Source organism: Neolamprologus brichardi, chromosome 7 (assembly GCF_056152115.1).
Source record: "Neolamprologus brichardi isolate AB-2024 chromosome 7, ASM5615211v1, whole genome shotgun sequence".
Lineage (NCBI taxonomy): Eukaryota > Metazoa > Chordata > Actinopteri > Cichliformes > Cichlidae > Neolamprologus > Neolamprologus brichardi.
Genome location: NC_142110.1, coordinates 28,574,077 through 28,696,818, shown reverse-complemented (window position 1 = coordinate 28,696,818; position 122,742 = coordinate 28,574,077). Strand labels below are relative to the sequence as shown.

The 122,742-nt window shown below is 42.9% G+C and overlaps 4 protein-coding genes, 4 non-coding genes and 2 pseudogenes across 8 annotated transcripts; all 10 read left to right on the top strand.

Moving 5' to 3' along the window:
* The first annotated feature begins 2,559 nt into the window (after nt 1–2,559).
* Nucleotides 2,560–42,010, top strand: LOC118453408 (scavenger receptor cysteine-rich type 1 protein M130-like). The gene is made up of 16 exons (XM_087842673.1): nt 2,560–2,677; nt 4,601–4,633; nt 4,750–5,043; nt 5,629–5,934; nt 6,013–6,300; nt 6,892–7,197; nt 7,274–7,555; nt 9,328–9,633; nt 9,712–9,996; nt 14,225–14,530; nt 14,608–14,892; nt 29,073–29,378; nt 29,455–29,754; nt 35,980–36,093; nt 41,228–41,316; nt 41,403–42,010. Exons 1-16 carry the CDS (start codon nt 2,629–2,631, stop codon nt 41,544–41,546), a joined length of 3,693 nt encoding a protein of 1,230 aa, XP_087698799.1. The 5' UTR covers nt 2,560–2,628; the 3' UTR covers nt 41,547–42,010.
* LOC118455361 (E3 ubiquitin-protein ligase TRIM21-like) lies at nt 41,794–44,180 on the top strand (annotated as a pseudogene).
* Nucleotides 44,181–45,713: 1,533 nt separating this feature from the next.
* LOC148102043 (uncharacterized) lies at nt 45,714–48,878 on the top strand (annotated as a pseudogene).
* Nucleotides 48,879–51,632: 2,754 nt separating this feature from the next.
* Nucleotides 51,633–75,052, top strand: mfhas1 (multifunctional ROCO family signaling regulator 1). Its single transcript, XM_006782166.2, has 3 exons — nt 51,633–54,985; nt 72,194–72,523; nt 73,245–75,052. Exons 1-2 carry the CDS (start codon nt 52,033–52,035, stop codon nt 72,322–72,324), a joined length of 3,084 nt encoding a protein of 1,027 aa, XP_006782229.1. The 5' UTR covers nt 51,633–52,032; the 3' UTR covers nt 72,325–72,523; nt 73,245–75,052.
* A 2,778-nt stretch (nt 75,053–77,830) lies between these two features.
* On the top strand, nt 77,831–82,913 carry rpl17 (ribosomal protein L17). Its single transcript, XM_006782167.3, has 7 exons — nt 77,831–77,916; nt 78,300–78,349; nt 78,528–78,568; nt 79,740–79,874; nt 80,057–80,155; nt 82,283–82,474; nt 82,832–82,913. The coding sequence occupies exons 2-7, from the start codon at nt 78,310–78,312 to the stop codon at nt 82,877–82,879; spliced, it is 555 nt and encodes a 184-aa protein (XP_006782230.1). The 5' UTR covers nt 77,831–77,916; nt 78,300–78,309; the 3' UTR covers nt 82,880–82,913.
* On the top strand, nt 78,392–78,461 carry LOC118456019 (small nucleolar RNA SNORD58). The gene has a single exon (XR_004844321.1). It is a non-coding gene; the product is annotated as a small nucleolar RNA SNORD58 (small nucleolar RNA).
* On the top strand, nt 79,910–79,977 carry LOC118456029 (small nucleolar RNA SNORD58). Its single transcript, XR_004844329.1, has one exon. It is a non-coding gene; the product is annotated as a small nucleolar RNA SNORD58 (small nucleolar RNA).
* LOC118456017 (small nucleolar RNA SNORD58) lies at nt 81,941–82,007 on the top strand. Its single transcript, XR_004844319.1, has one exon. It is a non-coding gene; the product is annotated as a small nucleolar RNA SNORD58 (small nucleolar RNA).
* On the top strand, nt 82,695–82,762 carry LOC118456018 (small nucleolar RNA SNORD58). Its single transcript, XR_004844320.2, has one exon. It is a non-coding gene; the product is annotated as a small nucleolar RNA SNORD58 (small nucleolar RNA).
* A 25,429-nt stretch (nt 82,914–108,342) lies between the features above and the next one.
* nkx6-1 (NK6 homeobox 1) lies at nt 108,343–110,935 on the top strand. Its single transcript, XM_006782168.3, has 3 exons — nt 108,343–109,079; nt 109,198–109,370; nt 110,006–110,935. The coding sequence occupies exons 1-3, from the start codon at nt 108,539–108,541 to the stop codon at nt 110,252–110,254; spliced, it is 963 nt and encodes a 320-aa protein (XP_006782231.1). The 5' UTR covers nt 108,343–108,538; the 3' UTR covers nt 110,255–110,935.
* Nucleotides 110,936–122,742: the final 11,807 nt, after the last annotated feature.

Genomic DNA, 122,742 nt, shown 5'->3' with positions numbered 1-122,742 from the left:
TAACTCGGCTCATAACCGTAGCACGTTGCAGCAGTGTGGTCACGTGATAGAGCGGCTGTGTGTATTTGTAGCCTCGCTACCAAACCAGCATTTCATCTCCGAGGAAGTTATCCCAGAGAGAAGTAAAGCAAGTGTGTAAGTTCATCTCTGAGTGTTTGTAAAGCATTCCCACGCTAAACTTAACAACTGATATATGGAGCGACTGTCTCTCTCTCTCTCTCTCTCTCTCTCCTGCTGCTACTTCAATCATGAAACTGATCAATGATCAGCTGATCAGCTTTTCTGTCGTGAGTCTGTCTCTCTTGTTTGTTTTTGCCCCACTTTGCACCAGAAAGAGGAAACCAGCAGCTGAACAACAGCAGCACGTTTAAGCTTGATAAGCTGTTGTTAGAATTTATTTAATATAACTTTCTACACCAGGATCGTTTTCTACGTAGCTGACGGCTGGTAACTGTGCAGGGGCGGATCTAGCAAAGTTTAGCCAGGGGGGCCGATAGGGCATGAACAGGGAAAAGGGGGCACAAAGACATACTTTTCTTTCTTATTCTCATTTAAAATGTCTAGCTTTTAATAAATAATTATCTGAATCTTACACCCAAAGTTTTAATCTGATGTAAAATGTATAGAAGTCCATCACAGCTCTCCTTCATCCTGGGGCAGAACTAGTTTCCTATACCTGAGACACTCTCCTGGTGTGAATGCTTTCCCCACTTCCTGAGTTACAATCTGTTTAACTGCTTGAATAGGGTGGTGTGAAGCAGTCACCCATGTGGGCTTTATATGGTAAAATAATGTGACCAGTATCAGAATAAGAAACAAGTGCATCCTCACTTGGCTATTCCCTCACCCTCTTTTGTTCATGTCCAATCATCTTTGCTTACTGAGAAGAATGAGGATCTACTGCACAGTAAAGAAATTGCCTAAATGTTATAAAACAAATGTGCACAAGTAATTTGTCAGTCAGTTTTAATCAGGGTCCGGGCTCCTTGTGTCTGTGGTGTTTAAAGAGTCATAATTCCATCGCCGATCTCTCGTCCGTTCCAATGCTGCTGTAGGTTGAAAGGGGCAGACCACGTCATACACCCCTGTTGTCTTCATTGCAGAATCTCTTCCACCTTTTTTGGATTTTACTGTTTTTCAAAAAGCTCCTCCTGAGTGAGATTTACCAAAGATCTACCAAAGAGATTCTCTGTTCTGCATAGGCCTGAAACCCCTCAGTGAGATCATTAAAAAGACTGGCTACAGATACCAACTACGGAACGGAGCAGTTGTCAGCCACCTCCTGTACATGGATGACATCAAGCTGTATGCCAAGAGTGAACGAAACATCGATTCACAGATCCACACCACCAGGATATACAGCAATAACATTTGAATGCCTTTCAGACTGCAGAAATTAAGTCGGATGATAACAAAAAGAGGGAAGGTAGTCAGAACTGAGGGGATCGAACTACCAGAAGGCAACAATACAGACATAGAGGACAGCTACAAGTACCTCTGGATCCCACAGGCAAATGGGAACCATGAAGAGGTTGCTAGAAAAGCTGCAACCACCAAGTACCTGCAGAGGGGCAGGCAAGTCCTGAGAAGTTAGCTGAACGGTAACACCTACCCGTGATCAGATACCCTGCCGGGATAATGCGCTGGCCAAAGGAGGAGATAGAAGCCACGGACATCAAGACAAGGAAACTCCTGACCATGCTTGGGGGGTTTCACCCCAAATCCAGCACCCTGAGGCTGTATGCTAAGCGGAAGGAAGAAGGCCGGGGACTGGTGAGTGTCAGCACCACGGTCCAGGAGAGACAACAAACATCCAAGAATACATCACGAAGATGGCCCCAACTGACCCCGTGCTCAGTGAACACCTCAGGCAGCAGAAACCCAAGAAAGAGGAGAAAGATGAGGAACCATCGTGGAAGGACAGGCCCCTACATGGTATGTACCACCGGCAGATAGAGGAGGTGGCTAATATCCAAAAGTCCTACCAGTGGCTGGACAAAGCTGGACTGAAAGACAGCACAGAGGCACTAATCATGGCAGCACAAGAACAAGCTTTGTGCACAAGATCCATAGAGGCTGGGGTCTATCACACAGAGTAAGACCCCAGGTGCAGGCTGTGTAAAGATGCCACTGGGACAATCCAGCACATACCTGCGGGGTGTAAGATGCTAGCAGGCAGGGCATACATGGAACGCCATAATCAAGTGGCCAGCATAGTGTACAGAAACATCTGTGCCGAGTATAACCTGGAAGTCCCAAGGTCAAAATGGGAGACGCCCCTTAGGGTGGTGGAGACTGACCAAGCTAAGATCCTGTGGGACTTCCAGATACAGACGGACAAAATGGTGGTGGCTAATCAACCAGACATAGTCGTGGTAGACGAAAAGAACCAGACGGCCATAGTGATCCATGTAGTGGTTCCGAATGACAGCAACATCAGGAAGAAGGAACACGAGAAGCTTGAGAAATACCAAGCGCTCAGAGAAGATCTCGAGAAAATACTACTAAAACGGTTTGAGTCCGAGGGAGTAGATTGGTTAAATATTCCTCTCTAAATTCTACTTTGTTGTGAGTTTGTGACAGGTGACAATCAGAACAAAGAGCAGACAGGGAGACTTCTACCTGGACATGGATCACCTGCTGATGCTGATGCTGCAGCTGCTGCTGCGGAGCTCAGGTAGGACTCTGACACACACATTAAAAGTAAAAAGATCCTTCAGAAAATTTAGATTTTATTCTTTTCACAGTTATGTATCCTGATATTCCTGCAGTGTCACATGGGTTCAAATTCAGTGTTGATAATTCAGACTCACTTTGCTTTTACTCATGACAAATGTAGGAGTGACGCAGGCAGATCCAGTTTTAAAGGAAACTGTTAAATACCCCAATTCTTTCATCTTTGGGCTGAAGGAAGAACAACACTCTGTGTTTAATGCTCAATCAACAATCACTTTAATCAATAAAATACTCTTTATTCCATACAACACTTTGAGCATTACAAACGTCCGGACGGGAGATGTGCACAGGCAAATCTCAAAATGTCTGAGTTACCCACACTCTTATAGCTTCTCCCCCCTTCATACTAAGCATTCACATTCTTTCTCTCTCTCAGTGAGCCTAAGTTATGACCTTGGCTTCCTGTGCAGTATGTTTCAGACAAATAAGGCCATGATTCTCTGAAAACAACATTTCTTATAAATCAGCAGTATAATGCATCATAAAACAGTGTAATATCCCATTCCTGTTTTTTGTCAGAATAAACAATCAATTACAATCAAACAATCAATCAATTTGCTGGTCCCTCTCTAGTCTAAACAACATTTCAGTAACTTTCCACTAGAAGATGGTCCCCTGTTATCTACTTTCTCCCAGGCAAGCGTGAGCAAGAGTCTACAGCTTTCTACCCACCAAGGACACATAGTCTAACGCCTTTATTTTCAGGGCCGTGTCCACTTAATACTACATTATATGGTTATATGGCATTTTAGTTAATATAAAGCATAGAATTCAGGCACTTCAAATAATTCCATTCTGACAAAACTAATCTCATCTCTCTCTAAAGCCCACACTGAACAACCAGCTGAACACACCTAAAGGCTGTTTCCACCAGCTGGAATGAACTTTAGTCCACTGCAAAAACAAAAATTATAGACTGCTCTGTAATGACTGCATCAGCTGCTTGTGAACAGAACAAAATCAAACAGAACAAACATCTGCTGTTATACTATTAGGAACATGTTCCTGAAAATGCTTGTCTTCTGAACTCTTTCATTTCACAGACTTTTAGTTTTTCTGACCAATCAAATTATTTTTAGACAATCTTGTCCTGGTTTGGTATCAAATATGTTTCTTCACAAAAATGAAGAGAATAAAAGTTGGTTTTGAAACAGGTTTTAGAAATATCTAATTTTGGGGAGGTCATGACAGTTTAGGAGCAGCAACAGCAAAGGCCTGATTTCCTTTGTGGATCCTGGGACAGCTAGGAGCATTTGGTCCACAGACCTCGATGATCTTGAAAGAGTGTACAAACTCAACTGGTCAGAAAGGTACAACACACAAACTTCATAGGAGGAGCAGTTTACAATGTTTTGTCTTGAAGCCAGAAAAGAGACTGGTTTAACCCTCCTGCATACTGTGATTGTGACATGAATGGAACATTTCTAGTCTAACTTTATTCCTCACCATCTGCCTTACTCCCAGAAGTGACAGAAATCACTGGCCTGCTAAGATCTGTCCATATGTGTGGATGGTTATATAACATCTCAGGATATGAAAATCAAAGAACAGAAACATCTTTGACCTCATGTACTGAGACTGTCGGCATTACAGTTCATATATTATTTGTAGCATCATCATTAAAACGAACCATGAATTCTAAGTTGTCATTTCAAATTTTGAGTTAGATTTATATATAGACATATATATAGATTTATATTGGTTAGATGTAACTGAATGAATTTTAGTATATCTATTGACTTTTTTCAACATCTGTAGTCCCAGAAATTTACTAAAATGTAACTGTCTCTACTCCTGTCCTCATCTCACCTCCAATCAAATTCCATCTTCACACTTACAGTTTTTACTCTTTTTTTCTCTTCAGGAGTCCAGGTTGGGGGAAAACACAGTTCTACAGGTAAAAGGAGAAATCAGAGAGAAAATAAGGATCACACAACCAGAATCAGCACTAACATTAAATATTTCCAGAAGTAAATTCACTTTTTTTACTGATGACTCCCTCCTTTCTGTTAGAGCCTGGTGATGTCAGGCTGGTGGGAGGAGCCAGTCACTGTGCAGGAACACTGGAGGCAAAACATCTGGGAGAGTGGAGACCATTGTGTGCCTCTCATGATTCCTGGACCCTGAAAGAAGCAGCTGTTTTCTGTGAATATCTGGACTGTGGCTCTGCTGTTCATGTAGAAGAAAGACATTCCTCATATAAATCTGCGTGGTCTATCAGTTCTGATTGTGTTCTGTCCAGATCTCCTCTGAGGGAATGTACAACATCAGATTACACTGACCAAATCCTGAAACTCACCTGTGCAGGTACACTGGAGGCAAAGAGCCCCCCACTCTTGGGTGGTTGTGGCCGGCCTCTGGCTCTTGGGTTCATTGTTGCAATGTCTTACCCTAATTTTGTAGTATGCTTCATGACAGAAACTCATATACAGCCACATTTCTCTTTCTCACTTTCTCTCTCTGTCACTCACTTGTACAGACAAACAAATAGCAACATTTTATCTTTATTTAGGTACTTTCCTTTGTCTTGTCTTTCAGCTGTTGTGTATGGTTTTCCAGTGTTTTGTTACAGATGAAGACCCAACATGTTTTTTTTCCTGACTACTTAATGGAGTCAGCAGCACTCAGTTTACAGATTCCACAAGACAGGGGCAATACTACATATCAACAAAAGAGAATCCCAGTAGGCTAGGGCTTTAATAACCTCTGAGGAGATGAAATATAAACATGATGCTAACATATCTCCTGTTATAAAGATGTGTTCTGTTGTTAATGATGAAGTCATGTTGAGTTGTGCTGAGGTTGAATCAGTGAATAGTTGTTTGCTGCCATCTTTTTCTTGTGTGTCTGCTGTCTCTGATCTCTCTGTTTGATCTTCTCTGATGTCTCCAGACTCTGTCAGGCTGCTGAATGGTTCCAGTCTGTGTTCAGGCAGACTGGAGGTGAAGTCTAACCAGAGCTGGTCCTCAGTGTGTGAAGCTGACTTTGACCAGCAGGATGCAGAGGTGGTCTGTAGGGAGCTCGGCTGTGGGCCTCCTTCGGTCCTCCAGGGGGCGCTCTATGGAGAAGTGGAGGCTCCAGTGTGGAGCAAAGAGTTCCAGTGTGGAGGCCATGAGTCTGCTCTCCTGGACTGTAGAAGCTCAGGCTCAGCTAGAAACAGCTGCTCACCTGGCAAAGCTGTTGGACTCACCTGCTCAGGTAGAAGAGGAGCTGCAGCTTTGATGTGGTTGAAACTTACTTTATTCTTTTACTGATGACTCTCTGCTTTCTGTTCAGAGAGTGATTTCAGGTTGGTGGGAGGAGCCAGTCGCTGTACAGGTATACTGGAAGCGCCAAATCTGAGAGAGTGGAGACCTGTGTATAGCTCTGACTGGAGCTTGAAAGAAACAGCTGTTGTGTGCATACATCTGGACTGTGGCTCAGCTGTTTCTGTTAAAAAGAGCCACAATTTCTCATGGAGATCTAGATGGAAGATTAGTTCTGATTGTCTTCAGTCAGGATCTCCTCTGAGGGATTGTGCAACATCGGCTTACACTGATCAAATCCTGAATCTCACCTGCTCAGGTAATCATACTGATTAAGTTACCCATGACTTCATATATGACAGAGATGTACCAAACTGTGACAGATGGCAGCAACAATAGCAGCAGACCGTCTCCATCAGTCACAACATGGCTGAGATTCGGAAACCCTCTAAACTAACCTCCAACCAGCCTGAAAGGACTCCTTCAGCCTAACAACTTTCCAAGTTGCTGCTTTCAGCAGGTGTTTATAGAGAAGTACAAACACAAAGGCTGGAGGAAGTGAAATTAGTTAACAGGGCGCCAGGGGGAGTGTTTGCCCAGGGTGCCAAACAGGCTAGGACCGCCACTGCTTGCAAATGCTCATTTGTGTCGTGTCTCGTTTCTGAGGCTATGTCACTAGCGTGGCATGTTTACATTTGCTAGCATATGTCCAAATCCCACACTAATTTTATTACCAGATCAGGTAACAAGTCTCCAGTGTGTACCATTGTAAAGATGTATTCTGTTGTTAATGATGAAGTCATGTTGAGTTGTGCTGAGTTTAAATCAGTGAATAGTTGTTTGCTGCCATCTTTTTCTTGTGTGTCTGCTGTCTCTGATCTCTCTGTTTGATCTTCTCTGATGTCTCCAGACTCTGCCAGGCTGCTGAATGGTTCCAGTCTGTGTTCAGGCAGACTGGAGGTGAAGTCTAACCAGAGCTGGTCCTCAGTGTGTGAAGCTGACTTTGACCAGCAGGATGCAGAGGTGGTCTGTAGGGAGCTCGGCTGTGGGCCTCCTTCAGTCCTCCAGGGGGCGCTCTATGGAGAAGTGGAGGCTTCAGTGTGGAGCAAAGAGTTCCAGTGTGGAGGCCATGAGTCTGCTCTCCTGGACTGTAGAAGCTCAGGCTCAGCTAGAAACAGCTGCTCACCTGGCAAAGCTGTTGGACTCACCTGCTCAGGTAGAAGAGGAGCTGCAGCTTTGATGTGGCTCAAACTCACTTTATTTGTTTATTGATGACTCTGCTTTCTCTTCAGAGTCTGATGATGTCAGGCTGGTAGGAGGACCCAGTCGCTGTGCAGGAACTCTTGAGGCAAAAAATCTGGGAGAGTGGAGACCAGGCTTTCTCTCAACCCTGAAAGAAGCAGCTCTTGTTTGCCAATATCTGGACTGTGGCTCAGCTGTTTCTATACAAAAAGCACGCTCCTCATTCAAATTTGTGTGGTCGATTCTTTCTGACTGTTTTCAGCCAGGATATTCTCTGATGGATTGTACAACATCAGATTACACAAGTAAAATCCTGAATCTCACCTGCTCAGGTAATCATATTGATGAAGTTATCAATGACTTCATATATGACAAAGATGTACCAAGCTGTGACAGATAGCAGCAAGAATAGCAGCAGACTCTCCATCAGTCACAACATGGGTTTCAGGAATCCTCTAAACCATCCTCCAACCAGCCTGAAAGGACTCCTTCAGCCTAACAGCCTTCCAAGGTGTTAATAAAGAAGTACAAAAATAAAGGCTGGAGGAATAAAAATAATCCTAGGTTTCTCTTCAACACTGTAGCCACACTAACAAAAAGTCAGAGCTCTGTTGAACCAACCATTTTTTTAAACCTTAACTAGTAATGAATTCGCTCTCGCATTTGTTTGTTATCCTCCGCTGTAAATAAACGCTCACTCATATCATCAGCCTTTGCTCGCATGGGGCAATCGTGGCTCAAGAGTTGGCAGTCTCGGTCGTTGTGTCCTTGGGCAAGACACTTCACCCGTTGCCTACTGGTGGTGGTCAGAGGGCCCGGTGGCGCCAGTGTCCGGCAGCCTCGCCTCTGTCAGTGCAACCCAGGGCAGCTGTGGCTACAATGTAACTTGCCATCACCTGTGTGTGAATGGGTGGATGACTGTATGTAGTGTAAAGTGCTTTGGGGTCCATAGAAACTAAGTGAAGCGCTATACAAATACAGGCCATTTACCATTTTGGCTCCTCCTTCACTAACACCTCATGGCCTGCTCCGTAAACCATGACAAATCATTTATGTACCACAGGCCTTCAAGCTGGCAGTTGTTAAACCGTTACTTTAAAAGTATGGCATTATTTTTGTGCCACTATTCTGAGCGCACGTAAAATAAATTTGCAGGTGCAAGTGTTACATTTTGAGGAGAAATTTATTTTGAGTGAAGAAAAGCTAAATTTGAGTGAAAAAAAATCATTGCTGCGTGCAAAACATGTATTTCAGTGTTTGCTATTATCCATACACACTAGAGTTGGATGTCTTCAGACCAGTCTTGGTCTCGAGAACACTTTTACGTGGTCTTGGTCTCGTCTTGGTCTCGACGGACGTTGGTCTCGGTCTTGTCTTGGTCTCGCTCTCTCGGTCTTGCGTTCTCAAATTGACGTAGTGTTCGGGAGATTTGGAGTCAACAACCATGGTTGTTTCTTGTGTTTCTTGCATTTGCACATTTTGCTTATACCAAGGATAAAATAGAATGAGTCAGCTTTCTGTGGTTGATAAAAGTTGGAAGTTAGATTCCCTGCCCCGAGGCCTTTCTGCAGCTCTCCCAGGAACGCAAATACACCTCCACTCGGTCCTCTCTTTGGCCACTGAAAAAACACTGAAGACCATTAAAAGGTCCTGTGGATGTGGAATATAACGATAAAAAGGTCAAAGTGAACAAGAAGACAGAAGGAATATTTGAAAATAAAACCATCAAAAGAACACATAAAAGCCAATACACTATGATCACCAAGGACAAATGAAAAAGCTTAAAATATAAAATATTTTCTCTCTGGCCATGTCCTGTCCCTCGGACAGGTACCAGAGCTGACTGTTTAGTGAAGTCAGTTGCACTCATTTTACTGGTTCCACAAGAAAAAGGAAAAATAATCATCAATAATCACCCACAAAGGAAAATCCCAGTAGGCTAGGGCTGCAATAACAGATGTTGGATTACAAAGTGTAAATGTGATGCTAAAAGTCATGTTGAGTTGTGCTGAGTTTGAGTCAGTGGATAGTTGTTTGCTGACATCTTTTTCTTGTGTGTCTGCTGTCTCTGATCTCTCTGTTTGATCTTCTCTGATGTCTCCAGACTCTGTCAGGCTGCTGAATGGTTCCAGTCTGTGTTCAGGCAGACTGGAGGTGAAGTCTAACCAGAGCTGGTCCTCAGTGTGTGAAGCTGACTTTGACCAGCAGGATGCAGAGGTGGTCTGTAGGGAGCTTCACTGTGGGCCTCCTTCAGTCCTCCAGGGGGCGCTCTATGGAGAAGTGGAGGCTCCAGTGTGGAGCAAAGAGTTCCAGTGTGGAGGCCATGAGTCTGCTCTCCTGGACTGTAGAAGCTCAGGCTCAGCTAGAAACAGCTGCTCACCTGGCAAAGCTGTTGGACTCACCTGCTCAGGTAGAAGAGGAGCTGCAGCTTTGATGTGGTTCAAACTCACTTTATTTTTTTAATGATGACTCTCTGCTTTCTGTTCAGAGCCTGATTTCAGGTTGGTGGGAGGACCCAGTCGCTGTACAGGTACACTGGAGTTTAAACATCTGGGGGAGTGGAGACCAGTGTATGGCTTTTTCTGGACCCTGAAAGAAGCAGCTGTTTCCTGTGAACAACTGGACTGTGGCTCAGCTGTTTATATAGAAATGGTAGACTCCTCACGCACAACTGGGTGGTTGATCAGTTCTGACTGTGTTCTGTCCAGATCTCCTCTGAGGGACTGTGCAACATCGCATTACACTGACCAAATCCTGAAACTCACCTGCTCAGGTAATCATACTGAGTCATCCGTGACTTCATATTTGACAAAGATGTACCAAGCTGTGACAGATAGCAGCAAGAATAGCAGCCAACCAACCAGCCAGAAAGGACTCTTTCAGCCTAACAGCTTAATAATAATAATAATCATAAATTTTATTTATGAGCGCCTTTCAAGTCACCCAAGGACACTTTACAATAGGATAAAACACTTAGTAAAACAATGGCAGAATAAGAACAATAAAACAAAAGCACAAGATAAAATTAACAAACAGTGGATTCACAGTGAATATGCAGATTTGAACAGATGAGTTTTGAGTTGGGATTTAAACTTTCCAAGTTGCTGCTTTCAGCAGGTGTTTATGGAGAAGTACAAACAAAAAGGCTGGAGGAAGCGAAACTGGTTATTGTTATTGTAAAACAGAGAGCAAGACGGGAAGTGGGAAATGTTCCAGGAGAGGAGCTGGGCTGAGAGCAGGAACTAGAACAGAAGTCAGCACGGATGTAGATCTATATGTAAATGAAGCACAATGAGCACACCTGTGCAGGTACATATCAGATATACATGCTCATTTAAGTTGTGTCTAGTTTCTTAGGGTATATTCACTATAGTGGCATGTTTACATATGATAGCACCATCATGTTCTCATCCCAAAATGTAACATATGTGACAAATTGTTGGTATGTTACGCTTTTGGCCACCCAACCCATCAGTATGTGAGTTGTGTTTAGTTTCTGAGGTTATATCACTATAGTGGCATGTTTATGATTGCACATAATCAAATCTATACTAGTTTCATCAACAGATCATCTGTCTTTGCATTATGAATAGCATTTTGCTTCAAAAGTGTTGCATATGTGTATGATATGATCCACAAATGTAAACAAAGATTTACAAATGTGTACAATTATTTGTGTTGAACTTTTGAGGACTCACAAGTGCATGTTTTAATCCACACACAAATACAAAGCAAGCAGAGGTAGATTGGTCTTAAATAGAAGCCCCCGGTGCACCGTGTGACTAACTAACTAACTTTTCCCCACTCTGCGACACACCCACTGGGGTGTGTCAAACCATGGGAACTGGTGATTCTTTCTGAGACATGTGAAGCTAAAGACACCAGAAACCATAGTCAATTGTCTTCCAGGGGCCAGAACAGGCAACATTGAGCGAAATTAAAACTGCTGGCTATGGATAAATGTAAATTCAGTAAAGTTCTTATTCACGTTGGCAGTAATGACACCCAGTTATGTCAATCAAACGTCACTAAAATTGCCTTAAATTGCTGGCTGTCTGAGTGCCCAAAAAACAATGTGGGCTTTGTAAATAATTGGAAAACATGCTGGAGAAAACCTGGTCTTCTGAGGAGAGCTGTCATCCATCCCACCTTGGATGGAGCGGCTCTCATTTCTAGAAATCTGGCCAAATTTATTAAACCCCCAAAAACGTGACTATCCACAGATTTATGAAACAGAAAATTAGCTTTATGTAAATATTTTGTTAAGTTCCATTTGCCTTTTTATTAAAGCATGAATACCTTCAAGTGTAATAAATAACTCAAATATACCACAAAAATCATTTAAACCAGCGGTCCCCAACCTTCTTTGTGCCACAGACCGGTTTAATGTCCGACAATATTTTCACAGAAAGGCCATTAAGGTGTCGCAGATAAATACAACAAAATTAAATAATACGACCAAGACAAAAACTGATATTTTGTAAATATAATAATAAGTGTGAATTCACTGCGTAATTGTGTAACTTTATTAGCAGCGTCCTCCTGAAATGCGCCAACATCATTGAGAGTAACATCCTCCGCTCTGCCCCTTAACACTCTCTGGTCGCTATGGCAACGCGTAAATATTTATTTCAAAACAAAACACACAACTACAACACGGTAAAAGACAGAGTTAACGATAAAACCCCTGAAAACCATAAATTTCACGTCCAAGCCTCAACTCTCGCGGCCTGGTACCAAACGACTAACGGACCAGTATCAGTCCGTGGCCCGGAGGTTGGGGACCGCTGATTTAAACAACCAGAATGCATGTAAAATAAGAAAAAAATTAAATATTTCAAAACCCCCAACAAAAACCTTTCTTTGGATACAAATGTCTAAAACTACACATAATGTCTCTTTCACATACAAAATCTTACCTTTGTGTCGACAAATTGTACAATACACACAGATCAGGTTGTATTCCCAAGTGGGGTTTTGAGACTAATTTAACCATTGCACAGATCCACAAATGTGAGGTGAATTCAAGTTGCAGTATAAACATCTAACCTTCCACATTAAACATGAGAATGTTTATTTTTTCAAGTAAACTGGAAATTAAACTAGGAAACATGATTTACTGTCATGGTCCTGTCTGTGACCCAGTGTTTGTGGGTAGCTTAATTAATATTATTTGATTTATTTTTATATGTGGTTCAGTTTCCTTGTTTTTCCTAGTGTTGTCATTTGTATTTCTAGTTCTCTTAGTTATTTTGTGGTTTATTTATAATTTCTAATCTTTAGCTTTTGTTACTGTGCCTCCCCTGAGTTCCACCTGTCATGTCTAGTCACCCAGTAAGTTGTGTTCTCATGTCTGTTCTTTTCCACTCCCAGTCTGTGTCTGTGGCCCTTTCTCGTACTCGCGTTCTTGGTGAGTCCAGACTTGCCGAGAACACGAGCACGGACTCGCGATTTGTACAGTTGGAACACCAGCGTACCCGAGGATGTCACAGGTCTGGAGTTTTTACTACTGTCCCCTCTTAAATTAACTGTGATTAATATGTTATGAAGCTTAACTTTAATCTCAGCCAAACTGATTTACTTAGGAACAAATAAAACCCTGAAATAAACCAAATTTGGAAATATATGATATCTTGATAAATCGAGCAGATATTTGAAGTTTACACATCTACATTCTCGCTTGAAAATAACTTATATTATATTAAATATATATATAAAAATATATAATATTTTGTGACCCAGAAAGAGTAATATTTAAAAGTTTTTAGCCGCGCTCCTCCGTCATTGCCGCGTTTGGGTTTTGGATGAAATGCATTCTGGGATATTTAGCTGTACCAAGTACATACAAGTCACCACCAATGCATGCTCGATAAAACAGGCGGAAGGGGGAACACATCCGGGAATTTTTCACGTTCTCGGCTTGATGCGTACTTTGAATTGGAACAGTACTTGGTCTCCGACTGATGACGTATCACGAGTGCACGAGAACACAAGTACGCATATTGAGTACCTGTGTCTTGGCGTGTCTCATGTTTCCTGTTTTATTTTGATAGTCCTTTGGCCTGGGTTCAGTGAATTCAGTTTTGCTTCCTCCCTGTCTCATTTTATTAGGGCGATCGTGGCTCAAGAGTTGGGTGTTCGTCTTGTAATCGGAAGGTTGCCGGTTCGAGCCCCGCCTCAAACAGTCTCGGTCGTTGTGTCCTTGGGCACTTCACCTACTGCTTACTGGTGATGGCCAGAGGGGCCGATGGCGCGATATGGCAGCCTCGCCTCTGTCAGTCTGCCCCAGGGCAGCTGTGGCTACAACTATAGCTTGCCTTCACCAGTGTATGAATGTGAGAGTGAATGAATAGTATTGTAAAGCGCTTTGAGGGGTCCCGAAAAGCGCTATATAAATGCAATCCATTAGATCAGTTCCCGACCTCCCAGCCTATTGTTCCTTCAGTGGGCTGGTTTCAGTCATTATGCAAATGTAATGTTTATAAGATTGGGGAAACCTGCTGTCAGCTGAGACTGAAGAAGTCACTTGGATGAGTGACAAAACGTTTCTCCCACTGAAAATGCTACGTCCAGATGAATTGAATCAATTTTTGGAGAATCCTAGTCTGTCCCTAGTTCTAGTTTCCAGGTTTCAGTTTCCAGTTTCGGGTTATGTTTTCTTGATCTAATGTTTTTAATTTTTTTTGTCACAGCAAGTAAAAGCTGCCTCTTTGAGTTAAACTTTTCATGAACTGAACCGCACAGCGATACATGAGAGAACAAAACAACCATAACTAAGAGAACTAGAAATGCAAATGACTACAGAACCATGAATAACACTAAACGAAAGAACATTAATTAACCAGTAGCACAAACACTGGGTCAGAGATGCTGTAGCTGTACAATGATTCTATTATATTCTAAATAGTAGTCTACATACATGACTTTGTATTAATGTGTTGAATAAACACAGAAGAACACAGGAGTGTGTGGAATGAACTGATCTTCTCTGATGTCTCCAGACTCTGTCAGGCTGCTGAATGGTTCCAGTCTGTGTTCAGGCAGACTGGAGGTGAAGTCTAACCAGAGCTGGTCCTCAGTGTGTGAAGCCGACTTTGACCAGCAGGATGCAGAGGTGGTCTGTAGGGAGCTCGGCTGTGGGCCTCTTTCAGTCCTCCAGGGGGCGCTCTATGGAGAAGTGGAGGCTCCAGTGTGGAGCAAAGAGTTCCAGTGTGGAGGCCATGAGTCTGCTCTCCTGGACTGTAGAAGCTCAGGCTCAGCTAGAAACAGCTGCTCACCTGGCAAAGCTGTTGGACTCACCTGCTCAGGTAGAAGAGGAGCTGCAGCTTTGATGTGGCTCAAACTTACTTTATTCTTTGACTGATGACTCTCTGCTTTCCATTAGAGCCTGTCAGGTTGGTGGGAGGAGCCAGTCACTGTGCAGGAACACTGGAGCTGAAATATCTGGGAGAGTGGAGACCAGTATATGACCTTCTCTGGTCCCTTAAGAAGGCAGTTTTACTCTGTTACCATCTAGACTGTGGCTCAGCTGTTTCTGTCACACAGAGGAAGGAGTCCACATGGAGATCTAAATGGAGTATTAGTCCTGACTGTGTTCAGCCAGGATGTCTTCTGAGAGAATGTGCAACATCAGATTACAATCAGTTCATCCTGAATATCACTTGCTCAGGTAATCGTATTGATGAAATCATCCACAACTTCATATTTGACAGAAATGTACCAAGCTGCAAAAAATAGCAGCAAGAATAGCAGCAGACTGTTTCCATCAGTCACACTCTGGCAGAGCTTCAGAAATCCTCTGCTGTTTATGTCTGTCCATCTTCATCAGCCACTACATCTCTCTCACATCTCCTCTTTCAGGATCCTTCTACTACATTTCAACAGCAGCTTCTTTAATTGTCATTATGAAGGGAACTAACAAACTAATGTCTACGTATTTGAACAGATCACCTGGGCTTTTTTTTTGTATCATCAAAGTCACACAGCAGAGTCTAAGTGTAAGTTCTGTGGCTTCATAACATTTGGCAGTTGGAATCCCTGTCGCTTTCACTGTAGCTTTTGTGCAGATCTCCCATTTACGTTACTATGCTGCCACTACTTAATCCTCCCTCTGTCTGAAAACATATTGAAGACCAAGAAAAGGTCCTGTGGAAGCAGGGACATGTCTTTCGAGGTGGGACTGAAAGGAATTGAAGTTCCACCAGCTAGACTTTCTTTAAATCTAAGAGAGGGATAAATGACTTAACAGCCATCCTTTTATGTAAGACCGCAGTCTATGACTAAACTGTTTGCGTAACATGTACTCTGATTAAAAAAAAAAAAAAAGGGCAGTAAACTAGAAATAGATTTATAGATAAAATGATACCAATGAACCATCCTGTGTAAGCCCAATAAGGGCCAGGTAATGAGAGAATATGGAGTACAGTGGTGTGCTCATGTTTAGAGCCAGTTATAAATCTTAATGCCCCATGACAGGCAGAATCCAACAAATGAAGAGAATGAGCAGAGGCATTCATGTAAACTATGTCACCGTAATCTAGGAGGAGTAAAAAAAAAAAGTGGCAGCAACAAGACTTTTCCTTACGGTGAAAGAAAACACGATATGTTTCTAAAAAAGAACCCCAACTGTAGCCTTGGTTTCTTTAATAGGTGGTCAATGTGTGGCTTAAAGGTAAGTCATCAATTATAATACCTAGGTATTTGTATGGGGCAATAGTTTCAATAGAAATGCCTTGAGCAGATACAAAAAAAGGAAATACTGTTTGAGAACAATTTGACTTTGTTTTTTTCTGCATTTAAAACCAGTCTGAGCTGACTCAGATGTGACTGAAAACTATCAAAAGCTAGCTGTACTTGTTTGAAAATCATGTCGATGGTACAAGCACAACAATAAATAATTGTATCATCTCCATAAAAATGAACCAATGCATCTAGATTTTGTCAAATACTGTTGATATAAATGGTAAATAACGTAGCATAAAGATACTGTTTTCTTCCAGATAACGTTTAATTCAATTATTTGCCCTGTAATTATTATTTTGAAGAATCGCCACCTTTCAGTAGAGGGAGTACAAAGGCACACTTCCATATTTCTGATGAAGTGCTCTGTTGTATAGAAAAATAAATATATAAGACCCTGGCTCTGCTTTGATATTTGCAGCCAGGCGCAAGAAGAAAGGAGAACAATTGTCAGGACTGGATGACTTTTTGGTGTCAAGGCTCTTCAAAGTCTTACATACCTCTTCTACCAAAAGGGTGTAAAGGAAAAAGTATTAGTATTGTATTCAGTTTTGTCTGACACAGGAGTGGAGTCAATAATTAAATAAGGAGGTAGATTGGAGGAATAAGAGCTAGCAGAGAGAGACTGGTTTGCCAAAACCTCCTAGGGTCTTTTAGACTGTCAGTGGTCAAAGTCAGAAAGTAGTCACATTTGGCCTTCCTGATGGAGAAAGTAAACAGATTACACAGCTGACAAAAACATAGCCAATCAGCATCAGATCCAGACTTTCTAGCAGCTGCCCAGGCCTGGTTTCCTTTATGTAGGAGACCGACCAATTCAGAATTGAACTAGGGGCTGTCCCAACCTTTCACACTGACCTGACAAAAATTTGTCCACAAAGGAGATAAAACTCTCCTGAAAATATTTCCAAGCTAAACTGATATTGTCAATATAACATGAAAAACTGAAAAAAAAAAACCTGAAATTTCTCACTGAAAAGCTTTAAATTTCTTTTTGTGATAATGTGATGCTTGGGGAGTGAGATTTTAGTGTTTCTCACAGCACCAACTACGCAGTAATCACTCAGTTCATTGACAAAAACTGCTGATATGGAAAAGTTTAAAAAAAAGGTCAATAAGAGAAGATTTATCTGGGGATTTGAGATCAAGGCATGTGGGAATAATTTGCGTTAGATTTAAAAGCAAGCAGTGTGCCTTCATCAGACACAGAAGAAAGCCAGTTCCAATTAAAATCACCTACCAGAATGATTTCTGGTAGGTGACAGACTGAACGGTAAATGTTAAATCCATCAATTGCCATGTCTTGATGCAGTATAGATTTGGATAGCCAAGTCTCAGAAACAACAATTATATCAGCACCAGTTAAACAGGCCCAGATTCTAATCATATCCATCTTAGAAACCACACTACGAGCGTTTATATGAAGGATGTGTAACCCAGGCATCATTATTAGACACTTATGTATACATTTTCTGGTTAACAAACAACTGTAGAGCTAGTATTATAGCTGACACCACACGTAGAATTTAAGTTATCACAGAAAGGATGACATTTTTCTAAAACCAGTAAACAATAAAATCTGAATCTAATGTTCCAAGGCCTACCAAGAGATCCAATCTCCAGTGCTGATGTCACATAGCCTATAACTACTACCCATGAGTATAAACCAGGGGTCGGCAACCCTGGGCACACAGTTGGCACGCAAAGGGTTAACTGATGGCACGACCATAGCTGGACTGGCCATCAGGCATACCAGGCATTTGCTCGGTGGGCCAATGGTGATTTTTCGTTTTTATGGGCGGATGGGTTTTTTTTTTCTTTTTTTTGTAACGGTATAAACAATGAAAGGTGGTGGCTTGGCCAGATGCTGGCAGATGTGTAAAAATAACTCAGTTGTTTGGTGGTGACGATGGTGGAGCTTCCACAGAGGCCAGCAGGTGGATGAGGGAAAGGGGACGCAGGAGGAGAGATTCGAGGTGGCCGCCGGTCCGACTATCAGGTGAACTGAACTTCAGGTAAGAAGTTATGACCTGCAGTCTATCTGAGTCAGATATAAACCAAGTTTAGGTGGAGTTTATTTTCGTTGTGCTAACTTTTTACAATCAGTTACAATAACTTGTACTGCGTACTGGCTAGCATGATGGAGTTTCTATACAGCTAGGTGAGTGCTATGATGTTACTGATAGTGAACTTTATTTTATTCATAAGATTAGTAGAGTTGCCAACTGTCCCGTAAAAACTGAATCGAGAAAATATTACGCGTTTCGTATTGAGCTGAGAAGGAACACAGCATGTCCCGTACTTTAGCTAGAATGGAAAAAGACACAAAGCTGGTGTTATTCTGTCTTTATGCTGTCAGCTGCCTCTTCTTCGCTCATTCTTTCCCCTCCCTCTTCTGTTTCTACTTCAATGAACATGATCATGAAACTGATCAATAATCAGCTGATCGGCTGTTCTCTCTTGTTTGTTTATCGCCCACTTTGCGCCAGAAAGAGGAAACCAGCCTATGTTGCCTTAAACAACAGCAGCGCGTTTAAGCTTGATCAGCTGTGGTTAGAATTTATTTAATATTAATTTCAAGTATCAGCTGATGTTTGCTGGAGCCACAGCTGTAAAGCTGCTGGTCATGATATCAGTTTGGATATGCAGTGAGAGGAAAACATGCAGATGAAACCAGGAGATGTCCTTACTGAATCATCAGAGCTGAACAGGTGATGGAGAAACAGGTTTACCTTTTAGGTGACATGAATGAGTTAAAGGGAAGTTATGAACTGTTTCTGAGAGACAAATAACACCAGGATCCTTTTCTAAGTAGCTTACAGCTGGTAACTGTGCAGGGGCGGGTCTAGCAAAGTTTTGCCAGGGGGCCAGGTAGGGCATTTATAAATGGTAAAATGATAAATGGCCTGTATTTGTATAGCGCTTTAACTCAGTCCCTAAGGACCCCTTTACACTACATTCAGTCATCCACCCACACACACATTCACACTGGTGATGGCAAGCTACATTGTAGCCACAGCTGCCCTGGGGCGTACTGACAGAGGCGAGGCTGCTGGACACTGGCGCCACCGGGCCCTCTGACCACCACCAGTAGGCAACGGGTGAAGCGTCTTGCCCAGGGACACAACTACTGAGACTGTCCGAGCCGGGGCTCGCACCGGCAACCTTCCGATTACAAGACGAACGGTGAACTCTTGAGCCACGATCGCCCCAATAGGGAGAGGTGGGGCACAAAGAAATACTTTTCTTTCTTGCTCTCATTTAAAATGTCTCGCTTTTATTAAATAATTATCTGAATCTTATAACCAAAGTTTTTATCTGACGTACAACGTATAGAAATCATACATATACCAACAAGACAGTGTACATCACTGTCACCACAGCATTTGTTTTCTTTCAAAGGCTTTTCCTATAGCTGATGGGCCGGTCTCTAGTCAAAATGCCCGGTCCGATTTTTTTGTCCCAGTCCAGCCCTGGGCACGACACGCAGTGAATTAATCTGAGAAGGTGCATTAAAATTAGCTCACATAGACACATTAGTTGTGCTGCTTCTTAATGACGGTATCACGGCATCAGCACAGCATTAGCACCGCGGAAATACACGGATACATCCGTAGACTCGAGACAGTATTCACAATGCATTTTTGGGACTTTCAGGTGTATGGACCAATGTTTTCTTTTCTGATCAAACCAGAAAGCTTTAATGAGCAGCTGGATTTGTCTTGCATTAACTGCCTGGACAAGGAGGACATCGAAATGCAGCTGATTGAACTGAAAAGCTTGACTCTGTGGGTCAAGGTTTGCAGAACTACAGACACAGCTGGAATCCACAGCTGTGCGTGTTCATGGAGCTTGCATTTTCACCTGCTGGACATCAATACCTGTCAATTTTAACTGTCTTCAGAACATTACAGAGGCCTTATTGACAGTATTTGGTTCTACATATCTGTGTGAGCAGATTTTCTCTCACATGAAGAGTGTCCTCAGGTAGCAGTCTGAATGCTGGACACTCAGAGACCTGTGTCTCTGATTGGGAGACCAGAGATCACATTAACAACATGTGTATTTCTGTATTAACAAACATGCCATATTGGCCCAGTTTATTTTTCTTATCATTGTTGTGAGGAGACCATAAATAGCATTTGCGTTTTCTGTTGTACAGTTCATTTGCTGTTATGGAGTTCTTGTTATGGATAAAAAGTGTCTTTTTTTTTGTTTGTTACAAAAGAGCTGATAACTATTCGCTGATAGCTGCCAACATCTGCAAACAAATATAATTCTATAAAGTGGTTCTATATAGTGTGTAACTGTTAATGTAGAGCGTTATTAAATTTATTGCTAATGCAATCATGTGGCACATTGACTTCTGAGGAAATTTTAGATGGCACTCATCATCAAAAAGGTTGCCGACCCCTGGTATAAACTGTCCAATTAGCTGGTAACATGTCTTCCAGGACTCCATCCTAGGGCAAAACAGAGGGCCAGGAGCAAAGGCCCCACAATGGCCAGGAAGGGTGACAGTCGCCCGAAGATCATAGCAAAAGATCTGATTCGACAGGGGAAAGAACTGAACACAGCCAGATGTTTAAGACCCCAGCGGCAAACACAGCCCAGCATCCATTGAGGAACCATAGTCTAGTGAGACAAACTCCAGGAACCCTTGGCAGCAGTATCTGACCCAGGTAGCTGCTGTCAGCTGTTATTCAGGTGCTGAAAAATTATTTTCAGCATCTGGGTTTTTGTGTCTTAGCACGATTTCATTTCGACCCAACCAGTCACGTAGCCAGTCGACTCGGGCCTGCAAGGATGCGGGTCAAATCTTGCCTTAATACAAAGACTTATTAGTTGCATCTCCCATGCCCTGGATATTATGACAAAATTAATCAGACTAAATGCGATTGCCATCGTAATCAATAAGAACTTTTTGCTCCTCCAGCGTACCCTGTGTACAGTGTTGGTTAGTGTTGGGTCTGTGTTTCCACAGACCCAAGTTGGTTTAAGTTTAAGTGGTTTAAGTTTAGAGACTTATTCCTCATGAAGAACGGAAAACAAGACAGAACATCTTCAACCGGCTTTTTTTTTTTGCTAACAAAGGAAGTTTTGGTCAGAACCAGCTCTTGGAGCTCACGCTCCTCACCTGTCTCAAGCCCAAATCCTTCAAAGAGCAGCTTCCCTCGCAGCTATTTATTCCCATGATAGTTACAGTACACAATACAACACAACACAAGCACCTCCCACCGTAGAACCCCCTAGTGGTTACAAAGACAAGGCACTATGTGTGTGTGTGTGTGTGTGTGTGTGTGTGTGTGTGTGTGTGTGTGTGTGTGTGTGTGTGTGTGTGTGTGTGCACGTGTATGCATGTGCAAGAATGTGTTTGTGTGTGTCATGGGGGTGCGTTTGTGTGACCTCCTGCTCACCAAAAGGGTCATAAAAGCAGGAAGCAACATCAAACAGAATCTTCACAAGGGATGTGCTTGGGATAAAACAATATAGCCTCCCCCCAGAACCTCGAGAGGCTGGGGAGGGGGACAAAGGAATGTCTTAATCCTATAGTTTGAACTAAGACTTTACAAATTTAAGAACCACAATGACACATTCAACAATTTGACTTAACAGTTAGTACCCTAACCGAGGTTAGACAGGAACTCGATTACTGGCTCAGTTTATCATTTCCTCCTCTACAGTTAGGTCCATACAAGTGGCTTGCAAAACTATTCGGCTCCCTTGAACTTTCCCACATTTTGTCACATTACAGCCACAAACATGAATCAATTTTATTGGAATTCCACGTGAAAGACCAATACAAAGTTGTGTACACGTGAGAAGTGGAACGAAAATCATACATGATTCCAAACATTTTTTACAAACAAATAACTGAAAAGTGGGGTGGTGATATCAGGCACTACGAATTTGCACAGGTGCATTTAAAACAACTCCAACAGCAGCTTTACAGGTGGAGATGGGAGAGATGCCATTGGGACTGAGAAGGGAGCAGCTCATACTTAATTATTGGGCTAATTTACAGGGCCACGGGCAGGATCACCCAACGCATGAAGTACTTAAACCTTGCTGGGAGAAAGAAAGGAGGGAAAAGAAGAGCTTTGGATGGATTGTGAGGAGACAAGCAACAGAATTTTATCTGGATCAGTTAAACATTAGTCACAGAGTGCCGTTACCGGCAGTACCTCCATGGCTACTTCCTGATGCTACAGTAGACTTAACATTGTTGAACAAGAAGCATGAGGATAAAGCATTTACTTTGACCTCTCATGCGGTACAGGTTTATATTGACCACTATTATAGTTATGTTCAAATATATACAGACGCCTCAAAGAACACAACCGGTCAAACCGGTGTTGCAGTTGTGGTCCCAGAGTTTTCGGTGGAAATGGGTAAAAGGATTAGTGATGGGCTTTCTGTGTACACTGGGGAAATGATCGCAATATTATTAGCTGTTCAGTGGGTGGAGGACGTGAGACCATTACATGCTGTCATTTGTTCAGATTCAAGTTTATCATTGGTCGGTCTACAGCATAGTCACTCAGACAGTAGAGCAGATGTTTTGACGGAAATTCAGCAGTCACTTTTCCGGATACGCATGATGGGACTTGCAGTCGTGTTTTTGTGGGTGCCAGCACACTATGGCGTATGGGCGAATGAAAAGGCAGATAGAGTTGCAAAGGAGGCCTTAAAACATGGGGTGGTTGACATGGCTGTTAGTTTTGGCCAAGCAGAGATAAGGAGTATGGTAAGGCTATGAGAGCCAGATGGCAAAAGCAGTGGGAGGAGGAAAGGAAGGGACGATGGTTGTATAAGATTCAAAGGAGGATGGGAGGAATGAGAAATGCAGGACGGACTAGGAGGGAGGAGGTGATCATATCCAGACTGAGATTTGGACATACTGGATTGAATAATACGTTATTCATGATAGGGAAACATAGTACTGGAAATTGTGATTACTGTGGGGTAGAGGAAACTGTAGAACATGTCTCGTTGCAGTGTCAGAGGTATCAGGTTGAGAGGAGACAATTGGTTCAAAATCTCAGTAACCTTAAACTCAAACTGGATCTTGTTGATTTGTTGCGAAAGGAATCGGGAAGTAAAAGTTATCGGGCCTTATTTCAGTTTTTAAAAGAGGGGAACCTGTTTGGAAGGATTTGAGGATGGTTTTTTTTTTTTGTTTGTTTTTGGGGTTTTTTTGGGGGGGTTTTGAGCGTTGTTCCAGACCATACTCCATACCAGTTGGTGGCGGTAATGCACCTTTCAATTGTTTGCCAACCACCAGTACAAATGTAAGAAAGAAGAAGAAGAGTCAGTGTCACATCGTCCCTCATGCTGTGTGGATCTCCCTGTGTCTCACTGTGAGTTTAGTTTGCTTTTGTATAACTTTCCCCTGCTAGCAAATAAAGCTGAGTTCTTTGTGTTTAAACCTCGTGCCTGAGTGCCTGCATTTTGCGTCCAACTCCTGCCTGCTGCACAGCGATTCATGACAGAACGACGCGACCACAACATGGACCCAGCAGACTTACCCGGGGAGAGCGATCTGATACAAGTCCAACGCCTAGTCGAGTGGATAACCCACACTTCTAATACAAGGGCAAAGATTGTGGGGATAAATGCTATTGAAGCAATCCTCGAAGGAAATTCCTATCTCCACCAGGTCAGAGGATGTTTGGACTTATTGGCCAATTTGAAAGAAGCCTGGGAGGCGGCGCGAGCTCTGGAAATACTGGACTTGGCCCAGCAGCAACAGACAAAAGCCACCCAGGAGCAGCCGCGCCAGCCTCACCGGCCGGATGTGGTTTAGCCCGGCCCGTCGGAGCTGTCTACGGGGAAGAAACGACGATCGCGCCACCGGCGCGCCACCCCACAGCCGGACGTTCGGACTTCTAAATCAGCTCCTGCTGGAAGCTCAGATGAGCCCATCCAGCACTCCGCGGCTCCCACGCTGCCACCTGCCTTGTCCCCTGGGGGTTCTGGAGAGCCCGGCCAGCACTTTTTTGTCTCCGCTGGGGGTTCTGGAGAGCCCGGCCAGCCACCCGTCTCTGCTGGAGGGTCCGAGGGGCCCGTTCAGCCACCTGTCTCCGCTGGAGGGTCCGAGGGGCCCATTCAGCCATCACCGTCATCCACGCCTGCAGCGGCCTCGTCATCCACGCCTACAGCGGCCTTGTCAGCTGGAGGGCCCGAGGAGCCTGTCCAGTCTCTTGCCTCGTCAGCTGGGGGTCCAGGAGGACCCAGCAAGCACGTCTTTATGTCTGCTGACGGTTCTGGCGAGACCGTTCAGCCACCACCGGCTCCACCACCACCTGCAGCAGCTTCATCCACGCCGCCTGCAGCAGCTTCATACACGCCGCCTGCGACAGCTTCATCCACGCCGTCTGGTCCAGCCTCCTCGTCTTCCGCCTCGCCTGGTCCAGCCTCCTCGCCTTCCGCCTCGCCTGGTCCAGCCTCCTCGTCTTGCGCCTCGCCTGGTCCAGCCTTCACGTCTTCCTCTGGTTCCGCAGCTGCTATGTTGCCCTCTGGTCCAGCCTCGTCTGGTCCTGCGGTTGACTCGCCACTTCCTCGTCCACACTTTGCATGGCCGGCTCGTCACCAAGATCTCCTTTGCCTGAGTCGCCGCCGTTGCCGTACGCACAGTCGGCCCCCTGAGCTGTTTCCACGTCACCGCCGTTGTTCTGGATGGGACGACATCTTCCACGCATTTCCTGATGAATCCGCAGACTGAGTCTGTGTACTCATCAATGTCATTAGCAGCCATGTGAAACATTTCCCAGTCCGCGTCATCAAAACAGTCCCGCAGCGTAGACTCCGATTGGTCCGACCAACTGTGCACCGCCCTCAGGGTTGGAGCTTCCTGTTTCAGCTTCTGCCTGTAGGCAGGTAGGAGCAGGATGGAGCGGTGATCTGATTAGCTGAATGGAGCGCGGGGGAGGGCTTTGTATGCATCCCGGAAAGAGGTGTAGCAGTGGTCAAGTAGCCTGTCTCCACGAGTGTTGAAATGGATGTGTTGGTGGAATTTTGGTGAAACTTTCTTCAGGTTTCCTTTATTAAAGTCCCCGGTCGTGATAAACGTCGCCTCTGGGTGTGCGGTTTCCTCACTGCTGATCGCGCTGTACAGTTCCCTGAGTGCTCGGTCAGTGTCGGCTTGTGGGGGAATGTAAACAGTCGTAATAATCACTGCTGTATATTCCCTCGGTAGCCAGAATGGCCGGCACTTAATCATCAGGTACTCCAGGTCCGGTGAGCAGAACCCCGGTAGTTGTATTGCGGAGTCCGGTACCTTATCCGATAGCCAGGTTTCTGTAAGGCAGATCACGCAGCAGTCCCGCATCTCTCACTGGAATGAGATCCGTGCCCGAAGCTCGCACAGCTTGTTCTCCAGAGACTGCACATTAGCCAGCAATAAACTGGGTAACGGTGGTCTGTTAGTGCGTCGTCTCAGTCGAACTAGAATGCCAGATCTTCTCCCTCTGCGTCGGCGTTTGCGGCCTCCAGGGCCAGAGAACAAAGGCGTCTCAGGTGAGATGAATGGGGGGTCTGCAAACTGAGGGTCCGTGTTGCAAAACTTGAACTCCGGAAAGTGATGAGAAAGTCCGTCTTTTATGTCCAGTAAGGTTTGTCGGTCGTACACAAGGAGACGTGTGCTACTCGTGAAAAAATAAAGGAAAAGTAAAATTAAACACAAAAAACAGCTGTTGCTTGGGGGAGCTCGCGACGAGGCTGCCATACTCGGCGCCATCTTACAACAGTAAGTAATTAGTGACTGAGTAGCCCGGGGCGTTTCTCTTGATTTTTTTAGTAAAATTCTTTAGTAAATTCATTCACCTGTACAGATTAGCTAAACGAACCCTGACGGCCGAGTGCTTATTTTAGCTAGCTAGGTCTCAGGACCTAGCTAAGGATGATATTTACGGATTAGCTTACAAACACGTTTAACTTACCGAAAAAGTGCAGCGGGGCCTCGGGTCCTTCTGTCATCTAGTCCAGTTTACTGAAGAACACCTCAGGCTGTCAGGTTAAAACACTCGGTCGTGTTTTCATAGCGTAAACGCTGGCCTTCCTCTCAGAGCCTACGCTCTATCTGCTATTCCCGAACAGAGATACGCAAGTTTCAAGTCAGAAGCTGTCAAAGCAGTCAAAGCTGTTATGATGACGTTTCACCCCAATTTAACATCACCGCGGTAGGAATTAGAATCAAACTTATGGGAACGGAGACGCCTTGGACATGATGACCCTTGGACATCAATCAGCATGAGGAGAACTATTGATAACAAAAGAAAGAATCTTTGGAAAAAAATTATCTACGGAGAATTTATTTATTTTAGTCTGACCCCAGTCCCATCCGCTAACATGGAGGAGGCAGGGTTTATGGCCTATAGTGCAGCCAGACACCAGGGGTCGATAGAGATGTTTTGGCTTCATTTTTGGGGAGCTGTCGCGTCGTCCATGTTTTCTACAGTCAATGAGTCATGGACAGTGCTGTCGGCTACTGTTTTTTTTTTTTATTGCCAAAATTGCAAAACGCTTAGCAAAACCTCTTTAACTTTCCTCTGCTTCACTTCAGCAGCATTAGGTAATGGTCATATGTTGATTCAATGTGTTCTTCAGTTTTTGATTCACTGCAGAATATTTTTAAGGCAGTTATATGCTATAAAAAGCCAAAAAATGATAGACTCCAAGCTAAAGCCCAGGGGGGAATTAATTTAAAAGTGTATACATATTGAAGAAAGTGGCTTGACCAGTTTCCCTGGCTAAGATACAGTAAATCTGACAACATGATGCACTGCATTTACTGTTGTGAGTGTGGAAAGATCATGGCCGGCAATACTGCATTTGTGACTGGCGCTAATATGTTTCGAACTGAAACACACAATTAAAACACACATTATATGCCGCGATAAATGCACTGCCCAAAGGTCCCCTGTGCTGTGGCAAAAAGTTAGTCTAGAGCCCTGCCTTCACAATAGCCAACTAAGGGAACAACACTCTCCAGGAGTTAGGCTTATGGATATATAAGTCTTCCATAAAGGGAAGATTGCATGAAATTAAATCCAGAGGGTTAACTGCAATGTGCAAGCCACTAATATGCCTCAAGAATAGAAAAACATGAAAAAACATACTTTTAACAGATAAAACCAAGATCAACCTCTATCAGAATGACAGCGAGAAAAAAGAAGGGAGAAGGCATGGAACATGATCCAAAGCATACTACATCATCTGTAAAACACAGCAAAGGCAGTGTGATGGCTCGGGCATCCATAGCTGCCAGTGGCAGTGGAACACTAGTGTTTATTGATGATGTGGCACAGGACAGAAGCTTCATAATGTGACACACATTTTAAATTGGAGACAGGTCTGGACTGCAGTCAGGCCACTCTAGTACCTGCACTCTTTTGCTACAAAGCCACACTGTTGTAACACATGCAGAACGTGGCTTCACATTGTCCTGCTGAAATAAGAAGGCAGGTCTGTGAAAAATCTATTGCTTGGATGGCAGCATATGTTGCTCCCAAACCTGTATGTACCTTACAGCATTAATGGTGCCTTCACAGATGTGCAAGTTACCCATGCCATGGGCACTAACACACCCCCAATACCATCTCAGATGCTGGCTTTTAAACTTGCGTTGATAACAATCTTGGTGGCCCATTTACTCTTTGGTTCAGAGGCCACGACATCTATGAGTTCCAAAAACAATTGGAAATGTGGACTTGTCACACCACAGCACACATTTACATTCCATCAGTCCATCTCGTGAGTTCAGGCCCAGAGAAGCTGGCAGTGTTTCTGGGTGTTGTTGATATATGGCTTTTGCTTTGCATGGTAGAGTTTTAACTTGCACTTGCACTGTAGATGTAGCGATGAACTGGGTTAACTGACAATGGTTTTCTGAAGTATTCCTTAGCCCATGTGGTAATATCCTTTACAGAGTGATGTTGGTTTTTAATGCACCTAAGGGATCAAAGGTCACGGGCATCCAGTGTTGGTATTCGGCTTTGCATCTTGCGTGCAGAGATTTCTTCACATTCTCTGGATCTTTTGATTATATTATGGACAGTTGATCATGAAATCCCTAGATTCTTTGCAATTGTTCATTGAGAAACATTGTTCTTAAACTGCTGAATTTGTCCACTCAGTTGTTCACAAAATGGTGAACCTCACCCCATACTTGCTTCTGAACACCTGAGACTATTGTTGATGCTCCTTTTATACCATGACAATTAAGCTGTGGAATGTTCAAAACAGGTGTTTTTTGAACATTCCTCAACTTTCCCAGTCTTTTGCTGCCCCTGTCCCAGCTTTTTTGGAACAGGTTGCAGGCATCAAATTCAAAATAACACAAAACAATAATAAAGTTTGTCAGTTTGAAGACAGATATCTTGTCTTTCTAGTGTATTCAATTGAATATACGTTGGAAAGGACCACTGTATTCTGTTTTTATTTACATTTTACACAATGTCCCAACTTCATTGGGAATTGAGGTTGTACTTGACTTCCAGGTATAAACTCTCAAATGCAGACCTTAAAGCAGATAACTCATAAGCTGGAGAGGAAATTGTATATTACAAATTTAGAAGACCATCAATTAGCCTGGAGAAATAGTTTGCTGCTTTATTTAAAAAAAAAAAACAACCCTGTGTATCTTGCTGCTTTCTATCTGACCGTGTCTTTTGGGGCACTGGTTTCACAGAACAAATGTTAAGGGAAGACGAAAACAGGAGGGAGATTTGTGAATAAAACCATCAAATGAGCACTTAAATAGATGGATAATACACTATCATCATCAAAAGGAAAATAAAGAAACGTAAAATATATTATGTCAACAAATTTGTCTCTCTGGCCATGTCATGTCCCTCCATCAGCTGCACCGATTTTACTGGTTCCACAAGAAAAAGGGACAATACTACACATCCACAAAGGACACCAGTAGGCTGGGGCTGCAACTACAGCTTTTTTTTATTATGAAATCTAACTGTGATGCTAACATGTTTCCAGTGTCATGTTGGAGTTGTGCTGAGTTTGAATCAGTGAATAGTTGTTTGCTGCCATCTTTTTCTTGTGTGTCTGCTGTCTCTGATCTCTCTGTTTGATCTTCTCTGATGTCTCCAGACTCTGTCAGGCTGCTGAATGGTTCCAGTCTGTGTTCAGGCAGACTGGAGGTGAAGTCTAACCAGAGCTGGTCCTCAGTGTGTGAAGCTGACTTTGACCAGCAGCATGCAGAGGTGGTCTGTAGGGAGCTCGGCTGTGGGCCTCCTTCGGTCCTCCAGGGGGCGCTCTATGGAGAAGTGGAGGCTTCAGTGTGGAGCAAAGAGTTCCAGTGTGGAGGCCATGAGTCTGCTCTCCTGGACTGTAGAAGCTCAGGCTCAGCTAGAAACAGCTGCTCACCTGGTAAAGCTGTTGGACTCACCTGCTCAGGTAGAAGAGGAGCTGCAGCTTTGATGTGGCTCAAACTCACTTTATTTGTTTATTGATGACTCTGCTTTCTCTTCAGAGTCTGATGATGTCAGGCTGGTAGGAGGACCCAGTCGCTGTGCAGGTACACTGGAGATAAAACATCTTAGAGAATGGAGACCAATGGGGTACTTTCATGATCCCTGGACCCTGAAAGAAGCAGCTGTTGTGTGTGAACATCTGGACTGTGGCTCAGCTGTTTCTATAGAAGCGGCACATTACTCATACAAATTTGTGTGGTTGATCAGGTCTTCCTGTATTGTGTCCAAAACTCCTCTGTCCAATAGGGATTGTACAATATCAGATCAGCTTGACTACATCCTGAAACTCACCTGCTCAGGTAATTATGTTGAAGATATTATCCATGACTGTGTGCTCTCTTTGTTGTAGACTTTCACTTTCTGTTCCTTTAAAAACGCACATTGGTGTTCTGGTATATCTTATCTGACTATCCAGAGTTGAGAGTTTTTAGGACATCTTGAAGTAATAAATCATCTGCATAGCAGTGAAAATGTACGCTATGCCTTCTGATGATACTGCCTAAGGGAAGCATGTGTAATGTAAACAGAATTGGTCCTAGCACTGAACTCCACTGGAACTCCATAATTAAACTTAGTGTATGAAGAGGACTCTCCATCTAATTCAATTCAATTCAATTCAATTTTATTTATATAGCGCCAAATCACAACAAAAGTCCCCTCAAAGCGCTTCATAGGTACAGAGGAAAACCCAACAATCATATGACCCCCTATGAGCAAGCACTTTGGCGACAGTGGGAAGGAAAAACTCCCTTTTAACAGGAAGAAACCTCCGGCAGAACCAGGCTCAGGGAGGGGCGGCCATCTGCTGCGACCGGTTGGGGTGAGAGAAGGAAGACAGGATGAAAGACATGCTGTGGAAGAGAGACAGAGGTTAATAACAGATATGATTCAATGCAGAGAGGTCTATTAACACATAGTGAGTGAGAAAGGTGACTGGAAAGGAAAAACTCAATGCATCATGGGAATCTCCGGCAGCCTACGTCTATTGCAGCATAACTAAGGGAGGATTCAGGGTCACCTGGTCCAGCCCTACCTATATGCTTTAGCAAAAAGGAAAGTTTTAAGCCTAATCTTAAAAGTAGAGATAGTGTCTGTCTCCCGAATCCAAACTGGAAGCTGGTTCCACAGAAGAGGGGCCTGAAAACTGAAGGCTCTGCCTCCCATTCTACTTTTAAATACTCTAGGAACAACAAGTAGGCCTGCAGTGTGAGAGCAAAGCGCTCTAATAGGGTTATGGTACTACAAGGTAATTAAGATAAGATGGGGCCTGATTATTTAAGACCTTGTATGTGAGGAGCAGGATTTTGAATTCAATTCTGGATTTAACAGGAAGCCAATGAAGGGAAGCCAAAACAGGAGAAATATGCTCTCTCTTTCTAGTCCCTGTCAGTACTCTTGCTGCAGCATTTTGGATTAACTGAAGGCTTTTCAGCGAGTTTTTAGGACATCCTGATAATAAAGAATTACAGTCGTCCAGCCTGGAAGTAATAAATGCGTGAACTAGTTTTTCAGCGTCACTAAGAGACAGGATATTTCTAACTTTAGAGATGTTGCGGAAATGGAAGAAAGCAGTCTTACATATTTGTTTTGTGCGTTGAAGGACATATCCTGGTCAAAAAATGACTCCTAGGTTCCTCACAGCGTTACTGGAGGCCAAGGTAATGCCATCCAGAGTAAGAATCTGCTTAGATACCATATTTCTATGGCCGAGTACAATAACCTCAGTTTTATCTGAATTAAGAAGCAGAAAGTTAGTGGCCATCCAGGTCTTTATGTCTTTAAGACATTCCTGCAGTTTAACTAATTGGTGTGTTTTATCTGGCTTCATGGACAGATAGAGCTGGGTGTCATCTGCATAGCAGTGAAAATGTATGCTATGTCTTCTAATGATGCTGCCTAAGGGAAGCATGTATAATGTAAACAGAATTGGTCCTAGCACTGAACCCTGTGGAACTCCATAATTAACCTCAGTGTGTGAAGAGGACTCTCCATTTACATGAACAACTTGGAGTCTATTAGATAGATATGATACAAACCACTGCAGTGCAGTACCTGTAATACCTACAGCATGTTCTAATCTCTCTAATAGGATATTATGGTCAACAGTATCGAACACTGCACTGAGGTCTAGCAGGACAAGCACAGAAATGAGTCCACTGTCAGAGGCCATAAGAAGATCATTTGTAACCTTCACTGCAACAAACACAGCAGTACTACTAATCCAAAATACTCAAAGCTTCATAGAACTGAAACAAACATTTATTTTTAGCTCCATTCTGCTGCTGATACATACTTTAGGTTTCTGAATATTAAACTTGTTGCTGCCTTTCATAGTGTGTAACTTGAAGGCCCTGAGTACTTTCTCCCACACTGAAAACACTGGAATGATAAAATTATTTGAACATTACCTAATACGACTGATTCAGGACAGACAATTAGTTATGTTAAACTTTCCTAGCAGTCCTTCACAAACAGGGAACAGTCTGTCTATTCTCTCCATCTGTCAGCTGCTGCTGGCTCTTCCTCCTCCTCTTCATCACACACTGCTGAGTTTGTCCTGGTGGATCATCAGGGGTGCAAAGCCTCACAGATGATGTGCAGCAGTGGGTCCCTCAGTCTGTCCTCACTCTGGACACTTGCAGTTGTCACACATGGAAATCAAATGTGTGATAAGCTGCAGGATTCAAACACAAGTGTAACTTATAAATACATGTTCATACTTTTATTACACAATCAGAGAGCAAGAAACAGAGAGAGAGTGCAGGACAGACAGACAGGTGACAGTCTCAGGTGTATACACTGCTACAAACAGGAGGATTTAGTGTTTGTGTTATTACGAGTGCTAAACAAGAAGAGTTCCCAGATGGTACAGTGGACACATGTGTGACTGCTGTGATTAAAGCATCTTTCTTTCAGCTTAACGAGTGAACCGTCAGCTTGTTCAAACACACATTAAAGTCCGTTTGGCTCGACACCACCGAACAGAGGCAGCAATATAACATAGCTAACATTAACAGTGCAGTGGATCCTGCTTGTGCCGTGATATTCAGGACTGCAAACTGAGCAGCATCACTGACGTTCAGCTTTTTGTGTTTGTGGATATATGACTGACTTTAATTATCCATAAAATCATTACATTCTCTGTAAGATTAACGTCAACTATTGAACGGTATATATTTTAAAGGCTTTAAAACCAAGTTAACGCAGAAAGTACAAACATCGCTAATGTCACATAACTTTGCCAACATGTGGCCAACAGTAATGTTTTAATGTTCTTCGTTATTTAATATTCGCACATAAATAAGTGACATAATATTCGGTACTTAATTTTGAAAGTTTACTCTTCGGCCGCTCCGCTTCAGTTGTCTGACGTTTTTTCCGCAAAATTATCCACACCCACCACCGCCACGCTATGAAGTCCAGGATATGTTGGGCCATGAAGTGGCCTAAATATATCAACAAATACTTTTGAAAAATATATTAAAAGCTTTCAGGCGACGTTGGATGGTTGGTGTTTATCCTTTGATACACAAGATGCAAGGCGTGCCATCATTAACTATTAAAAAGGTTTGGTGATGAAATATCTGGTTTGAAATACAGAATGGGAGGAAAGGAAAGCATTCATCTCTATAAGCTTGGTCTAGTAATCGAGAATTAATTTTTCAGAGTTAGGGAAAGGCTTAATTAATTAGCTGTGCATGATGATATGAAACATCCAGTGATTCCTCATGTCTCTACTTTCATTCTACGTCACATTCATAAGTAATTAGGATACTGTGGGAGCACAAAGAGTGGATGTGTGGCGAGAACAAGGCACGGCGGGACCACGGAGTATCGTTCAGAGCCATTTTTATTTACATCTCACCACCACACAACACCAACCCCTGAGTCCCCGTGTTTTAACATGGCGGGCGTGATTGCGGATGCCGTGCAGGTGCGTCCGCACGGCACCGCAGACCACACCCCCATCGCCCAATTGAGGCCGGGGAGTCATCCGGCCAAACCTACTCCCCCACCCCACCGGTTCCCAAACTTGGAACAGAGCAAAGTCCCTTGCGGAGGCCGCCCACACCTCAAATGGCGGCGAGCCTTGTCCGGGGGTCGGCCACGCCTCCAGCAGCAGTGGCGAAACTGGTCCGGAGGCCGGCTACCTGGCAAGCCGGCACGACCCTGCCAGCCCCGGGAGGGGCTCACTACCGGGCGCATCTGACGCTCCAGGGCAGCTCGATCCTCGACCTCGGGCACAGGTCGAGCAGGCTCCCCTGGCACGGGGACCGCCATCTCCCCTCCCAGTTTCTCCACCTCTTCCGGCTGGAGCGGCTCATCCACCGCTGGCGGGAGCGGCTCGTCCACCGCTGGCTGGAGCGCTGGCGGGAGCGGCTCATCCACCGCTGGCGGGAGCGGCTCATCCACCGCTGGCGGGAGCGCTGGCGGGAGCGGCACGTCCACCGCTTGCGGGAGCGCTGGCGGGAGCAGCACGTCCACCGCTGGGGGGAGCGGCTCCAGCAGCCCCTCCCGCGACTCCTCTTCCTCCAGCCAGCGCAGACCCTCGCGCGCCTCGTCTGCCGCCTCCAGTTGGAGCGGCTCATCCGCCGCTCCCGGCAGGAGCAGCCCTTCACCCGGCTGTTCCCCCTCCTCCGGCAGGCGCAGATCCCCGTGCGCCTCGTCTGCCACCTCCGGCTGCTGAGGTGCCTAACGCGGCTCCTCCACCGCTTCCTCGGGACACACCTGTGGGGGTGGCGCCCAGGCCCAGAGCAGCGCCACCAGCTCCCCAATCCTTTCCAGGTGGCGCTCGGACTGGTCCTGCAGCTCTTCCTGCAGCTCTTCCTGCTGGCGATGCACCTCCGCCGCCTGCTCCCACTGGGCGGCCGCCATTTCGGCCACCCTCTGGGCCAGCTCCTCCATTTCCTGGCTCCAATACGGACCCGCCGTGCTGCCTATTGGGTTTCGGCACCAATGTGGCGAGAATAAGGCATGGCGGGACCACGGAGTATCGTTCAGAGCCATTTTTATTTACATCTCACCACCACACAACACCAACCCCTGAGTCCCCGTGTTTTAACACGGCGGGCGTGATTGCGGATGCCGTGCAGGTGCGTCCGCACGGCACCGCAGACCACGCCCCACCACAGGATGATAAATGATTACAAACCCTTTTGTGTGAGGTAGAAGGTAGAGAAATATGTAGCATTGTTGCAGGAATGACAGTGGTGGTCAAAGAACAAGAAAAGTTTTGATGTACGAGATATTGTCATCGTGGCAGACTCCACTACTCCTTGTGGATCCTGGTTGGTAGTGTGGGTGGGAGTGGCACTTTTTTTGGCACTTAAAAAAATAGAATTGAATAAAAAGGGAAGATAGAAGGAGTTGGAACAGTACAAGTCCCATCACCCCCTGGCTCTATTCTAGCTGTCCACTGCCTAGTGGAAACTACTCAGAAGATGAGCATGTCTTCAGCATGTCTTTTATCCTGTCTTCCTTCTCTCACCCCAACCGGTCGCAGCAGATGGCCGCCCCTCCCTGAGCCTGGTTCTGCCGGAGGTTTCTTCCTGTTAAAAGGGAGTTTTTCCTTCCCACTGTTGCCAAAGTGCTTGCTCATAGGGGGTCATATGATTGTTGGGTTTTTCTCTGTATCTATGAAGCGCCTTGAGGCAACTTTTGTTGTGATTTGGCGCTATATAAATAAAATTGAATTGAATTGAATTGAATTGAATGAGAGATTCAGACCGTCTCTTTTTGGGTACTGGGTTCATAGAACAATATTCAAGGCAAGACAAAGATAGGAAGGAGAATTGGGAATAAAACCATCAAATGAGCATTTACACAGACAGACAATACACCATCACCACCAAAAGGAAAATAAAGAAACATAAAATATAATATGTCAACAAATTTGTCTCTGGCCATGTCATGTCCCTGCATCAGCTGCACCAATTTTACTGGTTCCACAAGAAAAAGGGACAATACTACACATCCACAAAGGGAACCAGTAGGCTGGGCCTGCAACTACAGCTGTTTTATTATGACATCTAACTGTTATGCTAACATGTCTCCAGTGTGTGCTGTTATAAAGATGTGTTCTGTTGTTAATGGGGGCGACCGTGGTTCAGGGGGTTGGGAAGCTTCTCTTGTAACCGGAAGGTTGTCGGTTTGATCCCCAGCTCTGTCTGTACTGGTTGTTGTGTCCTTGGGCAAGACACTTCACCCTACTGCCTACTGGTGTTGGCCGATGGCGCGATATGGCAGCCTCGCTTCTGTCAGTCTGCTCCAGGGCACCTGTGGCTACAACTGTAGCTTGCCTCCACCAGTGTGTGAATGTGAGAGTGAATGAATAGTGGAATTGTAAAGTGCTTTGAGTGTCTAGAAAAGTGCTATGTAAATGCAATCCATTATTATTATTATTAATGATAAAGTCATGTTGAGTTGTGCTGAGATTGAATCAGTGAATAGTTGTTTGCTGCCATCTTTTTCTTATGTGTCTGCTGTCTCTGATCTCTCTGTTTGATCTTCTCTGATGTCTCCAGACTCTGTCAGGCTGCTGAATGGTTCCAGTCTGTGTTCAGGCAGACTGGAGGTGAAGTCTAACCAGAGCTGGTCCTCAGTGTGTGAAGCTGACTTTGACCAGCAGTCACGACATGGCAGAACTTAAGAAATCCTCTAAACCAATGTCCAACCAGCCTGAAGGACTCCTTCAGCCTAACAGCTTTCAAAGTTCATAGACAAGTACAGACACAAAGGCTGTAGGATAATTAAACTAGTTAACAGGTTGTTTGGGAACAGAGAACAGGACAGGAGGGAGAAGAACCTGAGCTGACAGCAGGAACTAAAACATACCTTGGTCCTGTTGTAGCTCTATGTGATACTGGACCACACTGATCACACCTGTTCTGGTTCGCACCAATTGCACATGCTCACTTGAGTTGTATCTTTTTTGTGTGGGTGCATCACGAGAGTGCCATGCATTCATATGTTAGCACAATCAAATGCTAGACTAGTATAAAGAAAAGATCTTTCTGTTATTGATGTGCAGAACCGGCACTCCAGTATAGCACATCTGGATCAGTTCTTTCTGTTCAAAAAGTCCTAACCTCTGTTTTTAATAAGTAAGTAGTACAGAGCTTTGATGGAGTTATACCATTGTCAGAATCCTTTAGCACAGGCAGGGGGTGTGGTAGCAACCCTCAACTCCATCTTATTATTCAATCAAAGACCCAGACAGAGTTTTAATTCATTTGAATGCCTTATGGGTACCAAGTAATGACTTAATACATTTCTTTTCAAGTAAGAATGTAACCATTAGAGAAAATGACCCAGCTGTCTTAGCTAATTATCAATCAATCAATCAATCAATCAATCAATCAATCAATCCATTTATTTATAAGCAAAGTTAGACCTGGTAGTAGCAACCTTATCAACAAAAACTGTAAAAAGCTTCCACAGGTGGCTGGAGTAACCTTCACAATGGACACAGGGCCTGTAACAGTTATTAGAGATGATGTCTGATACTTAATACTTTTTTGATCTTTTTGCCATTTTCCTTCCACTTTTCTGCAGGTCCTTCTGAGAGTGATATTGCTTAACCAGGGATTTGTTTTAGGTCTAATGTACTTAGTTTTAAAAGGAGGAACAGCATCAAGAACATGCTGAACAAAGTGAGCAGATGATCAGCGCTGAGCTTAAGGGAGTAATTGTCCAAGGGAAGTGCACCAATATTCTGATAAACAGCAGAAAAAGGTCCAGCAGTAGCAGGAGGGATGATGCAGAATTTGCACGCAGGTAAAAGAGGTTTAACTCGGGGACATGGTGCAGAAATTTGGATTATAACAGGCATCTGACCAGAAAAGTTGGGCTTGCAAATGTCAATATCGCGGAGCTGCAGACCACAAGATAAAACTAAATCCAAAGTATGTCTATGGTCATGGGTGGGATCCCTGACTGATTGAACAACATTACAAGAGTCAATAAGATAAGGGAAATTTTTCACAAGACATTTTTGGTAGCAGCAAACGTGAATATAAAAAACCCCAGGAATTAGAATGCTGTCAAATCTTGGTAAGATCCCAGATAAAAAGACAGAAAGGTCTTGAAATGAAATCCTTGTTAAACTTGGGATGATGATAAACAAGTGCACCCAGCACAGGAGAATAGAGTTCCATCAGAAATAATTGGAGTTCAAAGCTGCCCCAAATGTCAGAGGTGAGAGACCGGCAATCAAAACAGTTTTTAGAAATAGATGCAAGATCTCCGCAGAAACCTCAGTTAGCTATTAAAAAAAATGCATTCCATTCTCTTATCCTTGTCAGGGCTGCAGGGGGGCTTTAGTCTATCTCAGCTGTCTTTTTGCAATAGGCAGGGTACACCCTGGACAGGTCGCCAGTCTATTGCAGGGCTAACACAAAGAGACAAGTAACCATTCACACTCACACCTATGGGCAATTTAGAGTTACCAATCAAGCTAACCCCACTGACTCCATGTCTTTGGACTGTGAGAGGTAGCCAGAGTACCTGAAGGGAACCCACGCACAAATGGGAAGAACATGCAGACAGACAGAAAGACCGTGGTTCGATGGCAGAATTTAACTCAGGGACTTCTTGCTGTGAGGCAACAGTGCTAACTACTGTGCCACCATGTTGCTGTCATTTCACCATTCCTTTAAATTTAAGTTTTATTTATACAACAACAAATCACAACAGCAGCCACTTCAAAGTGCGTCGTTTTGTAAGGTAGACCCTACAGTAACACATACAGAAAGAAACCCTATGAGCAAGCACTTTGATTACAGTGGGAAGGAAAAACTCCCTTTTAACAGGAAGAAACCTCCAGCAGAGCCAGGCTCAGGGAGGGGCGGCCATCTGTCGCCACTGGTTAGGGTGAGAGAAGAAAGACAGGACAAAAGACATGCTGTGAAAGAGAGCAATAGATTAATAATAAGTAGTATTTTATCAGAAATACAAACAAGGAAACCCAGCCTGTAACAGTTCAAAGACGATTCTCTAAACCATCACTGTGAATTCCTTCTGTCTGTACAAGAACATAAAACTTGTTTATATCAGCCTAACAGTGTAAATTAATTACACTGGTGTACAATTCAACCATCAGAAACTACAGTTGTGTTCAAAATCCACTCATCATGGTGTGAGTGTCAGGATCATTTGGAGCTTTCAATCATTTATTCGAGCTGTTCTGTTTCCGGGGTGGAGTGTTTGCACAGCATATATCTTTAATGACTTTAAAAATAAGAAGTGGACACACAAATTTGGATTTTCTTTTGGATTGTAGCATTAACAAGCTTATGGTATTTCACCATTTTAAATATTGCTAACACCAAAACACTATGCTATCACTCATAACTTCTCCTCTGAGAGCCGCCTGCTGTCTGTCACTCTGTCAGGTAAGCTGAAGCAGAGACTCTCAGCTTTGAAAACTGAATGAGTTGATGACCCAAAGAACCACATCACCTGGCTTCCTGAAGGATATGTTACATTCCAGTTGAAGTCGGAAGCTGGAATTTCTGAGTTTGTTGTCAGAATTTTTGATGATACCGTTTATGACCTGAATCCACATTAGCCAGATAAAATCGATGTTTCAGTGACATCTGTCGGTTTGAATTCTTTTTAAGGCCGTAGAAGCTGTGGTTTGTTATATGCTAATTATTTTTCCAACTAAATGTTTTTATTTCAGCAGAATATGATCAAATCCAAGAATGTAAACAAGAATGTAATGTGGTAATTTATTACCACATAATAAAGTTATTACCACTCAAGTTATTACCAAGTTATTACTACTCAATTACTAGTGGTAGCTTCTGTGTGACAATGAGGAAACAGAGCTGCAAAATCTAAGGAGCTTGGAAATAAAAGTGTCTGGACTTTTTTAAGTTTCCTGAAGATGTTTTACATCTCGTCTGAGAAGCTTATCGAGTTCTAAGTTTAAATGGTGGAGCGTCACAGATTTAAGCCCTATGGGAGTGTACCCAAAAGGGACATGAACCCCCTAATGATCCTCTACCTAAATACACGATGTGAAAATGGGTGTGGGTCACAATCAGCCAAGGTTTTCGGGTGAGCAGTCTGCCACCTACTGGCAGTTGGCTCTTTGCAGGGTTTTTTCCATTTATGTTTATTACACAGAAACTAACACGTGTTTCCAGCTAATAATCACATATATGTTATTAATAAAAAAAACAGGCAGTTCAGCATTTTGCAGCTCTGTAATAAGCTCTGCTTATTACACAGAAATTACCAGCCTCTCCAAAAAGTTGATTCTGTTCATCTGGACGTAGCGTTTTGTGGGAGAAACGTTTCGTCACTCATCCAAGTGACTTCTTCAGTCTCAGCTGACTGCAGGTTTCCCCAATCTTATAAACAGTACATTTGCATAATGACTGAAACCAGCCCACTGAAGGAACAATGGGCTGGGAGGTCAGTTCCTTAATCTTAATTATGCAAATTCTCATGACCATTGATCAACAACCACTGATCAAAGACCACTGATCAATGGCCATGAGTACCATTTACAGAGAGTTGGGGAATGGCTGCAATCACAGCATTGTAAGATGGCGAAAGATGTACCCTTAGGCCCCCTCCTCGATTCAGAGATGGTCTTTCCCTTTTCACGTAAATGGCCTCCTCGACTCCGTGCTCAAACCAGTGTTCCTCCCTGTCCAGGATGTGTACATCCTCATCCTTGGACAGGGAGTGTCCACTGGCCTGTAGGTGTGAATAGACTGCAGAGTCCTGGCCTGATGAGGTAGCTCTTCTGTGTTGTGCCATCTGCTTCGCCAGAGGTTGTTTGGTTTCCCCGATGTATAAATCCTGGCAATCCTCCTGGCACTTAACAGCGTACACTGTGTTACTCTGTTTGTGTCGGGGGACCCGATCCTTGGGGTGGACCAGTTTTTGGTGCAGCGTGTTTTGGGGTTTAAAAGCCACAGAGACCCGGTGTTTAGAAAAAATGTGTCTCAACTGCTCCGATACTCCTGACACATATGGGATCACTACAGGTTTTTGCTTGGGCAGCGGTTGTCCTTCTCTCCTGGATCGACTGGAGCTTTCTTTAGGTGCCTTTCCAGCTTTGACAAAAGTCCAGCTGGGATAACCACATTTACTCAGGGCCTTCTTGATGTGCTGTTCTTCTGCCTCCCTGGCCGCTGTGTCAGTGGGGATGGTGTTCGCTCTGTGTTGGAGCGTCCTGATGACACCCAGTTTGTGCTCCAGTGGATGATGAGAGTCAAACCTTAAATACTGATCCGTATGTGTAGGTTTATGGTACACGTCAGCTTTTAGATGTCCCCCATTACTGATGGAAATCTCACAGTCTAAGAAGGCTAACCTGCCAATTTCATATCCTCCATGGTGAATTTGATTTGTTGGTCCACCGAGTTAATGTGATCCGTGAATTGTGGTATGTCCTGAGATTTGATTTACACCCAGGTGTCATCCACATATCTGAACCAATGGCTTGGTGGTGTTCCAGGGTAGGATAGCAAAGCCCTCTTTTCCACTTCTTCCATGTACAAACTGAACTGAAGTAACTAAAGAAGTCACTTGGATGAGTGAAGAAACGTTTCTCCCACAAAACGCTACGTCCAGATGAACAGAATCAACTTTTTGGAGATTTACTTTCCTGGATGATTGAGAATGCATCAAGAAGAAACTACCAACATAAATTGAATGGTAATAACTTAGAAATTACCACACTATTACGTTCTTGTTTCTCCTTTTTATCCTACTATTTTCACTTTAATACAAAGATGAATGTGTTTTTATCAGCTCCAACAGATTTCACAGTTCTCATCACAATGCTCATCCTACCGCTGACTCTGCTGCTGGTGATCACTGCCCTTTATTTCTACTGTCAGGTACTGAACATGTGTTTGTATCTGAGAATGAAGCCCTCAGCCTGTGATGCTGTCACTCTGATCTCTCTGTTGTCATCTGTCTCCAGGCCAGCAGGGGGCAGAAATCCAGCAGACAGAAGAACATTGAGCTGCTTGACTCTAATCAGGGTGTTTGTGCAGGTGAAGGAGGGACGGCTGCAAATGAAGGAGTTCAGCAGGACCTCCAAAGAGCTCATCCTACAGCCACATGAATTAATCAGCTAATGTGAGCCACCATCAGCTCAGTTTTCTGCTGAAGACTTAAATCTGTAAACACACCTTACTAACAAATATCTTCATTAATTATTCTGAAATTTGTAGAGATAGAGCACCCACCAGGGAAGGCGGTGAGGCAACATTTTAAAAACGCACAGTGTAACACTGGAATGTGGATCATTTACACTGCAGTCAAACAGGCCTCGACATCAGCTTATGACTTCTTGGTAACCACTGGTCACTATGGAAGAATGTGGATTCCTTCACTGGCAGTCTTCTGGTGAAATTGGTGCTGCACTGAAAAGCTCCCTCGCTTTGGTGTCTGCAGGCTGACGAGCTCGCTGCAGTTTGCATAGAAAACACAGACTTGTCTGCAAAAGTTTGCCAACTGCCCACAGACTACGTTCAATATCCTTTTACTTCCACTTATGTAAGAAAGACATTTTTAGTATTTAGAAGAAGTAGCCTCATCAGTGTTGCTGTGATGTTTCATGCTGTGTTTTCTTTTTAATTACTCCTTTCTTGACTCTTCTGGCTTTTATTATCCACTCTTCCTGTGTTTCTTTTTCTTTCTCCGTCAGAGTGCAGACATGTCTGCTGCATCTGTCTGGATGTGTTCACTGATCCAGTCAGCACACCATGTGGACACAACTTCTGCAAAAACTGCATCACTGAGTACTGGGACATGAATAAGAGGTGTCAGTGTCCCATGTGTAATGAAACTTTCAACACTAGACCTCATCTGAGGGTCAACACTTTGCTCTCTGAGATGGTCGCTCAGTTCAAATGTGAAGTTCAGCAGAAAGTCAGCAGCAGCAGCTCAGAGCAACAAGCTACCAAACCAGGAGAAGTTCCCTGTGATGTCTGCACTGGAACCAGACTGAAGGCCCTGAAGTCCTGCCTGGTGTGTCAGGAGTCCTACTGTCAGACTCACCTGGAGCCTCATCTGACAAAGAAAGGCCTGAAAAGACATCAGCTGATTGATGCTGTGGAGAACCTGGAGGGCAGAATGTGTAAGAAGCACGATAAACCTCTGGAGCTGTTCTGTAAGACTGACCAGACGTGTCTGTGCACGCTGCTCTATTTCAGACCCCAAGAACCATGAGTTTGTTCCTCTGAGAGAAGAATATGAAGGAAAGAAGGCAGAGCTGGAGAAGACAGAGGCTGAAATTCAGCAGATGATCCAGAAGAGACGACTGAAGATTCAGCAGATCAAAGAGTCAGTGAAGATGAGTAAAGGTGTTGCAGACAGACAGAAAGCAGAATGTGTTCAGGTCTTTACAGCTCTAAATAAGTCTGTCAATAGAGGCCTGAAGGAGCTCATAAAGGAGATTGAAGACAAACAGTAAACAAAAGAGAAACAGGCTGAAGGTCTCATCAAAGATCTGGAACAGGAAATCTCTGAGCTGATGAAGAGAAGATCTGAGGTGGAGCAGCTCTCACGCTCTGAAGACCACCTCCACCTACTCCAAAGCTTCTCGTCCCTGAAAGCTGCTCCACCCACCAAGGACTGGAGAGGAGTCAGCGTCTGTCCACCATCATATGAGGGGACTGTGGTGGGAGCTGTGGCTCAGCTGGAGGAGACACTCAGGAAACTCAGGAAGAAGAAGCTGTTTGAGGCTGAGCTGAAGAGGGTCCAGCAGTATGCAGTGGATGTGACTCTGGATCCTGATACAGCAAATTCTAAACTCATCCTGTCTGATGATAGAAAACAAGTGCATCGGGGTGATGTGAAGAAGAAACTTCCTGACAACACAGAGAATTTCTTACTGTGTTAATGTTTTAGGAAAGCAGAGTTTCTCTTCAGGCAGTTTTTACTTTGAGGTTCAGGTTAAAGGAAAGACTGCCTGGACTTTAGGAGTGGCCAGAGAGTCGATCAACAGGAAGGGAAAAATCCCTCTGTCTTCAGTCTGGTCCTGAGATGGTGGGGGTGTTCGTGGATTATGAGGAGGGTCTGGTCTCCTTTTATGATGTAGGTGCTGCAGGTCTTATCCACTCCTTTACTGGCTGCTCCTTCATTCACAAACTCCACCCATTCTTCTGTCCCTGTAACAAAGATGGTGGTAAAAACTCTGCACCTCTGATCATCTGTCCTGTCAATCAAACTGAGTCGATCAACGACTGATTTTATTTGATGAACTGATTGATTTTTATTGAAGGGAACAAATGAACATATTCAGTGTAAATACTCTACAGTCTCCATGTTTTCTATAGAATCTGATTATCGGGAACTCTCATTCACACTTTGATTTTATTCTCATGGTTTCAAAGGTATAATTGAGACTCGAGCTGCCAGACAGGAGGAAAAGAGGGCCCGAAAGGAGGTTCGTGGATGTAATGAAGGGGGACAAACAGAGTGTTGGTGTGTCAGTTTAAAGTCTGTCAATCTGATTGTAACTGGCTTCTGTTGCGCTTCACTTGCTTTTTCTCCATGTAACACCACTTAAACGTAGCTGACCACAGTCGCAGCGTCCACTCAGTTATACGGCGATGGCGCCCTCTAGTGGTCACGGCAGAGTTCATCGGCACAAAATGAGACGTTTGAGTTTTGCTCAGTGTTCATTTTTATCAGGTTTTGAGTTTTTGGAGACTTTAGGTGAACTTGTGTTTTTTATTTGTGCTCTGATGAATAAAAACATTAACATTAATAGACTTTCTTCTATTTGATCTTTTTTTAATGCTGCCATTTAAATTTTCTACGTGCACACCTTTATAAGAGGGAAAAGTAGCAGGCCGCATGAGAAACCACCTGCATGTTCTCTTAACCTAGCGTAAATTCAGCAAATTAGCATATTACAATAAAGCGCTGCACTCTACAGAAAAACAGTTTAGACTAAAAACATCCAACAATATTATAAAAATATAACCAACTGGGTTTGAACCTTTTTTTAGCACCTTTACTGCATGCAACTGTTCTGTAAACTGGAGCAGAAACAGAAACTCACCTCTACCCAGTGAGGCCTCGGCTGACCGAGGAGAGTAGGAAGTGACACACATGGGAAGTCAAAGGTCACACAAACAAAATAAAAGTTCACAAAAATACACATACACAAAATAAACATATAAATATTCATGAAAAATAATGATAAAATCTTTTTTATGCACCCATTACATGAGCAAAGAAATCAAGGAAATGAGATGAGGAGAGATGATCCAAAAGCAGAAGGGGACTCTCATCTACATGGATGTAAAAATTACCAACAATAATTATTTTATCTGAGCTGAGCACTAACTCAGATAAAAGTCTGAGATATCTGACAGAATACATGTTTGCACTAAATAATCATGCAAACAAACATCTTCCTTCTATATGTGGAAGTGAAGTGAGAGTGAACATCTGGCGACAGATGGCCACCCCTCCCTGAGCACTAGTTCTGCTGAAGGTTCTTCCTGTTAAAACTGAGTTTTTCCTTTCCATTGTGACCAAGTGTTTGTTAATAGGCATCATCTGATTCTTTGGGTTTCTTTGTATTACTGTAGAGTCCTCATCTTACAGTATAAATCAGAATCAGAAAGGGTTTTATTGCCAAATGTTGAGCAGATTTACAACATCAGGAAATTGCTGCTGTACTTTGTGCAAGACATACGATAAGACAAACACTTAAAAATAAAAAGAGCTAAGCAGATTGATATATACATGAGTGCAGGTGATGATCAGTGCAAGAATGGAACAGGTGCATAGACCACAATACAGGGTAATGTGTTTGAATCAGAGTAAGTGGTGGGAGTTTATCAACCGCAGATGTGACAAATACTGGAAATAAGTCCACCGGTGTTGTAGTCCTGTAGTTAAGAAGCGCTTCTCTGGTGTAAGAATATCCAGAAGAGTGTCCAGAAACACAAATTATGCAAAAAAAACAAGAAAACAAGACGGAAAATACGCACTGAAGTACCAGGGCATCCATTCGCTGCGCCATCTCGGAAAAGGAAGCACATTGAGTTGTGATTTGGCACAATAAAAATTACAGGGCATTGAAACACTTCTTTCACTACCTGACATGAAAATCAGTTTATACGTTTTATGTCTGTACTCATCTTCCGGTTGAGTGAACGCTGGCGCGACTTGCTGCCGCTACTCACCGCTATCGCTGTCGCTACGGATTCCTGTCCTGTTCCTGTCTCTACGGCCCACCGGTGTCTCTGTCCGGTTGTTCCTGTCCATGATGTGGCCCCTCAGGATCTATGCACTGTCTGTGTGGGTCTGGATCTTTATGTCATCGATCTACCCACTCGGCACTGGGCTCCATCAGTATACAGCTGATGAGCTCCTCCGGCTCCGCTTCTCCCTGGCTGCTCCGCCGCTGGCTGCTCTTCATCTCCACACGGACATTGCCTTCCTCCCTCGTCGAAAGTACGTACATCGGGGCTCCCGTCGGTATTTCCATCAGGGTAATTCCAAGCCAATTCAGTCCTTCTGGTCCACCTCTGGTCGCTCTCAACGGAACCCCGTCAGGTCTGTTGACCACAATGTTTTGGCTAACCTGCCCAGGTCGCCCAACACTCTCATCCAGTCCGACAGTACTTCCGTCAACTTCGGCCTGCTTAATATCCGTTCGCTTACGAACAAAGGACATCTCATCCAGGATCTCCTAACAGACCGTAAGTTTGACTTTTTCTGCTTGACTGAGACATGGCAACAGCCCAATGACTTTTCGCAACTCAACGACTCCACCCCCCCGGGGTTTGTTTAAACCTGCCAACCTCGTGAGTCCGGCCGTGGTGGTGGCCTCGCGATAATCTATCGCGAGAACTGGAAAGTCTCGCCGCTGTCTGTCCCTAGGTACAGCTCCTTTGAATCTGTTGTCTGTCAACTTTCAGGACCTACTCCAACTGTCATAGCTGTCATCTACCGTCCCCCAAAATTTAATTCTGTTTTTATCAATGACTTTGCTGATCTGCTGACCAACCTAGCTACTGTTTCCCCTAATATAATATTGCTGGGTGACTTCAACGTCCACGTGGATAACTGCGATCATCCTCTTACCAAGGACCTTTTATCCTGCTTTGATAGCTTCAGCCTTGAACAATACATAAACTTCCCTACCCACACTAAGGGCCATACTTTGGACCTAGTCTGCTGTTCTGGACTTACCCCCTCCAACTGCTCAGCTGACGAGCTGCTAATTTCGGATCATCTACTTCTGTCCTTTAATGTTCACATGACTTTCTCTATAATCAACAATCCTCGTATTATTTCTTTCCGGAATATCAAGAATATAAATCTTGATATCCTTTCTTCTGCTCTCTCTAGCTGCTTGTCTCTTAGCAATTTGGCTATTCAAGAGGATCTAGTATTTTATTATAATCATAGCCTCAGTAGTATTTTGAATTCTCTTGCCCCACAGAAAACCAGAACTGTACTGTTTTCTCGCTCTGCACCCTGGTACACACCTGAACTCAGACTATTGAAAGCTAAAGGCCGACGGCTTGAACGTCTCTATAAGAAAACTGGCCTTACTATTCATAAGGATATGTTTAGTAACCATGTTCTGTTTTATCAGGAATGTATCAGTCAAACTAAATCTGCCTATTATTCTACCATTGTCTGTTCAAGTGAGAACTCCACCAAGACCCTATTCTCATTGTTCAACTCCTTTAACAGGCCACCTGATTCTCTGCCCGCTCATCTCTATTCATCTAACTTCTGCGACGCTCTAATGCTATTCTTTACTGAAAAAATTCATAAAATACACCTTGATTTGGTCCCTAATGCCCAATGTAGCTCCTCTGTCGCAATTCCACCCCCTTCTCACTTCCTCTCTGTTTTTCAACTTCCGTCTTTAACTGATATTGCTGATCTCATCCACAAATCAAAGCCTTCTACCTGCCAGCTTGATCCTATCCCCACTGTCCTTGTCAAAGCCTGTTTACCCCCTCTCCTTCCCCTCATATCTGCTATTATTCACTCTTCACTCACCACTGGAACTGTTCCTGCTTCTTTCAAAGTTGCCGCTATTACCCCAATCCTGAAAAAAACAGGTCTAGATCCCAATAACTTTAATAATTTCCGTCCTATCTCCAATTTACCATTCCTCTCAAAAATTCTTGAAAAAATAGTTGCTTCTCAAGTCCATCTACACCTAACTGATAATAACCTTTATGAACAGTTCCAGTCTGGTTTCCGTCCTTTGCATAGCACCGAAACTGCTCTCATAAAAATAACAAACGATCTTCTTATGGCAGCTGATTCTGGTCTCCTCTCCATCCTTATTCTCCTTGATCTGAGTGCAGCCTTTGACACCATCTCTCATCCCATTCTTCTTAGCAGATTAGCTTCCATTGGTCTCTCTCATACTCCATTAGCCTGGTTCAAATCATACCTGTCTGACCGCACTCAGTTCATTCAATTAAAATCCTTCACTTCTCAGCCTTCTCCTTTATCTACTGGGGTGCCCCAGGGATCTGTCCTCGGGCCCCTTCTTTTCATCATTTACCTTCTTCCTCTCTGACATATTTTTCGTAAATATAATATTCAGTTCCATTGCTATGCCGATGACACCCAGCTTTACCTCTCTACCAAACCCGATTCTACTCTTCCTCCACCCTCCCTCACCCTCTGCTTAGCTGAACTCAATTCCTGGTTCTCCTCCAACTTTCTTAAACTCAGCAGCAATAAATCAGAACTTCTCCTGGTTGGCACTAAACGGTTGCTCTCCAGAATTAACAATTTCTCTCTCACCATCAATAATTCGCTGGTCCCTATCTCTCCCTCTGTGAAAAGCTTGGGTGTCCTTCTTGATAGCACATTATCTTTTAATTCACATATCAATAATGTCACACGTGCAGCATATTTTCAACTCCGTAATATCAATCGCCTCCGCCCTTTCCTCACCCCTCATGCCACTTCCATTCTCGTCCATAATCTTGTTATCTCTCGACTTGATTACTGTAATTCACTATTATTTGGCCTTACACAAAAATCCATCAACAAGCTCCAACGTGTCCAGAATTCTGCTGCCCGTATTATTACTAGGACTTCCTCTACCCACCACATCTCCCCAATCCTGAAGCAGCTTCACTGGCTCCCGGTTAAATTTCGCATCCATTTTAAAATAATCCTTTATACATTTAAGGCTATTCATTCTCTCTCTCCACCATACCTCTCCGATTTAGTACAGATGTACCTCCCATCCCGGTGCCTCAGATCTTCATCTTCTCTTTCTCTCTCCGTTCCTTCCGCTCGTCTGATCACAATGGGGGGCAGGGCTTTTAGTTGCTCTGCCCCTCGACTTTGGAATTCCTTACCCCCTGACCTCAGAAACATTACTTCATTCCCTCTTTTTAAGTCCACCCTCAAAACTCATCTGTTTAAAATTGCTTATGTTTAAACCACTGTATGTTCTTAACTTTTATCTGTTATTTTTACTATTATTGTGTATATTTTCAGCTTTTGTGTTTTTATCTGTTGTACAGTGTCCTTGGGTGCTTTGAAAGGCGCTATTTTTTTTTTTTTTTTTTTTTTTTTAAATGTATTATTATTATTATTATGTAATGTGATTTTTCCTTTTTTAAAAATTTTGGTTGATATTCTGTTGCTCTCCATTAAAATGAAAACTACCATAACAATTAGAGACTGTTTATTTTTTTGTGAAGGAGAACACTAACAATTCAACAGAGAATAAATAATTATTCCCTTAAAAGGGGTAGAGGTTGAACTAATTCCATTCAGAGGTGAAATATGAAAAAAAACAGAGCAAACCAGGTCAGTTAATTGACCTTAAGGTCTCTGTTGATGACAGATGCACCAGTCACCCATGAACAACTGCACTGTAAAATCAAATTAGTTCACAGAACTAAAAAAAACAAACAATGCAAACTCGTTGCCTGAAAAAATCTAAGTAAAGCTTACTTAAGAAAACTATGTTAGGACAGCTTATTCATTGCAAGTATACAATACTAAGAATAACTTGATGTTTCTGACTATGAAATACTAAATGTTTACCCACAGATAAACATTTCAAGTCCTACTAAATTAAAAAACAATTTGTAGTAACTTGCCCAATAATGTTTACCACTCAGTTGATGTCTTTCTGTCCAACAGCTCCATTTCTAGACTTGTACGAGTTTGATGTAACGTGGGGAGTGCTGGTCCCGAGCCTCAAAGACAGTAAGAAACAAGTACAGGGACCAACAGCTGTTTTGATCCCTAATGGTTGTGCAGTCATTATAACTTACAAGACAGAAAGTCAATGTAGACCTCATACAACCAAATTAGACTAACATATAGTATTAAAAACACCATCTATTACTGTGTCTGAATGTGTGGTACCGTCAGTTTAGGCCTAAATAAATACGTGTTTAAAAAAGAACACCTAATTTATATGTAATCATTACATGCTTGTTAAAAGCTAACATCCAATATATAAAGTTTCTAATAAGCACAATGACCTGATAAAACATGTGGCAGTGCTTACCCAAAATGCTTCATATGATTCAAACGTGGGATTTAATTTAATTCTTTAGAAGGACAAGCTGAATTACTTTGTTTTCAACTATAAAGCCAACCTAGACTTTAACTATTTAACAAGCCGGTAATCTGGTTATGGCTTTGGACTTTCACAACAAAACCTGTCTAAACACGTTTTGTAACAAAAAAAAAACCCACTTGAGATCTGTGACATTAATTGATGTCACAGATGTTGAAAAGCAATCACAAAGCATTGAAATAAATACAGGGGTTAAAATATACAGTTCATATGTTATAAAGGTTTATATGAATTAAAAACAAGCCCCGCCCCCTAACGGCTGCATCTTCTGAATAAGTTTCATCTGGGCTCTTATAGCTGCTCACTTTTCTATTTCAAACAATCAACAAAAAATGTATACGATTTTTATACAAGGTTTTTAAAGCTGCAGGGTTAATTTTTAAGTAACATGAGCTGAGACGCAGCAGCATGCACACTGAGCATCGGTGATATGAAAAGCTAGGCTAAAACTGGCTAGTTAGCAAGTTCATAAACCTGGTGCTAAACTGAGAGAATGCACAAAAACAGTTTGAATACATTTCCAGTTTACTTAGTTTTTCTAATTTATAACAAATCAAATAAACTGAGTTGATCAGCTTTTTGAATGAAAAGTACCGGTAACTTACTTAAACTGAGCTCTAATAACAAGTTGATAAAAACTGAGTTTGGTCTACTTAATATTTTAATTAAACACAATATTAGATTTTATGCCATTAATGGAAACATCAAAGCCAATGAGATATCCTATTGTTTTGTCAGCTTGCAGTAGTCTGGAAACAGCTTCAGTCCCAACGTGCTTTTATAGGTAGAAAGATTTCAGGCAGAGGACAAATAAAGATCTGTGTGTGTGGATTTCAGTGCTGTAGACAGATGTGGTCTTACATGTGTTGCAGATGTAAGCATGACAGGAGGAGAGAAGCTCCTGAGTGGTGTGTGTAAGACTGCAGGTTATCAAGGTTACTCAGTTTAACAGTATGATTGCAGTATCAAAAACGTCTAAAATGCTGTGAATAATAAAAAAGAGGGAAACTAATGAAATTCAACCAGAATACTGAAATGAGTGAACACACTCTGGAAACTGAGCTGAAGTGAATGCAGAACAGAAAATAAAAATAAACTAATTAGAAACACTAAGCTATAACAGCTCTGTAGGAGACGCCTGGGAATTAAACGTGCTGTTTGGTGTACTTCCACATCATGACCAGCACGTGGAGGCAGAGTCCTTCTTCTGCCGTCGGAGAACTCACATTTACAGTCTTTTCGGGCTCATGTTCAGACTTTATCACTCGTATTATCACCTTTATTCTTTTATTTTTTTACTCGCATTTATCCTCTTTGGACTCTGAACCTCTGCATGTGTAAACATGAGTATTCAGACTATATTTATAAATTCTGCATTCATCAGCTGATCGTCTCTCTCTGTCTCGGCAGAAATGTTTCTGTCGAACTGTTCACTGTTTATGTGTTTGGTCTGAATTTCTTTGCACAGTTTAGGGAGCTTTCACCCTCCGATTACTGTCCCTTCTCCTCCACCTCCTCCTGCTGCTCCCCACAGTGCAGGGAGGAGGAGAAAGGGAGGAGGAGAAAGGGAGGAGGAGGGCTCAGAGATCTGACGCAGTGAGCGGCTGCTCCTTTACTTCCACTCCCCGCTCCCAGGAAGCGACACGGAGGCTCGGAGAGCGCTCACAAACGCGCACATCCACCAGGAGGGAAAGAGGCGGAGGACGGCTAATGGAGGCGATGAGGGCGGCGGTGATGACTGGAGGAGAAGCGATGCTCCGGAGTTTCGGTTTAAAGCCGGAGCTGTGAGCGCTGAGGTCTGCCTTTATTGTGTGCTGAGTGGCGCAGGAGAAAAGGATGCCTCCGCGGCCGCGCACACGCCTCCCGCTCCTCTCGACAAACTCGATCATTTCCCGACTCGAAGCGGATCGTCTGCCCTCTCAGGAGGAGGGTTTGTGGGTGAGGAGCGCGCTGATTTCCGAGGGACTCCGTCCACCATGCTGCCCGCTCAGGATCCATGAAAACTCTCAATGAAAACAAGGAGAAGGAGGAGGAGGAGGAGGGGTCCGGCTGCAGCGCCATGGAGGACAAGGAGAACAATCTGAAAACGGCCAGGCTGTGGAGGGATGCCGCCCTCCGCTCCAGGAAGCTGCGGAGCAACCTGAGGCAGCTCACCCTCTGCTCCAAAAACAACCAGATCATCCTGCCAGAGGACATAGCCGACATCGAGGCGCTCAACCTGGGGAACAACTCCCTGCAGGAGCTGCCGGACGGCCTGGGATCCTCCCTGAACAACCTGCGCGTCTTGGTCCTCCGCAGGAACAAGTTCAGCTCTGTCCCTAGGGTAGTGTTTGAGCTGGGGCGGCTGGTGGAGCTCGACATGAGCCACAACTGTTTGAGGAGCCTTCCTGAGGGCGTGGGGCAGCTGAAAGGGCTGAAGAAGTTGTGCATCAGCCACAACAAAATCCAGCACCTGCCAGCTCAGATCGGAGCTCTGCAGTCTTTGGAGGAGCTCGACATGAGCTTTAACGACCTGCATGATTTCCCCAGGTCGTTCTCCGGCCTCGCCCACCTGCGAACTCTGGATGCAGATCACAACAAGCTGAACCAGTTCCCCCCCGAGATCATGGCCCTCGGTGAGCTGGAGGAGCTCGACTGCTCTGGGAATAAGTTTGAGGTGTTACCAGCGGACGTTCGGAAGCTGCAGTCCATCAAAATCCTGTGGCTCAGCAGCCTCCACATGTCCTCCTTACCCCACACTTTCTGTCACCTGCAGCACCTGGAGAGCCTGATGTTGGACGGGAACCACCTCAGAGAGCTGCCCCCCTCCTTTGGCAGCCTGCAAAGTCTCAAAATGATCAATCTGTCCTCAAATGACTTTGAAAACTTTCCCCAGGTTATTTTGAGCATAACGGGATTAGAGGAGCTTTACCTGAGCAGGAATAGACTGATTCATATTCCAGAGGAAATCGGCCAGCTGGGGAAGCTGGTGAACCTGTGGCTGGACAATAACAGCATCACATATCTGCCTGACTCCATCGTGGAGCTGGAGAATCTGGAGGAGCTCGTTTTACAGGGTAACCAAATAGCCATTCTTCCAGATAATTTTGGAAAGCTTTCCAAAGTGAACATTTGGAAAGTGAAGGATAACCCTCTGATCCAGCCACCATACGAGGTGTGCATGAAGGGAATCCCATACATCGCAGTGTATCAGAAGGAGCTTGCACACTCTCAGTTTGCCGTGAAGCCGCGGCTCAAACTGGTCCTGATGGGGACCCAAAACGCAGGGAAAACCCAGCTGAGGCAGAGCCTGGTGTGCACGCAGCAGGACGCCAGCAGTAACCAGGGAAACAAAGGAATTGAAGTCACCAACTGGGTGGCAGACGCTGATCGCCACCTCACGTTCCTCGTGTACGACCTGTCAGGGAAGCAAAACTACGACCTGATCAAACCCTTCTTTCTCTCCCCCGGTGCTCTCTACATTCTCGTCATCAACCTCAAAACGTACTCGCCCAAGAACTTTTACACCCATGTTGGGTATTTCCTCCACCTGCTCTGCGCCAAAGTGCCCCATGCTGTAGTCTGCTTGGTGGGCACGCACACAGACCTGTGTGCAGAGGTGGAGGTGGAGGAAAAGACTCTGGACATCCACAGGCAGATTGGCCTGCAGGAGAAGAGGGACATCCAGAGTTTAAGGGGGCAGGCTCTGCAGGTGGACCAGGCTCTGGAGCAGGGCTACAACGTCCGCACCTCCAGCCCTCACATCCTCTTTTACGGTGTCACTGACAAAAACCTGAGGCGCCGAAAAGCCCAGCTGCAGTACATGCTGAACCACCGGCTGCAGATCCTCTCTCCTGTCCTGAGAGTTAGCTGCACAGGTGCTCAGAGGAACATCCCAAGGCTGAGGGAGAAGCTCATGTCCGTTGCAGAACACAGGGAGATCTTCCCCAACCTCCATCGTGTGCTGCCAAAGTCCTGGCAGATGCTGGAGGAGCTGCACTTTAAGCCTAAAGACCTGTGGCTCTCGTGGTGGGACTCAGCCCGGCTGGGCCTGCAGGCAGGGCTCACTGAGGACCGGCTGCAGAGCGCTTTATCCTACCTGCACGAGAGTGGAAAGCTGCTCTACTTTGAGGACAGCCTCACGCTAAGGGAATACGTTTTTCACAATCTTCCACGATTCATTGCAATTCTCAATGTGTTCTTCCAGAGGGATGAGTCCACCCTGCTGGATCGGCTCCTCTCTGAAGGGGAGAGGGGGGACAAGGGGCGGGTGAGTCTGGTCATAGAGGACGAGAAGGGAGAGAACCTCAGGGTCACCCATCTGCAGCACCACGTTGAGGGCTTCCTCCAGCATGGACTCCTACCCTCTAATGTCATCCGCTTGCTCCTCAGACCGCTCATCCAGACCCAGCAGGACCTCCATCTCATCATGGAGCTACTGGAGAAAATGGGGATCTGCTATTGCATCAACAAACCCCGCAGCAAGCCTCTGAATGGCGCGACTGTGTGGTACAAGTTCCCCAGCTATGTCAGCAGCGAGGAGGTCCAGGTGGATGCTTCAGCTGGCGGGAGCTCTCTGCCTCTGTGTAACTTCTTCTCTGTGGAGCAGCTGCACATCCAGTACAGTTTCCCTTTCCTGTTTCCTCCTGGACTGTTCGCACGCTTCAGCGTGCAGATCAACAGCCACGTGGTGCAGCGTTCAGACAGCAAGCACCAGATCTTCGCTTATCGGGGTAAAGTTCCCGTGGTGATCAGCCACCGGCCTGCCAAAGGAAAGCTGCAGGTGGAGACTCTTTCCATCGCCAGCCATGCCTCACTGCCCAACATCTGGACTGCCTGGCAGGCCATCACTCCACTGGTGGAGGAGCTGAACATGCTGCTGCAGGAGTGGCCCGGTCTGCACTACTCTGTACATGTTCTCTGTTCCAAGTGCCTCAAGAGAGGGTCGTCCAACCCACACGCCTTCCCAGGTAAGACCTCATTAATCTCCGTTTCACTCACCAACAGTCAGGATGGGGCTTTGTCCCATATACATGCAGATCAGTCACAGGCTCACTTATAGTTGTTTATATTAACACTGTTATATGAGTAAAAGTAAAAGTACTTCTGAGTCACTGTGTGACCCTTTAACTGCTAATGGAAACCTGAATGCTGGATGCACAGGGCCAGACAAATACTCCTGCAGGGCCACTGGGCAGGGATAGGGAAATTTCTGTACTGAAACAGCTCAGTAGAGTAGAATAAACTAAAACAGCTCATAGAAGTAAAATAACTTAAACTTTCATACTTAAGAGCTACTTTAGTTATATTTTTTGTCACATTCTGTTTTATCGAACCATTATTTTGTTTTGTCATTGATTATATTCAATATATTTCTGAGTGAGAGTAAATCTCACCGTTGATCTTATACAAAAACACAAAAGCATATGTTTGTAATAAAAAGTGAAAAATATTAAAGCTCTTTAAAGTCAGTTAAAATGAAGTGAAAACATAATGTATTATAATATGTATAGTGTGCTTTAATGTATTATCATTATTATTATTATTCCATTTTCTAAATGTAATAGTTTAAAGAAGATTGAGGTGATTTAAATGTTTTTCATTTAAAAGTCCTTTATGTAGGAAACCAGTTGAGCTCGTTTCTTCAGAGGTTTTCAGGGTGAGAGTCTGGAGTCTGAGCTCAGGTTCATGCACGATGATGGATGTCTGATCTCTGATTTCACCTCAGCAGCAGTGCCTGCTTTTTATTCCCTTTTATGACTTTTGGGGCGACTTTTATAGGAGTAAAACTGGCTAACAGCAGCAATGGGTTAATGACCCAGTGGAAGGTTGGGTGACGCCCTGCAGGCCGCTGACTTTGTGCTTCACTGATTGCCTTTTTTAGCACTTTGGGCCGTTTATTCCATTATACTGAAGAGGAAGCAGACGTGTCCCCAAACGACGCTGTAGACCGAAGGGTTTTGAGTTTTCTTTGAGTGTAATGGACTTCACGGTGTTTCTGTTTCCTGTTTGACTTTACTGTAACATGAGCGTGACATTTACCTCCACAGATTTGCTTTAGTGCTTCTGCGGCTCCTGTTAATCAGATTCCGTCACGCCCTGAATCTCAACGAGGCTCCATGAAACATGCAGAGGATGCCTCAGAGAGCCGAACAAAAGCCTCTGACATCAGGTTAGACAGAGAGGAGGAGGAGGTGCACAGAGGTGCAGGATGCCCCCCTCCCTCCCCCTCTCCCAGCCTCGGGGACATAGTTAATCCTGCTGCTTGTGTTTGCAGCTGCAGAGTGACCTGCTTTCAATGCTGCACCCGTAAAGCGGTCAGCAGAGTCACGTGATGCGATGTAAGGTGTCGCTTACATCATGCTGCTTTTATTGGATTTATTCACATTAGATCATCAGCAGCCCAGCGCAGGCTCACTCAGCTCAGAGCATTTTTTAAAGGAAGCAAATTGGTTTTCTAACACACACTCCCACAGGGGGAGACGCGCCACGGTCCTTATTCTGTGGGGAAACACCCAGAAGTTTCTCTTTAGTCCTCATGAAGCTCCAGGAGGTGGAGTTGATATTTACTGTCATTTAAACAAGCCAAATAACCAGCTGACTAATCAATAATCAAAGTAATCGTTTGCGTGAACGTTGATCAATAATAATCAGACTGATGCAGACAAAAGTCTCTGTCTGCTCTGGGAGATCTTCAGGCTCTGATCAGGAGCAGCAAGTTGGGGGACAAAATAAAAGGGTGGAAGCACAAAGGGTGGTGCTCAAACACGTGAGGTCAGTACCGATAAAGAAGTCGTCTGATATTCTCAGTTTTAGTGCTGTGAATCTGCTGTGATATTCATTTTTATTATCTGAAGTAGATGTTCTTGATGAAGCTGATTGCGTTGTTTCATTTATGCTTTAGTTTTTGTCGCTGAGTTTTGGGGGTTTCTTCTCCCCACTGTCACCGGGTTCTGCACAGAGCAGTCTGCATTTTCTCTCTGACCTTTCAGTTTAAAGTTCTTCTGACGTGACGCGTCATGATTTAGTTTTTCCACCTTCTGTTGTCCAGTTTTGTTAGTCTGTGTGAACTGCAGCCTCAATTTCCTGTTCTTACTGACAGGAATGACACAGTGTGCTCTTCAATTGCTGCAGCTCATTTGCTGCTAGGTTCAAGGATGCTGTTCTGCATACTTTGGTTGTAACAGGTGCTTATTTGAGTTCCTGTTACCTTCTATCAGCTTGCTTTCTATAGAGCGGCAGTATTATATTTTTTCTGTAAACTCAAAGATGTTTGTGGGAAATGGCAACACATCAGCAGTTTCTGAAACACTCAGACCGACACCATGCCACACTCGGTGACTTACTGTAGATCAGCTTTCTTCATCAGTCCGATCCCCAGTTTGAACTTCAGCAGGCATCTCGACCACGTCTACATGACTAAATGCACCGAGCTGCTGCCACGTGATTGACTGATTAGATACTAATGAGCAGTTGAACAGATATTTCTGTGGCTGAGCGTCAACCCCATTTTGGAGTCGGTGCAATCAAATTCAAAACATTCTCATCCTGAGGTGTCACATGGACCCTGCAGATCTTCACCTGCTGCTCAGTTTTAATCAGCATGTTGGTTCATTAACCCTCTGCAATGAGAAATTTCGAGTCAGTTTGAGTAAGTTTTCTCGCAGGGTCAACAAAGAACTGTATTTAAAGTTAAGTAAACACACCCTGCTTGATAACAGAGGATGATGAACCCCGGGAATGAAAGCCGCCCATCATATCTGACTGTAAAAACTGAAACACATTTTTTAAAATGAGCAAAAAAAAGATCAATAATTGTGTAGTTTAAAGGTGGTCCCTGCCTGGTCTGACATTTTTGATGCAAATATGATTTATGATGACAGCGGTGATGTTCAACGAGTCATTTTATAGCTTATAAGAGAGAGAAAGTCCTCCGTGAGAGCTCCAAGAGCTTTTTCTTTTTCTTTTTTTTTTAAAGAGAACAACTTTGTTAGTGGGCAGCCGTGGAGTCACTTCCGCCCAGACATCAAACTCAGAAAAAAGGGTTTGTTTTGCAGGGAAAGTCCAGCAGCGGCTGTCAGAGGAAACAGGCTTCAGGTTCAGTGAGCGGACGCAGATGCTGCCCCGCTTCACGATTAGATAACAGAATGTGGACAGTTTAGAGTGCTTATGATTATTTTGGTGTAAAGGTTTGATTCATGTCACAGAAAAAAAAGAAAACAAAAAGATCTAGAATCCTTTAAAAAATGAACACAAGTAAACTCTGAACGTGCAGACGTCACGGTTAGCTGCTGCCAGAAGCAGCCAAACTGCAGTTCTTCTGACGTCCAGCAGAAACTCCAGCAGTGACTCAGTTTTCTTACTGTGGGTAACAAAAACCAGAATAGGAGATTGTGGGGATCCACTCTATTATCAATCTTCTGCTTTTTATACATATTTAAAGATATACTTGTTTGTTAAAGCACAAAATGTTTCCTCCTTCATGACACCTGTAAACTTTGCATGATTATGGGTGTGGCTGACAGGTAGATGGTTGTAGTTGTTACTTGTCTTTGAGGCTTCACCTGAACTGGATCTGTGGAGCGTGTTTGTGCTGTTGGAGACTTTTGAAGCATTTTTAATGACCTCATCTGATTAATAACATGGCTGTAGTGAGGTAATTGTACTAACAAAGCATCCATGTAGCTTCAGTTCTGCTGAGTGAAATTTGAGGTTTTTGATTGGATGTTGCTGAGAATAATTAGCAGGTATCTGAGTCTGTGGATGCAGACTAACCTGGTTGTTTAAAACTGTACTCTGTGGTTTGATTATCATCACTTAATGAAAGAGAAAACCTTCAACATGTGTGAAAACTGATATTCTACTATTTTATTATCCCACTAAAAGTAACAGTTATTCCTCAGGTTTTGATATTTTGTGTATTTTTGTCTGTTTGCGATGGAGGTCAGGTGTTTGTTTTTTTGTTTTTTGTTTTTAAACGGTTAAACAGGATGAGAGCAGCAGCTGTGATTGGATAATCGACATCAGCAGGCAGCGAGGAAAAAAAGGGACTTGTTTTGGTCCTCTAACAGTGTCCACACACACACACACTCTCTCATACCTTTGCAAGCAGATCTGCCCGTTAACGCTGGTCAGCAGAATGTTTCTTCGGGCCTTTTATGGTCATGATATTTTTGGCTGCCGAGTGTTGATCAGTTCGGCTCCAGGGAGTCGAACAGACTAAACATAGTTTGTTCTCGCTGTGGAAGGAACTGAAAAATGTTTGCGTTTTCTCACACTGTGTTGTGTTTCCTCCGTTTGTCTTGCTTCACTGTGACCTCAATGCAAACTCTGCAGCAGGTTCGACCCATCCTTTGGGGCCCCGGGGTTCCCGCTGATCACACTGTACACGGCACTGTCATTATTCCCTGACTCACCTGTGAGCTACGCGGATGATTTCTTCATCAATTTGTCAGTGATATCAGTATAACTGACCACAGTTCTGATATTTGATGATCCATTTTTTTTAAAATTCATTTTTATGTGAAAACTTGTTGTTTTCAAGCTCTGAGATCTGAGGCTCGTGGAAATGATGGAGGCGTCCAACTGAAACACCTATTTGCGATTGCTTTGTCAGTTTTCAGTCTATATATCTTTTTGAAGCACAGATCATCTGTTACAGATTTTTTTAAAAACATTTAGACTATAAAATAAAATGGTAATAATTAGTCAGAGGAGCTCTGTGTGCACATATCGAGCAAAAATACTGTTTGTTCTTCACTGTGAAACACACCACGCTGATGGCTCAACTGTTTGCTTTTGACTGAGTGCACACAGGTGTGGTAAACCTGTGACGCGTTACCTTCACCTCACAGAGTTCACATTGACTGTGCAGAAACATCTAAAACGGGCTTTATCAGCCCGACTCTGGGTCCTTAATAACAGTTTTGTCATTTAAAAGTTGCTTCTGATAGCATTTCACCTCTGACCAGCTGTTAAAAAAGAGGGAAAAGTTGTAAAACTGTTGAGTTATTTTAAAATCTAAGAATTATTGCAAGATCATGCACATTCTGATTCGTAGTGATGCATGCGCTCATCATTCTGTTGCTTTCTTCTACATTCTGCATCTGGTGTATGTTGTCCATCATCTGAGAGCACCTGTCAGTATGACAGTCCTGACCTGGATCCAGTGTCAGATGCCTTTTGTTGTATAACTAACATTAAAATGATTTGGGGAAATAATTTAAGATGACTATAGTTTGATCATTTGGAGCGTTGACTGGCGTTGGCTGATTGGCTCAGCTGTAAAATAACTTGTATATTTCACGTTGTTTTGGAGGGCCGGCTCCTCGGGGAGTCTGGACCTTCACTGTGACTGGTGGGTATTTCTGTCAGCCTGAAGCAGTCAATGTTAAATACCTCTCTGAGCTTCATTGGAAGTCATGTCGGTGCTAAATTAGACAGCAGTCAAAATAGCTTCTGCTCGAACATCCTGACTTCACAGCTCCGACTCATCGGAGCTTCAGGACCTGACAGGAAAGACTTAGTCTGAGCGCATGCCCACAACAATCCTCAGACTGGAAGACCAAAACCCAAACAGACCCAAAGAGACTGTACTCACACTGACAGTAACTAAGAGTTTATATTCTGTATTTAGAATTTATTTATTTATTTAATCTTTAACAGAAGCGTGCGTGCGTGTGTGAGAAGGACGTGTTGCGGCTGTGGTCTGAGCACTTTCACTCTCGTTGTGCATCTCCAGTTAATCCAGTTAGAGGATGTGCTGGGATTAGCCCGGGTCCGATGCAGAGCCTCTTTAACTGTCGTGCTGCAGTCAGTGCAGTCTGTATGCGACCTACCTGCCCGTCAGGTGTTCACGCCCTGCAAATGCCGACCTCCCGTGCTTTGTGTTTTCACCGCACAGAGGTGGTTTAGCCTCAGGCTGCCGTGGCGTGGCATGTTTGCCCGTTCTGAACCTGAGCCAGGTATCAGTCTGAGCGTGTTCAGACTGGAGGCTCCGACTTTGGATTAACTCACTGAGCTGTTTGTCTGAGCAGGATTTTATTGGACGGGACATAAATCAAATTTAAATCATTTGATATGGAAATATGAAAACAGGGAGCCTCCTGGGAACACATTTTAAAGACGTTTCCATATGTTTTTTAATCACCGTGACGATGTCACAGGTTTTTACTGACTTTACAAGTTCGGCATTGAGCAGATGTAGTGTGTAAGCAAGCATCATCTGATTCTTGCTCCGAAAGCAGAGTCACAGATTGTCTGGCAGATAATAAATCTTGTGTATGCCAGCTAAAGGCTTTTGTGTGACTGCTGTCAGCAGCCTTTCACCAAGCATCGGCTGAGCACTCACGGAGCAGTGATTTTTATAAATCACTTGTTTAAATTCTATCATGAGTCCACATGTGTAATGAGCCTCTAAAGATCTGGCAGTCGCCTTGAGGCGACTTTTGTTGTGATTTGGCGCTATATAAATAAAATTGAATTGAATTGAATCTGGTCTGCAAAGTTTTACACTCAAACCAGAGTTTTAATGGAAGCAGTAACCTTCAGAGATCACTGTAACAAAAACCAGAATAGGGCATTTTGGCGTTCCACAGGGCTCGATTATCGGTCCTCTACTTTTTATTCATGTTTAAATTATAACACAAAATGTTTCTTCCTTTATAACAAATGTACAGAGGTAAACTCGGGTAAAGTTCATATCCTATTATCAGACTGTGATGAAAACTTTTCACATTTAATTTTTCAACCAAACTTAAAACATTTATTTTTAACTCTTTACCCCTTAAACACCTACTAAATGTAACCCTTGTTTCTCTTTTGTGACTCAGAAGTTTTTTGTCATATTTCAGATATGTCATCTATGACATATTTTATTTTTCAAATATCTTTCAAGAAGGAAAATGCAATAAAAGAAAATATGCAGTTTAAGATTTTTTTTTTTAATTAAGACATCAGAGAATGAAGCGTCATTATTTTTCTTTGCCTTGTGATGTTTGCTTGAACAAAGAATCCGTCACTGAGGCGTCCACAGCTGTCACACGGCTCATAAACATCTCAGTGTGTGAAGAATCCGCTGTGAGGCCTTCAGAGGATCTGTGATGGTCTCAGGTGACCTGTATGTGAGGATGAGGAGCAACATGTCTGAACTCGTCAATGTTTTCACTGAGTGCCTAAAAGAGGAACTCTGAACTTGCTTTCATTGTTTATGATATGACGTCATAAACAATGAAAGCAGTTTTTTTACACGCTCCATTTATGGTTGTTTGGGAGCTTTCGGTGAGATCATGTGACCTTCACCGGACAAACACTGTGTGGTGGGGCGTGGTCTGCGGTGCCGTGCGGACGCACCTGCACGGCATCCGCAATCACGCCCGCCGTGTTAAAACACGGGGACTCAGGGGTTGGCGGTGTGTGGTGTGAGGTGTTGTGAATAAAATGTCTGAAAACGCTGATCCCTGGACCCGCCGTGCCTTATTCCTGCCACACACTGATATTATCACTTTGGGGAACTTTGGTCCGTGCTGGAATAAAGAAGCAGAAGGTTTGTGGTTTGTTCTCAGATGATGAGCGATGGTTGGCTTTCAGGCCACCTGTTCAGACACGTCCGGTTTCTGTGAAGTTTCAGCATCAGACTCGAGCTTCGCCTTGATGGGACAACCTGACAGGCATTTGTGTTCTTTCTGTTCATGTGAGTGACACGTAATGAGCTGGTGAGGAAGGCAATCCCGTTACATCACCACACTGTAATCCCGCTCTGTTTGCTCAGACATGTGACTGTCAGGGTGGAGGATTTCCTCATCAGCTGGCCGCAGATGAGTCGACCTGAAGACAGTCATCAGGAGAAGGGATGGGAAATAAAAAGAGCTGAAGACCACTCCTGATGTGTAATCTAGCTCAGTTAGAGAGTTACTCATGCTCAGAATGGATGAGTCGTTTAACTTCTGCTTTTAGACCAGAAACGCTGAGCACAGATGTGCTGTTTGCAGCATGGCCTTTGACTCTGAAAAAAACCAAGTGTAACTGAACATTCATCAGTTTTCAGAGCTCTGACGGCTAAATCGCAGCCTGGCCGCAGCAAGGTGTTTGGCTGCTGAAAGCACGTCTGCTCCCCGCGAGCAGCTGTTTGTCAGCTCAGTAAATTAGGAATCCCGACGCCCTTAACATCAGCCCTGCAGCTACTCAGAAAGCAGCCGCCGCTCACAATAAGAACACATCCGTTTGTCTCTACAGTTTCCTTCCAGGTTTATTGCTGGCACCGTTAGCTTTATTTAGACAGCACTGGGCCTGCCGGAGGTGGAAACTCAGCCTCAATCTTTCAGTCAGCGGCTTAGACAGTAAACGCACCGCGGGAGGCTCGTTCATTGATCGCAGCTCACAGTTTCAGTGGAATTTAAGAAGGTAATGTGGAAAGTGAAACGTGGGAGCAGCTCAGTGAGTGCTGCAGGAACGCATTTGTTCCCTGGATGCAAACACAAACCACGTCTGGAACACAATGTGTGTATTTAAGATGATTTTTATGGGGATGTTAAACCGCCAGAAGCCTGATTGATGGTTTCTGTGCACAAACTGATGTGGACTTTGAGCCCAGCAGACAGTTAGAGCTGACACTGGTCTGCAGTGTTGGTGTCCTGTGCAGCACACACTAACACTGCAGTATCAATGGCCTGTCACTGAACCTACCTGTCCCCGGGTTTTTTGCACCTTTTGGCTTGCTTTCCAACAACTACTGAACACAAAAGTTTGCAATTTTTGGAGCAGCATATTCCTGCTCTGATTTCACCACTGGCTGAACCGCTGACGTTTACATTGTTTGTATTGTACATACAGCCAACTGTACATCCTGCAGTTACTATGTACAGAAAACAAACTTTGTTCATGCTGCAGCTCTTTAACCTTTAACCTTATATTCCGGCTCTCTCTGTATATAAAACTGTTCTTTTGCACGTCTGCTTAGAACCAAACTCCATTTCCAGTTTCAGCACTTTGCACAGTTAACTCTAATCTCCATTCTGCAGATAAGAAACTCATGTCTAATTAAATTCCATATTTAAAATGTTTTGGCTGACACACTCCAATAAGGCCTCTAACCCAGTGAAGACCAGCTGCTTTTATTTCATGTTTTCAGCTTTGTGATCAAAAAAAAAGTCACGGCTGAAACGGGCGGAATATTTGCCTTTGCTTCATATTTACTTTGTAGTTATCCTCCCGTGATGGCACAGAGATCTCGCCTGCTCATAGAGTTCTTCTACAGGAGCGCTGCTTTATTAACTTTTACACATTCAGTGATTACGAGCTCTGGACAGATGGATCCAATCGCCACAGCTGCTGTCGTCATGCTGACCCACTGTTTGCTGAACTGAACACAGCCTTCAGCCATAAAAACCACTGAGATACAAACACAGGACTGCAGTGAGGAGAACCGCTGCGCTCACTAAACCAGAGCATTTACAGTCCATGAGTCTGACCTCCAACACGTTACCGCAGCTTTTTTCTTTTCCCGTCACCAGAGAGGGAGCAGGCACAACGTGCTGCTTAAGGTTAAAGTGTCACACTTGAAGCTTTTTGCCTCCTACTTCCTGTTGTTTCCAGCTTGTTAAACACGCTCTGAGTTCAGTCAGATTTGGTGCTTTAAGCTGTAATTCATGTTTTTGAACCACGAGGTCAGGCCTTCAAATTCTTGTCTGGTTAAAATGAGCTTTCGGTTTTTTGACCCCCAGTTCTTGTTGGTTCTCGTCAGAGCAGCTGGAGCGTTTCTCATCGCCTTCTCCTCTGAACACGCCTGCAGTGTTTCTGGAGTGTGAGGATGAGGAGATCTGTTGTCTGTTGGTCTGTCGGCCTGAGACTGAGTAACACAGGAAGTGTGTGTGTGTGTCTGATATTTAGCGCTCTGCTTATTATCAGGATTATGTAACAGCGCTGTGGGGTCATGTGATCAGACTGCAGGATAATGACCTCGCAGAGCACAGGACGTTGAAGAAGCTCTGACTGTTTTCACTAAAACAGTGAAAACAGTCCAGATACATGATGTGATGAGAAGAGCCTGATCTTGAAGGACAGCGTCGGTTCATTTGAGGCTGGTTGATCCTCGGCATCTGTTGACACGTTCAGAGTGAAGGTTCGTGGCGTTACTTACGTGACACAAACAGAGAAGATAACGTGGCATTCACAGGGAGATGATGAACATGAAAATAAAAAAGATGTGGGTTTTATATTCCAACAGTTTTTAAAACAAATAGATGTTGAGAGTGATCATATGCATGAAGATGTTTGAGTTAAGGAGGATAAATGCAGACATATTTCATGTTTCTCTCCCGCCTGTTTATTGTCCTGAGTTCACCTGCACCATTATAACATTTACTTCCTGTTTCCCTGTTTGTACCTCGCTGTGTTACTGCCCTTTTCTTCTCCTGAGTGAGTTCGCCTGAACCGTTCTGTCCAATCTTTACTTTATTTTCTGCCTTATCATTATTAATTCGACTTCACCTCTGCGTTACTGTCCCTCTTTCATTCTTTCACCTTTTCTCCTTTCTTCCTGTTCTCACCCTTGTTGTTGTCTTCACTGTCCCGGGTTCACCTGCGTTGTATTTTCCTCTGCTCGGTGCGCAACTTTGTTTAATCTGCTCTGTTCCAGAGCCTCACTTGCTTTCTGTCGTGTAACAGAAACGTTCTTTACTACCTCCTCACTGTTTTTGTGCAAGCGCATCGCTGTGACGCGAACTCTGTCGTATTGAAACCAGAAGTTGGGTCACAGCACGTCAGCCTGAGTACGTCAGGGTGGAAAAATTGTGACCTTTTCAAAAAAGATCCCTTTTGTAAAATGTTTGCTTTCTGTCTGACTGAAAGGAAACACTGAAATACGCTTCCTGGAACTGAGATTTCCATCGGGGGCAATCAGCGGCTTACATAATCAGCTCGTTTATTCAGTTTTATGTTGGAGGAGGTGGCAAATACACCATGCTGAAATAACCCCAAATTATCTGCTCAGCTGTAAACCATTTAATGTCATTACGCAGCAGATGTCAACAGCTGGACACACACACACACAGAGGGCGAGTGGAGGATTATTAGCAGCAGATTTCTGGGGAATCCCGGAGCTTTGGAGAGAAAGCCGAAGCCAGGATGTGAGAGGAGCTTCAGGCTGTTTTGCACAGGGAAGTGAAAGTTTCTGACATTTGTTCTATTTAACGATCAGAGGAAATAGAAATGCTTCATCATGAATCCTCCTTACGTTCAGAAGAAGTGAGATATGTCAGTGGTAGTAGTGTTGGTGAGTTTCACAGCAGCTGTGCAGATCCTGAGCGGTTTTAATAGTTGCCTGTGAAGCTCAGATTCTCTGGCAGGTAAATCACCAGAACAGAAACACAGACGGTCCATCGTTCACCGTTTGGATCCTCAGCAGCGTGATCACATTCCTCTCATACCTCCACAGCAGAGATGGCCGTTAATCCTGCTGCTCGGGTAGCGTGGCTGCGCTCAGACCTGCCGGCTGACCGGCTGCAGTTATTTCTGGTGGTTTTCCTGCACTCTGGAAGTAGGCCACGCATTCCTGAGGAACGGCCTCACTGCCAGTACAGCTGCTGATCACAGGAGATTAGCGGTGCGGTCACGGTATCTGGGTCTGCCAGAGTCTGAGGCGGCTCTCTGAGACTCATCCCGCCACCTCATTCTGCTCCATTTCACATATCCTGGATTTTATTGAGTGCATATCCTGCTTGCACACTTCCTTGGCTCAGGGCGGCAGAGCTCACAGCTCAGCGGCGTTCAAACTGATGCTTCTGTTAGGTTACAGAGCAGAAATGAAGTCAGCAGATTTAGTTTTTCATTCCTATCAACTTAATTTCAGCCAGTTAATAATGATGTGGTAATATAATCTACTAGATTCTCCTGGAACATCCTTTTCGTGAGTGTTTCAGTGTTAGAGATGGAGCACAGCCTTTTCTTTGTGCCTGAGATCCTGGTGTGGTGTCCGGGGTCTGCACTTCTCTGTGTATTTATAGTTGGCTGTATTTCAGTGTCAACTGTGGGCCGTGGAGGTTTTCTGGTGCTTTGCTGCTGGTCTTTGGTTGAAATGCGCATCGCGAGCTGCTGTTTTTCACCTTTGACCTTTGAGTCCTGAGCTGCTAACAGTGGTGACAGCAGCAGCAGATGTGAAGGCACATTCAGTGACCTTTAAAGCAGAAACCAGAGCTCGGCCGCCTCGCAGATCCTCTTCAAATAGTCCTCGACGAGAAAAGCTGCGCAGCGACGAGAATGAATGAATGAGGAGCAGCTGCTGACAGAGGCCATCGGCTCAGTCTGAGGATTAACACTTCAGTGTGTTAAAACAGAGGAACACACACACACACAGTGAGGCCTGGAAAAAGACAAACGGCTCCTGTTAACACATGTGTGGGTCTGCACGTGCTCAGTAATCCCCCAGATGATCTGAGCTGTGGGCTCTAATAAACTATGAAGCCTTTATCAATCAGATCCTTTGATACTGATCGTCTCTGATATGGAGACTAAATGTTTCTCAACCACAAAGTTCAAACTTCAGTCCTGATCAGAGAAAAATGATAAAGTGTACCGGGAGAGTGCACTTCCGTGAGTCACCTCTTTAAACTGTATTTGGTTTAAAGCTTGCTTGGCTGTTGGAGCCTTTTGGAGCATTTTTAATGGCATCACCTAATTTGGCTGCTGTGCGGGTAGTTTGTGTCACAGTGGCCATGTTTGTCTGTTATATACAGTATATGGGTGCTGGCTCTGCAGCTGCTTCATGAGATAGTTATGGAAATAAAACATAACTTATGGGCTGAAGCACCTCCACCCTGTAAACAACGAGTCTCAGTGAGGACAGCAGCGGTTTCACGGCTCTCAGCGGGACAGCGAGGGGTCGGCTGAGGTCGATGATGTCCCCTGAAATCTCTTGGCAGCGGTTTAAGCAGATTTCTGCTCCCGTGTGATGTTTTGTTCTGAGCCGGGCCGTCGCCGTGGCCCAGTTATCGCCTCGCTCTGTGAGCAGCGGTGAAAGCAGAGACGGGATCGTCCCTCATCAATATGGAGCGAGGGTGACTCTGCAGACTTCTCTGTGTGGCCTCTCCGGCTTCGTGAACAAATTTCTATTTCAGGTCGAAGGCTGTAAATATTTAAACAGCAAATATTCCAACAGGATGAGTGACGCTAGGAGGAGCGAGGCGAGACTGTGAACAGTCAGCAGACCTGTTTGTGTTCACAGTGATAAACAGATTCAAACATCAGATGAGCCTTAAATACAGTTCTTTACTGTCACGTCACATTACCGAGGGGCAGCAGGAGCTCGTCTGTGTGAACACAGTTTCCTGTTTAGGGTGAGGAAACGTGAAACTGTCAGAGTAACAAACTGCTGTGTTTACAGGCTAATCGGAACCGGGGAGTTTGTTGTTATGAATTTATGTAGAGAGCTAAATCGTGGCCAAAAAAGTCACTGAAATAAAAGAAAATCTCTGTTTAATAAGTGAATAAAACAGGGCAGCAGAGCGCGAGCACTGGAAATTCTTCATAATGACTCCAACATTCAGCTTCAGCAGAGAAAAATTAAAAAATGAGACTGTTTTAAAAAGTGGAACCATCAGATTTTTATCAGCGTTGCTTGAAAAACTTCCAGAGGGTCGGACTGGCTGCAGACTAACTTCCTGTTTCAGCTCTGGAATAACCTTCCCGCTGCAGACGTTCTCTCACAAATCCTCAAAGTTGTCCTCACAACAGAGGAGGAAATGAAATCGGAGGTCTGGCCAGTTTTTGAATGGAGTGAAACTACTTCTCTCATTTTCCAAACATCCCAGTGGGAGTTTCCTGGATACGGGTACACTTTCCCCTCCTCCTCCTCTCTGCGAGTGGAGGCTGTTCCCTTTTATGGCTGACAGCAAAGGAGCAGGAGGGAGGACATGACTCCTCTACCTGCTGATGGTGTTTGAGGGGGGAGGAACATTCCTGTTCCTTGAAATCAGGTCTTTGTGGGTTTCTGCGTGACTCTTCTCAGTCAGAGGGAGGAGGAGGAGGAGGAGGAGGAGGAGTTATTAGGCTGTGGCCTAATTCAGGGCACACAGCCGGATGTGTGAGCCATCAGCTGCGTCCACTGATGAAATAAACATCTGATCTCCGGCGTGGCAGCAAAGCTCAGCAGCAGGTTAGAAACAAACTGTAGCTGAAGTGACTTTGAGGAGCAGGAGCTCCTGCAGCCACACAGCCGGTGGCAAAGACCTGCAGAAATACTCAGATCTAAAATATCCCAGTACTTCCGGTTGCTCTGCAGTACTCGTGTTTAATAAAATGGTTATAATAGAGCTGCTCTTCCTTACAAATAATCGTCACTGACCGTAACTCTGACTGTGTCTGTGACGCTGGCTTCAGGCCAGCAAAGCCAGCAGCTGCAGACACTTTGAGAGAACGCACACGATCAATAAGCCTAATGGTTTAAGTGCTGCTGAGACGGACGGACAGACGGGCTGTGAGTGATGTCTGAGGCAGCTGATGTAAAAACATCCGTCAGAAACAAATCTGCTTCATTTCTTTGAGACGTAGCCACCATGACACCACCCGTAGATTTATAATCACCTGTTCTGGAGCCTGTAAGTAAGTTAGCGGCGTGCTTAATTCGATGATGGCATTAAAAATGCTCCAAAAGGCTCCATGTTGTTATGAAGGAGGAAACTTTTTGTGCTTTGACAAACAAAAGTAATATTTAAACATCAATAAAAAGCAGAGGATCGATTAATAGATGCCTGTGGAACTCCTTTGGGTTTTTGTTACCCACTCTGATGGTTACTGCTTCCAGAAAAACTCTGGTTTGGGTGTAAAATACTTACGGCTGGATTTTTAGAGGATCATTAAAGATGTGAACTCATGTTTCTTAACACAAACTCTCAATCCTCACAATAACTTAGACGTGTTTATTTCTTCTGTAAAACGTGCTGGATATTAGGAGGAACTGCAGGTTTTGGCTCCTCAGCCATCACTTTGCTTTTCAGCTCTAGAGCTTGATGCTTGGTTCTCACTGCAGCTGAACGTTTGAGATGCAGTTTTGTTTAATATCAGTGACTCACAATGATGACAGGAAGCTGCTAGAAGGTCACAGCTCGAAACCTTGGCCTTCCTGCTCCGGAGAGCAAAATGATCTGTCATACCTGCTGGTCTGCTGCTCTGAAGGCACACTGGGACGAAAAGCCAGATTAACAGATTGATCTGACCAGGAAGAATTATTCTGAAAATCCTGGAGATTCAACATCAGTCAGATCAAAATGTGGCAGGTCACCACTGCGCACATCTGCCACAAATCACCTGACATCACGAGCACATCTGGCATTTAATTTGTGTAAATGTTCACGGTGACAGAAAAAAAAGTAGGGCTTTAGTGGCTTGTATTATCTCTCTGCAGGTTAGGATATTAGGTGTGTGTGTGTGTGTGTGTGTGTGTGTGTGTGTGTGTCAGATAAAGCCAGATCACAGTATTATTCTGCTGATGCCCTGAAAATGAAGTGAGTGTAATCCAGACACTGGCTATGGAGCGTGCTCAGTGTTGTTCGTGCAGCAGAGTGATGCATTGGGCGTGTCTCTGTTAGCGGCTGAATGATCAGCGCTCTACAACAACAAACACCCAGGTGGAGCTGAGTGTCGGAGAGTACATTATAACTCAAACGTGTTTTAGAACAGCAAGTGGTAACAGTACAGGAGGGCATGTCACACGCTTCCTGAGGTCATCCGTCATCCACCCTCAACAGTACATCCATCCAAAGATGGAGAGCGCTAATCATTTCATAAAGTGCAGCTTAGAGTTATAAAGAGAACACGTGGCTACAAGCTCAAACTAACCCAGTCCAGTTTTCACACACTGAGATGCTGAAGAGCAAGAAACAAACGTGGATGGAAAAAGATATTAAAATGATTTATAAACATGGTTTGAGTAAGAAACTGAACCTCCTCAAGCAGTCGCCGGCTGGGCTCTGAGCTGTTCGATGAGGAGGGAGCCATTCTGATGATGAAGGAAAAATGATGGCTGTGTCGATCTGCAGATGGCAGCTTTTCTTTGTTTACCAGAAAAACACACGAGGGATCACACAGGAAGTGTGTGCGTGATTTTAATCGTATTTTTATCCACAGCGGAAACACAAACGATGAGGACGCCTTATAAATGGAGACGTGCACAGGAACGGCGTTCAGCCCTGCAGGAAACTGAAGTCAGAGAGCCGCCTGTGTGCAGCTCTGAGCTCAGACCTGTTACTGCTTTACAGAAATCTCGCCTTGTTATGACTTATAATAACAGTGGGAGAGAGCAGAAGAAAAACGCCCTGCAGAGCACCAGAGCTGAGACACTGAACTAAACATCTCTGCCTCGACCTTTAACCTTTCACCTCCTATAACCATTTCCCCTTTTAAGTATCTTTATCAGCAGGTCATGCTTGAAGAAAATTCAGAGGTCTCGTCATGAAATTCTCCCCAGTAACACAAATACATTTATTCCTCCGCACTTTTAAATTACATAAAAATGAGGGGGAAAAATTATCCGGACTCTGAATCCAGGCTGAACTTTGACCTCAGAGACCCTCAGCTGTGTGCACTGGCTAAACCGGCAGCTAAACCCAGGACTGACTTTAAACTGTGGTTTACAGAGGAGGACCAGGCGCCCCCTGCTGGTGGGACTCTGCTCTGCAGCATGAGGTCACAGCTGGACGTTGCTGCCACCTTGTGGCCGAATTCATAAAAGCTTCTGCTGCTGCAGATTCTTACTAAAGACAAGTAAATGGAGTTTAGTGTGAAGGATTATTGTTGCCTGTAGATGTCTGTGAGTCTTCAGTTATTTAAATTTGTGCCAGCAGTTTATTATTAAAAAAGACAACTACAAATCTAGAGGCGAGAACAGGAGAAGCTTCCAGAAGCTGGAGGCGGATTTGCCTTGAGATCTGTCTGACTGGCAGATCAGTGTCCACCCAGCATCCTGGTCCAACATCAGATAATTTATTGTTTTATATCTGAAATGCTGGAGGAGAACTTTTCCTCCCTGATAACAGCAGAGCAGCTGCCTCTTCTGTTCCTAAAACCAGAGCATCCTGCTTTCTGTACGTGTGATGGTTTCTCTGTGATGTTTCGGGAATGTCCTACTTCCTCTGCAGAGAAAATCTGTTTCCTGTATTAAAGCGTCTTTGATGTTCTCGCTGTTGCAGGTGAGCTGCTGAGCCAGCCGCGGCCCGAAGGCCTCACCGAGATTGTCTGTCCAAAGAATGGCTCGGAGCGGGTCAACGTGGCCCTCGTTTACCCCCCGACCCCCACCGTGCTCAGCCCCTGTCTCAAATGAAGCCCCGCCCACCCATCTACCCCGACCTGGCTCGTCTTCACTGCGTCACCAGAGCCTCCACCTCCGACCTCTGGCTTCCATCGTCTGTCACCTTTCTGAGCCACCAACCACCACTTCGCCTCCTCCGCAGTCAGAGCGAGCAGCTCGACAGGTCTCTGCTTCACGTGTACATCAGTAATTACAGAACACAGCATCGAAGGTCAGAGGTCACCAGATGCACTTTTTTTGTTTTGTTATGTTTGTATTTTTGTTTACAAACATTCAGGTGATACAAATAAAAAATAATGATTTCATTTATCAGCTCCATAAAAACAACGGACACTGCGATGGATAGAAAACCTCCACATTTTATAATCTGTAACACCAAACATTCAGTTTAATCAGGTTATAATAATATAATAATAATAAAAATAAATTAATAATACTGTATGAACAAATATTACTTGTATTGGGATTTTACACTGAGGAGAGTGTGACCTGACGCTCTGCCTTAAAAGGGAGTTTTTCCTTCCCACTGTCACCAAAGTGCTTGGTCACAGGGGGCCATCTGATTGTTGGGGCTTCACTGTATTGTTGTAGAGTCTTTATCTTATCTTAATATAAAGCGCCTGGAGGTAACTGTTGTTGTGATTTGAAGCTTTATGATTCAAATTAAATTGAAATCAATTTTTTTACTATTATCTTTATATTTTTATATTTCAAAGTATAAAAAAGTATATTTTTTATACAATGACCGTACTCTGTCGTATTCCTGGTGTTTATTTTTCCTTTTAAAGTTTTATTTGCTTTTCTTATTTTTCTTACTTTAATTTTATGTAAACGTTGCTACAGTTACATTTTTTACGTCACTGTCAGACCGAGTGAATTAAAGACTCTTTGATTTCACCTGGCGGCTATTTAACTTCCTGTTTGTGTTGCAGGTCTCTGACGCCTCTTCACGTCGCACTGAGCGGTATCTGAAGAGCTTCAATGAGCCCGACGCGATCCACACAGTCTGTAGCATCTAATGAGAGTTCCTCCTCCTTGTCCTCGGTCCCCTTACCGAGACGCGCTGCTTCACACGTTTCTCTCTGAACAGTAACGCCCACTTCCTCCTGTGTGAATCTACGGCTGTAAAGACTGAAGGACATTTGGATTTTCTGTTATTTCGTACAGTTTGTCGGGAGGAGTCTGTGAAACTGAGGTTCGGGTTGCCGCTGGAGACACAGAGCGACTCTGATCCCGACGCGCTCTGCGGGAGATCTCAGGTGATGATGGGACGGACGCAGTTACAACATCAACGCTGTATCAAGCATCAGGAAGTGTTCATTTCACACAGATAATGGAAAATATCAGCAACTCACACATGACTGCGAGAAAATAATGGGAAATAATGCTTACCAATGGGAAACGGTGGTAATGGTTAGCAATACAAAAGCAATGGGAAAACAATGCAAAGCAGTGGGAACAACGGCTAACAATGGGGATAAATGGATAATGTTTCACAATTAGAAAATGATGGAAATTAAAGGTAACAATTACAAAACTATTATGGGTTAAAAATGCAGAAATCGTGAAAATTAATGATTCACAATTTAAAAATGAGGTTACTAGCTAACAGTGTAGAAACTGTTAGCAGTGCAGAAATAATGAGAATTACTGTTTCACAATTAGAAAACATTGGAAATTATTGGTGATTGGCTCTGTTAGCTCTGGGTGAAATGGGATGAGCTAACGGGGAAACGCATAAAAGCCTTAAAACCACAGGTGACAAAAACAGCAGGAAGTTCAACCATTTTTCCTCTGGCGTGTTTTACCCCATTAGTGACCTTAATTAATAAATGAACAAAGTTGTAGAAGTTCTGAGAGCATCGGGGCTTTGAGGGGGACATTTTTTCTTTTACTGTCTCTCCTTCTCTGACGTTCATCAAATTAGGTTCCGTTCATCTCCCATGAAACCCATGAAAAAAGCAGCACTAGCCGAACCATGTAGCCTGAACATTTCTGGGGGGGTTTGTTATTATCTCGTGAATATATTTCTCCTAAAACATTTCGGGCTGGGACAACAACAGTCACATGATCACATATTATCATGTGTGCAACTATAAACACAATCACAGTGTTTAACCGTGTGACACAAACGTTATTCACGACACACTGTAAAGGAACTGAACAGGTAACGAGGTTTCAGAGTAAATTTATTTAAAAAAATAAAACTTTTTTTTTTTAACATGAAGATGATGAAACTGATTCTTTTCAGCCGTGAGAAACGGGAATGCTGAGTGTGGAGATCCTCTGACTGAGCTGTTCAAACATTTCCACAGTGTGGGGTGTGCAATGGTGTGGGGCTGCTGAGGTTTCGGAGCCTGTGGTCTGCACGCGCTCTCAGACACACTGTGATGAACACACTGATGTGAAGGTAGCAGACGAGCCTTCGGGCCGAGGATGTGGCACGAGTACAGATATTTATGCGTCTTCTAATGAAACCACAGTGATTTCTACACGTTGAACTTCTTTTCACTGTCTGATGAAAACACTGACACGTGCTGATGGGAAAATGTTGTTGTTTGTAAATAATATCTTTATTTTTGTATGTTGGCCTGAGGTGTCGCCACTCGAGCTTTGACTTTCTTTACAGTGCAATGATGTGCATGACTCACTGTGAGGCTGCACACGGGGTTTTCTATGTAGCTCCTTCCAGCGTCTCACAGTTCATCATGAAATACCAAATAAACAATGACTGCTTTAATACCTGCAGGCCATGTCATTCATTCACGCTCTAAACACAGTTTCACCTTTTCACTGGGAAAATGTACAGTTTGTAGATCACAACTGCACAAACATGGTCCAGAGGCCCAGTTCAGTTTAGAATTCAATCAGGAGAAGACTAGCAGTCAGCTAGCAGCTACAACCAGCTGTGTTGCCATCCACTTGTCAGTCAAAAGGCCACACCCCCAATAATGCAAACTTTAAGCCTTGATACAGTTTAAACAGGTGAGTTCTAGTTATTTCTGCTGTAAAGTTTCAACATGGGTCTCGTTGCTGCCTCTGCTGGATGTCAGAGGAACTGCAGTTTTTTGTGCCACAGCTTCATTTATGAACTCTTGGGTGGAGCACTTTTGTGCAGCAGATAACTGGAGGAGTTCCTCATAAAGCATTTTGTTTCCAGCTTGTGAAACAAAAATGACCACCACTGAATCAATTTTAATAATAATTTCTCTTCCCCACTAGAGGGAAGTCAAGTAAAGTAAAATCAGAAAAACACATTATAACACATTATTTTAATAAAGTCATGCTAAGATTTACCTTCATACTACGAATATTTTTTGATTTCAGGCCCTCCGAATACACACGAGTGGTTCCAGAATCAGTTCTTTATAATTAGCAGCATTTTTCATTTCATAAGTCGAGCAGATATCCACACAAAAACCTTTAAAATGTCACAAACTGTATCAGTTTCACTCCTCCTGTCACAGCCTCAGTGTGGGGGATTTATCACAGTGGGAATAACCTACAGCAGTTTCATGCCTGTGACATTGAAGAGCAGAAGCTAACGCTGGTAGTTTAATCTGTTTATCATCATTCACAAAGTGCATTCTGGGTAAACCTTTTTTTATATATATAAAAGAAGCATGAGGCCACGCTGAAGATCTTTGTGAGTGAGTGAGAGAGGCTGAGATGGTTTGAGCATGTGCAGACGAGGAGGGTGGAGGATGAGGATAGAGTTGCCAGGTATTTATACAGTCAGTGTGGTGGAGACTCACTGAAAACCAGGAGTAACCTGAACATGAATGTAGCTTTAAATTTTAGTGGAAGAGTCCATTTATTTCCTCATCTTATCTTGTAGTGATGTGTCATGTGCAAAAGCATCAGAAGAGCCAACTCCCATCAAGTGAGAGCCGGTTCCCCACTTTGTTGTGTTGCCACAGTGTTTAACTGTCTTCCCAGATACATCGCACACAGCATTATTTCTATGCTGAACGTAAACGCAGTTATGGTCTACAGTGGTCCCTCGTTTATCGCGGGAGTTATGTTCTAAAAATAACCCACCAAAGGTGAAATCCACAAAGTAGTCAGCTTCATTTTTTACAATTATTATAGATGTTTTAAGGCTGTAAAACCCCTCACTACACACTTTATACACTGTTCTCAGACAGGCATCAACATTTTCACACTTTTCTCTCTTGTTTAACCACTCTCAAAGTTCAAACCTACGTAGAAAAATAAGTCCAGTATTATAGAATGAAACGCAGCTGCGAGAGAATTCCACAGCAATGAATCAATGGTACAGAAGTAGAGGAAGCAAGAAGAATGAGTTAAATAAAGTTTGACTTATGTGACTGTTTTGTTTTTCTTAATGCGCCTTATAATCTGAAAAATACAGTAACTTCTACATTCCGTTAGCATGTCCAGAAGTCCAACTTTTTGTGCAATGCTTAGCATCTTCCTCTGCCTTTGACGGTGCAACACATTTCGTCGACATTGTTGTGTTTGTTGGAGAGAAAACTTACAACATACAGTACAGGACTTTATGTAAATTTGACAAGTTAAACGCATTCTGTACTGTACAGGCGACACAGCACGGAGGAGATTGATTGACAATGCTCTACAGCCAATCAGGACGTAGAACACAATGAGCTGTAAAAAACAAAACAAAACAAAAAAAAACCATGAATGAGAGGCAGAAGGCAACTGTAGTTCTTATTTGTCTGTATATCATATTTATGATTAAAAACAAATTTAATCAAATTAGATATTATAATTTTTCATATGGGAATTGATCCTGCAACATGAAATGCTGGTATTGGAAGTATCGATATTCCTCAGTCAGTGAGTGAGACAGTAGACTGCGGTGAGAATGAGAGTCCAAGTGCATCGGAAAAACATGTAAATATGACTGACAACTGTAAACAAAGCAGCATCTCACTCCAGCTTAAAGAAGAAGCAGATACTAACTAAGAGGAGAAACTGCATCAGCTCATCCAAGCTGAGGCATTTGATTATTCTGAATGTCAACCTGCGCTGAGGACATACTGTTTGGCTGCTGAGTTTGGTTCTGTTTCTGTTCTGTGGATTTGTTTGTAGTGCTTTGTTTTTGTGTTGAATTAAAATCAAAAGTTTGATTAAAATATTATACAAAAGTAAGAATGCCTGCTTTTCTAACAGAACAAATACACAATATTAGGCAATTATAAGGCATCTCATAACAACACTAAATGCAAAAGGGTTTATCAACACACAGAGCATCCATATTTGTCAAATATGAGGCTACAGATGATAATAAATTAAGAGCCATTTGGGAGCCAAAAGTGCCAGCTATTCTTTGGGATTCGTGCCACAAGAGCTGGCTCTCTGAAAAGAGACAAACTTCCCGTCACTATTATCTTGTTTACGTCATAATCATAGCGTAACCACGGGAAAACAATTTGTCTCGCGTATTTTGTGTGTGTGTGTGTGTGTGTGAAATACCACCCCCTGCTGTCCATTCCGCCTCACTGCGCCCCGAGCATCGTCCTCCTACTCCTCACCGCCAGGGGGCGGTAACCCTCACAGGAAGGCAGAAGTAGAGGAGCGCCGTCCGGGAGACTTCCTCTTCCTTCCGCGGCCTCAGAGGTGAGAGTTCTGTCCCGCTCACGAAGCGGAGAATCCATGTTAAATCTGAGTAAATATACTGCATCCTGCGCTGTAAGCCGCTGGATTGTGTCAGCTGTGTGTAAATGTGTGCGCTGATCGTTGAATTGTGTGTCTGGAGCCATTAAATGAAGTTTTATTAAGATATTTGCGGAGACGCCGGGTTGGTGGCTCCGGCGGCTGTCCGCCATGTTGGCTCCGTGTGGCGTGGATAGGAGTTGTAAAGCGGCCCTAGCAGCTCTTTTTCTCCGTGTTTGTGGAGTTTAAATCTGTTTAACGTCACCTGCGATCTCTCGGTGCTGTCTAAGATGGTCTTACCTGCTGTGTGCTAACCTGAGGAGACTAACGTGTGCCTCTTCTTACAGATATCTGACAATGGTCCGCTACTCTCTCGACCCCGAGAACCCGACTAAATGTGAGTAAAGGTGAACTTCAGCTCTGTGTGGGGGTTAGCTGGTGGCCGTGATGACCTCTTAGGACACCTTTGGATTCCACATGAAAACAAACTAATGACACAACTGAGCTGCCGCACTCACTGGTGGTGTGATCCGGGTCTTTGCTGGGGGTGCTAACGGCTTCTCTCTGTGTTTCAGCATGCAAGTCGAGGGGATCCAACCTCCGGGTGCACTTCAAGGTAAGAGTCCACATGTGGGCACAGACCAATGGGATCACAGGGTTCATCTGTAGTCTCACGCGTGTCCATGATAAAGTAGATTCTCTCAGGTGTAAAGGTGTGTAGAGGCTCAGAGTAGGTTACATGAGCAGCAGCAGGCTTCTGAATCTGGGCTCTAATAACTCATTAAACACACGTGGATGTGGGTTCAGCATTAATATGGTGCTCTGACTCAGTAGAGAAAAATGATCCATAAAATGATCCCATTTTACTTCAGAGTCATGAAACTGAATGGCTCGTTGTCGCGGGGAGTGATGGGAGATGTACTGAAATGTTTTATACTCTTGCATTATGTCTATCTGTGATCCCAGCCAATAGAAACACTGTACTGTGATCAGTTTATTCCACGCAGACACGTCTGTCCCCCCAGTTTTTCCACTTCCTCACGCCCAGTTTGAGTGATCCTTACATTGATGCTGTGGTTAATTGTCCTGATAGAAGTGATTATGGTTCTCTCACTGATGCATATAAAAACCACACGAGAGGGGTCAGTGGTGTTATTGAGCTATCTGTGATGTGTAGTTAAATATCCTTCGAGGTTGATGTCTCGCTGAAGCATAAACCTCAGTGAGGTCTGTTCATTAGAGCTTCAGGTAACAGCATGAGCCTGGTTCCTGTGAACAGCCCAGTTTGTTTGGAGCTCTGCTTCAGCTGCAGAATGTGAGATGTCTGAAAATAATTGGTGACACTTTTAACCCCGAGTATAAGGAGTGAATAAGTCAGGATTTTACAGGAAAAATAAATTACTGTGAACAGCTTGAGTAACTTTTGTGTGTTTAGAAATGTTGAATAGACAATCTGCTGTGATTGAATGAGCTGCTGGTCTAATGTTTATGTCAGTGGGAGGAGCTCTAGTTTTAAAGATGGCTGCAGTGCTCCTAGGTTTGTTTGGCTGTGGATTAAGGAGAATTGGTTTTTTGTCGAATAGATCAGATTGCACAGATTCTCTGATGGTTTGTTTGCCTCCCCTAAAATCTATAAACACGTTCAACTTTCATTAAATCTAATGTGACGGCTGAGGCCCTCAGAACTGACCCGACATCTGGACATCATGCTGATGTCATGAAGGTTACGACATAAAGGTGCCACTTTGTTGATCCGGTCTCTGACCCGTCTGTGTCCTCACTTTCAGAACACCCGTGAGACGGCCCAGGCCATCAAAGGCATGCACATTCGCAAAGCCAACAAGTACCTGAGGGACGTCATCGTCAAGCACCAGTGCGTCCCCTTCCGCCGCTACAACGGCGGCGTTGGCCGCTGTGCTCAGGTGAGGTCCCAGCGAGCGTGGCATCACTCTGACAGCTGCAGTGATGACCTTCTTAGGACACCTTTGGATTAAAGATGAAACTAAATCTAATAATCTGAGCAGCAGCGAAGGCGGCCAGAGTAACCCCGCCTCTGAGCTTGGAGGCATGGTCTAAAAGCACCTTTGATGTTTTCTGTTTTCAGGCCAAACAGCATGGCTGGACCCAGGGACGCTGGCCCAAGAAGAGTGCCGAGTTCCTCCTGCACATGCTCAAGAATGCCGAGAGCAACGCTGAGCTGAAGGTGAGATCATGAGGAGGGGAGGTGCCAACGGGTGTAGCAAGCAGACAGAGAGATGGACTCCCTGGAACACACTTTTATATTGAAAGGATCTATTCCAATTTAATCTGAAGGTCACACCCGTCTGTCTGCAGCTTTAAACACCTGAAACTGTGCTAGTGATGTGCAAAGTAGTTTGTGTGATCGAATCGTTGTTAGTTTTCTGAATGTGGCGTCTCTTAACCCTTTAAGACCTACCATAGAACCAAGTCCGCCAGAGCTTGTATTATATTTTTACATGCTGTAGTGCCATTTTTGGGAGCATTTCAAGTTGCTATACATCAATACAACCATTACAGCCTAGATTTTAATAATATGTATGAATTAAGTGCATAGTGATTACATAAATTGCAAAAAAGTGCAATAAACTACAAAAAAATTGAAAATCGTTTTTGTTTTTTAACATATATTTCTAGTTAGAGAAATTTAAGAGGCTTATCCCTCAAAACTGTAAATACAAAAAAGTTGCACAAAATAGTTTCCCACCATGGGAAATTAATTTTGAGTGTCTTCATAGTTTTATTTTTGAAATACACCAATTTTTATACACTGCAGGAAAAACGAAAATAAATATTATAGTGCAAATTTGCAAAAAAGCAGCATATGCATCAAAATAAACTATTTCCAGCAGTGCAATATGAGTCCTAAGCATCCCAGAAATGACAGAGAAAGTCATAAAGTCAAACATAACTTTTAAAAACACCAGTATAGGCTCATTGAGGCCCGGACGGTAAAAAACTACATTTCCGCGAAAATGACGTCACTTCCAGTTTCGGGCAGATCATGGCGGACATGCGATAGTTCGCGCTGAGGTCTAATCCAATGTAGGAAGTGTTATGAACAGCTGATCGGATCGGCAAAGCGTGTTTCTGGAATATTATGTTTTTGTTGCTGCAAGCGCTTTTTATGCAGTTTTTGCAAAGCTATATGTGGAAGGAAACTGTGACCTAGCACAAGCTGATGGCATAAGATGTAAGTACAACTCCTCAGATTTCATATGCAAAAAAAATTATTGCGCTAGCTCACGTGGTTGCAAAGCTACCAGGATTTAAAAATAGTTACGCAAAACAGAGCGTGCCCGCTCCAACCGGTTTTAAAGGGTTAAGTAGTGTGCATGTCAGCGTCGCATTAATGAAAAATACTTGTTTATTTTAAGACTTAAGTCCAAATGTTGAACTGTTCTACAAATGAGTTAGCTGTCTTATGTCTGTGATGAGTCATAGCTCCTCTGTATGGCATGAGCTGTAACATCCATCCTGCTGTTTCCCAGACGCAGCTTTCTGTACTGCCTCTGTGACGTCCTTGAACTCATCACGCTATGTTTATGAGCTAAAGGAGCCGTGGCAGCTTTGACTTGTTGACAGCTTTAATCTCACATTTTAACTTGGTTCTCAAACTGAACACTAATATTTTTCTCTCAATGATACTCCGTCGTGCGTTTCAACTTCTTAAACGTGACAGAGTATGCACATTTGATCTAAATCTATTGAGCATATCTGGATTTTGTTGGTCCAACAGAAAACAGGTCTCTGAGGACACTGGCTTTGATTTCATGAAGTTATCACACAAGAGCGTTCTTTAAGTTTAAAATGATTATCTGCATCGTGACATCAGCCTTAGTGGCGATCATAGGCAGGCTTTAGGGAGGCAAGCTTCCACATGAGGGCAGGCGGAGACGTTGAGATGACCCTGAGCTCGGTTTCAGCTCTGTGGAGCTGGTTGTTGTTGAGCTGATCGGTGAGCAGCAGATTGCAGTGATGACCATTTAGGACACCTTTGTATTAACCATGAAAAGAACAATTACAGTCTGAGCAATCTGAGAATCACAGACAGCTGGAACGAGAGGACAACACCACTTTAACGATCACATGCTTCAGGCCTCAGTTTGATTATTGATGTCTGAGCATCTATTGATCTGCAGTCGGTTTCTCAGGTGACGTTTAGTCTTCATCGCCAAATGTTTGGAAGCAATAGGTGAACCAATCAGAGCCTTTGATAATAAATGATTAATATCTGATGATTTGAGCTCTGAAACGATCGATGGGCGTCTTATTTTCTCGTGGTGGTTCTGACCCATGTTTGTGCTTTCAGGGTCTGGACGTGGACTCTCTGGTCATCGAGCACATCCAGGTCAACAAGGCGCCAAAGATGAGGAGGCGTACGTACCGCGCCCACGGCCGCATCAACCCATACATGAGCTCACCGTGCCACATTGAGATGATCCTGACAGAAAAGGAGCAGATCGTCCCCAAGCCCGAGGAGGAGGTCGCCCAGAAGAAAAAGGTGAGAACTTGGAGAGGTAAGAGCGAGGGGTGGGGCTTCAAACATGCAGCACAGAGCGAGGTTAGGGGCCGAATTAAAGTTGGCTTAGTCTCTAGGGACCTGGAGAGCTGTGATTTCCCTTTTACTGAAGGTCCCATGAATGCCACAGCAAGCACAGTGAATCCTGCTCCTCTGGCTGCACATCTGAACCCGTCACCTTCCTCCTCCTCTTCATCATCTGTCGCAGTGATGACTCCTTAGGACACCTTTGGATTCTCCATGAAAACAACTCAGTTAAAACTGAGCGACTGTTGGCCAAGGCAGTGGTGCAAACTCTCTGATCGATGATGTCATAACCCTGCCTCTTTCTCTCTGCAGGTTTCACAGAAGAAGCTGAAGAAGCAGAAGCTGATGGCACGCGAGTAAAATTCTAATAAACCTGAAACTTGTTATGAGAGAAGACTCGGACTAGTTTCTTTCACCAAGCATACCTGAAAGCAATGTTCCTCCTTCAAAATAAACCTCAGCTGCTGCTTTAGCAGCCCAGCTGATGGGTTATTCCTCTCTGTGCCTTTCAAAATAAAAGCCCTTAAGCCTACTGTGACCTGTTTACAACCCTGAACGATTAAAATAAAGTTCTTTTGTTTTACTGGACATGTACTTCACAGAGCTGAAAATGATATTCCAGCAGCAGATGCAGAATAAAAGCTTACAATAAACAAATATTAATGCCACAGTGAGGGTCTGAACTGTGAGTGCAGCTGTTTATAACAATAACAATGAGCGTAAAGAAGAGTTGAGGTATTGAAGCAGCATTTGGGTTCATCCACCTGTGGCAGGTGTTGAGCAAATGTGATTCTCCAACAATTTAGTGATTTAACTTTGTAATTTTGATAAACAATTTTGTTGACTCTGAATAGTAATATAGTAGTATAATTAAACAGTATTATTAACATTCAACATTTGCAATGAGTTAGAATTATCAATAACTGGAACTCAACTATCAGCACTCAAGTACCTGTTCTGTAATCAAGTATTGTCAAGGAAGAAATGCAACTGTAGTGGCCTCACCTGCAGGTCATTTTCCATAAGTTCCTGGTACTGGCACTGGTGTCTGGGGAAAAATCCATCTTGTCTCACTTAACCCATTTTTTAACTAATGCTGTGTTCTGGTAATTTGACAGCATACATGCTACTGCAAACAGTTTGATATTGTAAACATGTGACATGGTAATGATTAGGGATGGGTATCGTTTAGGTTTTATCCGATACCGGTACCAAACCGGTACTTTTGAAACGGTGCTGGTGCTTAAACGGTGCTCAAACCGGTGCTTAAAGAATGGAGAACACACAATTGGTCCAAAAACCTCTCATGTTCAGCTGTTTTTTTTGTAAAAAGATAACAATGTTAGCCTTTTCTGCAGCTATGGGACATATATGGTATCATTCTTGGCTGGAAGCAGTGCTTAAACAATGGAAAAAAACAAACTTTGTCCAAAAACCTCTCATGTTTAACTTTTCCACTTTTTCTTTGGTCATTTTAGCTTTTTTGGCCAGGGTGAAGGGAGTATCTGCCATCAAACAAGAAGATAGCTGCATGTAGCTATGATGATGTTTGCTAGTTCACCTTACATGCATTAATGTAATAACATGGTTAGCCTACTCAATGTAAATTACACACGAACAACATTAAGCTACTCACGTAGAGAAGAACGGCTGCTGCTGCCATCATCATCCGTCATCATTTCTGCTACACTGGCAGGGCTAGGGGTCAGGACTCTCCTCTTCGGGTTTTTGGGGGATGTTGCAAACACCGGGTCCGATAACTGGCACCACACCCGCAGTAGATGTGCACGGTGTGAGGTCTCGCAGCAAGCTATCAAATACGGCGCATTTCTCGGCTTTTAAAAAAACGCTATGCGTCGCCAGGTGTTTCATCGGATTTGAGGTGTTACCTCCTTTGACAGTATCACAGTATCAGCTTAAAGCACTTGTTGCAGGCTGCTGAGTTTGCATATTTTGCTGTGAAGTACAGCCAGACCTTTGACCACTTCGCCTTGGGCATTTTTAATCTGTAGCTCTGCTCTAAAAGAACGTACGTACCTGGACCCGCCTACTATCCTCGGAAACGTAAAATGATTGGCTAGAATCTAAAGTCATCACAGCTGAGGAAAAAAAAGCACCAAAATGTGCGCTGCTTTTCGGTCTGGTTACTACCATTTATGTCAGAACCGGTGCCATCATGGCACCGGATACCGGTACCCATCCCTAGTAAGGATGTTATCAAAAAGTTTGTTCTGTTTGATCCTCCTAATGACTCGCTCCACATGTACCATGAGTCTGGCTATGGCCTGCGTCTCCTTAACCTGGTATGCTGGCATCTGCTTCTGCTTAGATAGAAAAGGTGGGCAGTACACTTTGCATTTACAACAATCGGTGATTAGGAAACCCTTATCTACCGTCACTGCCATGTCTTCAGTCAACTTCTCAGCAATGCCTGATTGTTTGAATAGTTCCTTTTCACTAACCGAACCAGCATACAGATTAGAGATGAATGTCACTGGACCATGTGGAGCTATGCCAACCAGGGCTTTCATCGTACAGTGGGATTTGTACGAAGAGTACATTTCACTTTGGAGAAGTGGGGAGGATGGTGTTGTGGCGAATCCACTTAGCAAAAAAATGGATCGGACATCAGTTGTAGAAACGATAGTCTTTATATAAGGCTTCAAAAAGGGAAATGTACAACAAAAACATCTCGGCATTCGGAGCAACATATAATGGCTTCCCGAAAACTTTCTTTGCTAGCTAAAAAAAAACCCAGAGTAACTTTCGTCTACCGCAAAGGATTCTGGGAAACGCAGTTTTCTAATAAAAATACCTGTTAAATGCTCCCCTTTAGCAGAAATTTAAATCTATAATTAACAACTCTCACTAAACATGTGACTAACACTTAAATCACTTACAAAATAACCAAAATGCTGTTATCAAACAATAAACTGCAATAAAGTTACAACAGATGGTGTCTGAGACCTCAGCTCTGTACAGTCAAGGATCATCTGGGTGTCTGAGAAATCTTTCAATTCCTCAGAGAGATAAGCTTGCACATCTGCACATGTAAGCCAGATGCATTGAGACCCCAGTGTAGTGGCAAGAAAATTTGTCCATGTTGCAATAATGCGGCTCACTGTGGACTGGTGTATGTTAAATCGTTGTGTCAGGTCCCTCTCCTTCAAACCAACTGACAGGAAAACCAGGAAAAGAAAGAACTCGTCAACTGGCTGTAGCAGCTGCCTCTAGAAGGTGAAAACAAAAGGGAAAATGTTACTCCTTAAGCTATGAACTAGTAAAATTATGCTTTTCTTGGCTAAATGTTTTGTAATGGTTATGCATACCATACTGTACCATGGGGTAAACAATGAGGGGCTGTAGTACACAGGTGTATGTATGTAAATGATGCTGAGTCCTTTAGCATACATACACCTGTGTATGTATGCTAAATGTGCATAATGTAATGTTATTGTACATAAATACATTAACATTACACCTCTAGTTCTAACTACCAACAAACCCATAACCTACCGTTGATGTGCGTGCAGGTGTCAACACTTCTTCGTTCCTATTGGCAGCTGACTTGGCTCTTGAAACCTGGATCATTTTATAGATGCAAGGCTCAATCAAAAACCAAAATGCCATCAAATGATCATAGCTTGGAAATCTATTCACGAGAGAGACATACATCGTGTCAATCATTAATTAACATTACACATTGACATAAAAATAATGTAAACTGTGACAAATATGCTAATGGTATGCTGTATAGCATAGTCTGATTAAGAGTCTATTTGGTGTTGTATTTTACCTGTAGCATTAGGATATTGTTTAAATACTAAAGCATCTACACGAAACATACAATCAGCAGAGAAAAAGTAAATATCTATTTTGTTTTCATTAAGACTGGAAACACTTTCGAAATTTAACTGATGGTGACCTTGGTATATTTTAAACAGTTAGCTTGAATAGAACTTAGGTGTACCTGGTATAGAACCGGATGTCAGTGTCGGAGCCAGCAAAACGCTGTAACCCAAATTCTCGCTGGACACGTAACTCCTGCATTTCCTTCCTCAGAGTCTCCACATCTTCGGACATGTCTTCTGCAGCTGATGCAGATATGTCCAATGCAGACGGCTCAGGGACTGAGCAGTAGTCATGATCTCTTGTAAGACTGTGTTCTTCTTGATCGTCAAGAGGAACTAGTTCAGGGTGTCGCTCCGTTCTCTCCCAAACACTACACCGCGGTGGTTTAACTTTTTAGCCATTCCGCTCAAAAAGTGTTGGTACAGCCCCTTTAATAAGCCGCCTTCAACCATCAAGGGTTGTTGATCACTGGCGAAGTGTCTGCTGCAGACCCTGGTATGAGAAGTAATCGTGAAATGATCCCGGTGTATGTTTACCAGCCATTATCTTCTCAAGTCAGAATGGGTCGGAACGCCATGAAAACTTAGTATGCCGTTAAATTTGGCTGAAGCTGAACAATGTGGGACACAGCAATGCTCGGAGTATTTCTTCTCCTGTTTTTGAAAATGTTCTGTTTTAAATACTTTCCTTTTTATACTCATTCTGAAGTGACATTAGCATAGCTACCGATAGATAAACAAACATACCGGAAACGGAAATACGTCACATGCCCTAGTGCAAGTAGTCCATTACCAGTTCGCAGCTGAGTGTGAAGCGGTGGGAATGAGAATCAGCACCTCCAGATCTGAGACCAATGTCCTCAGCCAGAAAAGGGTGGAGTGCCCACTCCAGGTCAGGACGAGTTTCTGCCCCAAGTTGAGGAGTTTAAGTATCTCAGGGTCTTGTTCACGAGTGATGGGAGAAGGGAGCGGGAGATCGACAGACGGATTGGTACTGCAGCTGCAGTGATGCGCATGCTGCACCGGTCTGTTGTGGTGCAGAGGGATCTGAGCGTAAAAGCAAAGCTCTCAATTTACCGGTCGATCTACGTCCCTACCCTCACCTATGGTCACGAGCTGTGGGTAGTGACTGAAAGAATGAGATTGCGGATACAAGTGTTGGAAATAGGCTTCCTCCGAAGGGTGGCTGGACTCTCCCTCAGAGATAGGGTGAGAGGTTCAGCCATTCGAGAGGGGCTCAGAGTAGAACCGCTGCTCCTCCACATCAAAAGGAGCCAGTTGAGGTGGTTCAGGCATCTGATAAGGATGCCTCCTGGGTGCCTCCTAGGTGAGGTGTTCTGGGCATTTCCCACCGGGAGGACCCGGTGCAGACCCAGGACACGCTGGAGAGATTTTATCTCTTGGCTGGCCTGTGAACGCCTTGGTGTTTCCCCGGACAAGCTGGAGGAGGGGCCTGGGGAGAGGGAGGTCTGGGCTTTTCTGCTTGGGCTGTTGCCCCCGCGACCCGGCCCCGGATAAGCGGAATAAAATGGATAGATGGATGGATCTTTAAACATCTCTTATAATCGGCTGTGTACCACAGGCCTTAAACCGTTACTTAAAAATCCATCTCTTGACCCAGAGACTTAGGTAATTATAGGCCAATCTCCAACCTTCCTTTCATCTCAAAAGTTATTGAAAGAGTAGTTGTCAAACAGCTAACAGATCAACTGCAGAGGAATGATTTATTTGAAGAGTGTCAGTCAGGTTTCAGAGTTCATCACAGCACAGAAACAGCTTTAGTGAAGGTTACAAATTATCTTCTTATGGCCTCTGACAGTGGACTCATCTCTGTGCTTATCCTGCTAGACCTCAGTGCAGCGTTCGATACTGTTGACCATAATATCCTATTAGAGCGATTAGAACATGCTGTAGGTATTACAGGTACTGCGCTGCAGTGGTTTGTTTCATATCTACAGTGGCTTGCAAAAGTATTCGGCCCCCTTGAACTTTTCCACATTTTGTCACATTACAGCCACAAACATGAATCAATTTTATTGGAATTCCACTGGAATTCCATTGGAATGTCTCTACCAGCTTTACACATCTACAGACTGAAATCCTTGCCCATTCTTCTTTGCAAAACAGCTCCAGCTCAGTCAGATTAGATGGACAGCGTTTGTGAACAGCAGTTTTCAGATCTTGCCACCGATTCTCAATTGGATTTAGATCTGGACTTTGACTGGGCCATTCTAACACATGGATATGTTTTGTTTTAAACCATTCCATTGTAGCCCTGGCTTTATGTTTAGGGTCGTTGTCCTGCTGGAAGGTGAACCTCCGCCCCAGTCTGAAGTCTTTTGCAGACTCCAAGAGGTTTTCTTCCAAGATTGCCCTGTATTTGACTCCATCTATCTTCCCATCAACTCTGACCAGCTTCCCTGTCCCTGCTGAAGAGAAGCATCCCCAGAGCATGATGCTGCCACCACCATATTTGACAGTGGGGATGGTGTGTTCAGAGTGATGTGCAGTGTTAGTTTTCCATCACACAGAGTTTTGCATTTCGGCCAAAAAGTTCCATTTTGGTCTCATCTGACCAGAGCACCTTCTTCCACATGTTTGCTGTGTCCCCCACATGGCTTGTGGCAAACTGCAAACAGGACTTCTTATGGTTTTCTGTTAACAATGGCTTCCTTCTTTCCACTCTTCCATAAAGGCCAACTTTGTGCCGTGCACGACTAATAGTTGTCCTATGGACAGATTCCCCCACCTGAGCTGTAGATGTCTGCAGCTCGTCCAGAGTCATCATGGGCCTCTTGGCTGCATTTCTGATCAGCGCTCTCCTTGTTCGGCCTGTGAGTTTAGGTGGATGTGTCATGATTAGGCTGTGTGCAGGCAGGATGAGGACCCAAACACAAGCTCACGGAGGCAGGAATGAACTCAAAACACAGTTTTATTGCTGACGGAAGTTAAGGCGATACAAAATAATATGAAACTAAACTGAAGTCATAAAGGAACTGACTTACGAGGAAACAGAGGGGCACACAGTCATGAGGGAGAACACGACACTGAATTGAGGGAGATGCAGACATAAATACACAGAGGGTTAACGAGGGAAGTGGGAGCACACGGGGAACACAGCTGACTGTCAAAGTAAAACAGGAAGTACACAGAGGTTCAGACAGGAGGAGAGAGAGCACGGGGAGAGCACAGACATAACGGGCTGGGGAAAACATGGAATAAAACACAAGGAGGGGAAACGAGGGCTCACAGATACATAGAGGAGCACACAGGGGGTAATCAAATAAGGAACATCTTAACAGAACAACCTAGGAACCAAGGCATAAATAAGGAACAAAATACAAAACACGAAAACTAAGAATACTGGGCCAACATGGCCCAGGACCATGAGAGGACGGCCTTGTCTTGGTAGGTTTACAGTTGTGCCATACTCCTTCCATTTCTGAACGATTGCTTGAACAGTGCTCTGTGGGATGTTCAAGGCTTGGGAAATCTTTTTGGAGCCTAAGCCTGCTTTAAATTTCTCAATAACTTTATACCTGACCTGTCTGGCGTGTTCTTTGGACTTCATGGTGTTGTTGCTCCCAATATTCTCTTAGACAACCTCTGAGGCCGTCACAGAGCAGCTGTATTTATACTGACATTAGATTACACACACAAGTGCACTCTATTTCATCATTAGCACTCATCAGGCAATGTCTATGGCAACTGACTGCACTCAGACCAAAGGGGGCTGAATAATTACGCACACCCCACTTTGCAGTTATCTATTTGTAAAAAATGTTTGGGATCATGTATGATTTTGGTTCCACTTCTCACGTGTACACCACTTTGTATTGGTCTTTCACGTGGAATTCTAATAAAATTGATTCATGTTTGTGGCTCTAATGTGACAAAAAATTTAAAACTGCTGGCTAAGGGTAAACGTAAATTCAGTAAAATCATAATTCACGTCGGCAGTAATGACACCCGGTTACGCCAATCGGAGGTCACTAAAATCAATATTGAATCGGTGTGTAACTTTGCCAAAACAATGTCGGACTCTGTAGTTTTCTCTGGTCCCCTCCCCAATCAGACCAGGAGTGACATGTTTAGCCGCATGTTCTCCTTAAATTGCTGGCTGTCTGAGTGGTGTCCCAGAAATGATGTGGGCTTCATAGATAATTGGCAAACCTTCTGGAGGAAACCTGGTCTTGTTAGGAGAGATGGCATCCATCCCACTTTGGATGGAGCAGCTCTCATTTCTAGAAATATCGACAAATTTATTAAACCCCTCAAAACATGACTATCCAGAGTTGGGACCAGGAAGCAGAGTTGCAGTCTTACACGCCTCTCTGCAGCTTCTCTCCTCCTGCTACCCCCCCAAAAACCCATCTCCATAGAGACTGTGTCTGCTTCCAAAAAGACAAAAAACAAACTAAAAACCAGCAACAAACAACTTAAACATTTACAAAGAAAGAACAATACAGTATCCACATCTGAACCAAAGAGTAAAACAGTGAAATGTGGATTATTAAATATTAGGTCTCTCTCCTCCAAGTCTCTGTTAGTACATGACTTAATAATTGATCAACAAATTGATTTACTCTGCCTTACAGAAACCTGGTTGCAGCAGGATGATTATGTTAGTTTAAATGAATCAACACCCCCGAGTCATTCTAACTACCAGAAATCGCGAAGCACAGGTCGAGGGGGCGGTGTGGCAACAATTTTTCACACCAGTCTATTAATTAATGAAAGACCAAGACAGACTTTTAATTCATTTGAAAGCCTGATGCTTAACATTGTCCACCCCAGCTGTGAAACTCAGAAACCAGTCTTACTTGTTATCATCTATTGTCCACCTGGGCCTTACACAGAGTTTCTGTCTGATTTCTCAGACTTTATATCTAATTTAGTTCTGAGCTCAGATAAAATAATTATTGTGGGTGATTTTAACATCCATGTTGATGCTAAAAATGACAGCCTCAACATGGCATTTAATCTGTTGTTAGACTCAATTGGTTTCTCTCAAAATGTAAAAGAACCCACCCACCACTTTAATCACACTCTAGATCTTGTTTTAACATATGGCATAGAAACTGAACATTTAACAGTGTTTCCTGAAAACCCTCTCCTGTCTGATCATTTCTTGATAACATTTACATTTACAATAATTGATTACGCAGCAGTGGAGAGTGGACTTTATCAAAGTAGATGTCTTTCTGAAAGCGCTGTAACTAAGTTTAAGAATATAATCCAGCCACTGTTATCATCGTCAATGCCCTGTACCAACACAGAGCAGAGCAGCTATCTGAACGCTACCCCAACAGAGGTCGATTATCTTGTTAATAATTTTACCTCCTCACTACGTACGACTCTGGATACTGTAGCTCCAGTGAAAACTAAGGTCTCTAATCAGAAGTACCTGACCCCGTGGTATAATTCTCAAACACGTACCCTAAAGCAGATGACTCGTAATCTGGAGAGGAAATGGCGTGTCACAAATTTAGAGGATCATCATTTAGCCTGGAGAAATAGTTTGTTGCTTTATAAGAAAGCCCTCCGCAAAGCCAGAACAGCTTACTACTCATCACTGATTGAAGAAAATAAGAACAACCCCAAGTTTCTCTTCAGCACTGTAGCCAGGCTGACAAAAAGTCAGAGCTCTTTTGAGCCAACCATCCCTTTAACGTTAACTAGTGATGACTTCATGAACTTCTTCACAAATAAAATTTTTATCATTAGAGAAAAAATTACCAATAATCATCCCACAGATGTAATATTATCTACAGCTACTCTTAGTTCCATTGATGTTAAGTTAGACTCTTTTTCTCCAATCGATCTTTCTGAGTTAACTTCAATAATTACTTCCTCCAAACCATCAACGTGTCTTTTAGACCCCATTCCTACAAAACTGCTCAAAGAGGTCCTGCCATTGATTAATTCTTCGATCTTATATATGATCAACCTATCTCTAATGATCGGCTATGTACCACAGGCCTTCAAGGTGGCTGCAGTTAAACCTTTACTCAAAAGCCATCTCTAGACCCAGCAGTCTTAGCTAATTATAGGCCAATCTCCAACCTTCCTTTCATATCAAAAATCCTTGAAAGAGTAGTTGTCAAACAGCTAACAGATCATCTGCAGAGGAATGGTTTATTTGAAGAGTTTCAGTCAGGTTTCAGAGTTCATCACAGCACAGAAACAGCTTTAGTGAAGGTTACAAATGATCTTCTTATGGCCTCTGACAGTGGACTCATCTCTGTGCTTGTCCTTCTTGACCTTAGTGCAGCATTCGACACTGTTGACCATAATATCCTGTTAGAGCGATTAGAACATGCTGTAGGTATTACAGGTATTGCACTGCAGTGGTCTGTATCATATCTATCTAATAGACTCCAATTTGTGCATGTAAATGGAGAGTCCTCTTCACACACTGAGGTTAATTATGGAGTTCCACAGGGTTCAGTGCTAGGACCAATTCTGTTTACATTATACATGCTTCCCCTAGGCAGCATCATTAGAAGACATAGCATACATTTTCACTGCTATGCAGATGACACCCAGCTCTATCTGTCCATAAAGCCAGATAACACACACCAATTAGTTAAACTGCAGGAATGTCTTAAAGACATAAAGACTTGGATGGCCACTAACTTTCTGCTTCTTAACTCAGATAAAACTGAGGTCATTGTTCTCGGCGCTGAAAAGCTTAGAAATATGGTATCTAACCAGATTCTTACTCTGGATGGCATTACCTTGGCCTCCAGTAACACTGTGAGGAACCTTGGAGTCATTTTTGACCAGGATATGTCCTTCAACGCACATATTAAACAAATATGTAAGACTGCGTTCTTCCATTTGCGCAACATCTCTAAAATTAGAAATATCCTGTCTCAGAGTGACGCTGAAAAACTAGTTCATGCATTTATTACTTCCAGGCTGGACTACTGCAATTCATTATTATCAGGATGTCCAAAAAACTCACTGAAAAGCCTTCAGTTAATCCAAAATGCTGCAGAAAGAGTACTGACAGGGACTAGAAAGAGAGAGCATATTTCTCCTGTTTTGGCTTCCCTTCATTGGCTTCCTGTTAAATCCAGAATTGAATTCAAAATCCTGCTCCTCACATACAAGGTCTTAAATAATCAGGCCCCATCCTATCTTAATGACCTTGTAGTACCATATCACCCTATTAGAGCACTTCGCTCCCACTCTGCAGGCCTACTTGTTGTTCCTAGAGTATTTAAAAGTAGAATGGGAGGGAGAGCCTTCAGTTTTCAGGCCCCTCTTCTGTGGAACCAGCTTCCAGTTTGGATTCGGGAGACAGACACTATCTCTACTTTTAAGATTAGGCTTAAAACTTTCCTTTTTTCTAAAGCATATAGTTAGGGCTGGACCAGGTGACCCTGAATCCTCCCTTAGTTATGCTGCAATAGATGTAGGCTGCCGGGGGATTCCCATGATGCATTGAGTTTTTCCTTTCCAGTCACCTTTCTCACTCACTATGTGTTAATAGACCTCTCTGTGTTGAATCATATCTGTTATTAATCTCTGTCTCTCTTCCACAGCATGTCTTTTATCCTGTCTTCCTTCTCTCACCCCAACCGGTCGCAGCAGATGGCCGCCCCTCCCTGAGCCTGGTTCTGCCGGAGGTTTCTTCCTGTTAAAAGGGAGTTTTTCCTTCCCACTGTCGCCAAAGTGCTTGCTCATAGGGGGTCATATGATTGTTGGGCTTTTCTCTGTATCTATGAAGCGCCTTGAGGCGACATTTGTTGTGATTTGGCGCTATATAAATAAAATTGAATTGAATTGAATTGAAAATGTGGAAAAATTCAAGGGGGCTGAATACTTTTGCAAGCCACTGTAACTATTAGACTCCAATTTGTTCATGTAAATAGAGAGTGTTCTTCACACACTGAGGTTGATTATGGAGTTTCACAGGGTTCAGTACTAGAACCAGTTCTGTTTACATTATACATGCTTCCCTTAGGCAATATTGTTGTATACTATCCCTTAGGCATAGCATACATTTTCACTGCTATACAGATTCTTACTCTGGATGACATTGCTTTGGCCTCCAGTAACACTGTGAGGAACCTTGGAGTGATTTTTGACCAGGATATGTCCTTCAATGCACATATTTAACAAATATGTTGGACTTCTTTCTTCCATTTGCGCAACATCTTTAAAATTAGAAATATCCTGTCTCAGAGTGACGCTGAAAAACTAGTTCATGCATTTATTACTTCCAGGCTGGACTACTGTAATTCATTATTATCATACGGTGGCCCTGAGAGGCCAAACGGACTGCAACTTCAGAAAACACTTGCAAAAAGAAAAACACTTGCAAAAAGAAAAATGCTGCAAAAAGAAAAACACCTGCAAAAAGAAAAACACTTGCAAAAAGAAAAATGCTGCAAAAAGAAAAAACACTTGCAAAAAGAAAAGCGCTGCAAAAAGAAAAACACTTGCAAAAAGAAAAACACTTGCAAAAACAAAAACACTTGCAAAAACAAAAAGTGCTGCAAAAAGAAAAACACTTGCAAAAAGAAAAAGCGCTGCAAAAAGAAAAACACTTGCAAAAAGAAAAAGCGCTGCAAAAAGAAAAAGCGCTGCAAAAAGAAAAACACTTGCAAAAAGAAAAAGCGCTGCAAAAAGAAAAAGCGCTGCAAAAAGAAAAAGCGCTGCAAAAAGAAAAACACTTGCAAAAAGAAAAACACTTGCAAAAAGTCCCACAGTGAAACTAAATAAATACCTTTGAAGAGTTGTTTGCATTATTTTATAATAAATCACAGTGATCAGGATTAACGCGTCCAGCTGTGTCACTGTTTCTCAGACTGTGGGACATACAAGATTTCAATTCCATTTTATTTATATATCATCAAATCACAGCAACATAACTAAGGAAGGATTCAGGGTCACGTGGTCCAGACTATAACTATATGCTCTACCAAACAGAACGTTTTAAGCCTAATCTTAAAAGTAGAGATAGTGTCTGTCTCCTGAATCCAGTCTGGAAGCTGGTTCCACAGAAGAAGGGCCTGAAAACTGAAGGCTCTCCCTCCCATTCTACTTTTAAATACTCTAGGAACAACAAGTAGGCCTGCAGAGCGGGAGCGAAGTGCTCTAATAGGGTGATATGGTACTACAAGGTCATTAAGATAAGATGGGGCCTGATTATTTAAGACCTTGCATGTGAGGAGAAGGATTTTGAATTCAATTCTGGATTTAACAGGAAGCCAATGAAGGGAAGCCAAAACAGGAGAAATATGCTCTCTCTTTCTAGTCCTTGTCAGGACTAGGGATGGGTATTGATAAGATTTTCACGATTCCGATTCCATTTTCAATTCTGTTTAATGATTCGATTCTTTATCGATTCTCTTATCGATTCTTTTTAAAAAAGGAGAACACTAAGGTCTAATAGCTTAGAACTTTGTTTTATATCTTCTCTTTGAACAAGATAGAAATTTAGGAGTAACATGGCCTTACAAACCCAACAGTGAGCTCTTAAGAGATCCACAGCCTACGGCTCTTCAATGGGGTGTCACAAGGTCCCCAGGAAAAAAAAATTGTAAATGTAAAATAATAAAATAAATATTCTTCTGTAGCAATAACAAAGTATAACATCAATTATTCTGTAGCAATTACACAAGAATATCCAGTAATGTCCCTGCCTACAATTAAACACATTCACTTACCGAAAATCATCTGCTGTGGCAAATGGGTGCATGCCTTTGACCACAAACTTAGTCACTGCTCGGTGACATTTGTCTATCCTGGCCTGAAAGGAGACGCTACCGGTAGACTGCAGTGAGAACTGCCAGCATCTGAGCCAGACTCTGTCTGTCTGTCTCATCATGGTCACCTAAATGCGCAGTAATGGCAGGTTTTGTAATAAGGCAGATCGCGCTAACATAATATGCACTGTTAGTTGATTATTTACCTGCCGCATTAACGGGAGAGGACGTGCAAACGTTACCGCTGCTGCTGGGTTGAGATTCACGAGTCCGGAGCGGAATTAAAAACACGACATTCATTTAAGGTCATCGTGTGTTTTGTGAGCAAATGCTTTTGTATATTTGTAGTGTTTCCTCCTTTAAATGAAATATCTACTTTGCAAGTATTGCAAGTTGCCCTGTTGTCATCCGTTCTCGTAAAGCAAAACCAAACTTTTGAGCGTTTGAGCCGCTTAGGCGCCGTGTTTCCTGCCAGGTAAATGACGCTCCGCAACGTGGTGACGTCATTCGGGGCGACTGGAATCCATAAGGGAATCGTTTGCAAAAATGGCAAACAATTCCAAGGGATTGAAACACTGGGAACCGGTTCTCAACAAGAACCGGTTTTCGATACCCATCCCTAGTCAGGACTCTTGCTGCAGCATTTTGGATTAACTGGAGGTTTTTCAGGGAGTTTTTAGGACATCCTGATAATACGGTGGCCCTGAGAGGCCAAACGGACTGCAACTTCAGAAAACACTTGCAAAAAGAAAAACACTTGCAAAAAGAAAAATGCTGCAAAAAGAAAAACACCTGCAAAAAGAAAAACACTTGCAAAAAGAAAAATGCTGCAAAAAGAAAAACACCTGCAAAAAGAAAAACACTTGCAAAAAGAAAAATGCTGCAAAAAGAAAAAACACTTGCAAAAAGAAAAGCGCTGCAAAAAGAAAAACACTTGCAAAAAGAAAAAGCGCTGCAAAAAGAAAAACACTTGCAAAAAGAAAAAGCGCTGCAAAAAGAAAAAGCGCTGCAAAAAGAAAAACACTTGCAAAAAGAAAAAGCGCTGCAAAAAGAAAAAGCGCTGCAAAAAGAAAAAGCGCTGCAAAAGCACACACAACACAACGGAAATAGGAAAAAACACAACGGAAATGTTTCTGGGGAGACAATAACCGGACGGACCAGTTGACCAAAACATGCTAACAAGTGCACTGGGACTGGGAGACACTTCAACGAAGTGGAAGCAGACGGCCAAAGAGTAAACTTTCAAAAGTAAGTTCTGAATATTACGTCACTTATTTATGTGCAAATGTTTAATAACGAGGAACATTAAAACATTACTGTTGGCCACATACCGGCAAAGTTATGTGACATTAGCGATGTTTGTACTTTCAGCGTTTACTTTGTTTTAAAGTCTTTACTTTATACGCCGTTAGATAGTCGACCTTAATCTTACAGAGAATGTGATGATTTTGTGGATAATTAAAGTCAGTCATATATCCACAAACACAACAGGCTGAAAGTCAGTGATGCTGCTCGGTTTGCAGTCCTGAATATCACGGCACAAGCAGGATTCACTGCACTGTTAATGTTAACTATGTTATATTGCTGCCTCTGTTCGGTGGTGTTGAGCCAAACGGACTTTAACGTGTGTTTGAACGAGCTGACGGTTCACTCATTGTAGCGACTTCCACAGTCGCTAGAGCCCGGGGATGGAGCCCGCCTATTTGCCTGACGCGCTGTCAACTTTAGCAATAATGCGAGAGGTGGAATTGTTTGCTTGTTTATTAAAGTGTTTACAGACTAATGTCATGTCGAGATTTGGACTCTTACAACGTCACAGGCTCTAATGTAACAAGACGAAACATGTTGTGCAGCGGTCAACAAAAACTACGGCTACCCAGCCCTCCTCTCTGTCAAAATCAAAACCAGTGAATGACAGACTGACAACACCCTCTTAATGTCACCGCTAGCACCCACGTGACTCCCGTTACACATCACCATAGCAACCAAACAAATGAAAACCCAGTGATCATCAAAAAATTCAATACATTTAATTATGGTTCCTACACTCATTAAGCTGAAAGAAAGATGCTTTAATCACAGCAGTCACACATGTGTCCACTGTACCAGCTGGGAACTCTTCTTGTTTAGCACTCGTAATAACACAAACACTAAATCCTCCTGTTTGTAGCAGTGTATACACCTGAGACTGTCACCTGTCTGTCTGTCCTGCACTCTGTCTCTGTTTCTTTCTCTCTGATTGTGGAATAAAAGTATGAACATGTATTTATAAGTTACACTTGTGTTTGAATCCTGCAGCTTATCACACATTTGATTTCCATGTGTGACGACTGCAAGTGTCCAGAGTGAGGACAGACTGAGGGACCCACTGCTGCACATCATCTGTGAGGCTTTGCATCCCCAATGATCCACCAGGACAAACTCTGTGTGAGGAAGAGGAGGAGGAAGAGCCAGCAGCAGCTGACAGATGGAGAGAATAGACAGACTGTTCCCTGTTTGTGAAGGACTGCTAGGAAAGTTTAGAATAACTAATTGTCTGTCCTGAATCAGTCTTATTAGGTAATGTTCAAATAATGTTATCATCCCAGTGTTTGCAGTGTGGGAGAAAGTACTCAGGGCCTTCAAGTTACACACTATGAAAGGCAGCAACAAGTTTAATGTTCAGAAACCTAAAGTATGTATCAGCAGCAGAATGGAGCTAAAAATAATTGTTTGTTTCAGTTCTATGAAGCTTTGAGTATTTTGGATCAGTAGTACTGCTGTGTTTGTTGCATCATATTGCTGTAATTGTTTATATGCTTTATATATTCTGAGGTAAGTTGATCTATAGTGTTACATCATATTCTATAATGATGTTATGTGTTTGTATACTTTCTGCCCAGTTTGACCCATTTAGCAGAAGTCAGCCTGTTTAAGGCTCTGATATCTATTCTGTGTGACTTAAAGCAGTTATGACATGGTCTGATTTTCTCACCCAATAAAGGAATATTTCATATATCAGTCTACTCTTCATTCTATCAGAAACAGTTATCACAGCTCGTACATTTGCTTCTTCCACACATATATGTAAGCATTGAGCCAAATTTACTAATGCCAACATATTAAAAGAACAATATTCGTCTCTTATATATAATACATCTATATATACACTGTCACAGATACTTGTCTTTAAGTGAAGATTTAAGGTGATAGGAAATATAAATAAATGCAACTTGAATCTTTACTGAAGCTCAGTGTTTGACACCGAGTTCACTCACATGTGCTGTACCAGTGTACCTGCACATGTGATGTGACAATAGAAGTGATTTGATTTGAGAATTCAAGCTCACTGCTGTAATAACTTATAATGATTAATATAATAACTATAATATTGGCCATCTCATATTTACACTGACTTTAGTCTCATGAACAACATTAACTATTTGTTATTTACTAGCTAATCTTAAATGACTGTTCAGTACAGAAATGAAGCCCAACAATCATGTTTTACAGTCCTGTGGTCTCAGCCTCAGATACTTATCAAATCACACAAAGCTCGTGTAGAAACAAACAAATGAACAAAATATGTTCTCCTTCATTTCTGTCAACCACACGTTTCCCGCTATCATGGTTGCTAGGCAACCTGGGCAGCGCGGGTCGGAGGCTAGACCGTCCCATTTCACAAGCCTCACACTTCCGGCCTTAGCGGTCTTTGAGTACGCGGCCCTTGAGGACCGTTGAGGCTGCGTACTTTAAGGCTGCAGACCCTGAATTGGGATACAGCAATTCAGGGACTGTTTCCCAATTCAGGGTCTGAAATGGGACGGTCTAGCCTCCGACCCGCGCTGCCCAGGTTGCCTAGCAACCATGATAGCGGGAAACGTGTGGTTGACAGAAATGAAGGAGAACATATTTTGTTCATTTGTTTGTTTCTACACGAGCTTTGTGTGATTTGATAAGTATCTGAGGCTGAGACCACAGGACTGTAAAACATGATTGTTGGGCTTCATTTCTGTACTGAACAGTCATTTAAGATTAGCTAGTAAATAACAAATAGTTAATGTTGTTCATGAGACTAAAGTCAGTGTAAATATGAGATGGCCAATATTATAGTTATTATATTAATCATTATAAGTTATTACAGCAGTGAGCTTGAATTCTCAAATCAAATCACTTCTATTGTCACATCACATGTGCAGGTACACTGGTACAGCACATGTGAGTGAACTCGGTGTCAAACACTGAGCTTCAGTAAAGATTCAAGTTGCATTTATTTATATTTCCTATCACCTTAAATCTTCACTTAAAGACAAGTATCTGTGACAGTGTGTATACAGATGTATTATATATAAGAGACGAATATTGTTCTTTTAATATGTTGGCATTAGTAAATTTGGCTCAATGCTTACATATATGTGTGGAAGAAGCAAATGTACGAGCTGTGATAACTGTTTCTGATAGAATGAAGAGTAGACTGATATATGAAATATTCCTTTATTGGGTGAGAAAATCAGACCATGTCATAACTGCTTTAAGTCATACAGAATAGATATCAGAGCCTTAAACAGGCTGACTTCTGCTAAATGGGTCAAACTGGGCAGAAAGTATACAAACACATAACATCATTATAGAACATGATGTAACACTATAGATCAACTTACCTCAGAATATATAAAGCATATAAACAATTAAAGCATTATGATGCAACAAACACAGCAGTACTACTGATCCAAAATACTCAAAGCTTCATAGAACTGAAACAAACAATTATTTTTAGCTCCATTCAGCTGCTGATACATACTTTAGGTTTCTGAACATTAAACTTGTTGCTGCCTTTCATAGTGTGTAACTTGAAGGCCCTGAGTACTTTCTCCCACACTGCAAACACTGGGATGATAACATTATTTGAACATTACCTAATAAGACTGATTCAGGACAGACAATTAGTTATTCTAAACTTTCCTAGCAGTCCTTCACAAACAGGGAACAGTCTGTCTATTCTCTCCATCTGTCAGCTGCTGCTGGCTCTTCCTCCTCCTCTTCCTCACACAGAGTTTCTCCTGGTGGATCATTGGGGATGCAAAGCCTCACAGATGATGTGCAGCAGTGGGTCCCTCAGTCTGTCCTCACTCTGGACACTTGCAGTCGTCACACATGGAAATCAAATGCGTGATAAGCTGCAGGATTCAAACACAAGTGTAACTTATAAATACATGTTCATACTTTTATTACACAATCAGAGAGAAAGAAACAGAGACAGAGTGCAGGACAGACAGACAGGTGACAGTCTCAGGTGTATACACTGCTACAAACAGGAGGATTTAGTGTTATTACGAGTGCTAAACAAGAAGAGTTCCCAGCTGGTACAGTGGACACATGTGTGACTGCTGTGATTAAAGCATCTTTCTTTCAGCTTAATGAGTGTAGGAACCATAATTAAATGTATTGAATTTTTTGATGATCACTGGGTTTTCATTTGTTTGGTTGCTATGGTGATGTGTAACGGGAGTCACGTGGGTGCTAGCGGTGACATTAAGAGGGCGTTGTCAGTCTGTCATTCACTGGTTTTGATTTTGACAGAGAGGAGGGCTGGGTAGCCGTAGTTTTTGTTGACCGCTGCACAACATGTTTCGTCTTGTTACATTAGAGCCTGTGACGTTGTAAGAGTCCAAATCTCGACATGACATTAGTCTGTAAACACTTTAATAAACAAGCAAACAATTCCACCTCTCGCATTATTGCTAAAGTTGACAGCGCGTCAGGCAAATAGGCGGGCTCCATCCCCGGGCTCTAGCGACTGTGGAAGTCGCTACAATGAGTGAACCGTCAGCTCGTTCAAACACACGTTAAAGTCCGTTTGGCTCAACACCACCGAACAGAGGCAGCAATATAACATAGTTAACATTAACAGTGCAGTGAATCCTGCTTGTGCCGTGATATTCAGGACTGCAAACCGAGCAGCATCACTGACTTTCAGCCTGTTGTGTTTGTGGATATATGACTGACTTTAATTATCCACAAAATCATCACATTCTCTGTAAGATTAAGGTCGACTATCTAACGGCGTATAAAGTAAAGACTTTAAAACAAAGTAAACGCTGAAAGTACAAACATCGCTAATGTCACATAACTTTGCCGGTATGTGGCCAACAGTAATGTTTTAATGTTCCTCGTTATTAAACATTTGCACATAAATAATTGACGTAATATTCAGAACTTACTTTTGAAAGTTTACTCTTTGGCCGTCTGCTTCCACTTCGTTGAAGTGTCTCCCAGTCCCAGTGCACTTGTTAGCATGTTTTGGTCAACTGGTCCGTCCGGTTATTGTCTCCCCAGAAACATTTCCGTTGTGTTTTTTCCTATTTCCGTTGTGTTGTGTGTGCTTTTGCAGCGCTTTTTCTTTTTGCAGCGCTTTTTCTTTTTGCAGCGCTTTTTCTTTTTGCAAGTGTTTTTCTTTTTGCAGCGCTTTTTCTTTTTGCAGCGCTTTTTCTTTTTGCAAGTGTTTTTCTTTTTGCAGCGCTTTTTCTTTTTGCAAGTGTTTTTCTTTTTGCAGCGCTTTTTGTTTTTGCAAGTGTTTTTCTTTTTGCAAGTGTTTTTCTTTTTGCAAGTGTTTTTCTTTTTGCAAGTGTTTTTCTTTTTGCAGCGCTTTTCTTTTTGCAAGTGTTTTTTCTTTTTGCAGCATTTTTCTTTTTGCAAGTGTTTTTCTTTTTGCAGCGCTTTTTCTTTTTGCAGCGCTTTTTCTTTTTGCAAGTGTTTTTCTTTTTGCAGCGCTTTTTCTTTTTGCAAGTGTTTTTCTTTTTGCAGCGCTTTTTGTTTTTGCAAGTGTTTTTCTTTTTGCAAGTGTTTTTCTTTTTGCAAGTGTTTTTCTTTTTGCAGCGCTTTTCTTTTTGCAAGTGTTTTTTCTTTTTGCAGCATTTTTCTTTTTGCAAGTGTTTTTCTTTTTGCAGGTGTTTTTCTTTTTGCAGCATTTTTCTTTTTGCAAGTGTTTTTCTTTTTGCAGGTGTTTTTCTTTTTGCAGCATTTTTCTTTTTGCAAGTGTTTTTCTTTTTGCAAGTGTTTTCTGAAGTTGCAGTCCGTTTGGCCTCTCAGGGCCACCGTATTATCAGGATGTCCTAAAAACTCCCTGAAAAACCTCCAGTTAATCCAAAATGCTGCAGCAAGAGTCCTGACTAGGGATGGGTATCGAAAACCGGTTCTTGTTGAGAACCGGTTCCCAGTGTTTCAATCCCTTGGAATTGTTTGCCATTTTTGCAAACGATTCCCTTATGGATTCCAGTCGCCCCGAATGACGTCACCACGTTGCGGAGCGTCATTTACCTGGCAGGAAACACGGCGCCTAAGCGGCTCAAACGCTCAAAAGTTTGGTTTTGCTTTACGAGAACGGATGACAACAGGGCAACTTGCAATACTTGCAAAGTAGATATTTCATTTAAAGGAGGAAACACTACAAATATACAAAAGCATTTGCTCACAAAACACACGATGACCTTAAATGAATGTCGTGTTTTTAATTCCGCTCCGGACTCGTGAATCTCAACCCAGCAGCAGCGGTAACGTTTGCACGTCCTCTCCCGTTAATGCGGCAGGTAAATAATCAACTAACAGTGCATATTATGTTAGCGCGATCTGCCTTATTACAAAACCTGCCATTACTGTGCATTTAGGTGACCATGATGAGACAGACAGACAGAGTCTGGCTCAGATGCTGGCAGTTCTCACTGCAGTCTACCGGTAGCGTCTCCTTTCAGGCCAGGATAGACAAATGTCACCGAGCAGTGACTAAGTTTGTGGTCAAAGGCATGCACCCATTTGCCACAGCAGATGATTTTCGGTAAGTGAATGTGTTTAATTGTAGGCAGGGACATTACTGGATATTCTTGTGTAATTGCTACAGAATAATTGATGTTATACTTTGTTATTGCTACAGAAGAATATTTATTTTATTATTTTACATTTACAATTTTTTTTTCCTGGGGACCTTGTGACACCCCATTGAAGAGCCGTAGGCTGTGGATCTCTTAAGAGCTCACTGTTGGGTTTGTAAGGCCATGTTACTCCTAAATTTCTATCTTGTTCAAAGAGAAGATATAAAACAAAGTTCTAAGCTATTAGACCTTAGTGTTCTCCTTTTTTAAAAAGAATCGATAAGAGAATCGATAAAGAATCGAATCATTAAACAGAATTGAAAATGGAATCGGAATCGTGAAAATCTTATCAATACCCATCCCTAGTCCTGACAAGGACTAGAAAGAGAGAGCATATTTCTCCTGTTTTGGCTTCCCTTCATTGGCTTCCTGTTAAATCCAGAATTGAATTCAAAATCCTTCTCCTCACATACAAGGTCTTAAATAATCAGGCCCCATCTTATCTTAATGACCTTGTAGTACCATATCACCCTATTAGAGCACTTCGCTCCCGCTCTGCAGGCCTACTTGTTGTTCCTAGAGTATTTAAAAGTAGAATGGGAGGGAGAGCCTTCAGTTTTCAGGCCCTTCTTCTGTGGAACCAGCTTCCAGACTGGATTCAGGAGACAGACACTATCTCTACTTTTAAGATTAGGCTTAAAACGTTCTGTTTGGTAGAGCATATAGTTATAGTCTGGACCACGTGACCCTGAATCCTTCCTTAGTTATGTTGCTGTGATTTGATGATATATAAATAAAATGGAATTGAAATCTTGTATGTCCCACAGTCTGAGAAACAGTGACACAGCTGGACGCGTTAATCCTGATCACTGTGATTTATTATAAAATAATGCAAACAACTCTTCAAAGGTATTTATTTAGTTTCACTGTGGGATTAAATCTTTGTGCGAGTGTGAAGTTGAGCTCAGTGAAGTCAAAGAGAAGGCTCCGTCCAGTCTCTATCAGTGTTTCTGTGACACGTTCATAAACTCATAAACACTAAACTGCAGCTGCTGGTCGTGAACTCGGCTGACTTCATGTTTCCAGGATTTACACATATGTCTTCAACACTGTAGGATTTTCATACAGGTAGTCTCATTAAGCTGATTACAAGGCACGTGTATAAAATGAACCCCGTGTGCTGACACAGTCTGACCAGAGGGGGGCGTCTGCGCACTGCTGATTTTGTGTTTCAGTCTCTTTCAGCAGGTTGAAGCATCTTCCTGATCATCATCATAACACAACCCCATAATTTAATCTGTCCATCTGCTCCAGATTACTTTATTATTTCTCTCCAACAATTCTCTTATCAAAAATACAAAATCAATAAACTTGTAAACAGAATCAATCTGAGGTTTGTCGAGTTAAATTTTTTATTTGCATAAATGCATCGAGCATGAAATATTATTATTAATTATTAGTAGTTTATTGTAATCAATAACACATTTTCTCAAAGATTCAAAGATTTAAAAACAAAATCGTTTGTTGATTTAAAGGATTTTCAAAACATTATTTAATTACTGTTATTAGCAGCAGTATTATGTCTCTGTACTGTGGTAACACTGGGTGAACTTAAAAGGACTCAAAGTAATCTATTACATCTAAACTAAAGTAACCTGAAATCAGTGTTGTATAAATCAAGCAGTGCTTCATATTTTCCATATTTTGTGTTAATGATCAGCTGTGATGTCATCACTCCACCCGGCCCTATACAGGAGCAGAGGTTTGAAGTTTAGGAAAATGGAAGCAATAAAACAGAATTTTTACTTTATTAGTTTTTTATTCTTATTTATCACCGAAGACCTGCTAGATTTAATTAATTCATTAAAAACTAATGAAGCCTAATTTTTCCTGAGTTGAGTCTGCAGGCTGCAGTGTAGCCTGAGAGGTCAAATCTAGGGCTGGGTGTGACATCACTTCCTGTTACTGTTTTCTGTGACTCATTTGTTTCTGGCTCTGTCACATTTACATGTTAGAGGAACAAAGAGGAAAATCTGCCCCACATCTGCCAGAGGGAGGGGTTTATTTTGTTTCAACGACAACAACAGGTATCCAAAAAAAAAAAAAGAGAGAAAGATAATATATTAATAATATATTATAAATGATCATATTTTCACCTCAGTAATTATATTAGAGGTGAACATCATTATTATTGATTATTAATTGTTTGTGGATGATGAAGCAAAGAAATAGAAAATCAGCAGTAAATGAGTGTAAAAAAAAGTATTTTCATGATCCTCCAGAAGGACCTTCTGCACTTTTTTATGCTGCAGCTTTTCAAATTTCCAATATTTCCTTCAAAATAAAAGCCTGAAATGAGTTCCAAACCCAGGGCTCGAGTCCCCGTAAAGGGTCACCAGGACATTTTGAGCGGTCATGAGTGAAGAATTTAAAAAATCATTTAAAAGTTTAAAGAGATTAAATTAAAGCGGAGAACTTAAGACAGGAAATGACTCAGATCTTTGTGACTAACTGTCCAGATGTTTACAGAGGCTGAGCTCATGTTTGACCTGCAGGGTTTTTATCTCAGATTTTTTTTAGTTTAGAGCTGAAACACAAACACGTTCCTCTCAGGTCTGATCCACAGCCCGACGGTCGAGGCTGCCACTCTCAGAATTTATTTGTTTGTTCATTTCATGCATGAATTACACTGTAAAAGGGGGGGGGTTTCTGTAAAATGTGTAAACGTGTGGTTAAAAAAAACAGAAAATATGGAAAATAATTTTTAAAATAATAATAATAATAACATGAAAAATTATTTCATTTTAAAACTGTTTACACTGTATTTTATAGTTGTTGTTGTTTTTTCTGTGTGTGCGCTGTTAATAATCTTTATTGTTTAACGTGATAATGTTCAAATGTTCCTCTGAAAAAAACTAATTAACTTCATTTTGCAGTTTTAAAAATACACTTTAGTTTCCATTTACGTTCATGAGAAGTTTTTAAAAATAGAAATTAAATAAAATCCAGCCTGTCCTTTAAACCTTTAGTTTGATTAAGCTTCTGGTCTGTTTGCCCCACAAAATTAGATTTGGTCCTTAGTGACCTGCTGGATGTTAAACTGTTTATAAAACCAGCGCTCATTTATCCGTGCGGTGTACAGGGCACATGAACGCAACACAATCTGAGCCCTCTGAATTTTAAAAGAAATCTTGACCCTTAAACATTTACTGACTTTATCTTTAATAAAATTTGCTAAACTTTTATTTCTAAATGTGAAGCTGTGTGACCGATCATCTTTAACTCACCATTCTTACGTTAACTGAAAGTAACAGCAACTTATTCAATTACAGACAAACTAAAGCTAATACATAATAAATAAGCAAAGGTCAGCTTTATTTCTTGCATAAAAGCAGTGTCAGCATAACAATGAAGCGTTATATTAAACTGTTTGTTTTAAGAATTCAGGAGAAGTCAGACACATTTAATAGTTTATATCAAAGTAAGAGCGCTCTAATTAATTTTAACAGTTTGTACAGATTTAATTTAGTAAATGTTATTATAAATAAACTCAAAGATTATACAATAATTAACCTAAAAATGTATGAATTAAGTTTAACGCATCAATTTGAATCAACCAAAAAACAGTTCTGGAAGCACTGTTGTTTGTTTGTTTGTTTGTATATGCATTTCTTTTCTTCTTTTTTGTTGTTGCTGTTATAACCAAATTTCCCCTTGTGGGACAATTAAAGGATTCTTCTATTCTTCCATTCTATTCTACAAAGTGGCATCAAACCATCAAGCAGCACTTTCCTTTTTCCTTTCCATGAAATCAGAGTCACGTGGATAATTATTATAAAATGAATTTAATGTTCTCTGTGATTTTTCCGAAATGTAAGCGTTGCTACTGCAGCGCCCCCTGCTGGCTAGTGTTTGTCTGTTTAGATTTAAAATAATTAAAAAATATTTTCATTTATTAAGACAAATTTTACTATATTTTATTAAACAGTAAAGCGTGACTGAAATCTTGTTTATTATTTCAATCATAAAAGCAGAGTGTGTTTAATTTTTTTTCACGCATTTTAATTTCCACTGTTTTACTTTATTTTATTTTACTTTATTTCATTTCTTTTTACCTCATTTTATTTTAATAACCGGCCTGGTTTTGCTCCTCTGATTTTTTAAATCATACTTTTGTCTCTGACCTTTAAATTCTCGTTTTTCTCTTTCTTCATATTTTTTTTTATTTCCCATCACTCATCTCATTTCTGCTCAGCCAATCACGAGGCCCTCCTGAACCGGGAACGTCTACGTCACCCCCACGTCAACCAATCCGGAGAGACCACCCCTGCCCGTCCCCAGCCCCCCTCCCCGTGCCCCTGCTCTCCCTCCTCTCTAACTTGGGGCTGATAGTCTCGCGCGGATGATCAGCTGTTATTATCTCACGCAACTCGCGGGCGGAAGCAGCGCGTGCGCCTGGTGCCTATCCGGGACTCGGAGCTGGACTCAGCCTGTCTGCATAGAGGACCGTGGTGGGATTAGAGCGCAGAGCGGCCCGGGATGGGCTCAGAGCGGCGTTAGTGCGCGCCCCTGCCCGCAGAGCCCGGCCCGCCCCCCGGGGGGATGTTAGCGGCGGGTCCGATGGACGGGTCCCGTCAGAGCGCCTTCCTCCTCAGCACGCCCCCCCTGGCTGCTCTGCATAGCATGACCGAGATGAAGACCCCGCTGTACCCGGCCTACCCGCTCTCCTCCGGTGGCCCCGCCTCCTCTACCTCACCGGCTACCACCTCCCCGAACCCGGGCGGCATGGCCGCAGCCTCCCCGGGCATCAAGAGCTCCACTGGCCCGTCCTCCGGGCTCGGCTCCCCGCAGCAGTGCTCCTCCGCCACCCCGCACGGAATTAACGACATCCTGAACCGGCCCTGCGCCACCTCCGCCGGGGCCTCCGCCTCCTCCTCCGCGGGGATCCTGACGGGTCTGCCCAGGTTCAGCAGCCTAAGTCCGCCGCCTCCCCCCGGGCTCTACTTCAGCCCTTCTGCGGCCGCTGTGGCCGTGGCCCGGTACCCGAAGCCCCTGGCGGACCTGCCAGGCAGGACGCCCATCTTCTGGCCGGGGGTGATGCAGAGCCCCCACTGGAGGGACGCTAGGTTCGCGTGCTCGCCCCGTGAGTGGAAAACAAGTGTTAGATCCCAGAAACATGACGTACAATAAAATAATAGAACAGAATAGAAGCAGGCTATGGGCTGTGTGTACTGAATGTCTGTGTCGGCCTCTCGTTTCAGATCAGAGCTCTGTCTTATTGGACAAGGACGGCAAACGGAAGCACACGCGGCCCACGTTCTCCGGGCAGCAGATCTTCGCCCTGGAAAAAACTTTCGAACAAACGAAATATCTGGCGGGCCCCGAGAGAGCCCGGCTGGCCTACTCCCTGGGCATGACCGAGAGCCAGGTCAAGGTAACCGACACACCTATTCCAATATGTGTTGCTGCTTACCCGTCTGCTTCCACAAAAAGGACTTTCACTGTGTTTGTGGGTAAATTGCAGAGAATTCAATAATTATACCAGGGATTTTTCCTTTCGCACTTTTTGTAAAGCGGGCTTGAATCCACGTTTTTCAGCTAAAATCCAGGTTTTAATTTGCCTGTCTCACAATAAAATTATTTAATTAATTTAAAGCAAAAACATTTTTTACAATCATATGTACGTTGTTTTAAGTTATTTATCTTGTAACTTATATCTTATTTTTAGGTTTAGGTAAGTTATTATTTTTGAGCTTTAGCTCACAATTTTAACCTTTTACATGCATCGGGTCAGAATTCGTGTTTTTAATTAAATCTGAGTTCAAAAGAGGAAAATTAATTATAGAAAGAATGATGACTTAACCTGTCACAGTTTAAATCTGCCTTTATAAATAAAGTTTTACTGTTTCTCATATTTAATAAGCTGCCGTTTAGTCGCCTGTATTGGTTTCTGTAGTTTCTGTAGGAATTTAAATGTGAAAACTGGGGCTGTTTCCTGTCTTAGCTTTAAATAAAAAAAGCTAAATCATCAGAAATGTGAGTGGGCTTCTGTGTGTGCCGCCGCCGCAGGTGTGGTTCCAGAACCGGAGGACGAAGTGGCGGAAGAAGCACGCGGCAGAGATGGCCTCCGCCAAGAAGAAGCAGGACTCTGAGACGGAGCGGCTCAAGGGCACTTCGGACAACGAAGACGAGGACGACGAGTACAACAAGCCGCTGGACCCGAACTCCGACGACGAGAAAATCACACAGCTGCTCAAGAAACACAAGCCCGCGAGCTCCGCGCTGCTGCTGCACGCGCCCGACACGGACAGCTCCTAACCGGGCCGGAAGTCCGAACTCAGCTGAAGTCACGTGAGCTTACCTGAACGACAGACTGGTTTTTACCTGCGGGCCGGAGCGGACTGTAAATATGAGTGAGTGGACAGAAATGTGAATATTTAAATTTAATGTTTTTCTACTTTTCATTTGGGTTTAATCCCCACCCCTTTCACACCACCAACACCACCCCGCTGCGGCTCCTTGAAGGCCTCTCAGGAGGAGACCATGAACGCAGCACGTGTACAGACACAAACGGCGCAAACATTTAATTTTTTTTATTATTTTTTTTTTTCTGCTCGCACACATTTTATTTATATGTCCTGGGTTGTGAGTTGCGCCTGCGCAGTTGTGTACCCCGCAGGCTCATGTAATGCACTTTTATTGAATAAAAAAAAAGAACTGCAGGTGTTTGCTTTGTGTCGCTGATGCTCGGCTTCATCTGAGGCGGATTCTGGATTTCCTGTTTAAACCCGGCTGAAATCACGCAGAAAACATGGACGATTTTGTAGTTTTGGGGGGCTTTTTCTCTCCTTCGGCTGTCGGTGTTTGTGCGCAGTCACACCCGGCTGCACGCTGCTCTGTCCCGGCTTCAGTCCCGACCAGTCCGCGCTCCCCGGTAACACCACCCTCGCCACCGCTAAATTAAATCCGAGTTCTGTTTCCTGATCAGCGCTCAGCTGATGAATTTTAATTCTGTGATTCTAACGCAGGGTCGAGTTTTTTGTTTTTCTGAAAATATTCTATACATTTAGGATATTAATTAAAGAGCGGATATGAACGTTAATGACTTTAAATCCTGTTTTTTTGGTTTAGTTTTGTTTTTTTCGTCTCCGGCATGTTTTAATGCGCAGCTCTGTGCTCTCTTCTTCTCAGTCTAAATTATATTTTCGCACATTTTTACACGTAAAACGCAGAAAATGGGGATACATTTCAGTCAACATGAACTCCGTTTTAAACTGCTGCTGAAAATATGAAAATAATATTTAAAAGTAGTCGGAGGATTCTTCCTGACACTTGATCGCTGATTTCTTTTCCCCATATTCAGTTGGTTTTTCATTTTTAATGCCAAACATTAATTTAATCGTTTTAATGACTCTTTATCACGTGACTAAATTTATAAAACTTATTATTTATTTTATAATTATTTTTATTTTTCTCTCCTCAAGGTAAAGAAACAAATGTCATTTTTCCTTTTTGTGCTTCTGAATTTTTATTTTTGAATTAAATGTGAAACGTGAAACACACAGCAGATCTGAGGGCAGACTCAGAGATCAGCTGATCCAGACGAATTATGATGAATAATAAATTCCTGTGTCAAACAGAAACAGAGAAAAACTGACGAGACACGAAAAACTGCGGCAAAAATGAGGCAAAAATAATAAAGCATAAGAAACGGGTTGTTTTTTTTAAATCCCCGCCGTCAGCTTATCACAGAGCAGCATTCATTTATTGTTAAAATTATAATTTGTGAAAGCCAAAGCGAGATCTGAACTTCCGTGTTTATAAATTTTAAATGTCTGAATCCATCGTAGTGGTCTTGAAGCTGAAATCTTTAATAATAATAATTTTATGTATTATTATTATTATTATTATTATTATTATTATGCTTTCTGCTGTCATTGTGTCCACGGCGCTGTTGTTTCGGTGTTCCTGGCTGGCTGAACATACAAATTTTTTTTTATGCACTTTTATTCTATTTACATTTTTTTTTTATCGTTTTAAAGGATCGTTTTAAAATGTGTGACTTTCAGTAATTAATGAGGTGAATTAATCCATTAATTGACTCGTTGATGGAAATGGTTTAAACATTTTTCTGAGGTAGCCTATAAATTTAGAGTCCAGCTCAAGCCGTGACCTCGTGCAGCTCCAGCTGTTTGTGCTCAGCTGAGTATAAATGAATAAGCCAGACAAACGAAGAAGAAGTCCCGAAGTGATGTTTGTCTCGTTTTTCTTTGTTTTGAGGAATCGGTGGCTATAAGCATCTCTCAGAGCTCCACTTTCTCTCTCCCTTTAAAACAAGCTAGAGAGGCCGGGGAGGACTTCATCCCGGGCTCCTCCCGCGGACTCCTCCTCATAGCTGGGCTCATCCTGGCTGAAGGATCCAGATGTTCTCTGAACATCAGCTCACTTATGTGGAGCGTCTGATTTTATTATTTGATAGTATTATTAAAGTAATGCTTGGTTACATGAACCCTTCACACCAAGCATTACTTTAATAATTGATATGAATAATTACAAAAATGAAACTGATGAATAACAGAAAAAAGGACTACATTTTTTAATCTATAATTTTCCAGCAGAGAAAAATGATTAATTATTATTTTTAATGAACAATTCCAAATGTTCTTTTTTCTGTGCATTTTATGAAACTGACAGAGCATAAAATATTTAGTCTTCACCTGCTTTTTATTTTTAAACCAATAAAACAAAAACATCTTCATCTTTTATTTATTAAATCTGCTGCGGATTGATTTCCTGTCAGCTGAACGGCTCTCATCCCTCCATTTGTGGGGTTCTGCTCGGGCTACTGCGAGGCTCAGAGGGGCCCAGAGTCACATTTCAGGCCCCAGAGGAGCTTCATTCAGCCCTGACTCGGACCTGTGGCACTTCAGGCCTTCGCTGAGCATCTGAGGCCCCACAGGGGTCCAGCCCCTCGTGTTTGGCACCTCTGTGAAGCTTCTCAACAGGAAGAAAAATGTTTAATTTTTAATGGACCAAATGAGACGAAACAGAAGAGAAAATAAAAGATTGAAATGTAAAAAAATTGAGTATTTGTAATAAAGCTGGAATAACCAACCGATTGATTGATTTATTGATTAGTTTGCAGCTGTTTAGTGATGAATGATTTTATGTTTCATGCAGTTTTTTCCCCTGTTAGAAGATCATCTTTTAACTTTTTGTTGTACAAACACGACACATGAGGAGAAATCAGTCAGCAGCCTGATGGACGGGGAAGCTGCCAGCCTCCTAACACCTTCACATCGACCCCAGCCTCTGTCAGGGGCTCATCCTCCTCCTTCATCCTCCATCATCACAGCCAGAGACACTTTTAATGGTTTTAATGGTTTTTCTGGTTCGCGTCACAGAGGACGAGGCTTTGAGACATTTCCATGGATGAAGAAACTGCCGGAGGCTCAAACATGTTTTCCTCAGCAGATGTTTGGATTTCCCGAACACAGTTCCTCATCTTCATCCTTCATCATCGAGCTTTCCTCCTGAAGCTCGCTGCAAGCCACCCTTTCCTCAAAAAACTCCAGAAATCTTATATTAAAACTGATAACAAATAAAATAAAATAATTTTCTTTGTTTTTGTATCTGGACAGAGATGGAAGAGACTCGTCAGGAATCATGAAATAAATGTAAACAAAACACTCCTCTGTGCTGAAACTTGTTCTATATTCAAAGACAGCTTGTCTGTGTACATAGTCAGATTACTGCTGTAATATGTAACTGAGCTGCTCTGGATTTTTCTCTGATCTGTGATCGTTTCATTCATTAACTCCTTACATGGTTTCCTGCAGGATGTGAAGGATTTTCTCCTTTTTTATTGGCTGTTTCAGATCTTTGCTGGCCGCATCAACATCAGCTTCTGAAACATGACTTTTACAGGCAGATCTAAAATCTACACTCTCACATGTTCCAGCACTTTAAACTTAATCTAACAGGAACGCAGAGAAACAAGGCACTCACTTCTATCCGGCAGCTGCTACATCAGCAACTTAAAACAATTAACATAATTTTTTTTAAACAATTAAAATTAAGATGTATTTTAAAATTAAATTAAAATCAAATGTAATTAAAATTTAAAAATAAACATTTAAAAATACATTTTATTTTAAAAGTAATTACTATGTAATTTAATCAAAATAAAGCCACAGAAAAAAATGGAGGCACAGAAATAAACTTTTTGGAGCGTATCACATCCAACAAATTGAATCTTTGAGTTTATGAAAATAGAGTTTAAGCAAAAACATTTTTAGTTTGAGTTCCAGATTTCTAAATTTTTCACTTTGATAATTGTCTGGATTTACGGTCCAGGTTTCACTGTTTTAATTTATGTTTTGGTTAGCTAGAGAAGATTTAACAGATGAATAAATCCAGCTGATGATATTTAAAACCTGGAGAATTAAACATATCAGACGTTTCTGCACAGCAGTGTCTGCAGGGCAAGGTCTGAAGGCTGCTGATTGGTTGGTTAATGAGGAAGACCATCATTGGAGGCTCCGACGTGTGTTACAGAGGAGATGATGAGCATTGCTGAGGTTCCCAACACAAGGGGCAGGACCCCGAACAGGCACATGAGAGCTGCAACAATGAGCCGATTAATCAGCAGTCAATGGGCAGACATGTGACCTGTGCGTGCGATCAGGTGAAGCATCCGGCTTCAGTGTGCTAATCTAACAGAGATGATAAATGCAGTGATTTATTGATGCATTAAATATGAACAAAATCAAATCTTTGTTCATATTTCTGCTCCATCTTTGTTTTTTCTTAGAGCCTTCCAGAGCAGCTTTGCATGATTCACAGCTCAAAATAATCCTTCTTTACCTCTAACTGAGCCTCTCTACAGGCCCTCAAACAAGCTCTTTCAGCTTTCTTCTCGTTGGTGGTCCCTCATAAACAACAGGCGGGTCAGGTTTGCTTTTTTTGTGTTTTTTTTACGTAGGGCACAGCTCTGAAGTTCAGGACCGTGAAGCCACCTCTAAGCCTTGCTTTGCTTTAGCATTGGGGTGTATTTAGTTTTATTGAATAACCATCAAGGCCAGCAGTTGTTTGCTTCAAACAGTAAAGGTTGAGCGTCTCAAACTGACGTGAGACAGCTCTTTGGTTCGTGCATTTCTCATTAAATTATGTACATGAAACTCAGTTGGACAAATCTGCCTCAAAACCGAACAGTAAAATAAATATTTAATCTAATTTCTGTCTGTATTTATGAAAACACAGCCTGCCTTCTGAGATTAATCTTTGAATCTAGTGGAATCCATGCAAATATGAACCTTTACTCTGAGACAGTAAAAGATTACCCTGAGGTCCCCTAATAAAAGCTTGGAGGACATTTCTGAGAGATTCTGACCTCACTGAGTGTTCTGACTCATTAGCAGCGGTGAGATAACAGTGATGTTTGAAGGCGTCTCTGGACTCCAGCTGTGGAACAATATCCAATTAAAATCTTTGAATTCACTCAGCAACCCTGGAGCTCCATCTTCTTGGACAGTCTGTTAGTACAGTAACCTCACAGCAGCCAAATTATTGGCCACATGATGTAATTAAAAATGCTCCAAAAGGCTCCAAATGAAGCCAGTAAACAGTTAGCAGCTAGAGTCCCCTGTCAATCAGAGGCCACATCTCTAATTATGCAAACTTTAAGCCTTAAAACAATTTTAAAAGCTGAGCTATAAAATCATTCTCCTCTGTACAGGCGTTATGAAGGAGGAAATATTTTGTGCTTTGAAAAACAAGAATATAATTTAAAAGTAAATGAAAAGTAGAGGATCTAGCGCCCTGTGGAACACCACAATGCCCCATTCTGTTTTTTTACCCACAGTAATCTCTGATAGTTGCATCAGGTTTCACTTAAACACCTTTAACATATCTGTAATAAAACATATAACAATAGAAAGATGCCCTAACATGATTAGTAAAATAATAAATGGAATAATTGGCTCCAGTGCCAATGGGCTGATTTGTTTTATTTATTAATGTCTTATGTGTCCAGTGTTATTGTTTTTAAAATACCGCAATATTGGAATTTTGAAATTGCAGTGTGACATAAAAGTGTTTGAATGACATCAAAGTGATGCAGGCTAAAGGGCAAATGTCAGAGTGGGGTCAAAATCACTGTGCTGAGAGTTTGTGTTCTCATGAAGGATCCTGCAGCATGTGGTTAGTTTAGGGACAGGCAGAAAGTTGAAAATCTGAAGATTATGCCGGATTCTGCAACGCCTGGCTGTGATAAACTTTCCAACCAGATGCTGGTTATAGCCTTTAGAGTCACGCCTGTTAGAAGTTCATAAAAAACAGAAACATTTTCCGTCAGAATTAAATTACCATGTGACTCTTACAGCCAATCATCTGCCATACTGCTGTGTGTACATCACATGACCTCCAGTTTGTTCTCACGTTGAGTTGAAGGCCAGAGAAACACTTAGAACAGACTGTTCATGTTGCTCCTCGTGTTTCCAGCTTTGGATATCCAGGACTGTGGAACATTTGCTTCAGGGTTTCTCCTGCACGCCTGGATTTTCATCCCCTCCCTGCTTCAAAGAATAATTTTTGTACCCGTTATTTTTTTTTTTTAAAATTCCTTATTTAGCTACTCAAACAAAAACAGATGTTCCGGTGACAGAAGGCGACACTGATCATATTTTCTCTGTAAAACGAGAAGCAGCGAGCAGAAACCAACTCAAACCTGTTGCAGCTCACCTGTTGACTTCCACCTGATCTTTCCGTGTCTGTATGCGTGACTAATGCGTATGCCGACCTTTATAAAGAGCCCATTGACGGGCTCTCAGTTGACTGTGTACTACAAGAGATTACACACAAGGACATGTGTCCCGGGGGCCGCAGCTCCCACACATGGCAGCCTTATCTCCCTGAATGCTGCCTGGAGCTGTGTGATAAGGAGCGCCCTGGGATCCTCCATTATGAGCTGTGGTGGCGATGGTGGCGCTCTGAGCAGTCCCCCTTTAAGCACATTCATGGTTGAGTGGAAACATTGTGCAGCTGTGATTCCTGCAGCGTTCCTCTGCTCTCTGAGAGCCGTCAGAGAGGAAATACTCTCACTGCTAACTGGTGTGTGTGCTACAGCAGCTTAATGACAGCCTCTGAAATCATTAACCAATCCTGTGTGAAGAGGAGGAGGAGGTGTTAAAGCAGGTGCTCCTCCAGCAGGAGCACCTGTGATGGAGGAGATGATCTGTTATCAGCCCGGGCCGCTGACCTCGCTCACTGATAACCTCTTTAATGGAGCTTCAGCTCCTGTAGAAGCTCCTCTGCATGAACAGGTGTCCTCACCTGCAAACAAACTGGAAATGAGTTCAAAACTAAAGAAGGTTATCATGGAGACAGAATTCAACTGTTATTGTTTTCAATGACATAACATGTTTTTTAAAATTACAGTTTTTACACTGCTTTTACTGTAAAAGTCAAATTATTTGTTGTAATATGAAAGTTTCTCTCTTAATGCAAAAGAAGCAATCAGATTTTAAAATAAAGATTTAAATAAATATTCAAAAAATATTTAAAGATTAAAACATGTGTTTGTCCATCCCATCACATTAATGTATTCCTACCAGCCAGGTGTTATAATCCAGGGAATGGTATCCACCTTCTTCACCTCATAACTGCTTTTGTGTTACCTGCTGATAGAGTGGAACTACGCTGCTCTCACAGCTGAATATGATATTTAAACGTATAACAATATTAAAATAAAATTAGTGTCGAATTTGCAAATTATGTTTTATTATAGGTCTTATATATTTGTTATGCTATTAAATAAAAATTATGTTTTGGGCTTTGATCAGAAATCAAACATTTCCAGGGCAAATGCGTACAGTCTGGATTACCTCAGCTGAAAAGTAGCAGACCTCGTCTCAGACTGTGTGAATGCTTCTATTTACAGATGATACATAGTTTTATACTCACTTTTTTATTATTCTTGTTATTTCAGTGGGGGTTTTTTTCTTCTCATACTCCTACCTTGCCATATTTCACAGGTAAATATTTTCTGATTTTACTTCATTATGTTTGCTTCCCAGCTGTTAGCCTGATCTGTTAGCCTGCTGACCTTTTCAGGTTTCTGAGCTTTCAGTTTCTGTCTGCTGGTCCTTATTTATCAGTGCAGAAAATTATGAAAATAAATACAATAGGCATGGGTAAGGGCTCAGTGATTATGATTTTGGCTTCTAAAGATTGTGAAGATATGTCATAAAATATTAATGTTCTTTTTGCACTCAGTTTTACTGTGAAGCTTGTATTTAATTTCCTTTACAGAACTGCATTGTTACTGCTCCCCCCAAATCCAGTGTCAGTCATAGTTTATTTTACTTCCTGCCAAGATGACCAAAAACAAAGCCTGAATTCAACATGATCTATGAGGCGAAGGAAAGCCCTGGAGAGCTAAGAATCTAGCAATGGAAGTGATAGCAGGCAGTCACCTGTGCAGATCTTCTGTGATTCACAGTCCTCAGCCGTCTTTGGGTTAGGCCTAACCCTGACCCTGAACCCTCATCCTGCAGTGGAGCCTTGTCAGCAGGAAGCGGTGTTTGAATCAGACACAAACAGGCACTACTCTGCACCTAGACTCACTTCAAGATTATAGTTTTTATATATTTATTTGAATGATATTTAAAATTCTCCCTCATAAAGATGCTGTTACTTTTTAGGTTAAATACATGTTGTTTTGGCTAATCAGTAATCATGTTAAATAATCAAGATTCCAACTACAGAATAAAATAAACTTAATGATAGTTTTCATCATAACAGAATATAAACAGTTAATAAGCGGTGAATAATTTAAATATGACAGAGTTTGTTGCACTCTGATCAGGTGTGTTGGCTGTTAAGCCTTCACCAGTCTCGTCTGTGACCTTCACTGTTTACATTTACATTCATTCGTCCAATCAGAGAAACCTCATCTTATGGGGGGGGGGGGGGGGGGGGGGGGGGGGGTGCTGTGGAGGATCTGATACTGACCTGAAGCAGACTGAACCTTTCACTGTTTCTGAATAAAATGGAGACAAACTATTGTGATTAATTATGAGGCTGTGGTCGGTCATGGCCTTCCTGAAGGATGGACGGCGATGAAACGCCGCCTGTTATTTCCCCTCTGTGGGACCGGGGGGGGGTTGACTGGGCTAAGTAATGACAAAATGAGCACCTTCAGTAGACTCTGGCAATGAAAAAGCCTGCCCTCATCACCCGAGTCTTTTGTTGGGAATTTTATTAGCACTAGCCACGCTAAAATAACCTGTTAACACGTATCATAGTGCAGCAATAATAACCTCCTCAATCATATTTTAAAAGTCACGTCAAGGCGGCCCGCCGTAATTCATCTCTATGCAAATACCCCTGTGTCAGCCCATTAGTGTGCTGCTACAGGGCTTTTTATTAAAATGCATTCTCGCCGCTCTCTTCCTGCTCAGGACTAATAAAACACGAGCCCTGTTGCACAAGAATTATTGCAACTATTAGGGTAACATATGGACAGCATGCACTCTGAAAATAAAACCAACAGATAAAGTGGCAGGGTCGGGCTGGGGAGCAAACACTTAGGAAATGGCACCGCGGTAATAGATGGTGCCCAAGCTGCCTGACGCAGGCCTGGGAATCAAAGCCTGATTATACATTCATTTGGGAGGGGGCTCCCTGGTATAACCCCCCACCACCACCTCCAGCCGCTCCTCAGCTGGCATTAGTGCCATCACAGAGTGTTTCTCACTCATAAATACTGCAGACACTAAAAAGGTAATAAAGTGCATCGGGCCTTTAATGAAATTAAAACAATGGAGATGGATTCATGCGGTGATAAACAGACGTGTGACGAGCTGTGGGCCCGTTAATGCAGACACACTATTTGTGCAGCAGGAACATGCCGTCTGAGTCACGCTTTAATGATGTCTCAGAGGAAGGAAGTTTTTTTTTTTTATCAAAGCCGCAGGTGAGTACGGGATAAGGTGTAGCAGACCCCAACAAACTTAGTGATCAGTTCAGCATCTAAAACTAACCAAGTCCTTTTAAGAGCCTTAAACCTGATGACCGAGTTAGAGGACAAACAAGGATACAAAAACAGAAACAGAAAGATCCCAGCAGTTGTCTCCACGTTGTTACTTTCTGTCAGGTCAAATAAAGGTCATCTTCATGTGACTTAAGGGGGGGGCGCCCAAATATGTGCACGAGTTAATGCCGTGAATACATGAGCGCAGTTTAAATATGACACTGGCAGCTTTGGAAACACTTTTGTGACGTCTGAATGTTAACCACGTTATCTTAAATGTGATTGGTCCGTTTCCTCACTGCATCAAAAAAAGTGGCGTTGTGTTTTTCCGGCGCATTCCACTAGCACTAAAGCTAAAGCTGATTCTTATATCGCCCTTTTCTACTTAAGCACTCACAGTGCTTTATACAACATGCCTCATTCACCCATACAAGCACTTTTTCTACCTGACATTCACACAGATTCACACTTGCTGTTAGTCCGTTAGCTACAGCGCTGAAGCGGTCTGCTTTTATTGTTTACAGTTATTTATTTTAACATGAAGCCGCACACGCTCAACACTAAACCACAACGCTTGGAGAAAAGTAGAAAAATTAAAGGAAAAACTTTGAAAATTAAAACTAGACTGTCACTTTATATAAGCCCCATTCACTTGTTCAAAGACTGACCTGCAGAACCACAGCTGCAATATATTTACCAAAGATCAATAAACAATAATCACATTCAGCTCCTACAGTAGGATACATTTATTAAATATTCCTTGGCATGGCAGGGACCACTACAGGCCTGGGATAACCCTGCAGGACAGAAGTGTTGAACTCATTTGACATGGTGCAACTTTTACATGAAGTTCTTTGAAGGTCATGAATACGTGAGACGCGTGGATGGTCATGCTATCTGTTGGTTTGTTTTATTGTGAAGAGCTCCATGCTTTAATTTGGCGGGTTAAATTACCGCAACAGAGGCGTGACGCTGCAGACTCACCTTGCAGCGATGAAGAGGTGATTCAGGCTCTGATGACTGTCTGTCATTTAACGGTTTATCAAAGTCAGAGGATCCGCCATGCTTGTGTGGACGCCGGATTTTTCTGTTTTATGGACTCATTAATTTCTCTGGGACCATTAGCCTCCACGCACATCTCTGTTTTGACAAATGCAGCGAGTGAACTGTGCACACAATGTGCTTCCTCCTCCTGCGCTGAAAGCATCACATGATAAACAGGAGCGCCCATCAAATTACCCAAATGTGTTTGTGGGGGTGTCCGTCACTCCATTACAGAGAGGAGCTCTCAGTCACCGCGGCGAGCGTTTGACACATGTGACCATCAACGAGGTTTTCACTGAGCGCGTCTGAGGGGAACCGCATTAACGTGACGCATGGCGAAGAAAAATGAAGTCACAGGAAGCGTTATCTCATCTCAGCGGCACGTTACGTTCCATAGATAAAGAAGTGATGTCGGAGAGGAGAATCTTTTCTTTGCAGACATCGTCATGTCTTCAGGGTCCACATCTCTAAAAGCATCCAGCTCTTGCTTCGTTCAAGGGCCACTCCTGTCTCTGATTTGTCCTCAAAGTGATTTCACATGGACATCACTACAAACACGTGTGTTACGAAATAAAAAACTCAAAGTATTTTTGTTGATTCTTGGATTTTGGTTTAGAGCTGCAAAAGTAATCTCTCCAGCATGTTCTGGATCTTCATCATAGGCCAGAGGCACCCAGGAAGCATCCTGGTCAGATAACAGAACCACTCAACTGTTTCCTTTCAGTATTGAGGAGAAAGAACTTAAGAGTAAGTTCATAAAAACTCATGACCAACCTTCTCCAAGTCCGCTACATGAACTGTTGGGTCCTGTCCAGCTGACTCTCACATACCTCAGAATGATTAAGAGTGGCTCCAGTCCTCCCTGACCAGGACAGAAACCACACCAAACTAAATTTAAATAAGCTTTAAACTCTGGGTGTGTGAGGGTTAGAAATTCCAAACAAATATCTTCAAATTCTTCCTTTCCATAATAAAATCATGATGCTGGAGATATCATCTGTTTCTCTGTTGGCCGTGTCGCTGTCGCTGTCTTCCAGTGGCTGATTTGATGTATCGTGATGAGCTTCATGACTTCTTCCTGACTTCTGTTGTCAGGAAGAAGAAAAATCTGACACGGAATATAACCAGACGCATCCTGGATGTATTTCTCTAAGATGAAGTGAAGTCATGTTCAGAAAAGCTTAAAGGTGTATTCTGTTAATAATGAGTTGGTTTAAAGTGTTAAAAGTGCTGGAAATCATGGTGTAAAGAATAACAGATTCCCTCAAATTTTTCAGTCGATGACCTTAGAAGTCAGTTTTAGATTAGATTAGAATGTTTTGTGTTCTCTTAAGTTTTTCTTGCTTTTAATGATTCAGATACAAACCATTTTTTCTCAATGGAAGTCTTAACTGATATTAAATATCAGTTAAGACTTGGTTTTAGGCTTAGGTTTAGACTTGGGTTTGTGATGGTTAAACTTAGAGGTGAGAGGTGTGCGTGTTAGCACCTCCTCCTGCACACAGAGTGGAGCAGCAGCAGTCTCTCAGAAAGCAACTTTCAGCCAAAATCAACCGAACGATCTCAAACTCACGGCGCTAACTGTTGTTCCCACCAAAACACCTGCTATGCTTGAACATGGTTTTAAGTTGTGTATTTTTGTGGGTGTGGCCTGTAGGTACTTGCTACAGGACCATAGAGACCCACCTCAGAGAAACAAGCTGTCCCCAAAAAGTTCACAGAGTGAACT

What these genes read in the sequence shown, in the direction of transcription:
- LOC118453408 (XM_087842673.1), top strand. Translation starts at nt 2,629, where the DNA reads ATGGATCACCTGCTGATGCTGATGCTGCAGCTGCTGCTGCGGAGCTCA. An exon ending in TGTTGGACTCACCTGCTCAG is followed by an intron (nt 5,935 to 6,012) that starts GTAGAAGAGGAG and finishes CTTTCTGTTCAG; the next exon opens with AGAGTGATTTCAGGTTGGTG. An exon ending in CCTGAATCTCACCTGCTCAG is followed by an intron (nt 6,301 to 6,891) that starts GTAATCATACTG and finishes TGATGTCTCCAG; the next exon opens with ACTCTGCCAGGCTGCTGAAT.
- mfhas1 (XM_006782166.2), top strand. Translation starts at nt 52,033, where the DNA reads ATGAAAACTCTCAATGAAAACAAGGAGAAGGAGGAGGAGGAGGAGGGG. An exon ending in CAACCCACACGCCTTCCCAG is followed by an intron (nt 54,986 to 72,193) that starts GTAAGACCTCAT and finishes TCGCTGTTGCAG; the next exon opens with GTGAGCTGCTGAGCCAGCCG.
- rpl17 (XM_006782167.3), top strand. Translation starts at nt 78,310, where the DNA reads ATGGTCCGCTACTCTCTCGACCCCGAGAACCCGACTAAAT. An exon ending in AGAGCAACGCTGAGCTGAAG is followed by an intron (nt 80,156 to 82,282) that starts GTGAGATCATGA and finishes TTGTGCTTTCAG; the next exon opens with GGTCTGGACGTGGACTCTCT. An exon ending in AGGTCGCCCAGAAGAAAAAG is followed by an intron (nt 82,475 to 82,831) that starts GTGAGAACTTGG and finishes TTCTCTCTGCAG; the next exon opens with GTTTCACAGAAGAAGCTGAA.
- nkx6-1 (XM_006782168.3), top strand. Translation starts at nt 108,539, where the DNA reads ATGTTAGCGGCGGGTCCGATGGACGGGTCCCGTCAGAGCGCCTTCCTC. An exon ending in TAGGTTCGCGTGCTCGCCCC is followed by an intron (nt 109,080 to 109,197) that starts GTGAGTGGAAAA and finishes CTCTCGTTTCAG; the next exon opens with ATCAGAGCTCTGTCTTATTG. An exon ending in TGACCGAGAGCCAGGTCAAG is followed by an intron (nt 109,371 to 110,005) that starts GTAACCGACACA and finishes CCGCCGCCGCAG; the next exon opens with GTGTGGTTCCAGAACCGGAG.